Source organism: Magnolia sinica, chromosome 2, assembly GCF_029962835.1.
Source record: "Magnolia sinica isolate HGM2019 chromosome 2, MsV1, whole genome shotgun sequence".
In the NCBI taxonomy this organism is placed as follows: domain Eukaryota; kingdom Viridiplantae; phylum Streptophyta; class Magnoliopsida; order Magnoliales; family Magnoliaceae; genus Magnolia; species Magnolia sinica.
In genome coordinates this window covers 76,651-220,829 of record NC_080574.1, presented here as the reverse complement: position 1 = coordinate 220,829, position 144,179 = coordinate 76,651, and the positions used below count along the sequence as shown (strand labels likewise).

The 144,179-nt window shown below is 39.8% G+C and overlaps 6 protein-coding genes across 11 annotated transcripts in view; 2 read left to right on the top strand and 4 right to left on the bottom strand.

The window, feature by feature from the left end:
- Window positions 1-11,891, bottom strand: part of LOC131230860 (serine/threonine-protein kinase VIK) — a 31,579-nt gene extending 19,688 nt beyond the window's left edge. Inside the window, exons 1-3 of one of the 2 annotated variants that reach the window (XM_058226888.1) lie at window positions 11,240-11,891; window positions 7,051-7,125; window positions 5,759-5,875 (exon numbers count right to left, since the gene is read on the bottom strand). In XM_058226888.1, coding sequence (XP_058082871.1) covers window positions 5,759-5,875; window positions 7,051-7,125; window positions 11,240-11,569 — 522 coding nt within the window. In that variant the 5' untranslated portion in view covers window positions 11,570-11,891. Of the gene's footprint in view, window positions 1-5,758; window positions 5,876-7,050; window positions 7,126-9,459; window positions 11,185-11,239 lie in introns of those variants that run through there. The other variant, XM_058226894.1, reaches the window with a different exon arrangement.
- Window positions 11,892-32,887: 20,996 nt separating this feature from the next.
- Window positions 32,888-46,660, top strand: LOC131230807 (protein NEN1-like). The gene is made up of 6 exons (XM_058226800.1): window positions 32,888-33,428; window positions 33,519-33,676; window positions 35,233-35,279; window positions 38,775-38,838; window positions 44,419-45,134; window positions 46,127-46,660. Exons 1-6 carry the CDS (start codon window positions 33,164-33,166, stop codon window positions 46,359-46,361), a joined length of 1,485 nt encoding a protein of 494 aa, XP_058082783.1. The 5' UTR covers window positions 32,888-33,163; the 3' UTR covers window positions 46,362-46,660.
- Window positions 46,661-49,148: 2,488 nt separating this feature from the next.
- Window positions 49,149-60,277, top strand: LOC131230819 (uncharacterized). Of its 5 annotated transcripts, none has more exons than XM_058226823.1 (6): window positions 49,165-49,702; window positions 49,803-49,942; window positions 58,226-58,312; window positions 59,000-59,149; window positions 59,520-59,717; window positions 59,981-60,277. In XM_058226823.1, exons 1-6 carry the CDS (start codon window positions 49,618-49,620, stop codon window positions 60,086-60,088), a joined length of 768 nt encoding a protein of 255 aa, XP_058082806.1. In that variant the 5' UTR covers window positions 49,165-49,617; the 3' UTR covers window positions 60,089-60,277. The 5 variants fall into 5 exon arrangements, with proteins under 5 accessions (XP_058082833.1, XP_058082825.1, XP_058082806.1 ...); XM_058226836.1 differs by having other exon boundaries at window positions 49,167-49,690; XM_058226830.1 differs by having other exon boundaries at window positions 49,171-49,696.
- A 1,594-nt stretch (window positions 60,278-61,871) lies between these two features.
- Window positions 61,872-76,700, bottom strand: LOC131230813 (uncharacterized). Its single transcript, XM_058226813.1, has 5 exons — window positions 76,227-76,700; window positions 65,066-65,165; window positions 64,867-64,999; window positions 62,176-62,271; window positions 61,872-62,105 (listed from the first exon to the last, which is right to left on the bottom strand). Exons 1-5 carry the CDS (start codon window positions 76,615-76,617, stop codon window positions 61,968-61,970), a joined length of 858 nt encoding a protein of 285 aa, XP_058082796.1. The 5' UTR covers window positions 76,618-76,700; the 3' UTR covers window positions 61,872-61,967.
- A 2,690-nt stretch (window positions 76,701-79,390) lies between these two features.
- Window positions 79,391-82,291, bottom strand: LOC131230798 (pentatricopeptide repeat-containing protein At5g15340, mitochondrial). The gene has a single exon (XM_058226790.1). It carries the CDS (start codon window positions 82,212-82,214, stop codon window positions 80,241-80,243), a length of 1,974 nt encoding a protein of 657 aa, XP_058082773.1. The 5' UTR covers window positions 82,215-82,291; the 3' UTR covers window positions 79,391-80,240.
- A 15,714-nt stretch (window positions 82,292-98,005) lies between these two features.
- On the bottom strand, window positions 98,006-130,630 carry LOC131230847 (transmembrane emp24 domain-containing protein p24beta2-like). Its single transcript, XM_058226861.1, has 5 exons — window positions 130,432-130,630; window positions 129,868-130,077; window positions 111,593-111,779; window positions 111,406-111,513; window positions 98,006-98,165 (listed from the first exon to the last, which is right to left on the bottom strand). The coding sequence occupies exons 2-5, from the start codon at window positions 130,075-130,077 to the stop codon at window positions 98,032-98,034; spliced, it is 639 nt and encodes a 212-aa protein (XP_058082844.1). The 5' UTR covers window positions 130,432-130,630; the 3' UTR covers window positions 98,006-98,031.
- Between the last annotated feature and the right edge of the window lie 13,549 nt (window positions 130,631-144,179).

The window sequence follows — 144,179 nt, the reverse complement described above, 5'->3', positions numbered from 1 at the left end:
AAATGGATGGACGGAGTGGATAAAATACATGAATTATAGTGGGCACACAAAGTTTACAAAGTACACTGCTCACTATCGGATCCACTTACCACCACATTGGGGGTGGGGCGCTGATCGTACGCAAATTTCCTACCAAGTTCCTTCGCTCGAAACCTAGGTGGGGCCCACTGTGATGTTTGTAAGAAATCCACCTTGTCCATTCGTTTTTTGAGATCATTTTAGCACTTGAGAGCAAAAATGAGCAGGATCCAAGACTAAAGTGGGCCGCACTAAAGGAAAAGGTGGGTAGGAAAATTCCTACCATTGAAACCTCCCTGGGTCGACAGTGATGTCAACATGCCATCCATACCGTTCATAACGTTATTCCTACACTGATGAATTGAAAATACAAATATTAGTCTGATTCAAAACTTATGCGGCCTCATGAATATTTCAAGTGTGGATGTTCAATCCTCACATTTTTGGCACACTTGAGTATTAGATCCTACTCATTTTTTACTCCATGTCCTAAAATGATCTCACAAAACGGATGGACGGAGTGGATTCCTCACAAACATCATAGTAGGCCCCACTAAGGTTTCAAGCACAAGAACTTCCTGCGGAAGCCTTTGGCAGGAAATCCGTGTACGGCGCTGACGCTCCTCGAGCTCAAGTTGTACGAACATTTCAAAGTTACATGGCCCCACAATAATGTATTTATTATATCTACACCGTTCATGCATTTGGAGAGATCATTTTAGATCATGAACCCAAAAATGAGTCATATCCAAAGCTCAAGTGGACCACACCACAAATAGCAGTGGGGGACTGATTCTCACCATTAATACATTCGTAGGGCCCACCATAATGTTTATTTTCCATCCAATCTGTTAATTGGGTCCCACAGACCTGGATGAAGAGGAAAAATAAATATCATATTGATCCAAAACTTCCGTGACCCCCAAAAGGGTTTCAATGGTAGACGTTCAATCTACCACTGCTGTTTGCAGTGTGGTCCAGTTGATCTTTGGATCTGTCTCATTTTTCGGCTCAAGCCTTATGAAGAGCTCACCAAATGGACGAACGGTCTGGATATAACACATACCTCATGATAGGACCCACAGAACTTGGTGACGTCAACACACAGTTAGCTCGGTGGTGTGCGGTACTCGACTTCAATAAAAAAGGATCGAACGACCTTTATTTTTAAGCAGAGAGGGTTCCGGAAGCCGGAACCTTCTGGAACCCTAAAATTTCTCCCAAATCTCATCGTATCAGCGAGGATGTCTCCGTATTTCTCCCCAAAATTGGAGATTTTATTTGTGGTAACCTAGGAACGACGCTTCAATTCAAATGGCCCACCAAATGGAAGCTTCCGATCATGGCGATCTCTTCTACAGGTACCGAAATCCACCCTCTAATTTTTTTTCCCGATTTTTTCGGATGATAACGTCAATGTCCGACAATAATGGAGAGGAAATCGCATGATATCATCGAAATATCGTGCGATATTGACGATATATTGGCCGATATCTGGATTTTGGGTTTTTTGGTATCTTCCGGGGGTTATCGCGAGCGTATCGTCTCGCAGGGGTGCGATAACAATAATATCGGCCGATAGTATCGATATTTCGAACACTGATAATAGCAACCAAAATTTTGTTATGCACAATTTGGCACTAGTCGAGTTCAAATATGGTTATGGATTTGGTTTTGTTGTAGCATGGAGCGACCACACAAATCAAGATTTAGAATAATCGAGTGGCAACACTTTACTTCTCCATACTTATGGTTTTGAAAAATCATGCCCATTCATGACCTCCCCAAAAGCATATCATTGCATATCATTGGATTGTATTAGCATGGTTTTGGTTTAGTTTAGAAAATCGAAACTTATCATGAAATGATGATTTATGGAAAATCTTATTTTCACGTTCATGGAATCGAGAAAACAAAAATTAGAACACCGGAAAATAGGTGGGGCAATCAAGTCCCCTAGGTTGAAAATCCCTAAAGCATAAAGAGGTCGAGTAGCTTAGACCCCTAGGTTGAAAGTCCCTAAACCCCAAATTAGTACCATTTGAACCTCTATTGATCAAGGCCGGTTGGGTGAACACATTAGAGAGTGTAAAAGACCAGCTACACAGGCCGAGTCAAGAAGTAGTATGACCAACTAAAGTATAAATGTGTCCCCTCATTAATCGAGGCCGGTTGGGTGAGCACATCGATGAGTGCAACAGACCAGCTACGCAGGTTGGGTAAGGTGTAAGGAAAGTTGAGGCCAGTTCTAGTAAAGTGGCCCTGGTGTTCAAAGAAAATCAACCATACCGAATTACCGATAATTGTGACGAATCCTCTATACATTCCGACAGCATTAGTTTTACTAAATTATGGACCTTTCATTTTTTTTTTAATCCTTTATCATGGTTTATCTCTTGATTTTGAAAAGGGTAGTAGAGGTTTATTCGCTAAGTTGTTGGCTCATTGGCTCATTCTATTATTTTGTTATAGAATTACGGGTTTAGATTAGAGTTGCACTACACAGGCTATACTCAAATTTCTTTATTGGAATTATCTTATTTGAATTTTGTTGTAATAAAGTTTGATTGGAGATATTATTGAAATAAAGTAGTTATGGAATTGATTTATTTATGGAAATTTTATGTTGTTATTCTTGTGAAATAGATGTATGTGATTGAATGAACCTCTAGAATGTCAAACAAACAACTTAGATTTCTTAATCTCACCTACGGTGCAACGTGGGGGACAAGTACACCAGAGTGCCGAATACGGGGTATGATAGGCCCTTTATAATCTTCCAACCTACTTTCTTTCTCTTTATCGTTGTCCTAAGGCGGTTATCTCTAAGCTGGAAAAGCTACGAAGGAACTTCCCGTGGAAAGATAATATTGAAGGTCATAAATTCAACCTGTTTAAGTGGTCTCAGGTTTGTAAACCCATCTCAGAAGAGGGGGTCTTTTGCCTTGTAGCTTTGTGGACCAATGTTCTCATCTCTTTTTAAATAAAATTGTGTTGCATTGAAAAAAAATCATGAACTGATTGGCCTTAAGAGGGGCTGGTTATGAGCAGAATCGATATATTTCTGGTCTTAGTTATTTAGGAAGTTCAGTTTCTAAGTGTGCCTCAAAGAGGCTTGGTTCATCAGGTTAACGACCATTGTCTAAGTTATTATTCTAAACACCTAAAATGAATCCTAGGGTCCAACCCCTTACATGTTTGAGATGATGAGACTTGAGGAGGAGGATTTTATCCTTTTTTGTTGGTTCGTTGGGTGGGGATAAAGTTCTTATGGTAAATCATCGGGGTAAAAATATGATCACTAGTAATGTTTGCATCTCCAAGTCTTCATCCTTGTAGAACCAATGAAGCACTTGTTTGTTGTCATTTGTTGTTGGTGCTCTAGCCATGGTTCTTTAAAATCTTCAGTTTGGATTGGGTGTTGTTGGGGACCAATGAGGGTTTTTTTTAAGCAAGGGAGATGGAATGGAGGGCACACTGATGTGAGGAAGAGGGTTTTGTGGAGATTATCTAATAAGGACATCCAAGCACCATGAGGAGGAGGAGATCTTTGGCTCAAGTTCCAGCATCTCTATGATTGAATGATCATTATATGGGAACCGGATCGAGTAGTAGCCATGTTGGAAGACCCCACATGCATGTTTATGCATCTTTGAAGACCCCACACTAGGAAGATGCATGTGGGCTGCGTATAGGAGCTTATTGAACACATCTAGACCATTAGATTGAGTGAACACCTTCATCAGATTATTGTATTTCATGTGTTGGATCATCCGGACCATTGGGCCATATTGGCCGTGGACATCATGGGACATTAGTTTGTTGTTTTTTTAAAAGTTATTTTACTTATTTTATGGGTTGCTTTATGTTTTAGTTGATTCAAATGATATTTCGAACATGTTTTTAGCAATATGGAGTATTTTGGATATTTTAGAATAATAAGGATATTTTTTGGTAAAAGCACCCCAATTAGTCTATAAAGGGGTGGGCCTGTGAACCTTAGAGCATTATTATGCATTGAATGAAATTTCTTTCTTTTGCTTTTGAGCGACAAAAACCTCCTATGATTGGAGTTGGTGTGATACCATGGAGTGATTCCAATATATATCTCTCTTATTCTTCTCTTCAAGGTAGTTCCTTCACTTTTTTCTTTCTCATCTTTTCTTTTTATTCTTTTTCTTTTGTTTCAAATCAACTCAATCAAACCCTAACCCATCCAAACCTCAACCCAACCTAACCCAACCACCATCATCCCCAAGTCCATGTCCGTATGGCCGTACGGACACATGTGTAGGCTGTCCGTATGGACAACCCCTTTGTTCTGTGGCCCTCTTGCTTCATCTCCATCGTTTCTCTCTCCCTCTTGACCATTAACCCAAAACCCTAATTCCCAAAAACACTAGTTCCCAAAACCTTAATTCTCACAACCTTAGATCCCCAATTCCTAAACCTAAATCCCCAATTCCCAAAACCTAAAACCCCAAACCTAAACCTAGTTTAGCCAAAACCTAAACCAAGTGGATCCCTTATAATTAAGAATAATCCCTATGCTAGATGGAAGTTCTACCTTCCATATGTCCTAATTGACTCATGTTTTGTTAGATTTGCATTGCGGTATTGTTTACGGCTTTGAATTGGAACATGTTTTGTTACTTGGATTCCTTAACTTTGTGATAGAGTAGTTTTATTTTATGTTTTGATTGCTTTCATTAATCCGTATTTAGTTTCAGGCTTTCAGCACATCATTCTAGGTCAGACCATCCGTCCTGCATCATTATGTTTGCTAGCAGGGCTTTGCAAAAGAGCGTAATAATACAAAATTTAACAACTAAGATGAATTATTATGGATTTTTCTTCATACCCAAAGGAAAGTGGTTTATTGGGGGAGGCTTGGCCTGATGCAGCAAGGAGGAGAGTCTTGATGTCTTGGGTTGATGATTCCTTGTCATCTTCCCCTTTAAGTTGTTGACTTGTCTTCTCTTTTTTCTCAATAAAAAAAGATTCAGCTTTTACGTTGATTTCCTTTTATACTTAATCTTGAAGGTGAAGACATCACCATAAACATGTTTTATCATATGATTGATCCATGGGCTGAAGGACATGCTACAGTATTCTACATTTGTTTTGTACCAGATTGATCAGATTATAGAAATACTTAAAATAGCCAAAATTGCTAATCTACTCTCTCTCTCTCTCATGCCGAAGAGAAGAATGTTTTCAATTATATCAGGTTATACAGCCTTAAAATCTCACATTCTGGAGGAGTAAACATTATCCCCATGCAACTGAAATTTGGAAGAAAAATGTGCACAGGCAAAAGGATGCTTGCATTGTTCATTCTAAATCAAACAAAAGATTGGCAAAGCTATTAGAAGTATTGAATATAAGCATGATGTAACCACAAAATGGCTACAAAACCCCCAATCTTGAAGATACTTGAAGGTGCATATGATTCTAACCAAGTAACAAACGCAGCCCATTACTTGATTTCAACGGCATTAACACTGAGTATCCTAACCCCAGTTATTGGATTTTTTCACAAGACAGAATCCTACAATCAAAATTCCCCAACAGGTACCGGCCAGAAATTTAGAGCAATCAAAGTTTAATGTCCAGTTCAAAATTGCCAGATTCTGCTTAGCAAAACTTGCTTTTTATATCCATCTTGTTGATTTTCACTTAGTGAAACTGATAATTCATGCCAAAATCAGAAATATGTAGCACATGAATAAGGAAAAACCTTTCCAATAACAGTCGAGTTTGAAAAATCCAGCTCAGAGGGGTCAATTTCCCAGTCACACTTGTTTGGCAGAGGGGGTGCAACTGGCTTTGGTTCGAAATGGCTTCCATTTTGTCCCTGCAGCAGACACACTTAGATGAGAAGGTTTCTTTGCTTTAAGGCCCCTGTAAAAGAGAAATTAGATATTTTATGCTAAGAAATCACAAAAGGAAGAACATCTCAGTAAACATAATCAATAGAACCAAGTACAATGGGCACCAAGAACCAGTAAGAACTAATATGTTTGTTTGAAAAATATGGTAGAGAAAGTAATAATATAAAGCAAAATTGCCCCTGTAAATTATAAGGTCATTTATGTTGATCAAATGCTGAAAATCAATTTCGGAGGGGGTGGGTGCATGGGAGGGAGAGAGGGGGCATGAAGGATTAGCTTGTTAGGGAGCCACTATTTTTACACCCACCTTTATAGGTAGGTGCATCATTTCTATCCACTTGTAGCAATACCATGGCACAAAGTTGTATCAATGTATTACAAAAAATAGAAAGAAAGGAGTGCATCTATCAATCAAGGCAGGTCAAGATATCAATGCCATTCTTTTATGTCAATTAAAAAAGAACCATACTTCTAAAAAGTCATCTTGTAATGAGTATTTGTTCAAAGGTATTAGCCCTGCAAGCACAACACTGTTTTCATTTTTCTTTCTCAGATAAAGTGAATATCACTCAGTCAGGCAGATGTACATTTGAGACTGAGTCATGTTAACATAGCAGTACTGCCACTACCAAGAAATGTGTTAATACTTCAGAAGTTCCCATAAGTAGAAGTCAGAAAGGAGTGTAAGTTATCATTTATGACGAAGGAAACAGACTTGGAATAAAAGGAAAATTAAAAATCAAGTTTCAATATTCCAGATCTATCTTCTGCAGAACAGCAAGATGAAAAGAATATGATATTTCATTCTTCAATAACTGGAACAAAACACCAAAATATCACTTTAATAATCAGTGGTGAAGAAGATAGATTCCACACCAGTATAACATGTCCTTCAACATGTAAAATTTCTTTTCTGCAAGAGTCATAAACAATGTGGAATGTGGATTCGGGTGCAATGATGGGTTAAGACGAAACAAATTGTTCAAAGTACATGAGCCTAAGAAGAAAGGCATTTCGACAGAAGAAAATCTTCCCATCCTAGAAAAAAAAAAAAAAGAAACTAATAATCTATTGTCATGACCCAAAATTTCAAGGTCATCAGGGAAAATACAGAAGGGGGTGGGAAGCTAGAACTTACAAAAGACAGGCCACCATACGATTTTAACAATTCAATCATGTTATGCTTCTTAGCTCCTTCTGCATCAGCTAGTGGCTGTAATGAGGAAATTCCAGTTTAGCCTATAAACCATGTGACTGCAAAATTAAAGCTAACCAGTCTATATAAAGACAAAGAAATAAACATGTTATAATCTTCTGCAAGTAAAGCGATAATGTTTACAATATTGAACATAAAGTCTAAAACGTTTAAACTTGTTGGAGCTCTTTAATGGAAATACATTTTTTTTTTTTAAAGAAGGGATAATGATGCAAATGAGAGAAGAAGAGGATACACAGTGCAGGCCCCAGCTGTCACCTGAGAGGAAACAAGAAGTGCTAGTGTGCTCGAAATGATCACAAAGGGACCCTGCATGTGGCTTGTCAACAGCAGCAAAGGAAGAGCATGTATAGCCAGTTTGGTGGGCCAGACAAGGGCTGAAGTCATGCTGGCCAAACAAGGGGCCAGTTGGGTTGATCGGTGCAACCTAATTCCTGAAATCAGGCCATTTTATAACTCTTTTTGAAAAGTTGGTTGCAAATTCCAGGAGAATGAATTCCTCTATAGGGTTGCTCGGTGACACCTAATTCCTGAAATTACGCCATTTATGATCCTTTTTTAAAAGTTGCTTGCAAATTCCAAGAGAATTCTACCCAAAGGTCAGAGTTCATGAATTTGAAATGTTTATCTACTTACCATATGAAGGTCCCCCTCTTCTTCTTCTAGTTACATGCCCAGAATTATATTGTTCACCTTTTTTGTTGAAACAAGGACATTGGACATTTTCATTTTGAACCATCCAATAATGTCGACCAATCAGATAGTCAACTAATCAAATAAGCATAAATTTTGGTTCGTGATGCATTTGAACTTGGGGCCACAAATCGGACAATTTAATTTGAATTATTTCGACTCTACCTATGAAATTTCCAACTTCTTTTGTATCATCCGTCACAATGCCAGAGTCTCAAAGTGCTGTTGATACTATGAGAGTAAGGATCCAATGTGTGAGCGTGCCTTCCAACACTCTAAGCATGTATGGAAATGCATGTAATTGTTTGTGTGTGTGTTATTTTAAATATACCTGTGGAGTATCGTTCCTGTATCCTCCCTCCCAACATGCTAAGCAGGTAGGGAGATGCGTGTAATTGTTTCTGTGTGTGTGTGTGTTATTTTAAATACACCTGTGGAGTATCCACAAACCACCCCCGCCCCCCCCCCCAGTATTAAATCGATCGATCTGGCGCTGATTGTAGAAGATGTTGGTGGGGCCCAATCCAAAAGAGCATGATTTTAGAATAATTATGGTGATTTTTCCATAATTTTTGGTAAGTTTTCAAAGGCGTTTTTTTTTTTTTTTCAAAATTAGAAGAAAAAAAAAAATCAAATAAAACATTTTGGTTTGATTTTCTGCTTGTGCATTTTTTTTTTCCTGGGTGTTTTACTGGGGATTTGTTGCCTGGATTGGTCTGGTTGTCTAATTGCAAGTATATGTGAGTGGTTGGGCAGCAATTTAACTGATAAGCATTGCAAGGACTGAATAAAAACATGGAGGAAACAATACAGTCTTGTGATAGGTCTACTCAATGCAAGCGGGTTTGGATAGAATGGCAATCTGAAGTGTGTCACAACTGAACCAGACATTTGGGATGCATATATTTAAAAATTCCCAGTTTACACATAATAGAAAAACCGTTTTAGCTTGGGAGTGTTAAGTCTCACATTCTGGAATACTTTTATTCCCACAAGCACATGATGAAGCTAAGGATGATAAGAAAAAGTTGTTGCCAATTAATAAGAATTTGGGGGTTAAACTAAAGAATGAACATGCTACCGGCAATGCTGCACAAGCACCATCTGAGTACAAAACCATTAGAACTCTTAGGACCTGTTTGGAATGAAGGTAAACTAGGGGAATACAGGGGAAAGCAAAAACGTGACATAAGCGGGAGGTGAACTGATATCAATTCTAGGGGAAGCAAAACATTCGCACTTGTTTCTTTTGCTGAAGAAAAGTCCTTAAAATTGCTTTTCCTATGCATTTTCAACTGTTTGGATTGCAATCTTACAAAAGGAAACCTTTTAACATTCAAAATAGCCATTTAAAATGTCACATCATAGGCAAACTCTTTTCCCTCTATCTAACTCTTTGAAAAAATAAAAATAATTGTACTCTCCTGTTAAGGATGGAAAAGCAAATGCAAACCCTTTGCTGTAGCATTCACTGCTTTCCAAACATTTGCAAATGTCTTGTTGATGCAAACCGGTTGCATTCCCTAGTTTGCATTCTATCAAAACAGGCTCTTAAGGATTTGGAGATTAAAATCAAGAATGACCATGCTACATAACGACCACTAGCAGTGCCGTTACAATACGAGCTGTAACGACCACCTTTTTATAAAAAACTGTATTGCCCCTGTAACGCATGACGTTTCCCACCGTTTAATTCCTTGTGCTACCCGCAGTAGCTGCACAAGCCATTATTTATGTACAAAAAATTAGGAATTCTGTATTCAATGCCCCACTTGAACCATTTCCATTAGAGCCATTTGACCATAACTATTATGGGGAATAATTGGCTCTGAGTTTTCTGCTGCAGGAACACATCCTCAACAATCATCATGTTTGGTTCTCGAGTTTGATGTGGCTGATACTCCAGAGGAAGGGCCATCCTCATCTAACCTGCAGAAGAAGAAGAAGAAGGTGTGCACAGTCACCTCGAACAAAATGTTCCACATGAAATTAATAGTTCCATGAAGAATTGCACTAATACAGTGAAGGACATAGAAGATTCATCCCAAGCAAGAATTAGAGGGTCACGTGCTAAAGGAATTGGAGAACACCACGACCATCACAGATGCATTCATGTGGAACGCCTTCAAGCATCTTATAGCACAGGCAAAAAAAAAATTGATGCTCTTCCTTCAAATGTGGGCATAATTAAGGTATATCTGGCTGGATAATATTTTAAATTAATGAAGGTTGGACTTATGTTTATATGATTTATTTTATATTAAATGTTTATCCTTCGATTTATGTTGAACCTTAGTGTTAATTTAGCCACTATTTTTGTTAATTTATTTGTGGTGGCCATTTAATTTGATTTCAGTAGGCAGGTAACTTTATAACTCCCATGTACAACAGAAATACCATGTCTATTTTTCAGAAATTACCCATTTATATGTCCTGGGAATAGTGTTGTGAACAGATGAATGAATTTAGTGGCAATAATTACAAGCTATTCACCTCATTATTTGAAGCACAAGCACAACAGGCCCTTGTGAAGTTTCTTAAGGAACAAGAACCTCAGGTGGGTAGTTGTGAACAAAGTGCAACGGCACGGAGGAAATACTGCATGGAAGTTGTAGGCCGTTGCCACTGATATTCCATAGAGAGAATGTTTTGCACAGGTCAACGGAATTCGTGACAACTGTTACAATGCATTCCGGCCCTTAAGTGATGCGCATGATGGCTTGATGCATTTGACTAAATATTGGAGGAAATGCTTGTACCAGTTAGTACATTTAATAATTCATATGTACTTTTCTAACTATCATCTTCTATCTGCAGAAAATTGCCTAACGTCTTGACCAAGGTTATCTTACAAAGGGCTCAGCCCAATGATTGCCTTACATGCCACCTGTGTATGTAACTTTGGCATATTTGATATGGTTTATCTCTTCAAGTTTATTCTTCTGTGAATAAACACACTAGAATACCTGACAAGTAATTCCCAGCATCCAAACAGAGTCACTGGATTCCGCAGAATGACATTCCATGTTGCAAAACATGACAAATAAAATTCAATTGTCAGGGAATTGAATTTCTTTGGTCGTTTGGATGCCTGTAAGTTTTTAAGTTGTGACTTTCACCTTAAAGTGACTTCTCACCACTAGCCCCACGAAGTTTCCTGGCACCTCTGACTTACAGGTGAATTTCCTCCCCCAAACGTCACCAGTAAGTGACTTACCTGTAAGTCAGTTCCCACTTACAGAAATTACAGGCATCCAAACAACCCGCAAGTAATTCCCAAATTTCCAGTTGGCAAAAGACCCCTTGGAATTTATAACTGCAGGTCTGGGGGTGTGTGTTGGATTGGATGTTCAGGCAATTTTCTTCCTATTGTGTTTTGGACAGAAAGAAAAGGAATATGAAAAATGTGGTAGAGTACTGTGTTCTTCCAGCGATCCTGGGCGTTGACAACAGCACCGTATTCGAGGAGGCATTTGGCGACATCAATCCAGCCGTGGAGGGAGGCGACGTGGAGGGGAGTCCTGTTGTCGTAATCTCTGGCAGCTACGAGGGATGTATCTTCCTCCAGCAGTTTCCTCACTGCTGCTGCGTCGTTCTGATGGGTGTGCCACAATATCAGTGACGTTTTGCTTACCCTTGCCTTCTCCTTCTGCTTCTCCAAGGCAGTGGCAGCAGCAAGCGATGACGTTCCTGACGAAACTCCAGCCGATCCATCCGCCCCCGAAGAATTCGCTTCATCGGTGCTCATCAGATCCGATCCGATACGATGCGACTTTCAATTCAACAATCCGCTCGTAGTTTCCGTCACAGAACAGGACAGATCTCTGATCTATGAAGAGATGTATCAGACTTGTCGGCGGGTGGAGAGAGAGGAGTGATCTCTTCACAGGTGGTGGGAATCGGAATCGGAATCGGATTGATTGAAAAGAAAAAGGAGATAGTAAGAAACCATTGACGATCCCATTTGCGTCGCACGCGTTCGGTATCAGGACGCTCGTCACTCGTTATGTACGTGCCGAGGCCTAAATATCAGAAGCGTCCAGTGACGAGGTCCACGTGTATGACATTGTTCATCTTCTCCCGGGCGCGGATTAGATGGGAACGGATTGGCTACTCCCCCTGACACCAGCCATTGGCTGGTGGTCGGTGCTACCATAATATATGTGTGTCATCCATGCTGTCCATCTATTTTCATATATCATTTAATGATATGAGAAAAAAAATGAAGTATATCTCAATCTCAAGTGGACCACATTACTGGAAACAGTGTTGAATGAATTTTGACCATTAAAAACGTTTTGGAGGCCATAAAAGTTTTGGATTAAGCTGATATATATTGTTTCCCTTCATCTGGGTTTTTATGACCAAATCAACAGATTGGATGTCAAATAAACAGTACAGTGGACCTTAGGAGAATTTTAATGGTGAATATCCATTCATTATTTTTCTCCTATGGTGTGGCCTACCTAAGATTTATATCCTTATAATTTTTTGTATCAACCCATAAAATGATCTGTAAAAATGGATGAACGGAATGGATGAAAACGTACATCATGGTGGAGCCCACAGAGCACCGACCACCAGCCACGGGGCTGGTGTCAGGGGACTAGCCAATCCGACTCCGGATTAGATACTGACCAGGTCATTGCTACTGAAGTGACGTCACCAAGCTATGTGGACCTCATCATGATGCATGTGTTGTATCCATACCGTCCAATCAATTGTAGAGATCGTTTTATTGCATTAGAAAAAGAATGATATAGATCTAAAGTTCAAGTGGACCCATCACAGAAAACCATGGGATCAGTCACACCCACCGTTGAAACATTTATAAGGCCCACCATGATGTATTTTTTAGATTTATCTATTCATAAATTAACATAGAGATAGATGAAGTGAAAACAAAAATATAAGCTTGACCTGAAACTTATGTGACCCCTAGGAAGTTTTGAAAAGTGGATATCACAGTCCCCACTGTTTTCTATCGTGGGGTTCACTTGAACTTAAGATCTATCTCATTATTTTTATCATGCCATAAAACGATCTCTCCAAATGGATGAACGGTATGGATATAACACACGCATCATGGTAGGCCTACAGAGCTTGGTGACGTCAGCCTTGTCAGTATCTAATCCGCGCCCTCTTCTCCCAACTTTTTTTTAACGAGTGGAACGGTCCTGATTTACGGTACTGTGCGTGATGAACCTTGCCGAACAAGCGAACAGACAGATCCGAACAACGGTGACCGCTGAGATGTTTGTGCGAGTGCAGGCGCATCGCGCTGTTGACTTTCTCATCGTGCAAGTTGCCCTCCCGTTTTCCCAAAAAAAATAAAAAAAATAAATAATAAATAAATAAATAAATAAAAGTAGTCGATCCCCAGCGACCCGTGGGAGCCTCTTCACTTTAATCGGGAGATCTTTGCAGACACTGTGACAAATCTCGGCACTTTTCGGGAAGATTTTCAATTTTTTATTATTGTGTGGACATAGAATACGGGAAAACAAAAATACCAGCTTGATTGAAAACTTCTTCAAGTTTTTGATGGTAAGCGTTTCAATATCTACTGTTTAGAAGAAGTTTTTGATGGTAAGCGCTTCAATATCTACTGTTTTCCACGGTGGGTCTCTCTAAGCATTAGATTTATCTCATTCTTTGACTTATGATATAAAATGATCTTTCCAAATGAATGGATGATATGAATACAACGTATACGTCATGTTTGAGCCCACATAATTTGGTGGCATAGCTTGTCACTAAAGAAACTGGCTACTACACTCAGATCCATAGCTCAATTGGCAGGCTAAGTGCATGTTTGATTTCCAAGAGCTTGGATAAATACCCAAGAAATGTGTAATTATTACCATTTCATCTGTTTGAAAATTCAAGAATCAGTTCAAATAGCTATTTAAAATTTTTGAACCTCAAGGTAATGTATATGATGTATCAATTTCATTCATATGTTTTACTACAATATTTTAAGGAATAAGCCAAAAAATGAGGATGATTCAACACTTAGGTGGCCCACACCAAAAGAAACAATAGCCTCACAAAGTTTTTAACGGTAAGTATTTGATTTCTGTTTTCGTGTGGTGTGGTCCACTTGAGTTTTGGATATACCTCATTTTTTTGCTCATGCTATAATTTCAAAAGGCATAATGGATGAACAGTGTGGATAAGCGAAATGCTTCACAATAGAACCCATATATATTTTGTAATATTTTGATTTCCGTATTAAAAAAGTAAGTAGCCAAATCAAGTACCTTGTAAATACACAAAGAAATATTTATTACTCTTTTTACGTGGTATTTACCAGTGTACCGGAAAATCAAACAGGCCCTAAGTGTAGATACCTCGTTTCAACACTTGAGGTCTTGGCATCGATCCCTAACGGAGTGGCTTACATAGAGTGTGTAATGACATGTGTATGTACTAACCAGCTAACCCCAAAGGAAATAAAAAAAAAAGGGAACCGGTTACTGTCGAGTTCAGTATCTAATTTGCGTCCAGGTGTACCATACCACAGTAAACAGCGGGGACAATGACACGCAAATGTGTACCACACACCACCGATCTAGCTAGTGTGTTGATGAAACCAAATTTTGTAGGTCCCATCATGAGGTATGAGTTATATCTAAACCGTCCATCCACTTTATGAGCTCGTGGTAAGGCTTCTGTCAAAAAATAAGATATATCTAAAAATCAAGTGGACCACACTGTAAAATCAGTGAGGGATTGAATGTCTACCATTAAAAACCCTTTTGGGGGTCACAAAATTTTGGATCACTATGATATTTATTTTTCCTCTTCATCCAAGTCTTTGTGACATTATGAACAGATTGGATGGAAAATAAATGTTATGGTGGGCCCTATAAATGTTTTAACAGTGAGAATCATTGTCCCTGGTACTATTTATGGTGTGGTACACTTAAGCTTTGAATATGACTCATTTTTGGGATCAAAATCTAAAATATTACGGTGTGGATATAATAAATACATCATTGTGAGGCTCACGTAACTTTTGATTTCCTTGGAACCGTGTGTATAACTGGAGCTAGAAGAGCATCAGCACTCGCCTTCGGAAGACACGTACCCACGCCAGCTAGGTTGGTGGTGTGTGGTACACCAGCCAATTCGCTTCCATGATACCCACCATTGAAACCTCTTTAAGGTCCACTGTAATGTCTGTTGATAAGGTCGCCTGCTCCTCTGAGAGAAGAGAAAACACAAATATCAAACTGATACAGAACTTTTGTATACCTTATGATGTTTTTAATGGTAAGTGTTCAGTTACCATTGTTTACTGGGGTATAGTATGCTAGAGCTTTTGATCTACTCACTTTTGGATTCTGCCTTAAAATGAGGGGTGAAAACGGATGAACGGCATCGATATAAAACAAATGCATCACATTGGGCCTCATAGTACCCGATGCATCAGCACCCCACTGCTGGGGCTGGTGTTGGGACGTCAAGACCCCAGCGGTTATTTGTTCATATTTTGGACCTCTCGTTGGTATTTTCCATAGGACGAGTGAGTCACCCATTTCCTAAGTAGATTGTCGTGGAATTTGCCATTATAGAGCTCTATCAGAATTTGAAGCATTGAAACGGGCTTCTTTATTGAAAGAAACATTTAAAGTGGTTAATTAACTCCTACGGGTAGGAGATTTCATTGGTTCATTCATGAAGCTTTGATTGGAGATCTATACAAAATCTCCTATGTCATACATTTTATGGAGTTCTTGGCTTGTTTTACTCTCTCCACTTAAACATGCATATGGACATTTTCAAGTGGAGCTGTACAATAGTGAGAGTCCCATCCTCACACCGTGAAAATTAACTTGTTTTGATGGTCAATCCAATAAATAAGAGAGGGAAAAATACAGCATATATATGAATATCTCTGAGTGGAGCTATACGGCAGCATTAGCCTCGTCCTCACACCACGAAAATTGACTTTCTTTTGGTATCCAATGATGTTGATCCAACAAATAAGAAAGAAAAAAAATACATGATCAGGAAGTAGAGAGAACAAGATTGATTTCGTTGAAGATATGGCTGTCAACGTGATGAGTTGGGGCCTAGGGTTGGTCTTGGCCCAGATTTTGAATTGTTTCAAGTTGAGCCTCAAGCTAGCCCTATTTAAAATTTTGATTTTTGGTAGGCCCGAGCCTAACCCATTGACACCCCTAATTGAAGATGGTGAAAAATCAATACAAATAGTTGCTTTGGGAACTCACTCACCCAAGAGAGAGGGAGAGATTTAAATGGAGGGTGGGGCCCTGGGTCCCACTCTTGATTAGAGGTGGGCATCGAATCGAGTCGGACTGGATTGGGTCCAACTCGACTTGATCCAAAATTTTCAAATAACTGACCCGAACTCGATCCGATCCGGGACCAAGTCCGGGTCAGCTGACTCGATCCAATCCAATACATTGTTGGCCTGACCCAAACCGAATCCGACTTAGTCAGGGAAACCGAGTCGGATCGAGTTGGGTATGGTTCGGATCGGGTTGGGTCTATGGGTCAAATTATAAGGTGTGTGTTATATCGAAACTGTCCATCTATTTGGAGAGCTCATCTTAAGGCTTGAGCCGAAAAATAAGACAAATCTAAAGATTAGTTGGACCATATTGCAAAAAACAGTGGGGGATTGAACGTTTACCATTGAAACCCTTTTAGAGATCACGGAAGTTCGGATCAATATGAAATTTTTTTTTCCTCTTTATCCATGTATTTTTAACCTTATTAACAGATTAGATGGAAAATAAACGTTATGGTGGGCCCTACGAATTTTTTAACGGTGAAAATCATTATCCTCGTTGCTATTTTTGGTGTGGTCCAGTTGAGGTTTCCGTATGATTCATTTTTTTTCTAATGCTCTACAATGATCTCGAAAAATAGATAAATGGTGTGGATATAATAAATACATCATTGTGGGGGCCATGTAACTTTGATCTCATTTGAGTCGTTCGTACAACTCGAAGCTCGAGGCACGTCTGCTCTCATCTTCGTACGACACATATCTACACCAACTGTACAGCTGGTGTGTTGTACACGAAATGAAATGCGCGCCTCGGTGCCTGTGCACGCGCTATCTATACGGATCCAGACGAAGTGGATTAGATGTTACCCTTACTGTGGGGCCCACCTTGATGATGTATTGTATATCCATGCCGTCCATTTGTTTCTCTAACCCATTTTAAGGACAAGGAACCAAAAAAAAGAAAAAAGATCCAAATCTCAGGTGGACCACACCAGAGGAAACAGTTTTGTTTGAGTGCCTTACCATTAAAAAATCCAAATGCCTGATCGTAAGGTTTTCGTGATGTTTTTCATCCAATCTGTTGATGGTGTCAATATGACCTGGATGAAGGGAAAATCCAAAGATCAGATTGGTCCAAATCTTTGGTGGCCCACAAAAACTTTTTAGTAGTCATTCATTACTGTTTTTTGTATTGTGGTCCACCTAAGATTTGGATCTTCTTAAAATTTGGTAATACGTCCTAAAATGAGATGAAAAACAATTGGACAGTGTGGATATAGAAAAAATATATTATGGTAGGCCCCGCACGATTAGGGTAACACCACTAAAGTGTTATTCGGGAAACAACTAATCTGCTCCCATATGAATACACCTACCCAATGCAGGCCTCATTAATGCGCCACCCTCACCTTTCTTGGGAGATAGTTTAACCACGGCCTTTTTTTCTCAACGGTTAAAGATGCAAACAACAAAAGACTCTATTTTAACTTCATACGACCTGACCGGATCGGATCGGTCCGTATTGGATCTGATCGGATCGGATCCCGGATCGGATCGGTTCAGATTGGTCACTGATTTGAACTCGATCGGATGTACAGTCGGATCTGAGTGGTCCTACTCGATTCGACCCGATCCCAGCCTTCAGTTTGGATTGGATCAGGTCGGATCCATCGCATCGGGTTGGTTCTGCCCAGCTCTACTCCTAATGCTACATCACCAAGCCCCCTTGAATGTCTAAGCTAGAGAGAGTAGAAGAGAGAGAAAGGTGGGACGTCCCCATCTCCCATCTCATATCACGCATGTGCATGCCCTTCTCTTAGCGACAGGGTCCACTTCTCGAATAGCTCTGGTTAGCACTTGGCTCCTAGCAGAGGCATTGATACAGTGGTCCACCCTCTTACACTTGAGATAAATTGGGAAGAAACTCTGTATTAAGAGATCGGCGATGAAAAATAAGATGGTTTTTCTATGGACAAGTATGTGCCTTAATTATATGATATTTTATATTTTTTAAAATATTGTATAATTGTGAATGTTATCAATGAGGACTAATTAAATTTGAATTTTTAAAAGTTAAATTCCATTGCAATTTCATAAAAATCTAACACACACACACACACACACACACATATATATATATAACCATTTTTAATGATTCAAATGGTTTACATGATGGGCCTCACCTTCCGTAGGAATATATTTCAAACTAAATCTATTGAAATTCAATATTTCAACATTTTCATTATCTTTTTATGAACGGTATTCTTAACTTTTGAAACAATCAATCGGTTCTCATATTTAAAAATGAGACTTTTTATAATTACATTTAAAACAATCTAATCATCGGAAAAGGCCCAGATACATTGGCTAAATTCCCTATGTAACCTTTAGCATCCCTCTTGAATGTATTCCAACAAACCTTTCATAAAGAATGCGATTCTCTCTAGCATGAAGTTCTTCTACTTGTGTGAGACTTTTGTTGTAGAGTGAGGTTCACTGGAATGCATCCCAAAGTAATGTCCTACAATATGTTAGCTTCAATTATCTATTGGATCTGAGTTAGGCTGTCAATGGGCCGAGCAAGAGCTACCAAAATCAGAATTTTAAATAGGCCCGGCCTGATAGCCCAGCCTTAAAGAGTTAAAAATCTGGGGTCGGGACCAATCCTAGGCCTGGCCATTTAACAGCCCTAATATGGATCCTTTTCAATGATTCCAACTATCTATATGATATAAATGATATCTAAAATAAATTCTATACTACTACGATTTAACTCATTTGTCAGTGTTAACCTGGATGTCCATATTTATAAAGGAAAATAATTGAATGATTAAAGAGTTACAAAATCTCAATCTAAAAGTTTTTTACGTAGAGATGTAAAAAAATAAAAAATTACCTAATTAATATGGAATTTATATTCTGATATCCTTCTCAAAAAGTTACTGCATGTAATTATCATTCCACCAACTTCCACAAGGCTTGGTGAGAGCAATGGGTAGGTGGCTGATATGGGTTTCAGCATGGTGTTCATGTAAAATCCCCCAATCATTAGGTGTGTTGCCTCATGTTAGGCCAAGACCTCAAAAATCAACCCCATCTGTTATTCAGGTGGACCACGAGATTGAAAATAATGCATAGGGCAACGCTTGCCCCCTAAACTATTTCCATTAGTGTGCGTCGTGTGAATTACTGATGGGTATGATTATTTGGACACATCCCTAAATGTTTGTGTAAAATCTAATCATTAGAGTGGATTTTATATAATTATCATGGTGGACCTGTAAGAATTAAGGATAGACATCTGCCTCCCAACTATTTTGATGTAGAGCAGGTTGCGGACAATTACATGGCCAAGATGGATCAGAAAAGGCCCGGTCGACGACAGAAGTGATCCAGACCATCGAACCTTAAATCGGGCGTATCTTGCAATCCGGAATGAGTTATCTGACATAAAATATATGATTTTGGGGTAGAACGAGCTACTGAAGCCAACCAACCCGGCTATGCCGGGTTGCGCAGCCCGGAATTGCGAAAAATCCCTGGATTGAAGGTCGTTTCCCTGTTTTAATTTCGTTTTTACTATAAATAGTAAGTTTTAGTTTGATTATAACTCTTCATCCGTCGGGCTTTAGGAGTTGCGCCCAACGTGAAAAGAGCTTAGAATAATTAGGAGAACGGTTTGGTGAAGCCAAATAGGACACTTACTATTTTTGGCCGAAAACCTTGCGCACTAGTAGACATCACGACCGTATATAAATAGTAAGTTTACTATTTATAGTAAGTCGCGGATTCTAAGAGTTTGAGTTGTAGTTTGCTTCTAATTTCTTTCCCATTGCTTGGTAGCTCTATTTAAAGGGTTGTGAACTCGTTTTTATTCATCAATTAATCAATTTCGAATTTATTAGAATTTATTTCTATTTTCTGCTTTCTTTTCCTCGTGGATTCGAGAAGTCTCTGTGAGGAGTCCAAAGAAGCTCCGTGGATTCGGGGTAGTTATCCTCATCACGTTCATCCTTGCATCATATTTCCTTTGATGTGGCTCACCAGAATCACAAATTAACCATCTTCTTTTTTTACATATCTCACTTAAACATCATAGTGGACACCGTCAAAATCAAGAGGGGAGTTGCGTACAAGTTTCTTTTCTTATGGCAGGCTACTGTAATGTTTATATAATATCTACTCCAACCATTAGATGCATAATCCTAATTTAGGTGTAGATTCAAAAAATCAACATGCCTTGTGATTCAGGTGGCCCACACCAAAGAAAATAATTGGAAGAGGGATGTCCACTCTTAACTTTTATAAGGCCCATCGTGATGATTATATGAAATCCACTCCAACCATTAGATGACACACAAATATTTAAGCCTTTTGACTAAAAGTCAGGCCCATTCGTGAATCAGATGGGCAATACCAAAGAAAACTATTTGGAGGGTGATCATTACCATGTATACTATTTTTAAGTATGCGGTCTACCCGAATTACAGCTAGGGTGAATTTTAGGCCTTGGCCTAAAATGACGTGACACACCTATGTTCAGGATTGATTTTACATAAAATGACAGTGGAGCCCACTCAAGCAGCCAACCCATTTGCTTGCCTGCAGAATTGTCCGGCTCAGAATGGGCAGGGCCTCTGCGTGGCCACCATGATGTATGGGATTTATCTACACCGTTCATGCATTTTTTCGTTTCATTTTACAATATAGGCCCAAAATTATGGTAAATCCAACGCATGGGAGAACCACACAATGGGTATTAAACTCTCACCGTTGAACACTTCTAGGGGATCACAAAAGTTTTGGATCGAGCTGATATTTATGGTTTACATTCATCCAGGTCCATGTGACTTTATGAATATGTTGGATGTAAAATAAAAAAACTCAATGGCCCCAAAATAGGTCCACTTGAGCCTTGGACCTGCTGGTCCTATTTCATAAAATGACAGCTCATACATCAGGGTGGCCAGTTAGAGGTCCTGCATGTTCCAAACTGAAGAGGGGCCGGGTAGGACGCAACCATGTTGTTTGAAAACCTTTTTTGTATATTAATTAGATAGATCTTTCCAAAATTTTCTTTTATTTATTCCTAATTAGTCTGCATGAAGGCAAGGTCATCATGTAAACCGTCTGTACCGCTATGACCCATACTCAAAGTTAGCCCAAGGCATATATTGCAATACATCAGTATGCATTGCCTTGTAAAAGCAAGCAAGGCCGAATTGCATGATCAAGGGTATACATTTACAAGTGACTTCAAGTGTTCGAGTGCCACACGTGTAGTATCCCAATAGTTCATCAAATATGCCCTGAAAAGATAACCCATAAATAGCTTCTTATAATCTACCCCTTTTTCATGCAACTTGCTTGATTTTCAAGAAAGGGCATCTACTCGATTGGACCCCTGATGGATGAATTGAATCTCGTATACTGGTGCAATGGTGGCACGTAGGTACATGCATAGAGGCTTATGAACCACTACACTATGCCACGGATTGATTGCTTCCCACGCACTCATGAGGTTTGTTAGGCTAAACATTGACAAGAGTTATAAGAGAAGCTCTTTTTTAAAAATAAATAAATAAATGTTGACCAATGTGATTCAAAGTTGGAGAACATAGAATGAAATGTTGATCGACATAGCCTAAGTTGGAAAATGTATCAATTTTTCATTAAAATAATTTATGGACCAGCAGTTTCGATCATCCTGAATTTTATGAAGCCTTTGGATCTTAGAAGCGAGCATGCTGGTCAAGGCTCACTTGTGTATGTAATCCAATTCCACGTGATATGTGTTGGCACGCTCTACTTTATTGTGTGATAGAATCTTATCAAGTCTAGTTTTTGGACTAGGTGTACACAAGTTGAGCCGGGCCGAGCTAGGCTCAGTCAAGCTCAGCTCAGCTCGGCTCAGCCAGTAACTAATCTTATCTTGAACTCGGCTCAGCTCGGTCCTCAAGCCTGTTTGGCCAGCTCAGCTTGGTTTGGTCAGCAGCTCAAGCCTGTTCGAACCAAGTTTGAACTTGTGTGACATTTTCTCAAACACATATAATGCACCTTTAATTTCTCACTGAATGTAAAACAATAACGACACTTTACAGGTATTTCATCAAACGTTGTTGAGAATCATCAAAATCAAGATATGAGGGAAGTCTTATAATGTCAAGTTTTTTTGTAGTGATTTGTTTCATATCCATTCCTTCCTCGCCACCAGCTAATCCCGCGGAGAATGTACGCACCCGAAACAACACTTCGTTTAGTTATTTCATCAAACACTCGGCGAACAACATCAATATCAAAATAACCGAATTAGCGAGCTGATTCGATCCGAGTCGATTCGAGTTGAGGTTCAATTCGAGTCGAGTCGAGTCAAGCTCAAGCAAGTTTAAAATTTTTTCGAGCTCCAAAAACCAGCTCAACTCGGACCGAATCCAATTTCAAGCCAAGGTGGGTCGAGCTTTTCCGAGTCGACTTGAGTAAGCTGACCGAGTTAACTCAACTCATGTACAACTCTAGTCTTGATCCCAGGACTCTCATGCATTTTGCAGTTTTCTATCTTTATAATGCCCTCCGAGAATATAAGGACGGACCAATCTTGAGCATTCTTATTTGCATTTTATTGCTTTTAAACCCCATGATCGTCGTGCATAATAATCTTCAAAAATTGGAATCACCTATAACAAACATTAGTTGACTAGCTTGTTCAAGATTAGACTTTGCTTGCAACTAAACAATTTATTTAGAAAGAATATAAAATGTGGACTTATAGAAAATCTCTAAGAGTCTGTTTGAATTGCCCATTTAGAGTTGTGTTGTATAGTATTAAAATTACAACAAGGCAAAGCTGTCGTTGACTACGCATGTAAGTGGGCTCACTTTTCTCCTCAAATGTCAAATTCGTCGTATTGCGTCGGTTTTCCAGCACCGTCCAGGGATTTGGCAAATCTGTCTGATTTCATGCAAAAGCCTTTTCACCAAACTTGATTGATTTAGTTCAAAAGCCTCGTGATGGAAGTTACTGCATTGGGAACTTGGGTGGGGATAACCATGATGTTTGTGTTAAATCCACCCTGTCCGTCCATTTCGTGAGCTCATTTTAGGGCATTTGACAAAAAATAAGCTGGATCCAAGGCTAAAGCGGGCCACACGAGAGTAGAGACTGGGAAAAAAAATGCATAACGTTGAAACCTTCCTGGGCTCCAACTTATTACTCATATGCCTTCCAAACCGTTTGTAACCGTTTGTAAGGTCATCCCGACCGGGATTAACGGAAAACATTAAAAATATTTATAATGATACAAAACATTTGTGACCAAATGAACGTTTTAATAGTGGTTGTTCAATCCCCACAATCTCCTCTCGTATGGCCCACTTGAGTCTTGGATTTGGATCATTTTTTATTGCAGGTCTTAAAATGAGCTTCAAAATGGATGATGGGGTTTATTTCTTACCTACATCATGGAGGGCCCTACCTAGGCTCCCAACCCGAAAACTTACTACGAAAGGTTTTCCCACGAAATCTGAGACACATTTGGCGGGATTTGCATGGGCTCGATTTGGGTGGATCGGTGGATCCCTAACTGTGGGGCCCACTATAATGTGTATGTCTTACATCCATACGGTTCATCCATTTTGACAGATCATTTTAGAGCATGATCACAAAAATGAAGTAGATCCAAATCTTAAGTGGACCATACCACAGGAAATAGTCAAGATTTAATTCCCACCATTAGAAACTTTTGGTGGCTCACCGGAGTGTTTATTTGCCATCCAACCTGTTAATAAGGTCACAAAGACATGGATGAAAAGACCACATAAATATCAGTTTTATCCAAAACAATTGCAGCCCATGAGAAGTTTTTATTGGTTGATTACCACTTTTTTCTCTATTATGGTCCACTTGAGATTTGGATCTGCTTCATTTTTTGGATTATGCCCTAAAATAAGTTTTCAAAACGGATGGACAGCATGAATATAAGGCACATACATTACAATGGGCCCCATGGTTAGGGAACCCACCCACCTTGGTGAATCGAGAGACTCATCGAAGCCACACCCGATTTGCCCTGGTGGCACATGCCACCCTCCACAATGTTTGTGTCACCAAGTTATGTGGGCCCATCATGATATATGTGTTATATCCAAACCGTCCATCCATTTGGCCATATCGTTTTAAAGCTTGAGCCAAAAAATGAGATAGATCCAAAGCTCAAGTGGACCACGCCGTAGGAGATAATAGTGATTGAATGCTTGCCATTAAAAACTTCCCAAGGTCTACTGTAAGTAGTGAAATTGCGTGGATTATCTAACATGATACCCAGACACACTGAAGCTTATGGAACTTAGAATTATGGGTAAAACCTAAAAGGGGGTGCATAGAACTTTTTAAAATTATTTACCAATTAATGCAATTTAATTTACAATATAAATTGGGTCCAAGATTATAGACTATAAATATACAACTAATTGTACAACTAATCTATGAAGAGAGATAGGAAAATACCAATTATGCATGTTCTTAATCTGAGTACTTGACATATAATATATTTCATACATTTATTTAAACAAATCATTCATAAGCATACATAGAATTGTAACTACATAGACAATTACAAACACGAGAATGTATACTGGTTTAACTAAATACTTATTCCACTCCAGGCGGACACACTCAAATTCGAGTATATTGGATTTTACTGTCTCAATTAGTTTTCTATAGGTTCACCAAAAACCTTTATACTTGTTTTCAATAGGTTCATCACAAATCTACATGTATGCACCCGTGTTGGTGGCAGTCCTACACAATGACCTACGTATACTCATGTCGCAGGCGGTCTTACATAAGGACATACATGTATACACCCGTGTCAATGATATTCTACACAAGAACCTACACGTACGCACCCGTGTTGGTGGCTCCCTCGGAGACTTCAAGGGTTTTCTATAGGCTAATCAATAACCTTCGATTAGTCCTACATAAGAACTAATTTACGTACACTTCTACCGAAGATGGTTATATACAATGACCTATTTGAGTTTGAGTTTCAAACTTGATGGACTCTAATTAAAATCTTACATGTTTTGGATAAACCCCGTTAATAGCGTCTTTATGAAGATGCTCGATCAGTCTTAGTTTGGCTTTTCTTTTGCTCCTATGATCAGCTATTTTCTTATATATTCCAATTGAGAGTGCAAAGGAATAGGAGAGAGTGGGCTGGTTGAATCTCCTACAACTAATAGTATACTTGGTTCCAATTGAAGATTTACCTATATAGGTATACAAGATATCATGTTCAACTTAAAATGAAACTTGAAATGCTCATTAGAGTGATGAATCATAAGAAAGATGATATGAATCTCTTTAGGTGATAGCCTAAGAGTGAAAGGAAATAGTTTGATACATTAGGGCTTCTAAATCACAAAAACAAAAACAAAAAAAAAAAAAAACCCATAAAATTTGCAAAGTTTCGAGTGCCTCTTTTATAAAGAAAAATCTCCAACGGACACATTACAACTAATTCAATCAAATCGATAAACTTTCAATTTGATCGAGCGTTTACATAATTTGCCAGTTTACTCACTAGATGTTTTCGGGCATCTTTGATTGGACATTCGATTTGATCAATTGGACCTGTCTATCGAATTAATGAACTATCGATTCAATCAACAACTCTCAAAAATTTTATGATTATGATTTTTGGTTTTCAACAAATCTAAACTTCTATGAGCTTAGTTTATCATGGTCATTTTAATATTAACGCTTGGGACAATCAAATAAGGATTTTCCTATGGAAGAATGAATCATCTAGAGGTAGGTTGTTTTGGAACTAAATGGGTCTTGAGCTAGGATCACTAATGCACCTCAATTTACTTATTGTCTTCAATCTTTGATGCTTCAAGTCTTTCAGTATTCGGTCTTCAATGTCTTACAATGGGGACTCAACCGACTCAAGACACCCTAGTTCACGTTATTGACAAAGTAAGCCACTTACAAGCAGATTCGTAATGTTTATTTGCCACTCATACAGTTGATAAGGTCAACCAGAGCTGGATGATGGAAAAATACAAATATCAGCTTGATCAAAATATTTTATACAAATATTAGCTTGATTAAAAAATTATATGACTTACAAGAAGATTTTAATGGTTGTTCAACACTTTCTCTAGTGATGTGGTCCATCAGAGATTTGGATCTTCTTAATTTTTGTATAATGTCCTAAAGGTAGCTAAAAAATGGATGGACAGCGTGGATGTATAACACATTCATGAATACGAGCCCCACATGGTAAGGGTGAGGTGTTACCCATGCACTATATAATCTGTTCTCTCAAACACATTGTTTACTTGCTTTATATGCAAACTACAGTCATATGTGGTTAATCCAAACAGACTCTCTGCATTACTTCAGTATTAGGTAAACACTTTAAAACACATGATGTGACCGACGACACCACACATAACAATACAATGTCGATCAAATTGGGAATCCAAACATGCCCTAAAGGACTTGTTTGATTTTCTAAATCCTCCATAAATGCCTAGTAAATAAACAATTATTACACGTTCACCCTATTTGAAAATATACTGCTATTTATACTTTAAAAACCAATCCAAAAGGACTGATTTAAATTTGTGTGGCATTGTGATGTATATGACATATCCGCGCCACCCACCCAATTTACCATAACCTTTTGAGGCATGAGTTGAAAAATGAGGCTCATACAACGCTGAAGTGGCCCCACATATATTTCGTGCCTCTTCGATTTTAGTATTCAATAAGTTGTCAAATCAAGCATTTGAACCATGCAATAGTTACTTAAGGAAATAGTTATTACCCATTTATAATGTATTTATGGGAGATTTGGAAAATCAAACGAGCAAAATAGAAAAGTCTCAAATCCAATAATTATTACTTTGGATTGGACCAAATCAATTAGTGACCTCCTATATTATAATAAATCTGGACCTTCCACTTACCTAGCCACCAATCATTTATCAAAGTGATAATTTAAGAGGGATAAGCCTTCAAACAAGGGATCCTTTTAGGGAATTACCATCAACAGAGTACTGGTGAATAAACTTTTAGGGTAAATACTCAGGATAGAGCACCCGTGTGTGCATATCTTTTAAAAAATCACCAAGTGCAGAGCACCCGTATCAATCCTTTCGGGAGTGACCTTAGGCAGAGCATCCATACTATGTTGAACCTTTCGAGAATGACCCTGGGCAGAACACTCATAAAAATACAACGATCCTTTTAGGGCAAAACACCCATAAATAAATAACATAATGATCCTTTTGGGGCAGAACACCTGTAAATTCAAATACATTCTACATCATGTGATAATAAGGAAATAATTGTAATTTACATACATAACGATAACAAAATGAGCTCAATTAATAACTCAAATAAATTACCTCTACAATATGCAACTAAGAATCAAATAAAATAATTTACAACTAATGACAATAATCAAGTAAATTTAATACATAACAAATAATCAAATCAATCTATATGTTAACCTAAAATTTTCAATAGGAAAGATCATCTATTTGTTATAACTTGTAAATAATCTGATGTGGTATAATATGATACGCAGTTGAAATAGGCAAATGTCTCCCTCAGGGTCAATATGGATGAACAGACAGAGTTCCTGTGGTAAGTTTGACTGGGCATGGTAGCGGCGCCGGATGAATGATGGGTCAACTCGGTCGGCTACAAGTTGGCAAGCTCTCCTCTCCTCTCCTCTCTCTCTCTCTCGTTCTCTTTCTTCCTCTTCTTTTCCTCTACTTCCAGAGACATCCAGCAAGAGTCTTGACTACCTAGTTTAACTCAGCCCGGTTGAGTCTAGTGGGTCAAACTAAATAGCTTGGCGATGGAGTTCCGAGAACCCGATCTTAGATAGATTCTGATGATCTAATATGCATCAGGAGGGACACACGATGAATGGTTTGGATTGTTAAATTGATGATACACTACGATCAACAACAGTGCTTCACGGCGGAGAAGAATGGCCGACTTCAATGGCAAAATTCTATTAGGAGAGTATTTCTATAAACAAACACTCATGGATGATTTGGATTAGTTGTGGGAACTCATGGAAGCCTCGGATCAGAGATTGGAAGCATTTTGGTTGGTGGGTTCGAAGGTTGAATGGTTTTAGGCCTTTACCACATTCCGCCATGAAAATAGGATAAGGATAAGGAGGTATGAAATCGCAATCTCTAATCAACTGGTCATAAAGGAAACGTGCTGGAGAGACATGAGCCACTGGATCCGGAAGATATGATCAGTTGGAATTTGCGGAAGTTACACTACATGGATTGCCAGTCGTCGTGCTTAGCTTTGCTGTTGCGAGATGCGGAAGAATCCTTTAACCATTGCAAGGTTCTGAATTTTGTTGAGTTGATAGGTGGGGTTTGCCGAAACGTTTACGTTGAATCCCATCTGTTCATTGGATTGATTAGTTGGTGTTTGCAAATGAAAATGATTAAAGCTTAGATGGGCCGCATGATTTGAATGATAACTTGATATTATGGCTGATGATGTCTTCTCGGTTCTTGGACTGATGAACGGCTCAGATCATCGAGGTGGGTCCCAACTGATGGTCGGTGGTGATACACATGGGCGTGATTATGGTTGAGCAGAAACAAAGGAGAAAAAAGAGGAGAAGAGGGAGGAGGAATTTGGGCCATTTGGGGTTTGTAGTGACGTGCTAATGCATATATATCATTGCATTTTCCTTTTATTTTTACATGGTAGGCCTCATAGAGATAGCGAGACAAATCCACTCCATATATCGGTTTTGCCTACCAATGATAAGGCATGGGCCCAAAAATGAGGCTGATCCATAGATCAAGTGGGGCACGCTATAGGAAATGGTGTGGAGTGGTCTCCACTGTTGAAAAAAATGGGATATTACACTCATAATCCTTTTAAAACATGAGATCTTCCCAGAGACATTCGAAGAGTATCTAACATTTGAGAAGGTTCCAAATATCGGGATATTGGATTGATATCCAAGCAAATTCGGTTACAGATTGAACCCAAGTCTGGAGAGATACATACATGGGCCAGATTGGGTCCCAACTCATGGTTTAATCGAAATAAAGAGAATGGGAGAACTAGATCCAATCTGGTTCGATAATAGATCAATATCAGGTATCAGATCCTTTTAACACTCCAAACTATCTTGCGATGAATGATGAAAATGCAGGAGGTGGTTCGATCTGGACCGTCCAACACCTCAACTAGAGGTGGAGGAGGTGGGCCACCAAATGAATGGTCTTGATCTTGACCTGATTATCTTCATTAGAGGAATCTTGACGTTCACAGGTTCGATGACCGAGTTCGATTGGTGGGCCACGAATATCTCCCATCAGAAGGATCAGCTATGAGAAGAAGATTTGAGAAGCCAACAATCTCGGATCAATCCAGGAGATTCCCATATTCAGAAAGTATGAAAGATCCATGATCAATTAGGAAATCTAGCTAGAATTTTACCACCCCGCCGAGCTATAAAACGAGCATATGAAGAAGAGCTCGGGGCCCTATGCCAACACATCAATCTATTTTATATTTATAGCTTAGAGTAGATTAAATATCCGCAACCTTAAGTTGTAGATCCATAATCAACTAAGTTCTGATTTTGTTGATCAGACTCATTCGATCGCATTTGCTAATCATCGGCCTCAGTCGTCAATTCCGATAGATGACTAAGATATTTATCTTTCTTTTTTATTTATTTTATTTGGTTGATTTATACTCCATCGATTGTAAAGAGCCATATATTCAAACATTAATAAAATTAGTATTATTTAGCCTTATTTTATTTACCTGCACATTCTTATTCTTTTGAGAAATATTGAGCTGGAGGTATTGGTGAAATAAAAAGTCACATTTATTATTACCAGACAAAAAAGATTCTACTTGAATGGGCTAAGGGGTCGCTTGGCACCGTGGATTGGAGGGGATTTGAGGGGGTTTCAAATCCCCTGGTTGTTTGGCAGCATAAAGTAACCAGGGGTTTCAAATCCAGGGGTTTCCATTCTCCTCTTTGAGGGAGTTTGTAATCCATGATGAGAGCTTGGATTACACCTAAAATCATTTCAATAGTTGCAGGTGTAACATGTGTGTCATTATACACTATCATTCTATTGGGCACATGGCCCACTAATGATGTTCAGTACCATCCAAACATTTTTCATGCAAATCAACACCGTTCAAACATTGTCCATATAAATCAACGATTAAAAATCGTTGGTTAGTCACTCAAACATGATCTTGTACTTGTGGCCCATTCGAGACTTATAATTTCATCATTTTCGAGCAAAACATATATTTGAGCGGGCTTATCACAACCATTTTGTCAAAAATTACATATCTCACTAATTAGAGATATTAAAGTTGTTTTAGTAATTAAATTTAAACCCCTGTAAATATACCATGGATAGGTACTTTTGGGTTAAAGTTGATTTACACTCTAGGGTGCCAAACAAACTGAGAGGATTGCAAATCCTGGGGGTTTCTAATCCCTGGGGTTCAAATCCAGGGGTTTTAAATCCACCCTCCCAAACAGGCCCTAATCCTTAACCTTTTCACAATTTACCTCAATGCTAAGCCTAATTGATGGTTGAGAAGATAACTTAATCTCGTGTCCAATCTGTCATCTTTTCATCTCAATGTAGCAAAACCAACATTTCAGTTAAACTTTAAGTGGAGTAGACTGTGGTAGGCCTGATGCTTCGTACCCACACATGAAAACTAAATATATACCCTTGTTCACACGTGTGGTTTTGCAGCAACACCCACCCAGCAATATTACAAGGCTTGTTTATGTGGCTAAAAATTCCACCGCCCGCGATGCCCCTCCTCTTTTCCAGTTTTGGATTCTTGGATCTACCGTTTGTTATTCCGTTGGATAACCGAGTCGAGTTGGCCTTAGCTCGACTCTGCTCGGACGCTTACTTCAGCTCGAACTTGGCTTGGCTCGGTCAATAGCTCGGGCCGAGTTCGAGCCAAGATCGAACCAAGTTCGTCATTGAGGTGTTTACACAAATACCTTAACTGTAGCTTCACAATCCCACTGTTTGTAAAGAGGCAATGGTTGTTAGCTTGGGCCTCACAATAATAAATCACCGCCTTTCAAGAAGGAAAAAAAAAAAACACATTCATACATTGTTCTTGATTGTTCTGTTCTAAAAAACTGGCTACAAAACCAAGAAAAGATCCAGCGGTATAAAATATGTGGGTGATTCGATAGATAGACAAAAAGATACTATACACGATATGCAGCCTTTTAGCTGATGGGAACAAAACATACATACATTATACATACTTACATGATTTCATGGGTCATCGGCATGTTTAATGTTACACTAGTAGCTTAAGTTCGTCGCTACTCAGAACCATTGAGTTTGCTTCTGCTCTTTGCCAGCTAGCTGGTGCCTCAACAGCTTTATGTATTTTAGATGCCCCATAACTTCCTCGGTTGCCAGCTCCTGAGGTACAGCACAATCAGAATGGATTGGGTCCCAAAGAACAGAACAGGAGCAGTCCCAATCATCAGTTTGAACTTCAAAAAGAGGTGCCCAGCGCCAAATTTTCCTTGCCACCAGCAACATTTGGTTGAGTCATTTTATCAAACAGTGGGTGAGCAACATCAATGGCAAAGTAACGGAGTCACCAAACTGGTTAGATCCGAGTCAAGTCGAGCTGGGGGCTGCTCGAACTCAGCTTCGAACCAAGTCGAATCGAGCGAGCTAACCGAGCTAGCTCGGTTCGTGTACACCCCTGTCATATTACTTTTGTACCGCGTACCTGGCAAGCGACGCGGATTGCGTCCTACCCCTGTGGGGCCCACCGTGATGTAAGTGTTTTATCCACTCCGTTAACCGATTTTTTCGTATCATTTTAAGATATGATACTAAAAATGAGTCAGGTCCACAGCTCCAGTGGACCACACGAAAGGAAGCTGCACAGATAATGACACCCATAGTTGAAACATTTCTAAGGGCCAAAGTGATTTTTTTAACCATACAACTTATTCATAAGGTCATGTAGACGTGGATGAAGTGAAAAAACAAATATCAGCTAGATCCGAAACTTCTCCAGCTCCTAAGAAGTTTTTAATGGTGGACATTCAATCCCCACTTTATGGTCCACTTAAGCCTTTTACCTACTTCATTTTTTTGGTTCGTATCTTAAAATGATATGAGAATATCGTTGAACGGTGTGGATAAAACACTTACATCACGGTGGGCCCCACAGAGCCCTTCCCGGACGGATCACCGTCCGAGCGGGGGTAGGACGCAATCCGCGTCCCCTGACAGGTATGATAAACGGGTCAGATTGTTTTGGGCTAGGGTATTAGCGAGTTTATCGCTTCAACATTTGTTTCGTGTGAATAAACTCTTGACAAGGACAAATGCTCTCAATATCTTGATAATTTTCAACATATCATGTGCGCGTGACATCCACCTCCTCCAATCGGTTGGTCCCACCCGTATGTGAAAATCAAGCCCATCCACTTATCAGTTAGACTTTGCTATAGAAGACAATGCATATCTGCTTATAAATAATAAAAGACAAGTGTGTTTTACTTGACGAGTGGATGGAGCTGATTCTTAAACAAGGTGATACTCATGGTGGGGCTAACCTATTGTACGGTTTGGATGCTGCATCACAGGATATACTGAATATTATCTGCTGGGTAGACCGTAACTTGTGGTTCTAATTCTATTCTGTTAGAATGTGTGAACACGCACGAATCAAAGAGACTGGTATGATCCGGGACAAGTAAAGCAAACAGATCAGGAAAGAAAAGAAGCCGTCAGACTCATAGCTTTTCTTGTAGGGGATGGACGTTGGGTTGGTTGCTGGGTATGGGAAACGTATCTATACCATTAGCAGGTCGATACATTTGGATCTCTATAGAGCATTGCATCACACAAGTTATTCGAAGAGTGAGTCGGTAGGCATAGATAGCAAACTCGCAAACCAACCTGATATGTAATTATATATAGAAGTAGACTCCATCCATCAGCTAGCAGCAGACGGGAATAATAAGAAGAGGGATGGCAGATGTTATTGTATTCGTAGACGTTGAGACGACAGTTCCTTCACGATCCGGTCAGGGTTTCTCGCTGCTTGAATTCGGTGCCATTTTGGTCTGCCCTCGCAAGCTTGTCGAGCTCGACTCATTTTCCACGCTCATAAGGCCTGCCAACCTATCCTCCGTCTCCGCCACCTCTGTCCGCTGCAACGGCATCACCAGAGACGCCGTTGCTGCTGCTCCAACCTTCTGCGAGGTCGCCGATAAGGTCTACGATATCCTCCATGGTCAGTCTCTCTCTCTCTCTCTCTCTTCATCACCATCACCATCATTGCTACATTAGTAATACCAGTACCATCTATTGATGCTGCCTGCAGGACGAGTTTGGGCAGGGCATAACATCGTCAGGTTCGATTGCCTCCGAATCCGTGAGGCCTTTGCGGAGATAGGGCGCCCAGCACCCGAGCCAAAGGGGACTATCGACTCCTTGCCACTGTTGACACAGAGATTTGGCAGGCGAGCTGGAAACATGAAGGTCTGTGACGGCCTTCTCTCCCATGCCATGCCATCTCTTCTATTACTCTTTCCCCACCCCCCCTGTCTTTCTTTCCTTTTAATTTCTCAGAAAGCACTCGCTTAAGTTTTGTTGTGAACCCCCCCAATGTGATGCCCCGTCACTGTTGCACATGTGGGCCAGCACACGTGGGGGGACGCTGATGTGGGCGGATGCTGACGTGAGCGGGGCCTAAGGGCCTGGGCGAGCTACCAGTGGTTGGCAGGCTACTGTGCTGGCAAGCTATTGTGTACGCAGTGGGAGGTTGAACTTGTCCCACATCGGAAGTGCTGTCCGAAGTTGTGGTGGTTATATGTGGAGATTCACCCTATAATGTATGAGGCCTTTTGGGGGAGTCTCCCAAGGACAAAACCGTGTGGGCTGTGCCCAGAGCAGACAATATCATATAGTGTGGGCATGGGCTGTTACACAATCTCAGAAATCTATTGAACCATTGCAATATCAAGACATTAGAGTTCACAATGTAGGTTCATATTCCTCTGAAGGTTTTATTATTGTCTGAACACCACCAAGCTTCATGTGCACATTTTTATTAGTGCATGGCTGTCAGTGCCAAGGAAATTTCAACTACATGGATAGTTGTATGACAAGTTTGTTGGATTATTTGGTTGAATCAAATAGACTATTAAAAAAAAAAGGAAATTAAAAGAAATGACATACAAGACTTGTAGAGTTGAGTCGAGGCGTGATGTGAGTCACTTAGCTTGAAATCGAATTTGCTCCCTTTGGACAACGTTTCAAGTGCAATAGGTTTCCAGAGCAATCGACCTCTAGGATACAATGACTATGACCCGGTCCCAACGGTGCACTCATTGTTCGTGGGTTCAAACCACTTGCAATTTAACTCAAAAGTGCTTAGTTAACTAATCAACGAACTCAACAACCAGAAACTCGTAAAACAGAAACGGAACAGAGAGAGTTTTTCACAAGAGAGCGGAAGGATTTTTTCGTGTTTTTGAAAACGGAATGGAAATCCTTATAGACTCTGAAGTAGTGCATTAAGCACCCTTTCAAAAGGGTTTGGTCCATTGGATTTAAACCCAATTGGTGTGACCAACCGACCAATCACATCTCTCTGTTTCAAAACTAAAAAACGCAAGTGCGAGTACACTCGCACAAAATAAAGCCCTGTGAGTACTCACACACACACACACACACACCCGCGTGAGTACACTTGCACCCTCGTGAGTACACACGCACCCGCGGCCCGATGTCCCATAGTACAACAAAGTTTTCATGGTCAAGGGTTTATCATACTTGTTATTTTTGTTTGTATAGAGAGTCAGTGGAATTCTCTGCTCAACTCGTGTTGCTACTGCTCATGTCTGTTTACTTCACAACACATTTATAATGTTTTGCACATTGTACACACCTATAAGATCCTTATTTGATTGGCCAAATCCCAATGGGACCTTATTCTATATAAATGGAGCTGTGGCTTGATATAGGGAAGATATGCAAATCCTTTGAATCTCATTGAGCAAGATTTTGAGCTTTCAAACTTCCTCTCTTTGCAGATGGCTACACTGGCAACTTATTTTGGCCTTGGAGAACAGAAGCACCGGTAATTAGTTTGCCTTTTCATTTTCTTTTTTCTTTGTGCTCAATAAAGAACTTTTTCCATCCATATGCCACAACATTTTCATTCGAGGCTGGCCTGATTAATGTGTCCAAGGATGGGAAGGTGGGGTATGGGTTCAACACCACTGGGATGTTTAGGGGGTGTGCTACTGAGGATGGTTTTATGGAAGTTGACGCTTAGGAGTAGTGTTTGATTGGGTTGGTGTGTGGTCTATTGGATAGTGGCAGACATGCATGTGGGACTAACTTAGGTGTTGGGATCCATTTCAATCTCTTTACGGGAAAGTCTTTCTAGAGAAGGCTTTGTAGCTGTTGTTCTGTAGCTTGAATACCTCCAAATGTAGTGTAGCTTGTTCAAAAAAAAAAAAACAAAAACATTTTCATTCGATCTTTAATTTGTTTTATTTCTTCCTTTCAAAGTTCCAATTTTTTTCTCTAGCACCACTTGAATAAATGTTGCTTGATGTCAATTGGTGGGTTGCAAAACATGGATGGAAAGTGATAAAATATTAAGTTGCAACCACATCCATGCCCAGGAAACGACCAATAAGGACTGTTCGCTATATATATTCTGCATCATGGATGGTGAACATCCCATGCCCAAATTTCTCCAAGAATGAAAATTACATTTTTGCTTTGAATCAAAATAGTGGCAAGTTTAAAAATGTTCCAAAAGTTAAAAGTTGTAGACTGTGATATGATACTCCTGTCCATAATTTCTCATCTTTCCTTGTGCAATACTCCCAAATCACCTTCCGCAACTTCCAGACTGGAGTCTTTTAGCCTGACACAACTGTGCATTTCCAAAGACTGAATATGGTGGCCAACTGGAGCTGGAGAAATGGAGGCATACAGCTCCTTCAGGGGAGACCTAGTCCAGAACAGATGAATGCAACACTAATCCAAGAAATGGATGATGTCAATGCATCTTCTCTTTCCAAACTTGACAGCAGACTACAAAATTTTCGTGCTTAATTTTGAGTCTTCTCAATTTTAAGGGTCTGGGTTTCATCCAACCATAGATTCATGAGACTTGGCACCAAATTGGCAAGTTCATCAGCTAGGTGAGAAACCTCTTTAAAAACATGGTTAGTCTACTGAAAGAGTATTAAAGAGGCGATTCGGCACCATATAGCTTGGATCCTCTAACAACATTGAATATTGCAGTCCACAAAATTTGGGTGCCTTGTGGGTTCATCACTTGTAGTTTAGATTTTTTTAAGTGTCTGTGCCATCTTGCAAGTCTAGCTTATTACAAACACAGTTACCCTGTTAGTGGAAATAATTTGTTCTGGGATCGTTTTTATGTTGGGACTTGGGAGCACATATAGATATTGGGGAAGAGGTAATACAACAGAGGTCCCTCCTGACCAGCAATAGAAATCTGCAAAGGCCGGCATCATGTTGGCATCCTCTATTCTATCTTTCAAAAAAGTAAAAAAAAGTAAAAAAAAAAGAAAAAAAGAAAAAAAAGTTGCTGACATCTATGGCCTAAAGAACAGATACTTCTCTTGAGGAAGGATATGGAGGGAGCTCTTTTAGAATTTCAGGGATGGTTCTTGTCTTGTCAAAAGGTGATTTCAATTGTGCGCGACATACCCAACAGACATGTCATATCGTCCATTGGGCAGAGTTATGAAGCTATTGGTATGAAATGCAGTGTGCCTCTACCTTAGTAGTTGAGTTTGCACATTATTTCTTCATTCAATGATTTTTTGAAAGGTTGATGTTGATGCCTCTAAATGTCATGCTGAGGCATGAGGTCTTCCAACAAAGGAAGTCTATTGAGCTGGAGGGTTTCGATGACTTCCTCCGTGGGGGCAGAGATCCTCAGCCGATATGGATGGTAGTAATGGGGAGAAAAAACAAGTCAAAACAACAGAATCACATAAAGCATTTGGATTTGGAGGTATAGCTCATGCTCTTCTTCTAAGTTTTTCCTGAAGTTCTTCCCCTCGTTTGCGTCTCTATCTGGTTTCTTGTTATTTCAATTCACACCTGGTGGACTATTCTTAGTTGGACTTCTGCAAAGAGTGTCTTAAGTATTAAATGAGGGGTATTTATTCTGTGCCCCAGCTAAGTGATTTGTCATTTTTAGGAATCCTCTTGGAAAATGTAGTTCGTTATAACTAACAAGCAGATGAATATTGTTCATGGGCTTCTAGAACCTTTGTTGAGGAAATGGCTTAATTCACGTCTTAGGACAGATCCCCCTTTTTGGTTCAGATGTCTGATACTAACAAGTTATAATGGTTCATGATACTTACAAGTTATAACCTGTTTCGTTGGTACCTGTTGTGTTTTTATGTGATCACGGCTTACTGCATTTGAATGACCCCAGTCTTCGAGCTACTGGTAGTTTTGTTCACTTTTTTTGTCGATTGGTTTCTTATCTCTTTGGCTATTGGCACTACATTGACATTATTAGTGTCATAGTTGGTCATGTGTACTTGTTTTTTGATCTGGGTTACATCTTCGTTTCAGGCAAGACCGACACCTGTACATCATCAGGACTTGATACCAGTTCTCTGCTCTAGTTGGGTTGTGTACCAACCAGCTCATGTAATGAGCTGGATGCAGTCATTTGTTCTTGTAATGCCACCAAAATTGCTAAAATGTAAGATCAGAAGTATGAAGAAGCCACTCCAGTGTATCTTAGGAGAAGATTTGTAAATATTTAGTATCTAAGAAAGTGTGATAATGTCAGCTGGAAAACATAGTCTATCATTGAATTGTTCGAAACTCCTAAACTCACAGAGTCACAATGCTGGTCACTCAGGGAAAAAGAATCAAACTTTATTAAGTTCGTCCAAAATGATTCTGGGATGAGGCAGATTCTTACCCTTGTTCTGGACGGGGAGGGCCAGTTGGCAGTCTGCACTTACTTTTCACATGCGAACTAACCCTGATTGAAGATCCTCATATGACACAACTTTCTTTTTCCCTTGAATGGAGCACCTATGTTACATTTATTCCCTGTTGTTTGTTCTTATTCTAGGATGGAGCACCGATGTTACATATTTCACTGTTGTTTGTTCTCTCTAATTTTCCCAGATGCATATAAGACATTTTAGAGTATGTAGGTTGAAATAATATAATTACATGCAAGTTGAGAAGAAAGCAGTTATGGTCTTTCTTTTCTGATTATTATTAGCCTGGTAGGTTTCTTTAGCTTGTTTTTCCTGATTACCTGTATTACAGCATTTGTGCGGCATTTTCAATTGTGTAATTTCTGCATGAATATGATGCCATGATTGTTGTCATTGGAGCAAAATAAACAAGTAAATAAACATAAAATGCAGTTGTATATCTTATCTGCAGTAGGCCTTCCTGGTAATGGAGTAGCCTTTAGTTTGCTGTGGGACTGAGTGGACAAATAAAAATGACCTGTTTAAAATTTCAGCTAAATATTTAATCATATTTTTCTTTGGCATGAACCAAATTGTGCCTATTGATGTTTCTTGTTTTCATGTTCCAGGAGCTTGGATGATGTGAGAATGAATCTAGAAGTTCTGAAGTACTGTGCAACAGTGTTGTTTTTGGTAAGGGTTCTCCTTGTAGGAAGAGTCTGCACTATAGGACTTGAATGCATGTGGTCAACTGAAAATAAAAGACTGGTGGAGTGATGGTATGTAATGAATCAAAGTTCATGCCTGATAGACATGATTAGTGACAAACATGATGGAGCTGTGAATTTAGATCATTCCACTGCTCCCTTTTAATCATCATCGTCATGGTTCCTACAAGTTCCATTTTACAGTGTCCATTCCTGCTCCAGAATCTTGCTGCCTCATCCTGCTGCAACCGTGTTTTGTCAATGTCCTCTTTTAATGGAAACTTTCCTGATAGTGGGTGGCCTTTGGGTCCAAAGCTATTCTAGCTGAAGTGAGCAAAAGTCAACTAAAATTCTAAAATCTCTTTAGTTGCAACTTTGCGTTTCGCTGATTTCATTTGTGAAGATAATTATATACTTAGTTTTACCTTGGGTCCCAAAGAGCCACTTGGGCATAGTTGATTTAATTTTTAGATTCGCATTTATTGTTCAAGCTGCCATAGTTACACTGCATGACCGTTGTACTTACCCACTCATCACTAGATCTTAAATTCAAGCTGCTTTGTTTCCTAAAAATTTCTTTTACTTTTTTGTTCCTCTTGCTCCCACATCCAGTTGCTTCTAATAACCAAGTACCAAATGTGATGGGGACATCACGCGCACAAGCGCACTCACGCCGCCCCCTATGCACGTACGCCAGAAGGAGGGCCCCACCGTCGATCTGGATTGATGACGACGTCCAGGGAGGGCTTCCTACCTAGAAGACGAAGTTTTGATTCAAAAGAGTGAGCCCGTTAGTCAAGAAAAGCCCATCATGAGATCTCATGATCGTGGCCCACTAGTCAGATTGATTTCATATTTTAGGTTTTGCTTATTAATGTTATTTAGAATATCATGGACGCTTTAGATTTCTTTGATTAGTTTTTATTTTGGTTTACTTTATTGCCAAGTAATAGGTTGCGCACATGGCGCGAGTTTTGGAGTATAGAGTTTTCTTATAAATAGGCACCCTTTGTAGTTCTTTTGATTCCATTGAAGATTAATAAAAATTCTAAGTTTTCCTACTCTCTGAGTTGTGAAGCCTAATTGGGTGCGAAGCCCTCCTTTCATTGAAGAGTTAACTATCGTGGTGCGAAGCCACATCTATCCCGATTCACCTCCATCCATTGCCATATCTACTACCTATCTACTACCCATCTTCTACCATCCCTTCTTCTCATCTCACCCCATCATCTACATTTCGAATCAATCATCTATTGTAGCAATTCTCCTCCCCACATTAGAATTTCAGAATTTAGCCCTACAGGAGGGCTGAAACTTCGGCAGAGCACCACGCACAAATCATACATCGGATCGAGCTGAGATTTGGGGGTTTTGGAGTCCATCCCTGGCCAACTAGGGCCAAGGTGGCCTTTTTCTGAATAGTGGCCTCACACACGCGCGGCCGGGATCACATGCACGTGCGTCTGGGCCATTGTTGTTGTCCACGCGTGCGGTACTTTTCTGGTTCGTCTCTCTCCTCTCTTTCACTCCGCTTTCACCCAAAATCTCTAAACCTAACCCTAAATTACTCAAATCTCCAATTTTATACCCCTTTTTCTTACTTTAGGGGTTCCCCGAATTGGAATTTCTGAATCCCTTGGATTAGAGACTGATTACTCTGCATGTGTGGATGATTATTTCTTATCTTTGAGTATCGTTTGGTTCATAATCCAACCCTATCATATGTAGGCCTGGACCCACATAGATTCCCCTTAATTGAATGTTTGGACATTCATGTGGGATATGGAATTTGTGTAATTGTTTCTGAACTAACGTGATCTTAAGCCTGAAATCTCGCACATCATATTTAATTTTCATGTCCTGCATCAAATTTGGTATATGAGATTACGGTTCTTGTAGGGGAATTCATTACATGTTTAGGGTTTTGGTTGTTTATGTCCATTACGCATCAATTCTCATCATATATGGCTGTTTAGAGGTCCATAAACCCTAACATAAGCTACTGAAATTTTCTGTTATCCCCTTATTTGAATTATTTTAGAAATTAACTTAGTTTTCTATTTCTAGGTTTAGAAACTTTCCTTTTTTATTTTTTTGGAAACTTTCTTAATCTGTTTTTAGAAACTAATTTCCTTTCCTTTTTCTTTTTTAGAAACTAGTTTACTTTCCTTTTTCTTTTTTAGAAACTAACTTACTTTCTATTTTTAGAAACTTTCCTTTTTCTTTTTCTTTAGAAACTAGGTTGTTTTTTTTTTAAAAGAAACTTTTTAATTTGTTTTTTTTTTTTTTAGAAGCTTTCCTAATTTGTTTCTTTAGAAACTTTCCTAATTTGTTTTTAGAAACTTTCCTTTTTCGTTTTTAGAAACTAGGTTACTTTTCTTTAGAAACTTTCCTAATTTGTTTTTTATAGAAACTTTCCTAATTTGTTTTTCTTAGAAACTTTCCTTTTTCGTTTTTAGAAACTAGGTTGCTTTTTTTTAAGAAACTTTCCTAACTTGTTTTAAAAACTTTCCTTTTTCGTTTTTAGAAACTAGGTTGTTTCTTTTAAAAATTATATAAAAAAAAATCTTATATTTTGACAACTATATTGCTGAATTTTGGTTGGCACCATACACTAAACATGGAACAATTGCAAGAGTCACTAAACAAGCTGTCCTAAAAGTTGGAGTTTATGATTAAGCGCTTGGAAATGGACCAATGCTTAGAATAACTTGATGTGCGCATTACCCGACTAAAGACCATCGCCAGGACAAACCCCACCATTGGGGTAGATGTCCCATCTCAGGCAGGTGGCCTGGTGGATAGACCAATGAATGGAGTTGGTGAAGGAATCAATTATGGGTGTGCACCCGTGCACCCACCCCATGAGAGACATCAAAACTACTATTTTGAGGGGTATGACATGTGCAGCCTTGTGGCTGGAGAGAGTGCACCAGACGCTAGTGTAGAGTTACCCACTGAAGCCATTCCGATAATGGATGAGTTACGTGATGTCTTTTTTGATGATTTACCGGATGAGGCTCCCCCTAGGAGGGATATAGAGCACACCAGAACATGGGACACCGTAATACCTACAACCGAGTTTGCGTTTAATAGTTCTGTCTACAGGTCTCAGTCCTTATGAAGTCGTTACTGTTTATAAACCTGGGAAACCTATCGATCTTGTCCCTATGTCACTGTCCCATAGGGTGTCAGAGCCTGCGGAGTCTTTTGCGCATCACATTCATTCATGGCATCAAGAAATCAGGCAGGAGATCATTACCAGTAATAAACATTACAAATTTTCTGCAAACTAACATAATGGTTTCAAAGAATTCAATATTGAGGACTCTGTGATAGTCCGCATCTAGCCCTAATGGTACCCTCCGGGGGCCGTTCGTAAGTTACGCGCGCGTAGCGCTGGACCCTTCAAAATTATAAAACGAAACGGTCTCAATGCGTATGAGATAGATCTTCCACCTTCTATGAGAATTGGTTCCACATTTAACGTGGAAGATCTAGTTACTTTTCAGGGGACCACTAATACTTTGTCCGGCCCTTCGTCTACCCGTCCTCATTCCTTATATTTATCCCTTGAACCATGGCCCCTTCCCGACCCATTTTTTCAGCCTCTACCTCCCTTACCCACTTTTCCTGACCTTTCTTCCCAGCCTCTACCTCCCATACATACCCTTCCCGACCCATTTTTCCAGCCTCTACCTCCCATACCTACCCGTCCCGACCCATTTTTTCAGCCTCTACGTCTCATACCTACCCTTCCCAACCCATTTTTTCAGCCTCTACCTCCCATAAGTACCCGTCCCGACCCATCTTCCCAGCCTCTACCTCCCATACCTATCCTTTCCGACCCATTTTTCCGGACTTTACCTCCCATACCTAACCTTCACACACCCAAAAAGGAAATAGAGGATATCCTAGACCATCAGATAGTTTCAACGTCGGACGGTGGGTTTCAGAAGTACCTGGTTAAATGGAAGTCACGCCCAGCTTCAGACAGCACGTGGCTCACTAAGGAGGAGCTTCAGAGACTTGATCCTGACATCTTGGAGTGGTTCAGGAGTTTTATTTCGCGAGTGGCGAAATCTTCGCAGCTGGGGAGAATTGATGGGGACATCACGTGCATACGCGCACTCACGTCGCCCCCTACGTACGTACGCCAGAAGGAGGGCCCCACCATCGATCTGGATCGATGACGACGTCCAGGGAGGGCCTCCTACCTAGAAGATAAAGTTTTAATTTAAAAGAGTGGGCCCGTTAGTCAAGAAAAGACCATCATGAGATCTTATGATCTTGGTCCACTAGTCAGATTGATTTTAGGTTTTGCTTGTTAATTTAAAAGAGTGGGCCCGTTAGTCAAGAAAAGACCATCATGAGATCTTATGATCTTGGTCCACTAGTCAGATTGATTTTATATTTTAGGTTTTACTTGTTAATGTTATTTAGAACATCATGGATGCTTTAGACTTCTTTGATTAGTTTTTATTTTGGTTTATTTCATCGCCAAGTAATAGGTTGCGCACATGACGCGAGTTTTGGAGTATAGAGTTTTCTTATAAATAGGCACCCCTTATAGTTCTTTTGATTCTATTGAAGATTAATAAAAATTCTGCGTTTTCTTACTCTTTGAGTTGTGAAGCCTAATTGGGTGCGAAGCCCTCCCTTCATTGAAGGGTTAATTACCGTGGTGCGAAGCCACTTCTATCCCGATTCGCCTCCGTCCATCGCTATCTCTACTACCCATCTTCTACCATCCCTTCTTCTCATCTCACCCATCATCTACACTTCGAATCAATCATCTATTGCAGCAATTCTCCTCCCCACATCAGAATTTCAGAATCTTGCCTTACAGGAGGGCTGAAACTTCGGTGAAACACCACGCACAAACCGTACATCTGATCGAGTTGAGATTTGGAGGTTTTGGAGTTCATCCCTAGCCGACCAGGAGTAAGGTGGCCTTTTTCTGAATAGTGGGCCCCACATACGTGCGGCCGGGATCACACGCACGTGCGTCTGGGCCATTGTTGTTGTCCACGCGTGCGGTACTTCTCTGGTTCGTCTTTCTCCTCTCTTTCACTCCGCTTTCACCCAAAATCCCTAAACCTAACCCTAAATTACTCAAATCTCCAATTTTATGCCCTTTTTTCTTACCCTAGGGTTCCCCGAATTGGAATTTCTGAATCCATTGGATTAGGGACTGATTACTCTGCATGTGTGGATGATTATTTCTTATCTTTGAGTATCGTTTGGTTCATAATCCAGCCCTATCATGTGTAGGCCTGGACCCACATAGATTCCCCTTAATTGAATGTTTGGACTTTCATGTGGGATATGGAATTCGTGTAATTGTTTCTGAACTAACGTGATCTTAAGCCTGAAATCTCGCATATCATATTTAATTTTCATGTCCTGCATCAAAATGTGGTAGTACCGTTTGTTTCTTATGCAGGCTAAACAGTCTTCGCTTCTTGGCAAGTTTCGCCAGAATGTGGGATTCATAGAGCTGCATGATTTACATATTGCAGTGTGCTTCCAACAGTAGATACACTGAATTTTCTACTTCCTGCAGGAGTCGAGCCTCCCAGACATACTCACTATGAACGGTGGGTTCTCTCCAAATGCTGCTACGAGAAGTTGTGGTAATAGAAACACTTTGCCAGAAGGATCATGCTCAAATCAGAACAGTCCATCTGATTTGGGGTTGGGGAATTGTCTAAGGGTGTCATCTCCAATAAGCAACTCGTTGGGGGATGTTCTCTGTCTCAACAAATCTGATGCACCAGCTTCAAAAGCTGATCCTTTTGCCTTGATGCCTCTCATTGACTTGATGAAGATCGATCCTTCGCAACCGGATGTCCCTGTGGATGAAAGACCTGTGCCATGCCCACCAGATGCATTCTCCAGTGGGGCTGCTGTCTCTGAGTGTTGCAGTGGCTATGCTGGGTTCCTTGACCCTGATGACGTTTTGCTTCCTTCTATCAGTGCATCTCTCGTTCCAGCTTATGGAGGGAGTTCAAGGTTAGTTCTACAGCATAAAAATGTCCTCCTGCAGCTTTGCTGCATGAAACTGAAAGTCCGCTTTGGGATAAATGCAAAATTTCTAGACCATGCCGGCCGTCCACGATTGCGTATAGTAGTTGACACGTTCCCAAGCCTATGCCGGGTTCTCGATACATGCGACCATCTTGCTCAAAAGTTGTTGGTGGAATCCGGTAGCAGCTCTGAATGGAGGCCTGTTGTGTTCAGAAAAAACAGCTTGTCCAGCTCTTCAACCATTCGGCTGAAGTAAGTTCCCATCTTGGATTGTTTTGGTTATTTTTGGTGAATTGGCATTACTATCTAGCTATTTTGAATGGGAAAGCATCAGTTGGTTTAGTTGCAAGTTGTAGATGGTTACCTGTTTGAATAGGGACAATCTGAAATGTGGACATGGAGATCCCCTGTGGCATCTTCAGGAAATGGAAAACTGCAGAATCTCACAGTTATTCCATTGTTTGGTTTGGAGTGTTGTTTTCCTTGGAAATGTTAAAAGTTCAATGGTAAAACAGCGGAATCTGCCTCTCCTAATTGTGAAAATTGAAATTCAACAGGTTCTTTCTTTTTTTGTTTTTGGAAATGTTTTATTATTATTATTATTATTATTATTTGAGGAAAAGATGGGACAAGGAAAATGACATGCAACTCTTTTTTGGTTTCTCAAATGGACAAACTGTCTAGTCAAGAAATTTTTTCTTTTCCATGGTTTTGCACCTTCGCAAACAGGGATATAGTTGGGTCCTGACTCATGGCTTAGTGGTAGACTCACAAGAGTTTCAACACTAAGGTCATGGGTTTGAGTACCCATTGTGGTGTGTGCGTGTGGGTATGAGGGTGTGTGCATAAATTTTTTTAAAAAGGGACAGTTGTTCTTTTCTTTGTTATTTATTTTTGACACACACCAAAATGTGTGTTCAGAATATCATCAGATTGACAGCAACTCTTCAACCTGATGTGCTAATACTTATATATAATTTTTTCTTTTATGGTAATATGGAGTGCTAGGCATATTTGTGGCTAAGTTTTTGTAAGCATATGATATGACCGTATGAAAAATGTATCCAGTAAAACAGAAGCACAGTTGAGACTTGTTTTGTTTGTCCGAAAATCCATTCAACATTCTTACCTATGTTGAAATTTTGGGTTTCTTCCCTATTTTAGATGTTTCCATTGATTTTCTAAGTGTTAAATTCTCCTTTTTCAAGTTGCTGAGCTGCAATAATGTTGTTGTCTTGATACAGCATACCCACTGTTGCAAATGGGGATACAGCGACCTACACCACACAGATATACCAGAAGGAACCAAGTGGCAACACCCAGAAGCTTGTTTTCAATAGCATTGATGCTGCTGAGCTTGATTCGTTATTCATTCCGGGAGCTCTGGTCGATGCCTTTTTCAGCTTAGACACGTATGATTATCAGCAGCATGCAGGCATCCGATTGGTGGCAAAGAAGTTGATTGTTTATTCTGAATAGGAGGGTCGTCAATCTCCTGAATCCACATGAAATTATAATTGTGTCAAAAAAATAAATTAATAAATTAAGTGTATCTTCTGCTGCACAAGTGGGCTTCTCCTGCATATGCCTTACCTTGAAATGCCATTTCAATGTGAAAATAAATAAATAGGAATCCAAATCTGGTAAACTGTTCATAGTTTATGATCTACATTTGAGGACTTCCTATTGTTTGGCTCATTTCCTTGGTGCAGAATTCCATGTCTGTGAATCAAAGCTCCTTGGGGAGGGAGGTTTCTACTTTCCCTTGTTTATTGTGATGCTCCTTACAATTGCTACTGCTCAGATTTTATTCATTCACTTAGGGTGCATTTGGTTGTGCCAAATATTGCAAAATACAGTGAAACTTGGCACAACCGAAGGCATCCTTAAACATCAGATAGTATAATAAGAGTAAACCCATCTTCTTCTCAGACCATCCATGTCAGACAATAGCTGTGTATTACTTCTGGAATGGATTTCTTCACAATTATTATCTCTCAGGAGGACCTCATGTGTTATGCTGGGTTTGCAAGTGGGCCCATCTTGGGTTGGATTTTTAGCCAGGTTCATCCAAATTCGCGTGGCTCGTTTTTGCCCTGTTGTGGGCCCTATATTTCGAATCAAGGCTGAAAGCCACACTGGTCGGATGGTCTTAAGTGGACTGTGCAAACTGCCAACCCGTCTTTACCATTTCCATTCCAGGAGGAATGAGAGGCCTAGTAGCTCCACTGTCACGGACAGGGCCATCATGGCGTACACGTGCAAATGCTGTATACGTGTGCAACACCATCTAGCCCATTCTTGGGTAGAATGCATTGCGATCGGAGTCTTGGCCAAAACTTCAGTCTGGTCCACTCGTCAGGTGGGCCAGCATTGAATGAGAGAAGGGAAGGGGGGGCAGCAGGAGAGAAAGTTCTATGGCTGGACCTGTTCCTCGCCTACCCCAATTGCTGCTGGATGGTGAGCCCCACCATGATGTATGTATTTTGTCCCATCTATCCATTTTGCAATATCATTCTATGGCATGAATTCAAAAATGAGGCAAATCCAGATCTCTAGTGTTCTGCACCACAGGAAACAGTGGTAATTGAATGTCCACCATTAAAAACTTCTTAGCCCACCATTAAAAACTTCTTAGTGCACCCACCATTAAAAACTTCCTGGGGCCACAAAAGTTTTGTTTCAAGTTGATATTTGTGTTTTCCTTCATACAGGACCTAATCAACAGGTTGGATGACAAATTAATATTACAGTGAGCAAAATATTACAGTGGGCCCTTGGAAGTTTTTAATGGTGGCCACTAGTTTCCTATGGTATGTTTCACCGAGATTTGGACTTTTTTTTTTTTTTTTTGGGCTCATGTGTGGAAATGACCTTGAAAAATGCACGGATAGGGTCGATCCATTTTTTGAGATCATTTGAAAGCATGTGCACGTAAAAATGAAAAAGATTCAAATCTCAGGTAGGCCACACCATAAGGAAACAGTGGTGACTAGGTCACATTATAATGTTTATTTGCCATTAAAAACTTCTCAAGGCACATTATAATGTTTATTTATTTGCCATCAAACTTGTTGACTAGGTCAAACATACCAGGATGATGGCAAAACACAAATATCTAACTTAAATCCAAAACTTTTGTGCTTCGAGAAGTATTTAATGATGCAGTTCAATCAACCAACTGTTTCCTTTGGTGTGGTCTGGATTTGGATCTATTTCGTTTCTGGGCTCTTACCTTAAAATGAACTAAAAAAATAAATGAACAGCGTGGACTGAATATGTAGATCATAGTGGACCCCAAAGCACTGACCAGCTGCGAGTTACCATGGGAAGCGTTGGTAGGCAATCTGCTGGCGACTCTCAGAGCAGCACCATGATGCATGTATTTTATCCACATAGGCCATCCATTTTGTTGGCAAAATCTCATGTGATTGGACGCCCACAGGTGACAACTTCTTGGTGGCCACAGAAAGTTCTGGGTCAAATTTATATTTTTGTTTTCACTTTATAAACATTAGTGGCCATAAGAAGTTTTTAGTGGTGGACATTCAATCACCACTGTTTTCCTGTGGTGTGGTCCACCGGATCTGCCTCATTTTGTAGCCAATGCGAGAAGATAATGATCCAAAATGGATCTACGGCGTGGATGAACCACATACATCGTTGCGGAGTCACGGTGCACCACCGCCATGGGCAGTGTCAGTTTGCAATCCGCGTCCCATGCAAATGTGTAACTAACTATTATTTGCGGTCATTGGTTAGGTAGGACCTCTTGCACTCCGCTCTGAATTCCTAACCAGTTGATTAGTGGACCACAAATCAAGTGGACAGTTCTCTTCCTTCAGGGAGAGGACTTGATAGACTGTAAAAATGAAAATCTCAACTACGGCGACGAAAAAAGTTGACAATCAGCCATTAACCGTTGTAGAAAAAGTGACGGCTACCATTTTCTTATCCAGCCCACTAGGTAAACGGTTCTGATCCATCGTATCTCCTGCCACGTGTAAGTGGAGGGGTCTGGTTCGATGGCAACTGCGAAAACGGATGGACGGCGTGGACAAAACACACGTGTAGCCCACACAGGTCCAGTCAATAGCGAGTCGCTACTGGTAGGGTCAATTTGCAATCCGCGACAAGATAGAATGGGATCAGAACCAATGGCATTTCGGCATACAGATCTTCTTCTCTCTCACTTTTGTCTCTATCCTCTGTCCGTCTTATCTGATCTTGACGCGGATTGGGTGGTAAACCACAACACCATTGTCGGGTCTCTGTGATGTTTGTGTTTTATCCACGCCGACCATCCGTTTTTCCAGCACGATCTCAAGATTTAAATAAGTCAAAAGCTCAACTGGACCACACCACAGGAAACAGTGGTGATTGAACGCCCACCGTTGAAAACTTCTTAGGGGCCACAGAGTTTTTGAATTAAGCTGATCTTTTGGTTTTCCCTTCATCAAGGTCTATGTGACCTTATCAACAAGTTGGATGCCCCAGGAAGGTTTCAACGGTGGGTGTTATTTTCTCCACTGTTTCCTGTGGTTTGGTCCACTTGAGCTTAGGATCTGCTTCATTTTTGTGCTCATGCCCTAAAATGAGCTGGAAAAACGGATGGACGGCGTGGATATAAGACATATACATCACGGTGGGCCCCACAGCGCCCAAATCTGGTTGGTGTTGGGGTCACCACCCAACCCGCTTCCGTCTCACTTGTTGCGCAGAGAGAGAGAGAGAGATGGGAGAGGTTGGTGCTGTGCCATTCCTTCCTTTCCGACAAGGCTTCCTCTTTTCTTCTTCTTCTAGAAGAGGTACAGGTACAAGTAGGGATTGGAAGAATGCATTACATTACATGTTGTTATTTATATATAGCTCTCGACGGAGGGATGTTTGGAACTGAAGTTGGATAGGTCAAGTGAACAGGTGCAAAAGAGAGAGTGGGGAAGCGATGGCAAAGGGTAGTGGTGACTGCCAATTCTCATCATCTTCAGCGGCAGCAGAATCCCTCGACCTTCTCTTCCACCATCTCCACTGATATCCCCCTCTCCGAATCCCCTCCAGGAGTATGTCAGCTTCTGATCATTTTAAACTAGTTCCCCATTTTCCTCACACGCACACACACTTGGTACGAGTTTCCCTCTTTTCCTAATATACACACCCATACTCAGTTAAAAAATAAATAAAATGCCATGCACTCAGTATATATTCTTCCTTGAATCTCAATCTGTAAATAACTTATCGTGCAAAAATTGTTGGCAAAAGTTATCAGCAACATGGTATACAAAAACAGTTACCTAACGGCCATTACGTAATGTTAACGGCCATGTCGGCCATAACAGAAAAAAGGCCCCGTAACGGTCCTTAACGGCTCCGTAGCAGCCCTGTAATGGACTTGTAACGGTCCTGAAATTGTTTTTATTTTATTTTATTTTATTTTTTAATAAAAATAAAAAATGCTGTAAAGGGCTGTAATGACCATTATGGCCCATATCGTAACGGTAACGGTGGTGGCTGTTATGGCCACCGTTACTGTTACGGAACACCTAGTGCATACAATCCACTGGTCAAATGCTTCAAAAGGTTAGAATGATTTGAGTTGCTTGATTTAGTGGGCTATGGCCTACTCAAGATATGGCCTATTTCTTGAGAGAACATAAACGTATCAAGAGACCCGCTGCAAGCTGAGAAAAAAAATATAACACAAATACAAAATCAATGAGAACCAAAAAGATTTGCAGCCAAGGTTGTAATGACAAAAGCGGCCTATTTCAAAACAAGGCCCTCAATTTTCCTAATAACCTTGGCGACGGTTGCATTCTCATTATGAAAGAAACACCTATTTCAAGCTCCCAAGCAACTCAAAAAGGGGCCATGATAATCAACCGCCACTTAGCTTTCCCAGCCTTTCCTACTCCTCCCCCATGCCAAGCCCATATTAAATCTTATACCGACTTCGACATCACCCAATTGGTCTGAAGTAGTCCAGGAAATGTTCCCAGACTCCATGGACAAAAGGGCAATGGACGAAAAAGTGATCGATCGACTCCACATTTTCCATACACATCAAATAGATATTAGGGAGGACTAAGGATCTCTTTTGAAGATTGTAAATGATAAGGACTCTCTTCTAACCCACCAGCCAAACAAAAACCATCACATGAGGGGGGCTTCATAGAACCAATGGTAAAATGGATGAGGTAGGCTAGTAAAGCAATGTGGCCTACTAATCAAGATCAAAGAATTTTTTAGAGCGATGTCCCGTCCAAATCATGGAGTTTACTTCAATATTTGAAGGACTTATACTCTTCAGGTGATCCAACAACTTGTCAAACTCAACAATCTCCTCATCTGTCAAATTCCTAAGGCAAGGGGGATTCCACACCACAGAACCGCTGCACATAGAATGGCGGCCCGTCATATAGATAAAACAACTAGGGGTAAGGCAAGCCACTCTATGTAAGAGGTTTTAAAACGCACCGTCATCACACCAAATGTCCACCCAAAATCGAATGCGATGCCCATTCCCAAGTGATAAGAACCAGATGATTTGTCACTGCCGGTTTTTGAAATATCGGTATCGCGTTACGTATCACATCCTTGGGATACAGATACGTATTGGTTATTGCACATGATATATTGTTTGCATCAAGTAATTTATCGCACTTTTTGGGAAATATGGGGAAACATTGGGAAAATAGTTGAATTTTTCAATGAAACTTCAGGGATTGTTAAAAAGGACCTTAATATACACTTTAAAATCATAACATCTCAAAAAAGAAGTGCACATAATTGGTTTTCTTTGTATATGCCACCCATGGATGTGTATGAATCTGAGCATGTTAAATAACTCCTCTTCACTTAACATATTTCAAAGAGAGTAACATTGGCAAGCGATTGATTATTTTCTTATAAGTTGGTAGAATATGATATGATTATCATCATCATCAACAAAGCCTTATTTGGGGTTGGCTATACGAATGCTTTTCCACAATTCCACTCTATCAAGGGCCATAACTTCAATTAGACTATTGGTCAAGTCTTTTCTTACTACCTCCACCCACGTCCTTTTGGCCCTTCCCCTTGCCCTTCTAGAGCCTTTGACTTGTGCTAGCTCATTGCTCCTAACGACACATTCTTGGTCTTTGTTGCACATGAACAAACCTTCTGAGTCTACTTTTCCTCATCTTATTACCTATTGATGTTACTCATAAATTCCCTCAAATGTATTCATTTCTAATTCTATCTTTATCTTGCCACTCATCTATCTCAACATCCTCATTTTAGCTACAGTTATCCTATGAACATGTTGTTCCTTGACTGCCCAACATTCTATACCATAAAGCATGGGGGTCTTACAACCATCCTATAATATTTCCCTTTCAGTTTGAGTGGTACATGACAATCACATAAAACTCCAGAGGTACATCTCCATTTCTTCCACCTTGGTTGAATTTTTTGGGCAACATCTTTATCAATTTCTCCACTCTCATGAATTATTGACCAAGATATCAAAAGTGGTCATTTTGGGAAATTTCTTGGTTATTAACTAATTCCTCGTTCCCACTCCTATTGTTACTAAGATTGCACTCCATATACTTTATTTTATTAACTCGTCCATAACCAATGTGAAAAGTTATGGGCTCAATGCTGCCCCTTGGTACAAGCCTTGTAGTAATTAGGAACTCACTTATCTCTCCACTAGTAATTCTCACATTTTTTATTGCTCCCTAATACATCCTTAATCATGTCAGCATATCCTCTTGAAACTCCTTTCTTTCTCAACCTACTAGATTAACTCTTCCGGGACCTTATCGTAGGCTTTCTCTAAGTCAATAAAGATCATGTGGAGATCCTTCATCCTCTACCTATATTTATCTATTGATTGTCTAAGTAGGAAAATAGCTTTATTTGCAACCTCCTTGGCATGAAACTAAACTAATTTTTTGAGACATTCGTCTCATGCCTTAATCTTTGCTCAATCACCCTTTCTCAAAGTTTCATAATATAGCATATAAGCTTAATCCCAGGATAGTTAGTGTAGCTCTATATGTCTCCTTTATTTTTATAAACAAGTAGTACAATAATATTCTTCTATTCTTATGGCATTTTCTTTGATCTTACAATCTTGTTGAACGACTTTGTCAACCATAGTAACCTAGTATCCCCTATACACTTCCAAACATCTATTAGTACACCATATGGTCCAAGGCCCTCCTATTTTCATATTTCTCAAAGCTTCTTTCACTATGAACTATCCTAATTGGAAGTATCTATGAACTTTGACGTAATTTGAGTGTATGGTTCCTTTTATCACTATGCTCTCAGTTTGATTGTTATTTAAAAAGTTTTGAAGATAACTTCTCCACCATTGATTAGTTCCCTCACATAGATCTGAATATCGGTATCATTTTAGTTGATATGGTCATATCGTATCCGTATTGACACAAGACGATACACGATATGGGGACGTATTGGCTTGATATGAAAAAACTGATCCATATTGGCCGATATGGGGCGTATTGACACCTATATAGGGTTGATACAGGCCAAAACATGCCGATGTGCCCATAAAAGTCCAATTTTGATTTATTTTTTTCCAAAATTTTACTCACATCTCCCCTTCCTTTTTCATTTAAACCATGAAGGAAGCTTAAAAACTCATTTTAGGCTATATCTAGACCTATTTTGGGATTAAAACAAATGATTTGAATGAGATTGGACAAATTAAAGTGAAGTGGACCATTATGGGAAAAATTGGAAAGAAGGATATACCTTTACTTTCTTTTTGACATTTTCATCATCTTTTTGTTGCATTTGAATGTAACGGGCCCTAATTCACCAAATCATGCTTAATTTGTGTTCAATTAGGGTTAGGGCCTATTTAGTTGACCTTTAACAAGTTAAACCGACAAACAGCTGTCTCATCAAAGAATGGTCCGATACACCATCATTTGCATGTCCAAAATACAAAAAAAAGAAAAGAAAAGAAAAAGAGATAGATTCTTGAATATCTTATTATTCTCTCTCTACCCCTGATATGTGCGTGCGTGTGTGTGTGTGTGTGTGTGTGTGTGTGTGTGTGTGTGTGTGTGTGTGTTTTGGACAAGTACGGGCCGATATGGTCTAATATGGATAGATATCATTACGTGATGCTCGTATCATATCATTTTTCGGCTAGACAATATGCCTCAAGTATGATCTGAGTCCATACTCTTCCTCTCTCTTATTTTTGCAAGTTTGAAGACATCTCTCTTACCTTCTCTTTTCCCCAATCTATTCTAAAGATCATCATTAGCCTTAAGTTTAGCCTCACTAATTTTTAGCAATCTTTTCAACATTTTTATATTGTTTAAGATTTCCATCGTTTCTAGTCCTTTGCCAAGCTTTAAAACATGTATGTTTTTCATTAATAGCTTTTTGTATGTCATCATTCCACTACGAACTTTCCTCATATGAATTGTTTCCCTCTAGATACTCCTAAAACATTTTTTGCCACTTTATTAATAGACTTAGCCATCTCATTCCACATAACATTTACTTCTTCAACATTTCGATGTCCTTCCATCAATTTATTTCTAAATAACATTATCCTTTTAAATTCACTACCTAGTTTTTGAAACACCTATTAATTTCGTTGTTTTTCTTCCATCTGTTAATGTAAATATTCATAACCATTAACCTATGTTGTGTAGTCAAACTCTCTCTAGGTATCACCTTGCAATTTTTACATATTGATTGTTTTGTCCTTTTTAAGTATAAATAAATCTATTTGGCATGTATATGATCCACTTTTGAAAGTTATTAATTGTTCATCTTTCTTTTTAAAGTGTGTGTTTGGTAGAGCTAGATTATATGCCATTACATTAAGGATAGTTTCTTGCATCTCATTTCTTCTTCCAAAACCATATCTTCCATGTACCGTCTCCTATCCTTTATTTTCTTTTCCTAAATGACTATTTAAGTCTCCTTCAACAAATATCCTCTCTTTGTTTATAATTTCTTGCTTTAGTCCATCCATATCCTCCCAAATTTGTCTCTTGATTATATTCTCTAACCCTACCTACAACTCATATGTACTAATAATATTCATTGTTTTCTTTCCTAACACAAATTTTATTGATAAAATCCTATCACTTACTCTCTTAAGATATACAACTGTATCCTTTAAATCTTTATCTACCACCATCTCGACCCCATTTCTATTATTGTCCTTTCCCATATGCCAAAGCTTGTATCCATCAATTTCTCTAGTTTTTGCCCCTTTCCACTTGTTGAATGCAAGCTATATCGACTCTCCTCCATTTCATCGTATCCAGTAACTCCATATTCCTACCTATCAATGTTCCTATATTCGATGTGGCAAGACGAATCTTATTCTCTTGGACTAGCTTCTTTACCTACACGCGTCCAGAATGACGCAGGAACCTTTGTCTACTTCTCACAGCAACCGGGCATTGTTGCAGCGCGTCACTTTCCTTAGCCAACCCTTGCCCATTTCTCATTGCAGTCAGGTTCTGATGTAACGGGTCGCTTACAGGGAATGCCTTAGCATGAATTTGAAATGTCATATTGTTTGGATTCATGTTGGAAGTTATGGCATAAGTATGATGCTGACTACCAACCTGATGCAACTCTCTCCTTTATCTGGTTTGGGGATTGGCAATGAGAGCATAAAACTCCCACAAGCACAATGTAATAGATTATAACATAGGTTGATTACAATCAAATGCTATCTAACAGTCTACTACATAAGTTAATTACAATCAATGAGTTAGAATATGATACACACAAACATGCTCAAAATTGTTGTTTGTGGCTTTTATGTTTCTCTATTCAAACATCCATATTGTGGAACCCATAGTAAATGGAGTGAAGCGTCACAGGTGTGGAGGTTAATGCAAGGGCTTAGCCATTTTTGGGTCATTTTATACATAAAGGGTTTGTTCATGTGTGTAAAGACATCTGCAATCATCTAGAGTCTTGCAGAGAAGTTTAGAGAATTCTAGAGTAGTGTACACTATGGTAGAGTTGTTTAGAGATCTGCAGTAGGTTTTGGAGTTTTCTGGTAAACTTTAGTGGCTAGGAGAAGTGTGGAAGAGTTTTGAAGTTTTGTAAAGTGTTCTTGGCCATCGGATGAGTGACACATGACATAATCCAAGCCATTGATGTAAATAATCTGGAGATTTTCTAAGTCTATATAAAAGGGGAATTCCTTTCATTAGAATGCAATTCCTCAAGTTGTAATCTTCTCTCCTTTAGTGCAATACAAGCTTTCCCATTATGCTCTCTTGTGTTTTCTTGAGTTCTCTTTTATCCTAGTTAGTTCTTGGTGCATAGCAATTAGTGGTGCAAGTAAGGCCAATGTTTTAAATAGCGGTAGTGTGATGCGTAGCGCTCAGCCCTCTATAGCGTGCAGCGTAAGCTACACAATACTTCTATTTTTTAATTTAAAAATAGGACAAATATAATAAATAATGAAAAAAATATATAAAAATGCCTAAAAGATGATTCATTTTATCAGTTATAAGCATGTTCAAACAAGTTATTAGTTATCATTTATCAATACCGAATCCACATATATAAACAAAATCAAATAATTATCACGTCAACAACTTTCTAAGCAAACCACTTTAATTAATAACGTTTAATTGAAACCACAAGTCACAATTATGAAAAGAAATAAAAATCCCATAGCTTAAAAGTATCAAGTACAATACAAGTATCACATTCCTCAACATTAGATACAAAGAAAACATAAAATAAAATAAAATAGTAAAAGAATACATTGTAGCGTACGCTACGCGCTACGTAGCTGTAGTGTACGCTGCATGGGATTTATGTTATTTAGGACGCTACGTAGCGCTACAGCCACGCTACACTAAACACTAAGTAGGACCTAGGTTGACTCAAACCACGTTGGGTGGTCATATGAGTGCGGCATGAGTGAGATTGCTAAGGAGTTATCCGGTCTGTGACAAAAGTATGAAAATCAGATTGACTGGACAACCACTTACTCTGATCACAGGACATCCGAATTTTGAACATTAACAACTTTTCAGGTTGACTTTCCAATTTATGGCTGCCAATGGACACTCATGATCATCGGCTCAATTATTTCAGTTACACCCATCTAGTGTTGGTCCAGTGATATTGATGGTTTAGATTGATGTGCATATGACTATGTTTAAAGTTGGCTAAGTGCATGGATATGGATATATCAATTTTGTTCTTGGACAATAATTACTTGTCTAAAGAGGTAGGATAGGTGAATTCCAGGAGTACACTTTTTGGTACTATCCTCCCACATAATGCAACATGGCACATGTGTACAAGATCCAATTGCTTATCAGTCAAATTCTAATGGGTAGATGGCATTCCAAAAGATTAGCTTATTTGGTCATTAGATAGTTGTTGCAAGTATGTTAAATTTGAATTGTTGTTCAGCCTCTCTCAATCTTATACATTAGAAAATGCAAACTTTTCTCCTACCTGATGATTGGTCGGGATCTTGCACACTGTTCCATAGTGGCACTTGTTTCATAAAAAACCTCATTCATCGTACTCAAGCAAGGAAACTGTAGCATTCCTCTTTCTTGAGAAGTGTTAGTGTAGAGAATATTAAGCAGATTCCTTTTTTAACAAAAACTCTAGCTAAGGAACCCAACTTCTTAGGTTTTTCTGATTAAAGTAGCGCTACTTTAATCGAGTCTGATATTTTAACTGTCCATTTGTTGCCACCAGTTGGATGTCTCAGATCATCCAATAATTTTCATTTTTTATGCATGCTCCATCCATCATGCAGACTACAGTTTGAACCATATGGATACCGCTGGCCATGTAAATCGGATCTTGTGTATTGACTATTTTTAGTCTAGTCATTTTAACTGTCAATTTGTTTCCACTAATTGGGGTTAAGAATCAGTAAATTTCATTTTTGAGGTATGTTCCATCCATCACAAGAAGTGGATTTTATGAGCACCATAGGCCATGCAATTCAGATCTTTTGTATTAACTAAACTTTCTGGGGGTACTTTCATCATGCAACATGGTGAAAAATACATCATCATCTAAGCCTCATGCCAAGTAATTGGGATGGTGAAAAATACATGAATAAGAAGAGAGCAATCATTATACCTTTTTATATATAGTATAGATATAGATGTAGATACTTCTACAACTTTTAGATGAGTCAAAAGACATGACTCGCCCATTTAATTGAATCGGTTGAGTTCCGAATGTTTCTTTACCTTGATGATCCACCACTAGTACTTGTAGTACTAGCAGTGAGTACTAGTAACTCATTTCTATTTTCTCATGCTAGTTGTTTGTATGATCTACCTGTACAGGCATCATTCGATGAGTACCTCAGCAATCGAGCCCGTGTTTTCCAAGCAATGTTTCCAGACAAACACAGAAGCCAGAGGTTGAATAATGTGAGGAAGAGAGATAGAGACTTTTTCTCCACTTCTTCCTTTTTTTTGTCTTTCGTCTTTCACACGCAAACCATTCGAAGTTATGAATTAAAAAATCTAAGGCCAGCAGACCCTAGTTTAAAATTTGACCTCCTAATTTGCTGGCTTTGCCAAGTTTCCTGCTTGTTCCTACGTAAACCTCTTCACGGCTTTTGATTGAGCACATGCAACTGGATGGGCCCTCCTTGGCCATATGATCCAAACCTCACAAAGGGTGGCCACTTCCAAAGAATCATGCCAATTGGCCAACTTGTGGCATTTAAATGGATAGCTTAACTCTCTAAAAAAATAAAATAAAAAAATAAAGTAGTCAACAGTCCACATTCAGTTAGAAGCCAAATCGGCATGATTTGTGGATCATGGCCATCCACACCAGATGAATGGCTTGAGTTCCCTCACTATCCAGGCATGTGGGCCCCATCCAATGGCGCATGCAAACAGACTTCTGATTGTGCTTGTAAGATGGGTGCTTGTACGATTTAATCGTAGGGCATTTGAATCAACAGAACAATATTTATTTTGTTGGTCTCAACAACTGTGGGGTTGTGTCCGTGCGTGTCCACATGTGCATGGGTGGGTGTGGGTAGTCTGTGCCATGGCAGACAGCCCCTTCTATGGTCTGAAAAGAGAAATGATATTTTCATGCAGGAGGAATGGAGAATACAGATGCTTCCGCTGGATTTCCTCTTCCTGTCGGTGAGGCCTGTAATTGACATGCGGTTGAGATGCAAATCAGAAGGGAAGGATTACCCACCTGGAGTTCCCCCCCGTGTCACGAGGGTTCTTGAGCTTCAAGCTGTAAGTCTTCCCTTTCACACTTTTCCCCTTCTTCAAATGGCTGGCTGCACAAGCTAACCCCTAAATAAGTTATTTGTTTCTTTTGCAAGGGATGGATCTTTTATCCAAAGGTTATTTTCTAGCTTATGCAAATACATGTTGTTGCGTAACTAAGCTCACAGCACTTAAAAAGCTTTTCATACACTACATCATTATCAACTGAGCCTTATCCCAACTAATGGGGGTGTCCTGCTTTTCATACGCTAAACAACCATAAACAAATGCTACAATTATCAACTTGTTTTGCTTGCTTCAGTTTGTCAATCATGTAATAAACTGGAAGTCTGATTTTCTTTTGTTTTGTTTTCTTTCTTTTTCTCTTTCTTTATAGATCAAATGGGAGCTTCAAGGTCTGGAGAATGTTCTCAAGCCTTCTCATTTTGCACTGTGTGTGAAAGGTGCCCTGTACTCAGACAGGCGAGGTATCCATAGCCGTCTCCGAGGTCAATTGGAGATGAGCATCAGCTGCATTCTCCCTCCGGCTCTCTCTTTAATCCCAGAAGATGTTCTCAAAGGCGTTTCAGAATCGGTTAGATTGGAATTCTCCTTTCTACCCACTGAACACATGGAAATCAAACAGGACCATTATTAGTCTTCTTGAATCTCCATGTTTAACTCTTAAATCCTATGTTACCTCCCAAAAACTTTAAAATGAGTTTTATTGCCATGTCACCCTCACCTCAATTTAAGTGTAATGCAAATGTGTGGGGTGACATAGCTTGGAACAATCACTAAGAAGAGAAACATCTTAAATTTATGGAATAATATGTGTGCTTGTATGCATGGGTACAGGTGTTGAGGAGATTGGTAGAGCGCATGAAGCAAAAAGTGAATGAAAGCTTGCTTTCAGATTTCAGGGAGTTCAGGAGGGAGAGTCTCAAGATACAGGGGAGAAGATAGCAATCCAATCTCCCAAAATCTCCAAAGAAAAAAAATGAAGTGCACAATCTTAGTGACATCAACAAGCGGAGAGATGGGGAGGGAGATAATTGTACATCATGGGTAATTGGAATGTAATTATTGCATGCATACAAATCAACTGTTCTACTACCTAGCACGAGAATATTTACATTCCCTGTTTCTCCTTCATGAGCCATTTAGTTACAACTGCATCCACCCACACACACCAGAAAGGATCCAATGGTTGTCAGCTTTCTCACTTCTCAGATATCCATGTTTCAAGATCCGAACTGGTCATCCACTGGGCTCCAGGAGGATTTGTACCCCAACAGTCGTCCTGATCTAAGCACTAGCCACCAATTTGAGGACCTACCCCTATTGACTTTGGACCATTGTTTGGACACTTTTTTTTTTTTTAAATTTCTTTTCCAACAATGGGTTTATAATCCTCTTGAGGCCCTAGAATTCTCAATTGATGAAAATTCTGAGGTAGGGACAGTGGGTATAAAATTCTCAAGACAATGAACAGTGGAAAATACCGTATCTGCAGGGATGGAGAAGGGTGCTGGGTATAAAAGAAAGAACCATAGTCACACAGCACTGGGTACTTTGGCCTGTGTAGCATGTTTAGAAAACCATCTCATTCCCAGATTTCTAAGCATGAATCAAAATCTATCTGCTGTGGATAGGGCTATCAATGGCTTGGATCTGGGTACACATATCAGGACTTGACCAACAGAATTGAATTCAGATACCATCGGGTTGGGATATGGAAAACTTGGGGCCAGGATATGGGTATCACAAGTACTAGTGATTTGGTTACACAGTGGATTCTCTATTACCGAAGGTCATTTCAAAAGGCACAAATTTTAACTAACACATACCTTTAAGCTAAGAACTGGTATATATCTATCTGGTGCCTGATGTGACTCAATCAGTCCATCTATAACTGAATCCAAATCCATTCAAGTCAGATTGGCTGGCCCGGTGCATCTCGAAGTGCCATCTAGTTCTTCTATTTTTCTCCCTTAAGTTGCGATTCTAATACAAGAATATTTGAAACGAGCATCTGCTCAAGGTGTTGTGAAGGAAAGATGAGTAATTAGTGGCCACCTGTCCCTTGTCAGTCAGCTGCACTTTAGGACTTCTTTCAGTATGTTGGGCCACTGGTAGATCTGTTTTTTTCCGTCTTTGTTGGCTACCCTGTCAGCATTTCTCTGCAGGTGAGAATTTGATTTGAAAGTTGTTCACAGTTGCCATTCTATGGGGTATTTGGAGAAGGGAATGTTAGAATCTTTGACTGCAAAGTGTCCTCAATTGCCGCCACCTGCTGCAATGGGATCTTGATTTTGTTGGCTAAGAGAGATAGGGGATCAATGGGATCTTGATTTTGTTGGCTAAGAGAGATAGGGGATCTATCGTCTATGGTTGATTTTCTGTTTGGGTAGCTCACCTTGGATGCCTCCGCATGCGTTTCTTCTCTATTCTTTGCTTTTTTTTAACTCTTCACATCCCTGAACCAGGGTGAGAAAGGGTCACCTCCTGCCATCAATCTCTGCTCCTAAGCCTTCTGGTGGGATTTTAACGAATTGGTCTTGCGGTGAACACACACACACATGCGCGCACGCGCGCAATACCAACATGATTCGAGAAGCCCACCCTGAATAGTTGGGATAAGACTTAGATGATGATTGTGAATGGTACCAAGAAGCATTTTGGTGAGGACATAATTATAATTGGACCTTGGAGTATAAGTTGAAAGTGATTTGCTGCAATTGCCAAGAGCATGAACAACACCTTTATTAACTTTATTGGAGATGACAGCGCATATAGAAATATCAGACAATATACAATTATGCATTTTAGCGTAAGTATAGCTTCAAATCAAATCCTCTCGGTCTTCCAGTGACCGCTTTCTCGCTTTCAAATTCTGCTGGAGGCTTTCGGGCAAAGGCAGCGTTCTTCCTCGACGAAACAGAACAGCAAGAGCCCTCATTTTGCGGCAAATATCAAATACCTGCAGATGAATAGACCAATGCCATCAAGCATCAACCAGTTAGCTGTAATCAGAGATAACAATGTCTCACCGATGCTGCCTCAAGTTCTGCAATGCCTTCACAACCTTGGCCTCCTCCCTGTAGTAGATCACAGTATCTTGCCGCATCGTGCTCATCTTCAAAGACCTGAAAATAACAGCTTCTTAGACACACACACACACAAATAAAAACAATTGTCAATTAAACAGTATTCCATCGACAACTTTGCCATGGTGCATCACATAATACGGATGCATCTCAACATCCACCAGCCAAATTACACTATGCCCAAGGCTAAACTAATTTCAGTAAATAGCAGTGCAGCGGTAATTAGGAATAGATAAAATAATTAATGTTTTGAAAACCAAAAATTCAGAAATAACAAGTCTACAGTATGAATTGGATCAATCTAACGGTTATCTCTAGGAAGAATCATGACAATGGTAACTGGCAAGTGCGACAGGTGCTTGGAAGGAGGGGAGCTCAAATCCAGAGCAAGAAAACCATCTTGAATAGATGGCTCATGTAAATAAAGCTCAAGAAATCTTTTTTCTTTTTAATGATGATGAATTTATTAAAAGGCCGAAGCCAAAAGCATAATACAAATACAAAAAGAAAAATTACAACTTGACCCAATTATCTGGAAATTGCTCAATCATCTTAAGATGCATCCGGCCACTCCTTATCATAGATTTCGCTTTTTGAAAGATCACTGAAGCATTCCTTTTCTGATTATTAAAGCAGCGATCATTTCTTTCTAACCAAATACACCAGAGACCTGCTATAAGGGACATGCGCCAAATGTATGACCCAATCTTTCCCTTACCCCCACCATGCCACGCCATGAAGAAACTACCAATTGAGCTTGGAAGCACCCAATCAACTCTGAACAATTTAAAAAAGCGATCACACATTTTTTGCAAAGGAACAATGAAGAAAAAGATGACCCACCGATTCCGCTCTTGAAAGCACAATACACATTTGGAAGAAACATCTTTCTTTTTTGAAGATTATCCATTGTTAGAACCTTCTTACAACCCACTAACCATGCAAACGCCACCGCCTTTAAAGGGGCACCATATTGCCAAATATGAGCTGTTGGATTCTTCTCTTCTAAAGTGCTACCTCCACTCATGACTTTATAAAGAGATTTTATTGAAAATATTCCAGACTTGTCATACAACCAATCCATGGAGTCTTTTTCTGAAAGCGACAGCTGCACATTGGATAAGAGCTGAAGCAAACTAGAAAGCTCATTAATCTCTTCATCCCCTAAATCCCTTCTACATGGAGGGATCCAAGTGACTTGCTCCCCTTGCATAGAGAAAAATTTATCAACGCTCATTCCCCTCTCCAATGCGATTCCCGCTAATTGCAGAAAGATGTCACTTAGCTTTTGGTCCCTTACCCAAATATCTTCTCAAAACCTTATGCCTCTTCCATCTCCCAAATGGAACCCTATCCCTTCCTGGACCATCCTTTCTGACAATGCCACCCTATGCCAAAGATATGAAGACCTATATAGGGAAGATGATCTTGTCCACCCACTGCTTGCGTCTACCCCATATTTTCTTCCCGGTACCTCCCTCCATAATGAGCCCTCTTCTCCACCAAATCGCCAAACCCATTTCCCCAACAATGCCAAATTCATAATCTTCAAACTCCTTAATCCTGCTCCCCCCTTGATCCCGAGGCTTGCATGCTTCCTCCCACTTCATTACATGAAATTTATGTTTATCTTCCACCCCTCTCCATAAGAAGTCCCTCCTTAACTTTTCCAGCATTTTTAATACCGATTTCAGGCATTTAAATAATGACATATAATACACCGGAAGATTTGACATTGTCGCCTCTATCAGAGTTAACCTAGCACCCAAAGATAAGTCTCCTCCCTTCCATTGCGATAGTTTACTTTCAAATCTATCCACCACTTTATCCCATAATTATTTCACAGGCTTCTGATACAGAGAGGAAGGCTGAGATACGTAGTCGGAAGAGTTCCCTTCCTACACCCAAAGATACCGGTAAAATATTCGACCTTCTTGGCGATCCCCACTCCCAACCCTTAAAAAAACTAGAGAAAAATCATGAGAGACCAAAGTGATGGTTTATGAGTTAGTAACTTGTATGTACAGAAAAAATGATGGTCCAGTGCATGAATATGGTGAAGTCAACACACCCTATGTTATATTTCCAGTTTCTTGATGTTATATTTGATCTCTGAGAAGTTTATGTTACATTCCCATTAATAGATCATTTACTCCAATGGTTCCATTAAAGATAGTTCCCTTAAAGTATCTACTGGAGAAGCATAACCGTGAAATGTTTCTGTCAATGGATCCTGTTTCAATAATACAAGGCTCCCTCAAAATGTAATAAAAGTGAAGGTTCAAAGTCAATGTTCTTTTAATAAATTGTAAAGAGGGTAATACCATGTAGCATTTTTCACGGAAAGCAAACAAAGAATTAAGAACTGCAAGTTTCACCCTCATGCAGATGGTAAAGGCACTCATTAAATGAAGAAAAATAGCTGCTGAGAGCTAGTCTATCTGATGAATAAAGAAAAAATAAAATAAATAAAGCACCAGTACACATCATGCTAAGGGAACCCCGTAAAAGAAATTTGCATTTGCCCAATCACTTTGTAACATTACATTTCCAGATTATATGAATGCCGTGCAGAAGAAAGATTATCTCCAAACTAGACCAAGAGTACAGCAAAAGAAAGCCATCAATACTTACAAGGACTCCTTCCCTGATATCCTCAACAAGCATATGGAACTTTGTGCTGGTCCTGGGCTTAGCTGTATTTCCAATTTCTGATCTCCATTTTCCACCTTTAGAAAACAGTAGCCCAAGCTCTCTTTCGACCTCACTGTAGAAAACACAAGAAAATTAGCTTGTATATGACAAGGTTTGACAAGAGGGAGGTAGGGAGGACCTGCGACTTCTTCGTGTTTTCATTGTGCACAGTTGATTTTCCCTTTGGGTCAGCACATAAACAGGTTTTGATGCTTCTCTCCATGGATTGGCCTCCAAAACTAGAGAAGAGTGGAAGAGAAAATATTATGAAGGGGTCTACTTTGTCCAAGTAAACGAATATGAACAGAAATGTTGATAAATCACAACAGCCACTCAGGTCTCCACAACACAGAGTAACATAGACCAAATAATTAGTTAATAAATTCGTACTAAATACTAATATCCATGTAGAAGTACAAGCAGTGTTCAAAGTATCGGCATCGCTACAAGTTTCGCTGACCAGTGATATGGAAACAATATTGATATCACCAATAATATCGTTGATAACTAGAAATGCAGAGAAAAATGGGGAAAACGGTGGAATTTTCAGTGAAACTTCAAGAGATGCTAAAATACACATATTTGCATATTTAAGAATTTTAAAAAAAGAAATGTAAAAAGAATGCATGCACAATAAGTTTCTATTTAATGGGGGGCTAAAAGAATGTGCCGTCGTAAGAAACAATCTAACCATCCCATCCATCCCATCTAACCATCCAACCATCCCATCTAACCTTTCATCCAAACATCCATCGATTTTGCAAAATATCAACAACTCATGAAATTTTGCCAAGAAATCATCAACAACTGAAAAGCAAAATGAAAGATTGTGGTCTCGATATTGTGCATGTTGCGATAACAATAATATCGAGATATTATCTATATTATTAGTGAAAAATTGAACATTGGAAACAACCATGCCCATAAAAAAAATTTTGAAACAGATTTTTTTTAATGAACTTTTTTTTTTTTTTTTTTTGTGATGTCTTTGTTGGCAATATTGAAATATCGCTGATACACTAGTGCTACGAGCGTCACCTAGAATTTACACAATCGAAAATATTGGCAATATCGATACATTAGTGATATAAGCGACACGTGGAATTTACACAATTGAAAGTTTTGGCAATATCAACAAATTGGCGATACTTAACGATATATCAGAGATATTTCGATAATATCAGAGATAATTCGAACAATGAGTACAATATGATTTGTGTTAATGATGTACCCTATATAAGAACCCAATTTTGCAAGCTGAAAGAACATTATGCTGTTTAATGGTGGGCTAACTAGTTCTCTTTTATTTAATGGAAAATATGAGAATTTATACTCAAAACAAAAACAGAACACAACCAATAAAAGAGGGCAAATTCCACACATACAATGGCTGCAGGTGAACTACAGATTGGCATCTAAATTTCAAATCATCATCATCATCTAAGCCTTATTCCAACCAATTGGGGTTGGCTACTAACATCTAAATTTCAAATTCAATAAGGAAAATAGTAACTATTTAAAGATTTTAAGTCTTATAAGATCTTTCCAAAATAAATAAAATATCTCAATTATGGGCTTTTACATCCAGCCCCGCATACGGGGTCCATCTAATGGTGATGGATGGTGAAATATGCACCAATTCCCCTGGCTTGGAAAGAATTTGTCCTTGAGTTGATAGCGGCTAACAATCCATTGGATTGAGCGGACTTTACAACATGTCTCCCTTGGCTGTGGTGGCAGCTGATGGTGAAGGCCTATGAGTTGGATCAGGATTGCTTACATAGGATGGCTCCATAGATCACGGTACCCGTCTTTTGTCTTTCCACATTCTAGGCGTCAGCTCCCCCTTCTACAGTAATGGACTTGTGAGTCTATCAAATCCTTGTTGACAACTTGTTGTCCTTATCACTGTTAGTCTCTGATTTATGCTCTTTAATTGTTGTTGAGATGGTATCAACATGTCCATTTCAACTTTGACATATCCTTGTCTACTCCATTAACTAATCATTCATTCCTTCATTGATAGGTTTGTCCTCAATCCACCAAGGGACTCGTCATATGTATCTTCTTGGATCATGGCGCTGTCGCCAGCATGTCGTTCATCAAATCTTTAGACACTCTTCTAATGAATCTTGGATTATTCTTTGAAATTCTCAGATACTTTCTAAAACTCAACCTTCTCAAGTTCCACATCATAAATGTCATCACAATCCTCGAATTGGTTCTCTCTCTTTTCCTTTTTCAACATTAATGTCCATTTTATAAGATGAGGAAGATATTTCCTTGAAATGGGCATTAATTTAAAAGAAAAGAGATGACCAAAGAGCACCTTTAGAACTGCCAGCATCTTCTGGGATGCTACCACCTTCTCGCGCACAAGGAGGCCTCCTTGATGTTGTGAAATTATCCAAGAGCTTTCCTTCCATATAATCATATCTCCTTACTATTTCCTCAATGAAATTCTTCTGGTTCAAAGAAATACTACTTCCTCCAACATTCATATCTCCTAAACATTCTTGTTGCTCGCTCACTCGCAGAAAATATGGAGACCATCCTTGTGCCATCTAAACAAAGCAGTACTTGCTTTCAGATTTTATCCCTTTTGAATTTAGATTCATTAAATGCAACGCATTAAAGCACAAAAGTATAACTGAACTCGCGGAAAATATGGAGACCTTCCTTGTGCCATCTAAACAAAGTAGTACTTGTTTTCAGATTTATCCCTTTTGAATTTACATTCATAAAATGCAACACATTAAAGCACAAAAGCATAACTGAATAAAATATTCCAAAGAGGATGGAAGGATTAAATCAAAACAACCAATGAGAATTCTAATGATATTTACACTTCCATGGAAAGACGGCCACTCCACAGGTGAAAGTGAGTTGGCTATGGCTTATTAAGCCATGTTAATTAAGTGTAAGAGTTAGTTACTCATGACTTTTTGAACAAATTCTTCTTTGGCATGTTCATCACTTTTTAATGGGCCACTTTACAGGGTATCAAATGAGGCCCTAAATGACACAACATTGGTCTTGTTCAAGAACTTACTCAATGGGTTTTTGCAGAAAGCATGTATGGTTGTAACCAGTATTTTAGTTATCACTGATATTATTGCTAATATCAGCATAATATCGCAGTAGTGTAAGACGGCCTGATCCAACCCTAAATAAATGGGGTATTTAAAAGGGGCAGATTTATGCAAGCATTAACAATAAAAATTCAATATTATACATCATAAAACAAGAAGGAACTAAGGAAAACTCAGCAATGATCATGGCCACCCATGACAAACACATTGTATTGAACCTTAAAATCTAAATTTAGTCGGATCCAGCAAAAGATAGGACTTTCTCATTGCAATAGGTCCGTCTAACGATCCAAGCGGATTTCTTAATCTAGGAAATAGGAATTTTCTGGATTGAAAAATCTGAAAAATTCAGAAAAATTGATGGTTATTTGATTGTAGTTCAAATATAGGGTCTTGGGTAATGGGATTTGAAGAAGATCAAAATATGTATATGTGGGGATCTAGATCTTCCAAGATCTAATGATTTGGATTGAAAAGAAAAATGATCGGCTTCTAGATCTAGAGAATTTAGAAGAAAATGAAGAAAAGAGGTTTAAAGAAAAAATACCTTCAAAGAATAAAGAAAGAAAGAGAATGAGAAGATGAGAAATCACTTCTATAGGCCTTACGCCTTCTTCCGATCACTAGAAGTAGAATACAGAATTGTTCGGCCTTGAAGAAGTAAAAGCTCTCTTTTTTCATAAACATAACATAGCACCCCTCTGAGGTTTAGGACAAAACACCCTGATAAATTCGGAATTACAATTACCAAAATACCCCCATTAAAAAAAGTTTCTTTTTAAAAAAAGAAATTCGCACAAAAAATTGTGCATGCACTGTCTCATTACTCAAATAAATAAAATATTCATAAGATAAACTCAAATCCAAGATGCCCGATGGGCCCCAATGATAGTGCAATGAGGTGGGCCGTGATAATCCAACGGTTTGATCACACCATCCTCGCAATCCAACGGTCCAAATATCTCCTTCAAGCAACTTACGCACATCACGAACACGTGTAAGGTCTTCAACCACTAGAGACCCGACTTGTACCCGTCATCTAACCACATTGACACAGGTAATGCACGCCTCCTGTGTTGATATACTTTGAATGGTCTGATGTCTGTATCACGTAGCAATGCAGATGCCACTGGAAATGCTGATTTTCCTAAGTACCAGCGAAATATTGTTAATGTATCGATTACCCAAAAATCGCCTCTTTACAAAATCTACCCTGTAATGATTGTCTTGATGATAATGTTGCTGAAAACGTGTGCAAATACTGCGTGATAATATGATTTTTATTTTATTTTAGGGATCTAGTTGGGGACTGGATTTCGATCACTCCTCTTAACATTTTTATGAATCAAATCCCTCATTTTGGAGGAAAAATCAGGAAAGGAAAACAACGTGTATAAATACTGCTAAAATTTAAATAAATAACTAAAAAAAAAAAAAGAAACTAGGAATATTTATTTAAAAATTTTTGGAGATCCTGTTGGAAAATGGATTTCGACCACTCTTCAATTTTCTTGAATCAAATCCCTCATTTGGGGGGAAATCGAGAAGGGGGAAAACATGTGCAAATACTATGAAAATCGAAAAAAAAAAAGAAATAGATTTTTTTAAAAAGTTTTTCTTTTAGGATCCAGTTGAGGAGTAGATTTCAACCACTCCTCTTCAATTTTTGAAAAAAAAAATTATTTAAATTTTAATTAAATTTTCAAACAAGTAAAAACAAATTTGATTAAATAATAATAATAATAATAATAATAATAATAATAATATTGTTTCATGAAAACTTTTTAATTTTTTCTATTTATGGGATGGGATGTTGATGAGGGATGTGTTGCATTTTTTAATGAAAAAATCTATTTTGAAGTTTTAAAAATTATAAGTTTAAAAAAAAAAAAAGTTTACTTTTAAAAAATAATTATACCATTTCATAATTGTGTATGCTCATATTGAGGATGTCTGATACATGTATGTGTGGATGTGTGCATTGATGGATGGACGAATGGATGTGTTATGGATGGGATGGATGGATGTGCTATGGATGTAAGTATCATGCATGAATGGATTGATAAGTGTCGGTGAATGCATACATGCAAGTATGTATGTATGTGTAGATGGATGGATGGATGATGTACTTATGTGCATGGATAAGTTTTTGTTACTATTGCACAGGTTTTATTTTTATGACAACACATGGTTTGGGCCCTTATTAAAATGGAAACTTATCATTGGTGTTTAAAATATCGGTATCATGTTATGTATCGCAACCTTGGGATACAAATACGTCTCAGTTATCTCACAAGATATATCATTTGTATCGGGTAATTTATAGCTCTTTTTGTGAAACATATGGAAACATTGGGAAAATGGTTGAATTTTTCAAAGAAACTTCATGGATAGTTTAAAAAGACTTTAATACACACTTTTAAATCATAACATCTCAAAAAAGAAGTGCACATAATAGGTTTTTTTTTGTATGGGGTCCTAAGCTATGCTCTCTGATTGAACTAATACAACTACATTCAAATTGAATGCATAACATTTAGAGTGTATGTGATGATCATTTCATCAAACACTTCTAAATACTTCAAAACTCAATTGACAACTGGTTGAAGGGAAATTCCAATATATATATATATATATATATATATATATATATATAAAAACAATTTTTTAATTAAAATTTATTTTTATTTTTTGAAAATTGACCAGGACAATAAATTAGTAGACCAGCCCTCATACATGCTTGATTTCATGTTTGGAGTGGAACATTGCAAGCAAATTAGGAGAAACTGGAGAAATTTTGAATTTTCTCCAAATTTTCCCAAATCGGACCACCAATATTCAAAATTTGAAATTAGAGTGTATGTGATGATCATTTTATCAAATACTCCTAAATACTTCGAAATTAGTCTCAATTGATAGCTGGTTGAAAGAAAATTTTGAAAAACAAAACATAGAAAACATGAAAAACAATGGATATCGAAATCAAAGCTCCAACTCCATGATTTTTCATACAAAACAGGAAGAACCAATGGATTTATAACTTTTTGACACTGATTTTACATAATTTCAATTAAAAAAAGGATCAGAAATTGAAAATGCTCGTGGGATCAAACATGTGGGATATATCGGCATTACCTGTGCGTTTCGTATCGCATAGGTGGGATACAAGATATATCGTGGGATATATCAGCCAATATCGTCAATATTTAAAACATTGGTTACGGCCACCGTTACCATTATAAAATACCTTGAATTAAAGTTATATATGATTTATGGAAAACATGTATGGTCATGACGTGATCCCCTATCATTTTTAATTTTAATACTTCATTGAATTGATAGTTAGGATTAGAAGTAATAGATGGATATGATTATACTTGGTTACTTTTTCTTTAAGAAAAAAATGTATAATGTTCGAAGACTCTTTATGAGCAAAGGGTGATTATTTTAATGAATTAATGGTAATTTTCATGCGATAGGATTTAACACTATTGCAGTGATGCCGTTAGAGCCCTTGTGGTGCGATGCCATTGTGCTATGGGTCAAGAAATTCCATTTATCTTTTTTTTTTCTTTCTTTATTGCTATAGTTTATTTGCTTATTTAGGAGTGTAGGAAGATAAGAGCTTTAGAATGGGATTTATTTTTGGATTTGATTCAATTTAGTTCCTTTTTCTTCAGGTTATTGCATCATAGGTGTATTGGTAATTTGTGCCTTGCTTTCTTCTCTTCCCATGGTTTGCTCAAATCCTAAGGAAGTATCTTAAAGGCAGAAGTCAAGAGCATCGTGGCTCATAGAGTGGGGCAAAAACACAACTTTCTTCCTGGTAGGGGTGTACACGAACCGAGCTAGCTTGGTTAGCTCGCTCGACTCGACTCGAAAAAGCTCGATTCGACTCGGTTCAAGGCCGAGTTCGAGCAGAGTCAAGCTGATTTTTTGAGCTCAAAAATGAGTTTGAGCCCCAGCTCGACTCGACTCGGATCAAATCCAACTCGAATCGAACTCGGATTGAACCAGTTTGGTGACTCGGTTACTTTGCCATTGATGTTGCTCACCAACTGTTTGATAAAATGACTCAACAAGATGCGGCTGGTGGCAAGGAAGGTTTGGCCGATGGCAAGCAAGGTATGTACATTAAACAAATACCTTTTTTTTCTCTCTCTCTCTTTTTTTTTTTTTTTTTTAATTTGGTTACTTAGAAGGTGTTTGATAAAACACCCGTAAAACCGTTGTTTTTGTTTGTAAAACAGTGGGTTTTTGAAGTTGTAGTTCAGGTAGTTCAGGTGTTTGTGGATATGCCTCAATGGCGAACTCGGCTCGAACTCGGCCCGAGCTGCTAACCGAACCGAGCCGAGCTGGCCAGTCAGGCTCGAGGATCGAGCCGAGCCGAGTTTGAGCTAAGGTCAGCCAATGTTCGAGCTGAGGCCACGACTCGATGTACACCCCTACTTCCTGGTGTTTGGGGAATGTAAGACATCAGAACATCCCTTAAGATGAGCACCTTCCTCAAAGTGATCTTCAACTTGATGCTTCTTGGACCTACAACCTTAGTGAAGGAAGTTTTACCCATAAAGAATTCCATCCCAAGAACACCCCCCCAAGATGCTACTGTCACAAGTGGCATGTTCGGTGGCATCGGTCCATGCACCAATCTTTTTCGTTTTCTAATACATTGGCTTTAGTAACCATCGCTATAAGGTTTTCTTAAGGATTGCATTTTTAGGTTTTGCCTTTCTTATGATTGAATTCCTTCGCATGATGTCCAGACTCCAAGCTATCCACAAATGAAGCAATTACCCTATTTCGGTTCCTTCTTGAACTTTTATGTCTTAGACCTCCAAATTTATCCATCTTCTTGTTTTTCTTTTTAGGCTTTTCCTCAAGATTGAATTCGATCACCTGTACCTTAGGTTGCATTTTCATTTGTTCACTCTTCTTATTGCAAACTATTGATTCCTCCCCAATTGAAGGGTACTGCAATGTGTTCAAGGGGCATATCTTGTGATTGAGATTATTGCAATACTATTTCCATGATTGTGGTTGTTTCGCAATAATTTGTTATCACATGGAAGTTTTCAACTAACTTCATTCCCGTGGTGGTAATTTCGTTTGTTATAAGTTGAAATTCATGCACTAAGGCAAGATTTGGCTCATGGCTAAACAGTTTAATTCTAGGTAATTACTTACTAAGAATTGTTTTTGTACTTGCTTCCTTAATTAGGTACGTTTTCATCAATCAATCTCATATTTCTTTAGCAATTATGGATTCAATGTAAAGATTGAAGAGTTTATCGTGAAGAGCATTCGGGATGTGATGATGGCACATGCAATCATCATCCACCCACTTTTGAATCCTCATATGAGGGCTCAACTAAAACGTAGGCAACTTTGAGTTGCTTCAACAAGAACTTAGCTTTTTATAGTGGTGCAACTGAATAATGGGAAGGATCCGCCAAAACATAGGCAGCTTCAATTTAAGCACGTGAGCACAAACAAAGTAGAGGAGAACATTTCTTTAAATTTGCTTCATTTCAAAGGTGCATTCATATTACTCATGTTAGCCCTTATATAAGCTTAAGAAGTATGTATAAGGAAGACTCATAATGTCATTGACAACCAATGACTTATTACAAACATAGAAAAGAAATTAAAAAAAGGAATAAGAATGCAATTAAGAATATTTGACTAATGGATTATTGCACAGCTAGCTGATTAATTCCACTGGCTAGTTGCCTAAATAGGTTAGCTACCTAAATAGGAGGCTTGAGCCTCCTTATTAATGGACCGGCTATTGGAGTTGGGGTTGAGCTTAATGGGCTTGGGCCTGGCCCATATTGTCACGAGTGTTACTATGTTAAAAGATGAAGACCATTCTTAGTGGCACATTGAATTGTTGCATCTTGAAGATAATTGGCACCTCCCACCAGTGTAAGGAAGCCTTGATGCACCATTATCGAGATTCAACTAAGCATACACTTTGGTCTTACAACCAGAAATTGTTGGTCTTTGATTTGCACTATCAAAGATTGCTTGTTATGAACCTCATACAAAATGACCATAAATGCGATTATTCACAATCGCGAAAGCCATGGCTTGAATGATGATAAGATTTCATGAGTGATGGAAGGATAAGGGCCTCTTAAGTCTTAATCACTACATCAAACCATTTCCATAACTTGAGCAGCTTTTGGACATTTTTACCCCACAGTTTTGTAGGGCAGAAAACTTTGAATATTCAAAGAACATTGAAAGGCATTTTAAATGAAGTCAAAGGTATCTTGGGAACTAGAAAAAGTGGTTGTTGTCCGGTGTATGATTCAGATTTCGAAGGCAAAGGGCCTACAACGGCTTGGATTTTATCACATTTTTCTAATTCTTTGATAAGAGTACCTTTTATGGGGCCCACGACCCACCTTGATGATAGTGTGAAATCGGTACTATAAATCTCTTCAGCTAGCTCATGTTAGAAAGTAAGCCCAAAAACGAAGCAAATCTAAAGGCTCGAGTGGGCCATAGCATGGGATAATGTGAAGATGGGTTGCCCATCTTTGAAATCATGAGCACTCATCAGCCGCGCCTTTGCTATAATTTCTCCCTTTTTTCTCCCCCTTTTATAATTTTTCCATCATTTTCTCTCTTATCTACCCTCTCTATGTGCGAGTTGCGGATGGGGATGCAATGGGTTAGGCAGCTTGAAGAGCACAACCCATCTTTGGACCGGACTTGGACCTATCAGCTTGGCCAATGGGCCGGGCACAGCCGTAGCATTTGTGGCCTGGTCAATTTTGAGCCCAGGCTTGGGCTCGTGTCATTTTAGCATGACCTAGCTCAATGCTATGTGGCTTCAAGGGCACTTAGGTGATTTTAATATGTATGGCAAGTGGCAACCTAAGTTCCTAACCCAAGCTCCTCTCTCTTTTCTCCAAAAGCCTCCAACCCATCTCTTCTCTCATTCCCTTTTTTTGTCTCAATTAAAAAACTAAGTAATGAATGCACTCTCCTTTTCCCTCACGGAAGTTCTCTACACCTTCTCCATCAATGGAGAATCTATTGCTGTTGATGTTGCAGCTCTAGATTTTGTTGTTGTCAACAATTCTCTGTTGCTTTCCACCACCAACCTCGGCTCGCATAGATTAGCCCGACCTGGTCAAACTTGGGCACAACCAATTTCTTTGGGCTTAGGCTTGGGCCTACTATGCTAGACCTAGTCCAGTCTCGAGCTTTAAACCCATAGTGTCACCACCGCCATCTGCAAATGCACCCTTGAAGGGTGCATGGGTGGCAGATGTGTAGTTAATAGCAACTTTTGGTTGAAACAAGGGCATTTTTTTAAATGACGGTGAGTCTTGGGTTATAGCCATTTGAGCACTTGTGCAGCTAACCTGTGCTGGATAGCAGCATTAAGTGCTTGGAGCAGTATCGTCCGTCAAGTGTGCTGTGGGCACCACCCATAGCGCCACCAGTGCAGCGCCTCATGACAAGAAAGTGAACCTGTGAAGTGTGACAAACATAGCCAAGGATGACGTTGTGTCTGAGTGTGCGCGCGCGTATTGTGGTGCAATGCATCCCATCAAACGGTAAGACTGGAGGCATTTACATGTTGGTTCCCTTTCTTACACATATGGGATGTGGGGAAAAAAGAAAAGCATATTGATAATAACAATAACAATAATAATAATAATAATAATCATCGCTACATTAAAATTCGGAGGAATATGGAATTTGAAATAACGGGCTTCTGCCGAAACATGTAATAACAATAAATAGGCCTTCCAACAACTGAAGAGGGAAGTTAAGTCCCATACTCATCGCCAATAGTTCTGTTAATGACTCCCTAACCATAGACTAGGCTCAGGGTATGAGTCCTGAGTCCTCACTCCCTCTGGGCCTGTATTACTCAGGAAGTGCTGAAACTATTCTCAAACATTAAAAGAAGAGAAAAGAAAAGAATTACCCAGTTGCCATCAGCCCTTCCTAATCAGCTAACTGATCCCAATATTTGTTCATGTCTCAACATACCCATCATTTCCTAGATTTCCCAACAAAACAAGGATCTTTTTTCTTTTTCTTTTTTTGGAAAGATAAGAAAAACAGGATCTTCTCCAAGATAACCCAAAATACTCGGGTCTCCATCAGGCAAGATTTGTATCACAAGTTAATCAGTGCAAAGAAAAAGAAAGAAGAAGAAAGAGATGTTGAGGGCAATACCATCATAGCTGCTGCAATCTATGGTCTGTTCTAAGTGTCGGCGCATATCGTAGGCGCGGGAAGATACCTGCTTCACGAACTCATCGGAGGTCCCTGGAATACTTCCGTCCATGTGAAGTGCCTTTTCCAGATCGTTACCGTCATCTTCCCCAGCATCCCCTCCTCGGGTGCTGGATCCGCATGCGGTCGTTTCTCTTCTTCGTCCCCTTGGGGTCATTGAACAAGGTTCGGGGAAGTGAGAAATGGGTGTGCTTGTGCTCAAGAAAGAGGAAAACGATGCGGCAGGTATACGATCATGTCTTCTTCTAGGGCAGGTGAAGAACATCCTCCGTCTCGGCCACTGTTGATATACGATCGACATGGAGGGGGAAATAGACGGCAGGGATTCCATTTCTTTCTTCTGCCAATCCAATCAGGCACGCAACAAACACAGAGATACAAGGAGAGAGAGGAGAAGGCGGTTTTAAAGACGACTGCCGTGTGTTCCTCGCGCTCCTTAAGTAGATTTTTTTTTCTTTTCTTTTCCTAATACGGCGGATGCGTACCAAAGAGTCGGACCTGGATTGCGTGGTGAACCCAACACAGCCTAGCGACGTGGTGTGATGACTCGGGCCAACCTGATGTATGTGTTTTATTTTTTCCGGCTCATTTCAGGCATGATCTCAAAACTGAATAATATTCATCAAAGCTCGTGTGAAAGCTCATGTGGACCACATCCCAATGCCCACCGTTTAAAAACTTTTGGAGGCACAGAAGTTACGGGATTTCCACGTGGTGCAATGTGGAACCGGCGTGAAGGTACAATGTCCCTTAGCATGTCATTCATGGGGGTGAATCACAGCAGCAATGTCTCGCACCTGGATTCTTGTTTACAAATATCCCAATCAGACATCCGTGCTTATTCCTTCCGGTAAAACCAATTAGTCCTATTTTATCTACATAATGATAGGTTTCATTTGCATTTGATGTCACTAAGACTCACTTATTACCGAACAATATCAATTCAACTTTATTTTGATTTCAAAATATTATAAATTAATGTAAGGATGATGGGATCCACGCAAACGAATGAGTTCAATCTCTCTTGGGCAAAGATTAGATTTAGTGTCGTTTTACTAGAGTTGTATTCGACTCGAATTGATTAAACATTTGTGAACCCAGGCACCAAGCTAGCCAGACTAAGACTAAATCGGTAAATATTGGGTTGACTGTTCAGGCACAATTTGTTATAGCAATTAGGCTATTTTAAAAAGGAAGGGCTATTTATTTTTAATGTGATTTTTTAGCCTTGGAGCCAATGACTTTTCTTCCAAAGATGATAATAGGTCAAGTTTCTCAATAAAATAATAAAGATCAGACATAGTTAAAAATAATATTAGATTGTCAATTTTATTAATCAGAATGTTAAAGTAGTACAATCAACGAGTGAAAATAAACTAAGCAAAATAAAAAATACAATACTAATGTTAGATTGTGCTGGTAAAACAACCATGGAAACTATCAAACGGCTGTGAAACGATTGTAGTATGAAGTTGACAAGATATGATTAGAGATGTATCAAGGACTAGATAATCTAGGGTTCAACAACTTGGTCATGGATATTTAATCTACTTCTAAGTACATGTTGCAGTGATACACTAGATAGTAGTGAAACTAAGCCAAACTAATGGCTCCAAACTTGGAGCAACATGTTTGGACAGAAAGTAGAGTGACTAAGTTAAGAAGTGAAAATTAATAAACATACATAAGTACAAGGGATAAGGATAGCTTTATAAATTAATTGTTATTAGCGAAGTTTTAGAACTTTTATTTGCATGCTACTTTTATAGATTTGGAAAAGCAATGGCTTTATATAAGACACAACAATGTGAGAGATTTTAATAGTTAATTGTGTAAATTTTATTAATTATTCATATAAGTGTAGTCCATGATATTAGAGCACGTGTATAAAAAATTACACACATCTTTTACTATTTTAGCCATCCATAGAAAAGTTCACTAAAGTCTTCATGTCACTTAATTCTTATATAAGAAATATTGTCGGAATCCTCATGTCATTATTGGACTCTTCCACTTAGAGTGAGTTACTTTTTTGTGCCACTAATATTCAATGCTTACTTTGATGAGACTTACTTTGTATGATTGCTTTTAATGAAACTTTAGCATTTAATACTCCTACAAAAACAGCTCTAACCCCCCCCCCCTTTGAAGTTCATCTATAATAAGTATTCTGAATTGTTTGATTTAGCTGTCATAGGCTGAGTATAAACAGCCTGATTCACAACATCGTGAGCCATGTCACAGTGAACAATGGAGATGGGACGTCAACCATTGGTTTGTTTGTGGTGCCACCATAATGTCTATATTTCATCAAATCCATTCACCAAGCGTGACTCACCGATATGTAGGCCCTGTGCAAAAATCAGCATGGTTCAAAAAGTCAGGCGGGCCACAACGCGGGAGCTTAAATGTCTTAGTTGCAGTTTCAAACTGTTCTAGCAGGTGTCGCCCACCTTGATTTTTTATGGGGCTGATCTTCTGTTTGTAAAGAGCTATCGCAAGGAGTGGATTTCACATATACAGCGTTATGGTCCCAAACAGCTTAAGCGTGCCATGCCTGGTGCAAAAGGGGTGCTGGAGTCGGTTTGGTCGGTGAACAGAACTATAGACTAGGTTTTAAGAGGATGGGTATTTTGGTATTGTTTAGTTCACTAATAGGAAGCGCTAAAAAAATTTCAGGGAAGATAAGTTGATTATCTGACAAAGATTAGTTTTTTTTACTGTATTTTAACCTAAAATAAACTACTTAGGAAACTGCAGAATGTGCAGTGCACACGTGCAGGAAGTGTGCCTGCACCACTTCTATATAGGCAGCTTGTGAAATACCTAGGGTGAATCCACTCTTTTCATCATATGAGTCACATCATCTGGACAGTTAATAGCAAAATAAACTTCATATCAAGTTCAGGTTGGCCCCATACAGAAACCTATTGATGCCGTCCTTTCCTCCCATTGTTCGATGCGGATTGCCTGATGCCTGTTGAAAAGCTAAGTGGGACCCACTGTGATGTTTGTGAGAAATCCACTCTATCCATCCGCATTGCCCACTCATATTATGACATGAGCCCAAAAATGATGCATATCCAAAACTCAGGTGGGCCATATGACGGGAAAAGATGGGTAGAGAAATATCTACCATTGATGCTTTCCTGGTCCACCGTGATGTTTATATGCCATCCATACCGTTTCATAACGTCATTCATGAACTGAAAATACAAAAATATTAGCCTATCCAAAACTTATGTGGCCCCACAAATGTTTCAACGATGGGCATTTAATCCCCACTATTTTCTGGCGCACTTGAATATTGGATCTGCCTCAGTTTTGGGCTCATGTCCTAACAAGAGCTGGGAAAACGGCTGGACGGGGTGGATTTCTCGAAAACACTACGGTGGAGCCTCCGACTGCAGTAACTGGGGTCGCAGGCAATCAGCTTGGCCTTCATGTTCGACGCATTATTCCAGTGTATCAGTGTATCAGTGGAATGCCTATGCAACTGCACATGGAAACTATCATCATCGCAAACATGTGGCAAGAATGTAAGTCAGCTGCACGTATGATATGTGCATCGTAGTTTGGACCATCCAAATTTCAAATGGATGCATGTCAGCTGCACGTCCATTGCGTGAGTTGCATTCTGAAAATCACCAACATGAGAATTTGCTGGAATTAAATGGCAGTCGGCCTCTCTTTAGCCCAGAGTTGTATGCAGACTGAATGGCCATCGTATCACGAGCAATCGATTGGAGTGAACAATTTTGGAGTTGTTCTACCTCGGTCGTGACTGATGTAGGCTTGCTCGGCACACGTTTGTGGAACTGGCTGCCCACCTGACATGAACCCCACTGTACATGGGCTGGGACTTGCTGGTGCAATTGCTACCGCCATCAGCAAGCTATGAAGAAAAGCAGGCAGGCGGCTACATGTAAAATTATTTCCTCTTGGTGACTCCAATCACCAGTAATCAGAACAAGAACAGGAACCCTTTTTGAAGGAGTGGAAACGATTGCGGTCTCTAACAGTGATCTCCCGATTAAAAATATCAGAAATAAGTTTAATGGCAGTGTGGCAGTCTCGGCATATGCGGAGGTTCTTAAAGATGTGGAGTGGAACACCATCCTTTGTACTTACAAGGCCAAATGAGATGGCCAGCCTCTCACTGTGAGTGAAGAGCGATTGCTCCACTTCCTCTTGCTCATCCATGCTGCCATCCATCAGATTAAAATGAAAGATTTGTGAGCAATTGTTGGGCACATAGCCAGCCAGCCTCAACCGTCTGGTTATCTCGTCCAGCATAGAATAAACATCTTGAGTTTGAGGGTGCATCTTGTCCCCTGCAGTGAACCTGTGAACTTGTCCACCTACATGGATAAAGCTCATGCCCGGCACTTTTCGTATTCCTCTACTCTTAAGCATCTTTCTGAGAGCATAGGCCTTGTCCTGCCTTCCAGCAGATGCATACATGTTTGAGAGCAGCATGTGGTATTGGGTGTTGAGGGGGTCCATCTGCACCAGCTCACGTAGCAAGCGCTCGCCCAGCTCAAGTTTCCCATGAAGGCTGCAGGAGCCAAGGAGGGAACCTAAAACTACCTCGTTAGGACGGATAGGCATCTCCCTAATCAAAGCCTCGGCTTCCTCCAGCTGCCCTGCCCTTCCTAAGAGATCAACCATACAAGCATAATGCTCAACTTTAGGCACTATAGCGTAAACTGACCATAGGTCAGAAAAGTATTGCCGGCCTTGATCCACCAGGCCTGAGTGACTGCAGGCACTCAGAACAGCCACAAGGGTGATGTCATCTGGCTGGGCTTCCACAGCCATCTGAGAAAAGAGACTTAACGCAGCATGGCCTTGCCCGTGCATCGCCAGCCCACTCATCATTGCGTTCCAAGCGACGACATTTCTTTGGGGCATTTTGTTGAATACAATGACTGCACGGTCTAACCTTCCGCATTTGCAATACATATTGACCAGAGCTGTGCCCACCATGAGAAGGGGGTGCCTTTCCTCCTCCATCATCTTCACCGCATGGGCATGGATCCATCTGCCAATAGTTAGGTCTCCCGACTGGGAGCAAGCTGACAGAAGGGAGCAGAGGGTGACGTGGTTGAGGGTCAAAAAACTGCTGTTGTAGGAGAAGATCATCTGGGCCAGCAATGACATGGCTTCCCTTGGGAGGCCAGCCTCAACGTAGCCTGTTATCATCACTGTCCAAGCAACCTCGTTCTTCTCACGCATTCCATCGAACACTTGCCTAGCGCTGTTCACGCCCTCAATGGTCAGGGTGCCATAAAGGATTATGGTCCAAGAGACGATGGTCGGGTCGGTCATCTCTTCGAGCATCTGACGAGCATCGGAAATGCAGCTGCACTTGGCGTACATGTCCATGGCGGCATTGCGTGAGGTGAGCGTGAAGGGCAGCCCCGTCTTGATGATGAAGAGGTGAGCTTGGGCCCCAGCGATGGGGTCCCTCAGCTGGGCGCACGCGCTGAAGAGGCAGACCATGGTGACCTCGTCAGGGCGCACCGAAGACGAATATGGCCCTTCTTCTCCTTTGTTTCCTTGTTCTTGCTGTTGTTGTTGCATCATGGTAAGGAAGAGATCGAGGGCTTGCGCGGGGAGGGAGTTACGAGCGTAACAGGACATGAGGGTGGTCCAATCGACAATGTCCCTGTGGGTGTGGGGGATTTGTTGGAACGCCTGGCGAGCGGCTGAGACGGACGCACAGGCAGCGTACATATAAAGGAGGGCGTTGTGAATAAAGGCTGATGGAGATGAGGCTATACCATTCTTGACAAGGAGGGCGTGGATCTGTTGGCCCTCCTGTAGGCAGCCTGCACGACCGCATTTCCTCACCGTACATCTGTAATCAGAGAATACGGATTTGGTTGAAGAAGAAGAGATACGACTGTGATCGGGCCATCTCATCTCCCTCCCTCTCTCTCAGTTTCTCCACATGCTTTCATTCTGTTTCAACCTAATAGGCAGCGGAGCATGGAACTCTATGCGGCGTTATTTTTTTTGTATAAGACTGGTACGTTTTTTTTTTTTGTTTTTTTTCATTCGTCCTCGTGGGAATCACATTAAAAACATTGGCGCGGCCCAGTAACGTTTCAAGGTGGGCACACAGTAAGGACCGAGTGATATAGATTTGGATCTGCTTCACTTTTTTCTAGGTCATGCTCTAAAATGTTCTGGCAAATCATATTAACAGAATGGATATAGAATATATATTGTAAGGTGGGCCCCTGGTAAGGGCCACAACTACTCGGCTCTAATCTTCTACAATATTGAATATTAAGAACATGAACCGTTGAGATGAATATAAGGGCTTGTTTGGGAACGTGGATTTGGAATCCCTGGATTCGGAACCCCTAAATTTGGAATTCTCATGTTGTGTTTGGCACCTGGATTCAGAATCTCCATATGCCCAAAAGTAATTGTGCATAATATGTTTACAGTGGTTTTGAATTTAATTACCAAATCAACTTTAATATCTCTAGTTAGTGTACGATATGTAATGTTTGATATAATAGTTGTAATAAGCCAATTGAAATATATATTTTGTTCGAAACAATGAAATTATAAGTCTCAGATGGGCTTCAAGCACAGGATCACAGCCGAGTAACTAGCCAATGATTTTAAACCATTGATTTACATGGACAATGTTTGGACAGCCCAAATTATCTTATTAAAGTAATTATATAGTTGATAATCTAATTATTCTTAGATATCATCAATGGGCCATGTGCCCAATAGATTAGTAGCTTAGGGACGCACATGTTACACATGCAATTGTTTAACGAATTTTATATGTAATCCAAGCTTCCACCCCTGATTTCAAACCTAATTTCTGATGGGATTTGAAATCCCCTGAATTTGAAAATGCCAATTACTTTATGGTGCTAAACATATTGAGAGATTTGAAATCTCCTCAAATGCACGGTGCCAAACGACCTTGAGGGTGTAAATCTGCCAGCATAAAGTACCCTGCAAAAACCCTCCCCCGGACCTTTTGTGTTACATGGTGAAATCCGAGCCTTTAGTAGAAAAGCATCCCCATACAAAGTTTTTAAGTGAGAATTTGATTACAGCAATTGTTATAAAACAGATGTCTTAAATCTTGTTTACCGCGCTGCTCGACCAGTCGAGGGACTGGCTCGACTAGTCGAAGGTTCCTTCGACTGGTCGGAAGCCTGTTTGACTCGAAGTCCAGCAACAATGTTTCTGAAAATCCCGAGGTCTTCGACCAGTCGAGGGACAGGCTCAGCCAATCGAAGCCCAGGCTCAACCAATCAAAGGCTACATAGATAGTGCGCGGATTCTGCGCAGACTGCGTAATTTTGAGGTGGTTTCAAAAAGGTGCGTAAGTGGAGTTTCCTAAACTATAAATAGGGGTCCCTAGGGCTTTTCTAAGTAATGCTAAAGCTTTCTAAAGGGGTTTCAAGGGTTTCTAAAAGGGTTCTAGGGTTATCAAAGGGTGTAGCAAGGGTGAGATTCAAGGTTGTTCGAATTGGATCCATATCTGTGTGATTCCGCAACACAAATTCCAACAAGTGGTATTAGAGTCAGGTTAGGGCACAGATCTGAATAATAATAATGGTAAGCACTAGGTATGATATTAAGAAGTACTCACTGAAAAATAACTTTGAGTTATGAAAGATCAAGATGATCAATTCCTTCATCAAACAAGACGAAAATAGTGCTCTTAAGGAGCGAAAGTGTACTATGACTGATGATGATTGGAATACTCTTAATAAGAAGGCCTTATCATTGATCCATTTATGTCTTACAGATAAGGTTCTCTAAAATGTTATGAGGGAGAAAACTGCGACTAAATTATAGGCGAAGTTGGAGGATATCTATGCGAAAAAATCCTCTGTAAATCGCATACACTTGAAGTGACAATGGTATAACTTTAAGATGGTACAGGATAGAGATTTAGAGGCTCACATCAGTAACTTTAATAAATTTGTTTGCAAATTGCTGGATATAGAGGAAGTGATGAAAGATGAAGAACATGCATGTATGTTGTTGAATTCTCTTCCGACGTCGTATGAGTCATTCAAGTATACAATGTGCACCACGAATAAAACCCTGAGTGTCAACACCATTATCTCGACCCTTCAAGGAAAGGCCATGAGAAAGCTAAACGGCGACATGGGGATATCTTCTGATGCACTGCTTACAAAGGGTTAGAATTCTAAACAAGGTACAAGTTCTTCAAGTTCTAGATCCAAATTCAAGGGCAACGGTAAAGGAAAGGTAAAGTACTAGAACTATGAGATGGAAGGACATGTGAAAAATGATTGTACAAATCCAAAATCTATGAGAGAGAAATATGAGGCTTCATATACGGAGGCCAATGTTGCTATGTCAGATGGATCGAGTGGATATGATGGTGATATTTTGTGTGTCTACGATCAAACGCTCATACGATGATCGTAAGGGCGAGTGGATTCTAGACACAGGGGCATCCTTTCACATGACTCCTCATCGGAGTTGGTTCACCAGATATAGGGAGTGCGATGGTGAACAAGTATTTATGGGCAATGACAGTGCCTGTAATGTTGTGATTGTTGGTACGGTACTTGTCAAGATGTTTGATGGGACAGATCGTACCCTAATTGGGGTGAGGCATGTTCCTGACATGAAGAAGAGCCCGATTTCTCTCGGTGCACTTGAGGCTATAGGGTGCAGGTTCACAAGTATTGATGGTGTCCTTAAAGTATTTAAGGGGGCACAGGGTAATCATGAAAAGCGCAACGACTCGATAATATTTACAGGTTGATCGGGAGCACTTTAAAAGGAGGAGCTACAGTGGCTGTAGCAGGTTCCACCTCTGCACGTGTGTGACATGATGGGCATGGCCACATGAGCAGGCGGGGCAGGAAAGTTGAGACGCGCAGACAGGGATACAGAGCAGGTGGAGCAACTACCTGTGAGAAGAATCATACAGCATAATCGCAGGATATCGGTGAGGTACATGGACAACTCCAATATCGCAGGGGATCCGTCTTCTATTCAGATGGCTCTAGGTGAGCCTGGTGCTGAGAAGTGGAAGATGACTATGGGCGATGTGATAGACTCGCTGTACCAGATCGACACATGGGAGCTGGTGGAGCTTCCAGTGGGCCGGAATAGCAGTTGGATGCAAGTGAATCTTCAGAAGGATACGACATAGATACAGAGTGAGGTTGGTAGCGAAGGTTTATGCTTAAAGAGAAGGGATCGGCTTCTTAGAGATATTTGCGCCGATGGTATAACAGGTATCTATTAGATCCGTGATTGGCGCTGGTTGTCTAATGTGATCTCGAGCTGGAAGGATGGATGTGGAGTCTGCACTTCTGCAAGGAAAATTGAAAGATCAGATCTACATGAAGCAACCAGAGCGATTCGAAGTTAAAGGGGCTGAGAAAAAAATTTGCAGGAGGTCGTGGTACGACTTGTTGCCTACGTAGTGGTTTGATTCCTTCATGGTGAGTCAGGTATTGTATGTTAATGACATATAGATTGTCAATCATGACGTGTCTGAAATCAATGTACTAAAGACTCGGTTAAGTGGGACATTCAAGATGAAGGATCAGGGGGCTGCAAAGATGGTTTTCGACATTAACACTGAAAGAGGAGTAAAATTTGGTTATCTCAGGAAGAATACCTTAGGTATGTATTATTCAAGTATGCGATGGACCATGCAAAGCCGTGAGCGTTCTCTACATGTCTCTCTTCAAGTTTTCCTCAGGATATGTCCCAAAATAGATGAGGAAAAGCAGCATATATCTCATGAGCCTTATTCGAATGCGGTTGGCAGTGCATGCCATGGTCTGTATTAGACTGTTTATTTCACAGGCTATCAGTGTTGTGAGCAAATACCCCGGCAAGCAATATTGGATAGCGGTGAGATGGTAAGAAGACTACGTCTTTACTTTTGAAAAAACGGGAGCAAAGGTGGTTGGGCATGTGAATTTAAATTCAGTAGATATGTTCACTTAGATCGTTCATGTAGAGAAGTTCAAGTTCTGTGCAACTTCTTTGGGCTTGACAATGACGTAAAAGGAGGACGGAGTGTGCACGAGAAGTTATGATGTAATGCAGAGATAAGAGAAGAGATCAAGAAACTATACGATTAAAGATTGAAGACATGGTGGAGATTGTTGTAAAACAGATATCTTAAATCTTGTTCACCGTGCTGCTCGACCAGTCGAGGGACTGACTCGACTAGTCGAAGGTCTCTTTGACTGGTCGAAGCCTGTTCGACTCGAAGTCCAGCAACAATGTTTCTGAAAATCTCGAGGTCTTCGATCAGTCAAGGGACAAGTTCGACCAGTCGAAGGTTACGCATATGGTGCGCGGATTCTGCGCAGACTGCGTAAATTTGAGGCGGTTTCAGAGATGTGCGTAAGTGCAGTTTCCTAAACTATAAATAAGGGTCCTTAGGACTTTTCTAAATAATGCTTAGGCTTTCTAAAGAAGTTCCAAGGGTTTCTAAAAGGGTTCTAGTGTTATCAAAGGGTGTAGCAAGGGTGAGATTCGAGGTTGTTCGAATCGAATCCATATCTGCGTGATTCCGCAGCATAAATCCAGCAGTAATCAGATTACAGGGTGCGTTTGGAAGGGTATACTGCAATCCGACTAGAGAAAATGTCATGTTTCAGATTGCTGGAATGAGATTTCAGGTAACGGCTCTGATTTTAAAAAAATCTCAATGCAGGGAGAGTTGTGGATCATCTTCAACTGCTGTGTAGGGGCCCAAAACGGAAATAAAAAATGAATAAGAAGATGAAGAAGCAGAAGAAGATATACCTCTGTGTTTATGTGTTATTGTTGCTAGGGTTGAAGCCTCTCATACGTTTGGATGCTGTAAAACTCCAAAACAACAGTGCAGTGGCATCTAGTGTGGAGAATAGCCCTCATGAGGTAGGCATTGTGGCAGTCCCAAGGTCTATAAAACCCGCTGCAAACGAAGTCCTGTGGGGCCTGACACATTATGTGTTGTTGTCCTTTTGACAAATCTATCTTCTTCTTTTTTTCTTTTTTTTTTTTAACCGTTGTATGTTCTGTAATCACTGAGTGTAAGTTTTAGAAATTTTGATCCATTTGTATGTGCTTTGATGAACCTCAGTAGCATTCTCCCCAACATGAAGATCAACTTGCATGAAATCAGGCTGATTCACTCATCACGGAGGCCACACGGTGCAAGAATGATGGATAGGTGACGGTCGACTGTAAAAATGGCCTGCCCGATGAGTCAATTGGCCTGCATTTTGGACTGCTTTTTTGTGCCAGGTTATCTTCGGATAAACTTTTTAAGTTACATTTGAATAATGATCACCTCCAAACTTTTTTGTACCAGGTTATCTTCGGCTAAACTTTGTGGCCTCTGATCTTTGCGGGATCACCTGATCCGGTCCAAGCTGAGAGCATTGGCTTTAGCGCATGGTCAAGCTGATGAAGCCCCTTGCATGCTCCGATGCACAGATGGTGGCTCTTGCCCTTCACACTGGAGGGAGATGTCAATAATTGGTAGGACTCCGTCAAGAGGGTAAGGCTTGCTGGTTACCACTGGACCTGGGCAGAGTTTTTGGTGCAGTTTTACCATAGTTACTTTCCTGAATAGTACCGAGACCAAAAGGTGTCTTGGTTTTTCAAGCTAGAGCAGGGAAGCATGTCTGTCTCGCAGTATGAGACACGTTTTACCAAGTCATCATTGCATGTCCTGTCGGCAGTTGAAAACGAGAGGTGCAAGATTAGGAAGTTTAAGTACGGGCTACGACCAGGAGTCAAGATAAAGTTGTGCTAGGTAGACTTTCTGCAATATACGGGAAGTCATAGGCACGGCTCTAAGAGTAGAGAATGACCATGAAGAACTAGCTAGGGCATGCGTTTCATATGCTACTGGCAAGGCTAGACTGGCACCTTCGATTCCTCATACACAAATAGTAGTTGTGCACTTGTACGAAGTATTCCAAGATAAACCCAGATTATCTCCCAACCAATATGGTGATTTTTGTATTGATCTGGTGCTGGGAGCCGCACAGATATCCTTGCCCTAGTACCGGATGGCTCTATGCGAGATGGAGGAGCTTAAAAAGTATATCCATGAGCTGCTGAATAAGGGTTTTATTCACCCCCAGTGTTTTCCCATGGGTTGCACCAATTCTTTTTGTTAAGAATAAGGACATGCAGAGACGCTTGTATATTGATTACCAGAAGTCAAACCAGGTAATCACGAAGAAGAAGTATCATTTACCTCACATCAGTAATCTATTCAATCAACTTAAGTGTGCAAGTTACCTTTTCAGGATTGACTTACAGACTTAGGCCATGTTTGTTAACGCTAAAATTTTGCGCTTAACGCGGAATGGAGAAAATTTTTCATGTTTAGTGGTGTTTGTTAATGCATTGTTAACACGGAAAACGGAAAGCGGTAAGTGGTTTTTCACTGAATTCTTTCAGTAATAGGAGTCTGGCTTAATGGTGAACGCGGAATGCGCTCCGTGATTCTTCATTAAACAAAAATTTTTTGCTTCCAAAAATACCCCTTTTCAAGTTACTAAGGAAATTTTTTCTTTTAAATTATTTGCGCAATAAAAAATCAACCTTTAACTGGGAAAACTTCTTTATGCTCCACCATGATTTATGTGTTTGATCCACACCATCCATCAACTTTTTCAGATAATTTAAGGTGTGATCCAATAAAAGAAGCAGGTCCAATGATAAATTGGACCATAAGGCGGGGATTGAACGTCCACCGTTAAAAATTTCTTAAGAGCTGGTGAAGTTTCAAATCAAGCTGATATTTGTGCTTCACTTCATCCACGTTTACATGACCTAATGAATAGGTTGGATGGTAAAAAAAACATCACAGTGGACCTGTGAATTTTTTAATAGTGAAAATCATTATCCCGCTGCTATTTTTGGTGTGGTCTATTTGAGCGTTGGATGTGCCTCATTTTTGTGTACATGCCTTAAAATAATCTGAGAAAAAGGATTGACGGTTTGGATGTACAGATACATCACAGTGGACCCACCCATAGAACTGCCCGTTCGGAGCTAGGGACGGGTGGGGGTAGTACGCAATCCGCGTCCTCGTGCTCGTGCTGGACACAAGACGGGAATGGATTGGCTACTCCCACAGCCACCGGCCAATGGCTGGTGGTCAGTGCTCTGTGGGCCTTACCATGATGTATGTGTTTCATCCATACCATCCATATTTTTTTTCAGATCATTTCATGGTATGTGACAAAAAATTAGGTATATCAAAATCTCAAGTGGGCCACATTACAGGAAATAGTGTTGAATGAGTTTCAACCATTAAAAACCTTTAGGGGGCTATAAAAGTTTTGGATCAAGCTGATCTTTGTTTTCTCCCTTCATCTGGGCCTGTATGACCTAGTAAAAAGATTGGATGTCAAATAAACAGTACAGTGGGCCTTAGGAGGATTTTAAAGATGTATATCCAATCATTATTGTTTTCCTATGGTGTGGTCCACCTGAGATTTATATCCTCTAATTTTTGGGATAAAGCATTAGAATGATCTGTAAACATGAATGAACGGAATGGATGAAACACATACATCATGAAGGGGCTAACAGAGCACCACCCAAGGAGTGAGTCAGGGGACGCGGATTTCCTGCCAGAGGCTTTCGCGGGAAGTGACTGCGCTGGAAACTTAGGTGGGGCCTATCGTGATGTTTGTGAGAAATCCACCCTGTTCATCCATTTTTTGAGATCATTTTAGGACTTTGGAGAAAATTTGAGAAGGATCCAAGACTCAATTGGGCCGCAATAAAGGAAAATGTGTACAGGGAAATTTCTGTCATTGAAATGTTCCCGGGTAGACAGTGATGTTTATATGCCATCTATACCGTTTATAATGTCATTCATACTGTGATGAAATGAAACAAAAATATTATCCTGATTCAAAGCTTCTGTGGCCACACAAATATTTCAACTGTTGACGTTCAATACTCACATTTTTGTCCCACCTGAGTATCTAATACGGTTCATTTTTCCCCTTATGTCCTAAAATGAACTCACAAAACAAATGAATGGAGTGGATTTCTCACAAACATCACGGTAGGCCTCACCTAAGTTCCCAGCGCAGGAACTTTATGCGAAAGCCTTCGGCGAGGAATCCCCGTCCAAGTCACGGACGGGATTAGAAGCGGATTGGCTGGTGTATTAAGCAAGTTCTATAGATCCCATCATGATGTATTTGTTATATCCAAACTGTCCATCCATTTTGCGAGCTGGTTGTAAGACTTGAGCTGAAAAATAAGACATATATAAAGATAAACTGAACCACAATGCAAAAGGCAGTAGGGAATTGAACGTGTACCATTGAAACCCTTTTGGGGTCATAGAAGTTTTGGAATAATATGAAATTTGTTTTTCCTCTTCATCCCGATGTTTTTGACCTTATGAATACATTAGATGGAAAATAAACGTTATAGTGGGCCCTACAAATTTTTTAATGGTGAAAATCATTATCCCACTGCTATTTTTGGTGTGGTCCATTTGAGTTTTGGATATGATTCATTTTTTAAACAATGCTCTAAAATAATCTTGAAAAATTTATGAACGGTGCGGATATAATAAATGCATTATTGTAGGGCCCATGTAACTTTGATTTCCTTTGAAACCTTCATACAAGGCGGACTTCAAGGAGTGTCTTCGCACGACACATACCCACGTATCAACGGATTGGCTACTCTCCCAGCCAGCAGCCTGGTGGGTGATGGTCAGTGCTGTGAGGCCCCATGATGTATGTGTTTCATCCATCTAAGTTCATTTATTTTTTACATATCATTTTATATCTCCTATCCCAAAAAAATCCACCACACTTATACGTACAAATCATTAATTTGTAATATGTATTCATGATTAATGATATTTTAATTTTCTATTAAGTATTTTATAGTTTATTTAAATTAAATAGAATAATTTTATTTTCATTTAATAAAAATAATTTCTTTATAATGTAAAATATTTCCAAATAGGGGATAGGGGCAAATGTGTCAAATCAACCTATTTCAGACAATTCATATGTTTGTTAACAAACAGATTGTTTCAAATTCAGTACTTAATTTTCAGACTTCAGCCATAATTACCAAACAAGTTTTTTGACTTCATATTTCAGATTCAGGCTTCAGATTTCAGATTCAGCTTCAGATTTCAGATTCAGGCTTTAGACTTCAGATTTAACAAGCGGGGCCTTACAGTCCGAGTACCACTAGGTGAGAGTGAGAGAAGACGGCATCCGGGATAAGACACAGGAACTACGGGTTCCTTGTCATGTCATTCAGTCTCACCAATGCTTTGGTCGTATTCATGAACTTGATGAAGTATTCATACCATATTTAGATCAGTCCATCATTGTCTTTATTGACCACATTCACTCATCAGGTGGACCATATTTGTACCTCTAATTTATCAGAGGCTAGACATTGTTTTCTATGATGTGGTCAACCTGACGAGTTAGATGAGGCTGAGTTTTGACTAATGTGATCTGGGGCTAACCTATTGGAAGGTTTGGATGTCTCACAAACATGATGAGTTGGAAATGGATAGACAGCTTACCTTTAGCACATAACCACTCACTTTTTGCTATTATTGTAAGTAAGCCCCCCGATTTTTGGTATTATAAATAAATGCAGCTCTTTCACCGTACATTTGCATGCCACCATGGTTGGTTTAAGCGACAGAATCAAGTAATGCCGTTAACAGAAATGAGGAAGGATGATTTTGCCTTCGTCCACAAAACAAGACCTCACACCATCTAAATAGGGCTTTACTTGATACTCTGGGTATCCGTCAGTGCAAGTGTTGGACAAAACCACACTGATCAGATCAAGCAATTTGTAAAGTGTGAACCGACAGTGGGTGAACTAACAAGCTAACCAAAAAAAAAAAAGGATCAAGCAATTTGTAGGACGCGGTAGGGAAACCACACTGACCATCCACTCTGTCAAATCTATTATCTTCAAAAGGGTGGTAGAAGATGAAATGAATGGTCCATAACTAAGGAAGAAGTACATTGATTGGAGTACCAGGATCTTGCAATCATCGTGTTCCTTGTATGACGGTCCAGCCAGCTACTATGAGGCCCACCCTATGGACGTCCATGAACCACTAGTGGTAATTCAAAAATAGCTCAAAATATTACATTTGAAATACACATCACATCACTTCTCAAAGTATTGAGATACCGTATCAGGCCCTGGGGCTGGACCCATGCCTAAAGTTCAAGCCCATTTATTAGTTGGGCTGAGCTCGGGCTATGCATAAACACCCATCAGCTGGACCCAGCCTATATACGGTTATTGAGGGTAATATATTCATATATGCCAATCAATATCATGTGCAATATAAATTATTCACAAATTTAATTATAAAAATAAAATAAAACAAAATATTATATATATATATATATATATATATATATATATATATATATATATATATATATATATATATATGTCTTTATTGAGACTTCCGTGAGCCGATATAAGTCCCATTTTTAAGGACTTTTCAAGTGCATTTGAACGCCACCCATTACTCTTCACTAAATCTGCTGAGTCCTTTTTTTTTTTTTTTAACACACGCACACACTCATGCTAGTGGAATTTCACCACCTATGGATGCTCGAACCCTTGACCAGGTGTTGAAACTCTGCGGAGTCTGGAACAAGTCATTAAAGCTGTTATTCCCTGCTTATTTGTTAAGTTTCCTGCTTCACAAAATGAGGTTAGCAAAGCAAGTTATGTTCATGTCACCCATGCTGAAAATCCAAAACTGTTCATCAAACTGTTATACTGAAATTTCAGGCCTATTGGACATTTGAGGAGCCACAAACTTAAGCTCAAAGCCAACCGTTGGCACTTCCACCAAGCTCAGTTTGGCTCGTACATTTGTTTATGGCCCACCTGATTAGTGAACTGACCTGATTCTTGGGCCAGGAAATGCAAAAATAATGGGTTCATGCTGACACATGATGGCATGTACACCAGCCACCTTTGTACACCCAGTGTGGGCATAGCAAAGGTCATGCCGATCTAAACGTTCATCAAGAAAAGTTGAATTGCCTAACACCCTCACGCCCGCTGAAGGCCACATTAATCAGGTGGATTGTGCATGACACAATTGGACAGCTGAGCTGTACACACATGGGGTAGCAGGCCACAAGGCACATATCTTGCAGCAAGCTAGTGCCTGAGAGAGCTCCTGCTTCATCCGCATAGAAGCAGCTTTGCAGCAAGAGGAGAGTAATTTCTGATTTGCAAAATAACCAAAATGCCCTCATCCATGTTTCTCCCTAAAAACAGGTTGTGCATTGTGGGGCCTGCGTGGTCTATGACATCCAACCTACCCAACAGGTGTACCCCATCATGATAGAGTCAAACCAAAAGTTAGGCTGATCTAATTATCAGGTGGACCACAAGGGGATTTGGATACCTTTGGGTGGTTTACATTGTTTTCTATGGTGGGGCGCACCTGATGATTGGATGGACACAATTCTTGGTCCGTATGATCATACTGGTGGGGTGCACTTCGTACAAGTATCATGTGAGTGCTGTGAAACTTCACTTCTTGGGAAAAATAGATGCAGGCATTTTGAGGAATTTTGCAGTAAAAATCACTGTGCACATCTAGGGCCTGTTAGGTTGTTGGGAAATTATTTCCTGATTTATTAGGTTGATACCCGGGGAAAATCTAGAATTCTGTTTTTTGTTCTCCAGGATTACTATTCCCTAACAAAAAGGCTAAGGCAAATTCTTTAAAGAAAAGCTGGGGAATGTAAAAACCTACTAAAAGGTGCAAAACAAACTTGTTTACTATTAGGGATTTTTACCAAACTTGACCCGAGGATTACTTTACACACCAAAACAGACACCCTTTCCAAATGTTTATTTTTTATTTTTACCTCTCATATCTTTTCAACTTCTTTTGGACAAAAATGCCATTGCATCTATCCGAATGCCTATAAAGGATGTTGCGTGCTAGGAGCATTCATGAGGCCCACATCCCTTGAGTCCAATGCTGGAGTTATTCGGCCCATTCATAAGGTCACACGGGTCTAGGTGAGGGGAAGACACAAATTCCAGCTTGATCTAAACACCTTGTTGTCACATAAGTTCTAAATGGCGGATGTTCAATCCCCATAGTTTCCTTAGGTCTGATCCATCTGGGATTTGGAACTGCTTCATTTTTTGGATCATGCCCTAAAATGATTTTCAATACAGATGGACGGTGTGGATGTAGTCACATACATCACGGTGAGCCCCACAGTCAGGGGTCCCACCCACCTCGGTGGTGGATCCGGGGTCTCACCTAATCCGCTCCCCACTACTACTAGAAACAGTCAAAGTCAATGCTGTCAACACCCTTCCCACACTACCAGCCAGGCATGCTGATCCATCATACACATTAATCCCTATTTGTGCTTGAATCCGCACACTTTTCCATTCCAAGAACTGGACATCACATGGCTGCATGCATCAGCACTGACCCTTTTGTCTCTAACGGAATCAACCTAACCCATCTCGCCTGTCATGTGTCACATTATCACCAAACAAGCCCTGCCATGGCTACAGCATTCGAAACATCGGGATCGCGACTTTGGGATATAGATATGTATCGGTTATCGCACGGGATATATCGTTTATATCAGGTAATTTATCGCACTTTTTGGAAAACATGGGGAAACATTGAGAAAATGGTTGAATTTTTCAATGAAACTTCAAAGATTGTTTTTTAAATTTTATTTTATTTTATTTATTTATTTTTTTTAAAAAAAAGACCTTAATACACACTTTTAAATCATAACATCTCAAAAACAAAGTGCGCATAATAGGTTTCCTTTGTTAAGAGTCATAAGATATACGCTGTTTGACTACTAATGCGACTATATTCAAATTGAATGCTAAGATTTAAAGTGTATGTGATGATCATTTCATTAAACACTCCTATATAATTTGAAATTAGTCTCAATTAACAGCTGATTGAAGGAAAATAAATAATAATAATAACAATATTTCAATAATTTTTTTATTAATTTTTTTAAATGTTTTTATTTTTCGAAAATTGACGAGGACTTAACAAATCAATAGATTGGCCCTCATACATGCTTAATTTCAAGTTTAGAGTCCAATATTGCAAGCAATTTGGGAGAGATTCCCAAATTGGAAAAATCTCAAAATTTCTCCAATTTTCCCCAAATTGGACCACCTACGCTCAAATTTCAAAATTAGAGCATATGTGATGGTCATTTCATCAAATATTCCTAAATACTTTGAAATTAGTCTCAATTGACAACTAGTTGAAGGAAAATTTTGAAAAAAAAAATGTAGAACATGAAGAACCAATGGATATCAAAATCGAAGATCCAACTCCATGATTTTTCATGCAAAACATGAAGAACAAATGGATGTATAACCATTTGACACTGATTTAAAATAATGTCAACAAAAAAAAAGGATCGGAAATTAAAAATGCTCACCGGATTGTACATGTGGGATATACATGTGGGATATATCGGTACTACCTGTGCGCAATGTTTTAAATGTCGACAATATCGGCCAATATATCTCACGATATATCTTGTATCCCACCTGTGCGATACAAAATGTACATGTAGTGCCGATATATCCCACATGGTTGATCCGGTGAGCATTTTTTATTTCTAATCCATTTTTTTATTGAAATTATGTTAAATCAGGGTCAAATGATTATAAATCCATTGGTTCTTTATGTTTTGCATGAAAAATCACGGAATTAGAGCTTTGATTTCGATATCCATTGGTTCTTCATGTTCTCCATTTTTTTTTCAAAATTTTCCTTTAACCAGCTGTCAATTGAGACTAATTTCGAAGTATTTAAGAGTATTTTATGAAATGATCATCATGTACATTTTAATTTCGAAGTAGTTAAGGGTATTTGATGGAATGATCATCACGTACATTCTAATTTCGAAATTTAAGTATAGGTGGTCCGATTTGGGAAATTTTGGAGAAATTTCGAAATTTCCTCAATTTCTCCCAAATTGCTCGCAATGTTGCACTCCAAACATAAAATCAAGCATGTATGAGGGCTGATTTGCTAAATTGTTAAGCACTTGTTAATTTTTGAAAAATAAAAATTATTTTTAATTAAAATTTTATTAAAATATTTATATAAAAATATTCCCTTCAACCAGCTGTCAATTGAAACTAATTTTGAAGTATTTAGGAGTGTTTGATGAAATGATCATCACATACACTCTAAATGTTATGCATTCAATTTGAATTTAGTTGCATTAGTTTAGTCAGATAGTGCATAGCTTATGACCCTATACAAAGAAAACCTACTATGTGCACTTCTTTTTTTAGATGTTATAATTTAAAAGTGTGTGTTAAGGTCTTTTCTAACAATCCCTGAAGTTTCATGGAAACATCACCTATTTTCCCAATGTTTACCCATGTTTCCCAAAAAGTGCAATAAATTACTCGATACAAACGATATATCCCATGCGATAATCAATACGTGTGATAAATTACTCGATACAAATGATACATCTCGTGCGATAATCGATATGTATCTGTATCCCAAACATGCAATACCGATACCGATATTTTGAACACTACCTGTGCATTTCGCATCGCATAGGTGGGATACAAGATATATCGTGGGCTATATCGGCTGATATTGTCGATATTTAAAACATTGCATGGCTCCTCACGATCAGCAAGTTTAGGGCTGCAAATCCCCCACACGACCATATGTGGTATCTGTGTGAGAAAATAGGGCCTCCTGGGATATCTTCTAATGGGCAAGATAGCTTACCTCGAGTGACACATGTGAGAAAGTTGGGCCATTCATCAGGTGTGACACATTTGTAACAGCTTGATTGTTTTCCCAAGCATAAATAGGGCGGATCTTGACTCACAACCCCTTGGGCAAGTTTGTTCCACCCATGTGTAACTATGCCACTTAGAACAGGAGAGTAGACAAAGGTGACAAGAAGGCAAGAGAACTTGTATTGCACTAATGAACTCAGAGCTTACAACCTCTGAGGTTGGTTAAAAAGGAGGTGCCCTCCTTATATAGACCTAAGAACCTTCTATTCTCCTTACATCAATAGCTAGGATGAAGCCATAGCATTTATTCAATGGTAACGAACACTCTAGAAACCTCTTGGATAATTCTACACAATCTTCTCTACAAGATCACACTAGAGAACTCTAGAAACTTCTACCCTGCATACTTTCGACCATTCTCTAAAATTTTCTATAATTCTCCACAAGGCCAAAGTTGGCTTTCCCTGGAATAGCCACTAGGGATTGTCTAAACTATGACACATTGTAAGTGATGCCGGAAAATCAAGCTAGTCCTCTCATCAGGTAGTATGCAACTATATTGAACGTGGACCATTGGCAAATTTCTCATAACCATCGAAGGTTTTGTGGCAGACTGGAGAACAAACTGACCTGATTCCCACAATCATTTATATTGATATGATAGCATAACTCAACGGAAAATGAAAGCAAAGAGAGGAAAAGAAGAATGGATAGATCCGACCCCATTATCCAACCACCAAAAGGGTAAAACCACCACGTCTCCCAAACCACTTGTACTTCATGCTTTACATGTTATTACTGTTGAAAAATTCAAAAGGGGAAATGCTACAAAAAAATGTTCAACTTTAAGTAGGGGATGGTGAGTACCTGACAAGAATATGTAAATACTCCACCAGAAAAGCCAGACCTAAACTCGGGAGGTTCCAAGTTTCTGCTCGAAAAGGCGCCGTAGGAGGTAAACTTGGAGCACACTGACCCCAATGAGGGCCGCTGACTCAAAGATAGCCTTGTGGATCGCCCTCCTGCTCATCCCTTCATTAACTGCATCCAAAATTTACAATACCTGAATCAATTATTAAGGCTACAACGATGCACAAGAGAACTGCATCATGGACATTCATTTTAATCAAGAAGATATCAAAACAATTCTTGATATCTCCTAATGGCATTTATAATGAGGAAATAGCCCTAGAAATAATTTGTAATAGATAATAATTTATTTTTATTAAAAACATTAAAATACAAATAGCTAACCAAATTCCCAGTACACAACAATAAGCACAAAGCTCGCTAGAGAGATAACGAAACGACAGGATCAACTACTTGCAGGGAATGAGCAAAAAACAAGATGTTAGACCTCAACATGGATTCCTAGAGCTCATCTGATACAAAAGAGATTGGTCATGGCACTAAAGTGGTTCCCTCTAAAAAGTCTAACTAAGAGTGAGAGCATCGTAGCAGAAGGGTTCCCACCAAAGTCACTACCTACCTCAATTTGATTAAGGCAGTGAGCTTACGTCAACTAAAATTCCATTTGTTTTGTCTTTATTTATTTTCCCCGGAAGTGTTATCAAGAGGCTTTGAGGGTTTCAAAGGGATAAAAAAAAAATGTCACTTAGTCCAAGCGAATGAAGTTTGTAAACCACGCCCAGCTAGGATCCAAGTTGGTAGCAGTGTTCAATGTATCAACATATCGGCTGATATTATCAATATCGCATGGTAGTGATATGGAATGCTTCTATAATATATATATATATATATATATATATATATATATATATATATATATATAGAGAGAGAGAGAGAGAGAGAGAGAGAGTCATGCTCCCCTACGCACCTACGCACGTGCGCACCTTTGCACACGTGTCATGGGTGTCTAATCTGAACAGTCCATGTGATGCGGAATCCCATGAAACCTTACGTGAAAAATTTTCACCCTGATCTAAAATTCTAGTGGGCCATAGAAAAGAGAAATGCAAATCAAGGGAGGAAACTGTTTTCATTTTTTATGGGCATCAAAGTTTTAGATCAAAGTAAAAGTTGGGTCCGGGGGGTTTCACGAGGTGCCGCTTCACCTGAACAGTTCAGATTTTGGAACCACACCACGTAGGATGGGTTCTCAAAAAAGTTCGTACATAGTACGTACGAACTGGTTCGCAGGTGAGCGTTTCCGATATATATATATATATATATATATATATAAGGTATCAGAACCAAAAATGGGGGTAATAGAAAAAATCCCATGATATATCACGATATATGCGATATTTCCTGCAATATCTATGATATTTCCCAAAACCATGCCACCCGAGACCAAGAGTTCATAAGTGGCTATATTCTTCTCTATTTGCTAATAAGCGGGAGCAATGCATCCATAATTGGCATGAGTACATTTTCCCCTCAATATTAGTCCAATCTCAGGACCATGAAAAAGGCGAGTTCAGTGCGTCTCTTGCTGTATGACAGGGGTGAAAAGTGTGATTGATAAAAGTGAGCTGGTGATTACACTTACCACCCTCCTGACATGGTAAAACAGGATCCTTTATTTCATCAAACAGAAAAGACAAGCTCTACAATTGGGTAACTTGATGTGAATCTAGACTAAGGTAAATTTTTGGTTCTTTTTATATTTTGGGGATATTGGTTTATTTCTAGTATTGTATAACATTTCAATGATACGAACTCATTTTTTACAAGTTAATTACTTAAGGCCGACAACGCATAGTTTTATCCCCTAAACAACTGAAAATTATTATGCATAGTTTTTTCTTTCATTTTTGCAATGTTTTGATTTCTAAGTGTGTAATCACGTGTTTATTAACGTCTCCTGAAGGTTCAATGAAAAATTCCACCATTTTCTTGAAGTTTTCCCAATGTTTCCTACATATTGGGATACATGCAATGTTTCCCATAATCTCTCCATATCCCAAGGGTGTGAGTGAAACACGGCGCCATACTGATACATAAACAATGATTTGTAATGTAACACTCTCTTGATGCAGCTTAGCCCAAGATCAAGTCTTGCCAGGAGACTTTTCTTTAAGGCAACCTGACACCCTACCAAAAGAAGGAAAAAAGAAAAAGAAGAAGTTTATGAACCAAAAAATTGAAAAAGAAAAAAAATTTAAAAATAATGAGAAGGTTTAAAGAGATGAATGCGGCACTTCTTGGTAAATGGTGAGTAAAGCATCAGGCAGGTGAGGCCATGAGTATTTTTGAAGAAGGGTATTCTAATCAAACTACCATTGTTGAAAAAGGTTATTGCCATCAAACTATGGTCATGGGAAGGCAGGTTGGGTGATTTAAGATAACTCTTGGTCAAGGATCTAGGATTTTAATGGTAGTAAGTCATGTGGAAGAAAGCTCCCCCAAGGGATCGAACACAAGGAGTCACACTATCTTTGGAAGATAGATGGAGATGGGGATGCTTTAAAATCTCATTGATCAATTAAACAAATCTTTGGAGAGCACAGCTTTAGTATGAGGCAAAAACAATCTAGTGTTCACAGAATCAGTATCGATGTATGTCACATTGTTGGGATATGGAAACATATCAGTATTGCAAGGGAAATATCACATGTATTGGGGAATGTATCATTGTTTGAGGGAAACATTATGAAAATGATGTAATTTTTTAATGAAAATACATTAGATGTTAGAAGACACGTGATTACACACTTTGACCTCAAAACATTACAAAAAACAAGCATGCATAATAAGTTTCCATTGTATACGGTCCTAAACTATCCGCTGTCTGAAAGAAGGGACACGGTTATTTCAAAAATGAGTTCATATCGTTCAAATAAATATCATCATCATCTAAGCCTGATCCCAATTAACTGGGGTCAGTTAAATGAATCTTGTTCCGCATTCCACCCTATCAAGGGCCATAACTTCGGTTAGACCAAAGGTCATCAAGTCTTTTTTACTACCTCCACCCGCATCCTTTTGGGACTTCCCATTGCCCTTTTAGAGCCTTAAACTTGTACCAAATCACTCCTATCCGGCATAGATCTTGGTCTCCATTGCACATGACCAAATCATCTAAGTCTAGTTTCTCTCATCTTATTACCTATTGGTGCTACTCCTAAGTTCCCTCGAATGCATTCATTTCTAATTATATACCTCCTAATCTTACCACTCATCCATCTCGATATCCCTCATTTTAGCTATACTCATCCTATGAACATCTTGTTCCTTAACTGCCCAACATTCTACCCCGTAAGGCATGGCTGTTCTTATAGCTATCCCATAAATATCCTACAACTAATTCAGATTAAACTATCCAAATTATGGGTCCCGGTTTAGATGTATGATGAACCAGAAATTACACTTATTTCATTATAAGGCTATCAGATTGGTGGACATTTATTGGATGGTTAAAAATTAAAAATATCCAACACTCAACAAATAAGTAATCAAAGGTTAACACATCCAAATGAAAAATCAAACAACTCCTATCCTCGCACATGGAATTGATGTCCAACTATCTAGACCATCCAAATTGTTAAGCCCATTGTGGACGGAGCATATCGCTAAAATCACACTGCTCAAGTAATCAGAACCAACCAAATTAATAGAAATTATATGGATGGTTATAAGTAGAATAGTGAGTGGCCTGAATTTGAGTGGACAAATCTGATTATTAATATTATCTATACAGTCAACGTAATGGGTTATGCTCCATCAACAGATGGATCAGTGATTTGGACAGTCTAGATTGACATACAACTGTGCCATCAGTACTATAATACAGCCACCCCCATTTTTTTATATGGGGCTAAACTAACTTCAAAATTTAGCTTCTAAATGAAAAAAACTTTGATAATCTGATAAAGTATAATGGATGATATGCAGGAACTTAGAATCACAAATGCCATACAACTACTTCAAATTAAACTGTCCAAAGTTTAGATGCACCATAAAACCCGAAAATTATGCTCATTTCATCATTTGACTATCAGATTGGTGGATATTTATTGGATGGTGAAGGATGAAAAAAATCCTATTTCGAACAATATGATTTTGGGACTATAACATGGCAAGAATGGGTTCATGGTTTAGTTTGAGTTAATGTATGCCATGTGTTCAAATTAGGAGTGCCGAAGTATCAAGATCCATCCGCTGCCTAAGCACCATATCTCCCCTTTCTAAAACATGAAGGATCATATGAAGACACTTGGCACAGCCTTTTCAGGATCCTTTAGTTTGATATAACAATAGAGAGGGAGAGAAAAGAAGAAGAAGAGGAGAGTGGGTGGGTGGGTTGGGCGGTGGCGAAGAAGAAGAGGTGGAGCTCTTGATAGGTATGTGAGTTTTTTTATTTACTCTTCTTCTTCAGAAAAATGAGGATTTTGTGTGTGTGTGTGTGTGGTAGTGGGGGGGGGGGGGGGGGGGGGGGGGTTTAATTTTAAAAGTTACTACCTCTATCGTGGTATACCGATTACCTCATGGAAATTGGGAATATTTGTAGTCAGATTAACATCTCATTTCACCATTCTGTAAAGAACTATATGTACTTATGTATTCTTGTATCTGTGTGTGCACTGTTTGCTGTTTTCTGTTAGTGTACTTTATATTTGCTCATTTTTAAGGGATAGTGTTAGTCCATTGAGGTAATACACAAAATTCTACCACTTTCTACTTAGTATCAGATCAGTTATGGGGTTGATCGAAAGGGTTTTAGGTGAGGTCCACTGCTAACGTCATTAGTCTGTATGGTTGACGTCAACAATGTCAGGTTCAATGGCCACGGGAAGGAAAAAAGTATGGGATCTGGAAGAGTTTGATTTCAGAAGATTTTTGGTGATTTTTCTAGAATGTTTGGTAAGGTTCTTTTTCTTTTTTTCTTTTTTGAAAGGTGAAGATTTTATTGAAGCAGAAAGAAAAAAGGAACAAAACAAAACTAAAGCAAAGAAGAAAGAAAAGAAAATTAGAAAAGAAAAAAGCAATCAAAGGACTAAAATACAACACTGCCAGGCCCACGCCAAGTAAGGTTTTCATTGTATTTCATACAAATTAGAAGTAAGGAAACTAGAGAAAAAGAGGGAGCAAGGTGTCCCGTTGCGGTAACAGTGGGCGTAATGGTGCCCACCATTATCGATACGCTGAATCAGCGTAACGGCCGATACACCCCTTTATCGGTCGATTTTATTTTTTTTTGCTCAAAAAAATCCAAAAATAAAATAGCCAGAAAATGCGAAAAATTGTAAGTATTCCAAATATGCATTCATTTATAATTTTGAACATGTTTAAGATAGTGTAACGGTCCAATATTTAGTGAGAATATTATATCGGGCTATCTGATGAATTTATGAACCTGACAACTCAGAATTAACTGATTTTTCTTATATTTAATTATTTAACTATACAATATCAATTTATCAGAATGAATGTAATACCAAAACATCTCATATTTGTAGGTTTTATTATTATTTATAGAATTGGTGTATAACATACCTTGTGACTCTCATACATTTCATTTCAACATACAAAAGGTTAGGGACTTTTGATATCATTTTTTTCCTATAGATCTTAAGAAAAAATTGAAATTAAATTTAGATGAATAGTGTTTCGATTTGGAGTGGATTTGGAGGACCATTTGATGTCCCAAATCAGCCTCAAATTCATGCAATCTATTGGTACTTATCCCACTAATGGATTGGTGGACATTTATTGGACAGTGAAGAATGAAAAAATATCAAATGGTCCTATTTCAAAATAACAAGTGTCTACAAATTAACGATAAAAATCATTCAAATAATTTACTTTTTGGATTGTGACTTAGTAACAACGATCCATAATTTAATTAATTAATGTTGAGTTAATATATGCCTCATGTACAATTTTTTAAGACCACGTACATGGTCCTCCTCGATGTATGTATTACATATCCATGTCGGTCATCCATTTTGCCAACTCATTTTATGACATGGTCCAAAAATGAGGTAGATCCATATCTCAAGTGGACCACTAGTGGGTAAGGCCCTGAATGTGGGGCCATCCCGATGTATTTTAATCTGTTTTGCCCACTCATTTTAAGGTAGGGTCCCAAAAATCAGACAAATCTAAATCTTAGGTGAACCATAGTGAGTGATGCCTTGAATGTGGGGCCCACCTCGACACATTTGTTGTATATCCATGCCTTCCATTCTTTTTGCCAACTCATTTTAGGGCATGGTCCTAAAAATGAGGTAGTTCCAAATCTCAGGTGGACCACACAGTAGGGATTAAATTCCCACCATTAAAACCTTCATGGGCCAAAAGATTTTTTGAATCAAGCTGCCGTTTGTGTTCTCCCTTCATCTAGGTCCATGTGACCTTATCGATAGGTTCGATGGCAAATAAACATTACGATGGACCGTAGGAAGTTTTTAACGGTGGGGCGTGGACATTCAATCCTTATTGTGCGGCCCACCTGAGATTTGGATCTGTTTCATTTTAGGGACCATGGCCTAAAATGAACTGAAAAAACCGATGGATGGCATGGATTACAACTAGAGGTGGGCACGGGACGACTTGATCCGGCTAACTCGACTCAATCTGGCTCGTTCTGATCCGACTCGACCTGAACCGAATGGGTGAGTCGGTTCGAACCGAGTAAGCTTCGCCGAATCCGAACTCAAACCAAGTCGAGTTCTGACTCGACCCGAAACTTGATCCGATTAGACTCGACTCGATCCGAAACCCGAATCGACCCGACTCTCTAACCCTACCCTGACCCGATCCCAACCTCTCTCTCTCCCTCCCTCATCCTCCTCCTCTTCCTCTTCCAAGCCTGACAACCACCCACCACCATCACCCTCCTCCTCCTCCTCCTCTCTCTCCTCTCCATTCCCTCATCTCTCAATCTGACTCAGTGCTAACTCAACCTGATTTGGTACTTCTGATCGGATCGGACTCAGTCCGGATCAGTCTAGCCCAGACCAAACTCGGATCTAGTCAAGCATGTTGTACTCGGTATCGAGTCGGATGGAGTTTAGGTCAAGCCTATTTCAAAACCAGATCGAGTCGAGTCAGCCCTAACTCGGTCTGACTCGACTCGATGCCCAGCTCTAATTACAACACATAAATCAAGGTGGGCCACATGCACTAAAATAGTCCCATGTGCATATGCACTAAGCGGTGTACACTGCAAGGTATTACAAAAAAGGTTAAGTGCATGGTTGTGAAACAGCAATGCCCTCCATTCATTTTTTGAGAGAACGAGGGGGAAAAAGAGAAACAAAGAGAGGAAGATAATGAGAGAGAGAGAGAGGAGGAGGAGGAGGGGTCCGCACCATGGAAAGAAAGAAAGAAAGAAGACGAAGAAAAAGAAGTAGCAGCTGCAGCAGTGCCAACGTCGCGGTAGTAGATGAAGAAGAAGAAGAAGATTTGGACCACCTAGTATGTTTTTTTTTTTTTTTCTTCCAGGTTATCGTGGGTAACAACTATTAAGGGGAACTATTATGGCCCCGTAACGGCCTGTTACGGACCAAAGAATGGAGGGGCACCGATTCAGGGGTGATCGCGTAACGGTATTGACCATTATCGTTACGTATCAGCCGTTTTTTAATACCTTGAGAGAGAGAGAGCGATGTTTATGTGATGTGCGGTTGTCATATGGTCCTATTTTTGTGATCATTTCACTGATTTCTGTGGATTTCAATATGCAAGGGTGTGATGGATTGCGTGTTTGCTCACTTATGGAGGAGTGTGAATGGTCGGGTTTGAATTGGTGCATTCTTGGGTTTGTGATGTGTGTTGTCTACTATGGACCAGATTCATAGTATTGAAGTTTATAATTCATAGGTGTTGCGGTGCCCTACTTCAATGGAAATGTAATGTAGATTTCATGGACATGGTGATGACAGTAGTCGCATAGGTGATAGTATCGATCATGGAAGTGGTAGTTCCCCTATTGGCATTAATGACAGGCCTTTGTGCTCTTATTGCAATCAACCTTGGCATATGAGAAAGATGTGTTGGGATCTTGTTGGCCATCCTTAAAAGCAAACTTATCCTGCTAGTGCCGACATCAAGAGACATGTTCACATAAACTTACATGTTATGCATTCAACAGGCGTTTGTCACAAATCTCTCATGGATGAAATTCTTGAGCTCAATCATCATCTTAGTATTCTTGCATGTGCTTAATCTCTCACAGAGCCAAGTATGTCCATCTTTGCTAATCTAGTGTCTAATAACCATAATAGTTCATCATGGATCATTGATTCTGGAGCATCTAATCATATGATGTGTATATATTCTCATTTTCGTCATATTCATTCACGTTTAACTCTAATTGTGTAAAAATTGTTGATGGATCATGTACTCATGCTAAGGATACTGATAACATCAATTTATCTCCTTCATTAATTGTCTCCTAATGTATTGTCTGTTAGGAACTCACCCAGTCACTTAGCAGGCGTTTGGATTGTAAGTTACTTTACATAAGTTGCTTATGCCTCAAGTAACTTATCTTGGTTTCTACTTATTTAGTAGACAAGTATATTCAGTAAACAACTTATTTATCAACCAAAAAGTAGAAAAGTATGTTTGGTTTCCAACATCACACAAGTAACTATCCCTCAAGTTTGTTCACTCCACCCTTAATATCCAACGTCCATCATGTGGGCCCAAACCTTTGATGTGAATTGTTCATCATGTTGGGCCCACCTTGGCCCTGTCTTCAATGTGAACCATCCATCATGTGGGGCCTACCTTTAATGTGGATTGTCCAGGTTATGAGGCCCACTTCAACATGGGCTATCCATAATGCAAGGCCCACCTTAGGTGTGGGCCATCCATCATGCGGGCCCACCTTTAATGTGGATCATCCATCATGCAGGGCGAAGTGGGCCATCCATCAAGCAAGGCCCACCTTAGATGTGGGTCATTCATCACTAGGAGCCAACCTTCGATGTGAACTGTCCTCATGTGGAGCCCACCATCAATGTTATTGTCCATCATGTGGAGCCCACCTTTAATATCCATTGCCCATCATGTAGAGCCCACCTTTGATGTGGACCATCCATCGGTGGACCCCACTTTCAATGTGGGCCGTCTATCATGCGAGGCCACCTTGGATGTGGGTCATTCATCATTGGCACCTTTGATGTGGACTGTCCATTATGCGAGGCCCACCTTGGTGTGGGTCATCCATCATGTAGGGCCCACATTCAATGTCCACTACCCATCATGTAGAGCCCACCTGTGTTGTGGATTGTCCATCATGTGGGCCCTACCTTCGATGTGGGTCGTCCATCATGCGGGGCTCGCCTTGGATATGGGCCATTCATCATTAGGGGCTGACCTTTGATGTGGACCGTCCATTATGTGAGGGCCACCTTCAATGTTATTGTCCATCACGTAAGGCCAATTCATGGCTATAAACACCATCCCAAACATGAAAGACCAGACTCCAGTGCCATGCACTTATACTAACTTGAAAAGGAAATCCCCCTAACATGAAAGGAGCACTTCAAACACCCTTCATTGAGCAATGAAACTACATGTGATCGCATTCATTGTCTTGCCATTTACTTGTACATTGGAAGGTGGTCTCTTGCATCTAAGCCATTGTCTTGCCATTCTCATGCACCTCTTATTATGTTCTGGTCTTTCTATTTTTTGCATACTTTGAATGGTTGTTTGACTGAAGGGAAGGACTATCTATCAGTGGGTGGTGGGGAAGCTGGAATAAAGGGCAAGGACTCAATATCCACTGCCCCTCATGCGGAGCCTACCTTTGGTATGGACCACCCATCGTGTGGACCACACCTTCAATGTGGGCCATCCATCATGCGAGTCCCACTTTGGATGTGGGTCATTCATCATTAGGGCCCTGTGTTGACAAGGACAAACCATTATGTGGGCTCACCGTGATGTGGGTCATCCATAATGTTTGTTTTTTTTTTGGAGAGAACAGCAATTTCATTGAAAAGCCGCAAAAGCGGACAAAGAATACAACCCCAGCCAACAAAATCAAGAAAGAGAGCCACCAACGGTGGCCTTTACAGCTAGACACTAAATTCCGAACTTTACTCATGACATCCCCTATACACACATTCTCATTCCCAAAGCATTGCCCATTCCGCGCTCCCCAAAGTGCGAACAAACACCCATTAAAAGCACATGCCACTCCTTTAGAAAATGTTCTTAGATTCAGGTATGTTGTCTCTGTGTAAGCGTGCACGATAACAACTCATAGGCACTTCATCAACTTGATGTTAACGATGCATTTCTCCAAGGTGATAAAAAAGAAGAAAGGCATTTGAACCTTCCTCTTAGGTTTTGTTCCTCTATTGGTTCAAGCACGGTGTGTAGGCTCAAAAAACCTATCTATGGCCTGAAACAATGTCCTTGTGCTTAGTTTGAATGCCCAAGTGCAGCTAAAGTTTGTGTACATTCGTTGTTGTGCAGATCACACCTTGTTTCTTCAATGGAGCATTGGGATCACAACTGCCATTGTTTATATTGATGACATTGTTACTGGTGATGATTTGGAGGGAATTCAGCAGTTGAATCAGTTTCTTAGTCAGCAGTTTGATATGAAAGATTTTAGCATACTTATCTCTCAGCATGAATATAACTTGGACTTATTGCGTGATGTTGGTCAATTGGGAACTCAGCCAAGTGACACTCCAATCAAACAGAATCATTGTCTTCAGTTAGATAGTGGTAACCATTGCCCAATGTGGGGAACTCGGCCAAGTGACACTAACCATTGCCCAATGTGGGCTTATATCAGCGACTAGTTGGTAAACTTACATATTTAATAATCATGAGAGCTGACATCTTGTATGCAGTTCCATTGTTAGTTAGTTCATTGATGCTCTCCCTTCTAGTCACCTTGATGTTGGTCCTGAGATATTTAAAAGGGTCTCCTGGTAGAGGTAATCTTTATTCCAAGCACCCCCAACTAGTTGTTGAGGAATATACGGGCATTAATTGGGTTGGTTGTCAAAAGAATAGGTCTACCATAGGCTACTGTACACTGGTTGGGAGCAACCTTGTTACATGGAAAAATAAAAACTAACTTGTTGCACGTTCCAATGCTGAAGCAGAGTATCGTGCTATGGCTCACAGTGTTTGTGACTTTCATTGAAGTCCCTACTGACAGAGTTGCACGTTTTATCCTTTTTAAAAAAGATTGTTGCATGTTCATGTTCCTCTTCCGATGACAGTTCATTTGATAACTTGCTCACAACTCATCACTAATATAGGGGCATTTTCACACCGGGCTCAAGTGGGGTGACCTGTGGGATACGGGGGCACACTCAGGGTGAGTGGCCCGTGTGAGGCGGGTGGCTCATGTGAGGCAAGACCCATGTGATGTGGGCCCATGTGAAGTGGGGCCTGGGCTATGAGATAAAGGGATTGATTTGCCATGCTCTATCAGTTCGAGCTTTTAGAGCAAATGGTTAGTTGTCCTGTGTCAAAAGTGGTATCAGAGCGAGAGGTCTCATGTTCGAGACTCCTCAGCAGGGGTGATTAATGCAAGGGCATTTTCATACAGGACTCGAGTAGGGTGGCCTGTGAGATGTGAGGGCACACTCGGGGTGGGCAGCCTGTGTGAGGCAAGACCCATGTGATGTGGGCCCATGTGAAGTGGGGCCCCCGAGGGGGGTTCAGCCGAGGACTCAAGTGTGGGTTCTTGAGTGGACTTCGGGAATGATGGATTTGGATCCTTGCATCATCATTTGCCCTTTTGGACCTGTAGTTTTTTCTTTCTTTCTTTTTTTTCCTTTTCCCTTTTCTTTTGCTGTATTCTTTCCGTGTTGGCAGCTTCTTAATAAATTTGGTAATCTCTCTCAAAAAAAAAAAAAAAAAACAATGTCCACAAGGGAGGTTCACATGTCTTATAAAAAATACCAAGATCAACTAACTGATTTCTTAACCTTGGGAATTGGTCGCCATCATCTTCAATGAACTTACTCCTAGTTGTTTCATGTTTCTCTTACGATGACCCTTCATTTGATTACTTGCTTGCAACTCATCGCTCTTCCAACCCGGTATATTATGAGCGTACAAAACATATTGAAGCTAATTGTCATTTTATTTGAGAGACGATGTCCACATTGCGCGTTCATGTTCCTCTCAATGTTCATTAGGTCATGCCAGCCACCATTCCATCTTTGTCGGTCTCGTGGGACGGAGGAGGAGTTGGCACGGAAGGGAAGGCGGTGTGACTTTTGGTGGCTATGGCCACCTTTTGGGGAATTTGGGGAGAGAGGAATAGCCGAATAGAAGATGCTTTGAAAACAAGTCCAAGTCGATGGAGCGAATTTTCCATTTGGCTCAAGTGTGGGTTCTTGAGTGGACTTCAAGAATGATGGATTTGGATCCTTGCATCATCATATTACCCTTTTGGGCCTGTAGTTTTTTTTATCTTTTCCATTTTCTTTTGATGTATTCTTTCCACATTGGCGGCTTCTTAATAAATTTGGTTAACTCTAAAAATAAATAAAAAATAAAAAAGTGTCCACAAGGGAGGTTCACGTCTTATAAAAAATACCAAGAGTCAACTAACTGATTTCTTAACCTTAGGAATTGGTTGCCATCATCTTCAGTGAACTCATTCCAAGCTGGGCATGATTGACATTCATGCTCCAGCTTGAGGAGGAGTGTAGAAAAATATATGTATTTATGTATTCTTTTGTGTCTACAGGCATTATTTCCTATGGTCTGTAGTGTAATGTATATTTGCATAATATTAAGGAGATAATGTTAGTTCATTGAGGCCAAAACACAACATTAAGCCCTAACACACACACACACTCTCTCTCTCTCTCTCATTTCTCCTTTCCTCCTCCTCCACCTTTCGTTCTTCCTTATCTTCACCCTCTATTACTCCACTTTCTACTCATTCAGCTGTTTTAGGCTTAGCTATTTAGCTAAGGGAGCTACATGACAAAGTTGAATGGGAATTAGTCTTTCCTCCTGCAATTTGCCTTTTCCTCCAGTTGTCATCCATGAAACTAAAATCTACAGACATTTTCATAGAACGTTGCTCTCGATCACTTTCTAGCATCATAAAAAGCTATGAACTTTAATCAATATGACATTTGGACCATGGTTCATCCAAGCGGCACCCACAATTGTTTGGCCTGGCTTTGTCACCTAGTGCATCAATCAACGATTTATAGGGTTTGGGTGGAACAGCCCCTAAGCTATTTTGGAAACATGGGCATTTCCTGATTCAGTGTAAAAGCAACTAGAAACAAGCATTTGCTTAGTAGTCAACCACTTCAGTTCCCACTGTTGTTCATAAGAAAGGAATTAAGGATTTAAGACATACCCAATGCTTGACGGTCAGTTTGAGCCTCCAGCCAATGCTGCTCAAATTGCACATTGTATAGAGCCTCTTCCAGCTTTGCAATCTGTTCCAATAAAGGGTTGAAATGCTCTGGGGAAATTTCAGAAAAGTTAGGTTCTGGTTCTGCATTTAAGGGGATTGAAATAAATCATAAAGACAGAGTGCTTACCATCTTTGGCATGCTGATCAAAGTACGCAAAATGACCAACATGGATATCAAAATCTATAGTTTCGTGGTATGGCGACTTGTTAGTGAAACAGAATCGGTGAAGACCTTTCTTGTGAACTACAAATTCCAACTTGTCACTCATCTTGTCACGAGAATCATGAATCTGCTCACCAGTAGGACCCTTCACCTAATAATTTTGCACAATTGTGGGATCAAAACAGTGGTGGTACAAATCAAACAAATGTAGATGAGAAAAAATAAATCACCACAATGCATCTCTAAGGACATGAATAAACTAACACCAGATATTTTCATGGACTTGGTTACTCAGGCATACTATAAAGAAAAGTTGGACACATAACGATAAAGATAAGGTCCATGAAAGAGAGGGAAAAGACTGTGCACAGAGTGTTTGCTAAGAATCAATTGATACATCTTCAACTATCCAAAAATAGTGGGAATCGCAATATGTGTTTTGAGAGCAAGACTTTAGTCTCATTTGCAAGTGTTGAGTTCCTGCCTACTGTCTTTGGCCGATTGGAGAAGTATGTGTGCTGGCTCTCAATGCACACTGTGCACAGATGTTCGCCCCTAAAAGAAAACTGGATTCTGCATGCCTCAAAAACACCTGTGAAACAGCATGAATGCAATTGTTCCATTATTTTATCACACATTGATGCTCTGGCACTATCCTTTTCAACTATAGTGATTACATTTTAGGATCAATAAATCGTAGTTTTGCATCAAAAAGTTAAAAAGTATTTTTTTTATTCAAAAATTTTTATTGACTTGACATGTATATAGTTGATTTGGGCTGAGCAGAATGAGAGATGCTTCCACAATCATCATCGGGCCCCTAATGAGGTGTTCAAGAGAGTAGAAGTCAGATGTCATTGCTTGGGCCTTTGCTTAAGCCTTTTTGATGGGGACATCTTGCGCACACGCGCCGGGCCCCCTACGCACGTACTCCAAAAGGAGGGCCCCACTGTCGATCTGGATCGATGACGACGTCCAGGGAGGGCCTCCTACTTAGAAGATGAAGTTTTGGTTCAAGAGAGTAGACCTGATAGCCAAGAAAAGCCTATCATGGGATCTCATGATCGTGGCTCACTAGTCGAATTAATTTCATATTTTAAGTTTTGCTTATTAATATTATTTAGAACATCATGGACGCTTTAGATTTCTTTGATTAGTTTTTATTTTGGTTTACTTCATCGCCAAGTAATAGATTGCGCACATGGCGCGAGTTCTGGAATATGGGGTTTTCTTATAAATAGGCACCCCTTGTAGCTTTTTTCATTCATTGAAGATTAATAAAAATTCTGCGTTTTCCTACTCTATGAGTTGTGAAGCCTAATTGGGTGCGAAGCCCTCCCTTCATCGAAGGGTTAAATATCGTGGTGCGAAGCCACATCTATCCCGATTCGCCACCATCCATCGTCATCTCTACTACCCATCTTCTACCATCCCTTCTTCTCATCTCACCCAATCATCTACACTTTGAATCAATCACCTATTGCAGCAATTCTCCTCCCCACAGCAGAATTTCAAAATCTGGCCCTACAGGAGGGCTGAAACTTCGGCGAAACACCACGCACAAACCGTACATCGGATCGAGCTGAGATTTGGGAGTTTCGGAGTCCATCCCAGACCGACCAAGGCCAAGGTGGCCTTTTTTGAATAGTGGGCCCCACACACTTGCGGCCGGGATCACACACACGTGCGTCTGGGCCATTGTTGTTGTTCACGCGTGCGGTACTTCTCTAGTTCGTCTCTCCTCTCTTTCACTCCGCTTCCACCCAAAATCCCTAAACTTAACCCTAAATTACTCAAATCTCCAATTTTATGCCCCTTTTCTTACCCTAGGGTTCCTCGAATTGGAATTTCTGAATCCCTTGGATTAGGGACTGATTACTATGCATGTGTGGATGATTATTTCTTATCTTTGAGTATCGTTCGGTTCATAATTTTTATTGATCCAGCCCTATCATGTGTAGGCCTAGACCTGCATAGATTCCCCTTAATTGAATGTTTTGGACTTTCATGTGGGATATGGAATTTGTGTAATTGGTTCTGAAGTAACGTGATCTTAAGCCTGAAATCTCGCACATCATATTTAAATTTCATGTCTTACATCACTTTTGCTTCCTTTTCTATTGTAAATTTGATTCTTTTTGGTCTTGCAATAACTTTAGGGCAGTCCCATGTTCGCCCTGTTTCTCTCTCTTTTTCTGGTTAATGATATTGGTGTTATATTTCCAAAAAAAAAAAATCTATTGACATGGCTCTCTTGATGCTACAGGAACCATAAAGATAACTTAACAATTAAGATAATGAAAGATTTGAAGGACATATGCTCCCAACTCCAGTTTCTTCTGGTTGGATTATGCTACAGAAATCAAGTTTGGCTACCTGTCTTATGTACTACATGTCTACAAATAAGGTCCAAGAGTTCAATCACCTAGTAGCTGGAAATGATAAACAGTACTTTCTTTAAAGTGAGATTTTTTTAATGGATAATCAACATTTCATTGGGAGAGAGGAAAACAAGGAGAACACATGAACTAGCAGCACAATAACAACCCAAGGGCAACACCGACAGGGAGATAAGAAGAAAAACAAAACAAACTAACAGGGCAAGAGCAAAACAGAAGAAAGGACAGACTTATCCCCTTCGCTCGATCTGGAGACTGGACCGTAACCATCCTGGATTTCGCAAACTGATCTGCATCCACGTTCACCTCTATAGGGATGAGAGAAAAATCGATCCACGCCCACTTCACAGACCCTGAGATTCTTCAATGAGGTATGTGTCATGCCACAGACACGTGCCAGGCTTCGCTCACAAAATTATATTGCTAACAGTCGCTCTCGACCACTGTTGGGAGGAAATGATTCTCAATCGTAGTTTTAATAGCTTGCACTAGGACTGCTGCTTCTTGATAGTTGGAATTATCGATGCCAAGGAGACCAAAGAAGCAACCCAATATGTGCCCCATTCATCACAGACAATCCCACTGACACCAGCCAAACCTGGATTGCCCATAGAGCTGCCATCAAACTTTATCTTGAAATAGACAGCTGGGGGAGCTTCCAAACAGGCTACACTTGGAATTCACCCGGCTGCAAAGCAAGATATCCTCCCAGCTGGAGGCCATCATTGAGAAGTAGAATCCTTTGAAGGCTGGGTTGGCCTTAGACCATGTCCTTTAAATATTAAGGATTTTCAGCATCACCACACGAGCAAGAGATAGTTTTCCACAAAAATCCTTTTATTTCTTTCTATGTATATCAACCATAATGTAGCTTCGGCAACCATCTTCCAAAGGTAGAATGATGCAGGACATGGAAAATTAAATATGATATGCAAGATTTCAGGCTTAGATCCTACTAATTCAGAAACAATCACACAAATTCCACGTCCCACATGAAAATCCAAACATTCAATTAAAAAAGGGGAATCTATGCGGGTCCAAGCCGACACGGGCTAGGACTGGACCAATAAAAATTATAAACCAAACGATGTCAAAGGAAAATAAAATCAACTACTCATGCATAAAAATCAGTCTCTAATCCAAGGGATTCCCTAATTTCAATTCAAGGAACCCTAAGGTGATAAAAAGGGGCAAATCAATTAGGGATCATGTAATCTAGGGTTAGGATTCATGAAAAACGGCTATGAGAGGATAAAAGAGAATAAAAACCTGAGCCAAAAGATAATCCCGCGTGTGGACAGCAACAATGGCCCAGACGGACGTGCGTGTGATCCCGGCCGCACGTGTGTGGGGCTCACTATTCAGAAAAAGGTCACCTTAGCCCTGGTCGGCCAGGGATGGACTCCAAAACCCCCAAATCTCAGCTCGATCCGATATACGGTTTGTGCATGGTGCTCCGCCGAAGTTTCAGCTCGCCTGCGGGCCGAAATCTGGAAACCTGCTGTAATGAAGAAATCTGATGCAACAAAAGGACAAATTCGAAGTACAGATGGTGGGGGAAGATGGAAAAAAAGATGATGGAAGATGGGGGTGAATTGGGATCGATGTGGCTTCGCACCACGGTAGTTAGCCCTTCGAAAAGGGAAGGCTTCGCACCCACTTTTGAATTCTTCCACAACTCACAAAGAAAGCAAAAAAATAAAGCAGGAATTTTTTTATTAACTTCAATGAATGAAAAGAACTACAAAGAGTGCCTATTTATAGGGAGAACCCTATACCCAAAAACTCGCACCATGTGCGACACCTATTACTTGGCGATGAAGTAAACTAAAATAAAAACCAAACAAGGAAATTTAAAGCGTTCACGATGTTCTAAATAATAACAATAAGCAAAACCTAAAATATAAAACCAATCCGACGAGTGGGCCACGATCATGAGATCCCATGGTGGGCTTTTCTTGACTATCGGGTCACTTTTCTGAACCAAAACCTGACTTCTAGCTAGGAGGCCCTCCCTGGACGTCGTCATCGAGCCAGATCGATGGTGGGGTCCTCCTTCTACGTACGTACGTGCGTAGGGAGGGCGGCGTGAGTGCGCGTGTGCGCGTGATGTACCCATCACAGAACCAGACACCCAACTCTCCAAAAGTTCCAGGACTGAATCTGGAAAACCCACAGCAAACTGTATTTGGAAATAATCCCTGCCCAAACCTCCTGTGCAAATGAACAATGAATTAAGGGATGGTTGGCAGATTCCTCGCATGCATTACACTGAATATTTCTTAGGCATTACCATCGCTCTCCTTTTTAACATGTCGACAGTTAGGATCTCGCCTAAGCAATCTGTCCAAGTGAAAGCACTCACCTTCAATGGTGGCAGCTGACCCCTAACAAAGGCTGTAGACATACTTGAGGCCCCACCAGACAGATCAAGGGCAATTGACCTCTCAGAGAAATCCCCATACACTTCACGATCCCATATCCTCCCACTGGTGCCAAAGCCCAGAAAATTATTTGTCAATTGCAGCCCCTTTGTGATCCACGACCGAGTACAGGCTTCTGAATCTCTTGCAAATTGGGACGGCCCAACATCCTCCCAAAACCTCACCCTCACTCCATTACCCAACCTGAGATGGAAGGCATTGCAACAGAATCTATGGGCCCAAACGGCTTTCCAAATATGAGAACCCATAGAGTGAGAAGCAGGTTTGACATCCCACCCATTATCACCTTCACCATACTTAGCAACGAGCAATGTCTGCAGTGTCGATAACATCGGCCAATATTATCAACATCACACTCCGGGGATACAAAACATCCCTGGAGTGTCACTGGAGTACAAAAAATCCCGAGTATTGCTCGATAGATTGCAATGTATCGCAGTGTATCGCAAAATATCGGCAATATTTTCCAATATTGCAAAATACCGTCCAATTTCTCTTCAGCATTATACTTGGTATCAACGATACCTGTTGATGTTGACAGATATCATCGATACCACGCAGGAACCATCCATGTTTTCTCAAAAAAAAAAAAAACAGTTTTTCACTTTTTCATCAAATTTCTCTTCCAAGCAGTATGTGGGTGGATTTCGGTCCATCTTTTGCAAGGATTTGGGAGAAAAACCGACATTGCAAACCGGATTCAACATTTTATTGGATTTGGGGCTGATTCTCGATCAGTGAGGTATTTTGCATTTTGATTCATTTCTTTTAGCTTAAATCACACAAACAAAGTAAAAATGTTAGAAATCCATGATTCTTCATGTTTTGCATTGAAAATCAAGGATTTCAACCTTTGATTTCAAGATTTGAGGGTAGGTGGCCCGATTTAGGAAAAATTCAAAATCTCCCCAATTCTCCTAATCTGCTTGCAATCTTACACTCTAAATACAAAATCAAACATGTATAAGGCCTGGTCTACTAATTTATAAAGTTTTTGTGAAAAATTGGAAAATAATTTTTTATAAAATAATAAAAAAGAAATTGTTAAAATATAATTTTTTTTCGAAATTTCACTTTTAGCAGCAGTCAATTGAGTCCAATTTCATAGTATTTAGGAGTGTTTGATGAAATGATCATCACATACACTCTAATTTTGAGATTTGAGAGTAGGTCTGATTTGGGAGAAATTGGGAATAATTCGAAATTTCCCAAATTCGTTGCAATCTTACACTTCAAATCGAAGGAGGGGAGGGTTATGGGGTATGGACCATAGCAGCAGCAGCAGCAGTAACATGCAGGTACTACATCTACCTTCAGAAGTGAGGATGTACAGTGAGGCAGTGTGACACAAAAGTAACTAAATGAAATTTTAGTGGATGGGATGTGAAGAGGAAGGTGGGGAAGTTTATAAAAGTTTTTTTAATCTATGATCAAATCCCTGCAAATGTCGTAGCAAGCCCGCACTATAAGAGTATGATAAGCAAAGTCTAGCATGAGGATAAGGGTGTGGTACCGCCCACACCCCATGAGATAATGGGGAAGTATTTAAATGATGAGTACACGGAGATGAAGAGTTATGTGAATGGATATGGGCCAAGGTATTCTGTAACAGTAACGGTCATTACAGTGTCTTTTTTTTTTTTTTTGAAAAGAATCCAAACAACCTATATCAACCCCACAATGGAACGTTACGAGGTTATTACAGCCTTTACAGGAGGCGTAACGGGTTGTTATGGGGGTTGTAACAGCCTTTATGAGTCATTTTTTCCGTGACGGCTATTACGGCCTTCAAACCCTATAACGTGTAATGGTTGCCATTGTTTCCTTTATGTAATGGCCTTTACGGCACACAATGATATAGGCAGCCATGATAAATGTACAATTGCACCATCATCTAACAGTTGGACTAGACCGACAAGGATGTCGGTCATAAAATTTATGGTCTGCTGCAAGGGACAAACAAAGTTCCTAAAGTCCGTAGATACCGGCAATAAAATTAAAAATGCATATTACATTTACAAACTAATGCACGATATCATGGAAGATGTTGGAAAGAAGAACATCATGCAGTTTGTTACAGGCAACGGGAGTGCATTTGTAAAGGTGTGAAAGGGTATAATGAACAAGTATCATATGTATTGGACTCCCTGGTAGCCCATTGCATCGATCTCATGCTGGAGGCGATCGGGGATAGGCCATCAATGAAGGCCATTATTACTAACGCACAACTTATTATAACATTTATATACAACTACACATGGTTATTATCCAAGATGGGCGAGGGTGTGGTGAGGATAGTACGCCCTGGGGCGACGCGGTTTGCCACAAGTTATGTCACCTTAAATAGCCTCCTCAAACACAAGTAGGGGATTACGAGAGCTTTTAAGCTCTCAAGAATACACAAATTAGGATCAGAGTGGGAAGATAGTAGCCTAGTAAATTGAGAAGCTTATGTTGAGAAACGCATTTTGGGAGTGCGTGCGCGATGTGGTGGCTATTCTGGAGCCCATTTATGTTATTTTTAGGATGGTTGATAACAAGACATCCATCGATGAGATCGTTGCATGCATCTATACAACTAATGAAAGACGTCATCCAAGCTAAAACTCCCAAGACATATAAGTGGGTGCATGTAATAATTGATCAGACTGGTTAGTTAAATTATTTATTTATTTTCGTATATGCTTCAATATTTTGTTCATTCTTCACATAGCACGTATGGCTATTTTATTGTTGATGTGTAAATATTTGCATCATATTAGGTTTCAATGTACTTACTAAATTTCAAATACCATTCCAGTTGGAGACTCTATTTAGACAATTCATTGAAGAGGATTGTACATGAGGTGTATAATAAGTTATTCCCCCACTGGCCGGGAAAAGGCATATTTGATAATGAAGTAAATGTTCCGCAATTACCTTCTCCATATCTTCATCTTAACTAGTCCATACTTACCTTTATTGTTATATGCCATCAACAGATTGTTAGATTCCGCGACATTGTTAGAATGTTTGGGTGCGAGGCCGCAGTGAGGTCGAGGAGTCATATACTGGCATGTGAGTTACTACATTAGTTACCTCATAGAACTTAAAGTTAGTTTTCATATTATTTTAGTAAATGTGAAACTAATGAAAATATTTCTATTTCGCAGGCGAATGGTGGGCCATGTACGGGAATGATTGCGAGGTTTTGCAGTGACTGGCTATCTCTGTACTCGTGTGTCCTCCTCACCCTGTGAAAGGAATTTGAGCACATTCCCCCTCATTCATACGAATAAGCGCAACAGACTAGAGTACAAGAGGCTTTAAAAGTTAGTATACTGTCACTATAACATGAAGCTACAACTGACGATCGAATAGCATGCATATGCTCAAAAGGATGACTCACTTTATCAGTGGATTAGGTCAGATGACTTGGATACTTCCGATGGGTCACTAGAGCCGCATGTAGCGGCGAAGGTAGTGTCACTGAGGATTGATGTTGACGCTCATGTGAAGCAGTAGAGATCTCCTAATGAAACTTTTGATCCATTGACGAGGAGTCCAAAGGCCAGCCCGCAGTAGTCATTATCACGCAGGACACATGGCGGCAAGATGTTATCTGACACCAAGACAGAGATTGATGCGGGTGGTGGGTCCAGTGATGGTAATGACGCCAATGATGGTGAGGGTGAGGGTGAGGGTGACTCCAATGACGGTAGCGATGATAGTAATGGTGGCGACGAGAATGGTTGCAGCGACAGCAAGTCTCATCCTAGTAGTCAATCTTAAAGGCCTCTTAGCCCATCCACTAAGGAGGGAGATTTTGATCATGCCACTCAGAAAATTAACCACATTTCTCATCCAGATGAACCACAGCCCCAACTTGTCATTAATAAAGCATACACACATAAGCTACTGAAGAAGAAGGAGACCCAGAAGTTAACAAAATTAGAGGAGCAATTATTAGACACACATTCGTGGGAGGCTGGTTAGCTTTAGCTCTAGATCTAAATCACAAATGAGGTAGAGAAGCTCGAGTTCCATGCACAGTATGCATATGGATCACGGACATAGAAGAGTAACTAGAGTTCTATGTCACAATATGGATATGGATACAGACTTGGTAGATATGCGACAAGCGACTCTTGCACTTACGGCACATCGTTTTTCGACTACGGTCAAGAGTTCACTTCTACATAGATATGGGTAGCAGTATGAATACCCAGGAGCTACATCTATGCCCACCCCAGATCCATATTAGCCACAAACTGTGATGATTATGTAGTATCCATGGATGGGTGTACTGATTCAGTTTGGAGATGAGTACTAGCGTTATGTCAGAGAGTATCTTAACCGATACCATTCTCTATGACCTACCAATGTCAATTTGTGAAGTAGCAGTACTATTCCCAACCCCATCGAGATGAAGATGATGATTACGAGAGCCGCCGCGCAACTCTATGTGGGTCTGAGCCACGGTCAGACACATCAGTCATAGGCATATTTCTCAATTTCAACTTTTTCTTTTAGCTTTTACTGTATTGGTTGCGTTTTCATAAATCTCTTCTTACATCTATAATTGTTATGTATTCACTTTGAATATAGTTGCATTAATTCAATGAGACAACACATAACTTAGGAAACCTATTATGTGCACTTTTTTGTGATGTTATGATTTGAAAGCGTATATTAAGGTCTTTTTAGACAATACCAGGAGTTTCATTGAAAAATTCAACCAATTTCCCAATGTTTCCCAAAAAGTTCAATACATTACCCGATCTAATACAAACGATATATCCCATGCGATATCCGATACGCATCCGTATCCTAATGGTGCAATACGCAACGCGATACCGATACGGTAAACACTAGCAATGAGCAGTGTTCGAAATATCGATACTATCGGCCAATATATCGACCGATATTATCGGTATCGCACCACTGTGAGACGATACACCCCCGATAACCACCGGAAGATACCAAAAAATCCAAAATCCCAATATCGGCCGATATATCGTCGATATCGCAAGATATATCGACGATATGGCAAGATTTCCTCTCCATTAGGAAAAAAGAAGAAAAAATCGGAGCGTACCTGGCTGCAGCGGTGATCGGAGGTGGGCCACTTGACAGGTAAGTAGGATTTTCTTGCCATTTTCTTCAACTTCCCTCTTTCTCGGAGATTCCAGCGAAGAATCAGGCCGGATCGACGAACCGTTCCTTTTGGAACGAGATTTGAGGGGACGAGAGCTTGCGTGCGTGAAAGACCCGGATCGGACTGCGTGGATGGTTGTGAAAATGGAGAGGGAAAGTGAAAGGGGCGCGGCGCGGATGGGGAAAAAGGATTGCATACTGAGTTACTCCGTGTGCTCTTATCGTACTGAGTAAACTCTATAGGGCCCATTGTGCGGTTTTTTAGTTCATCCACGCCGTCCATCCGTTTTTCCATATCATTTTAGGGGTTGAGCCCAAAAATAAAGTATATCAAAATCTCAAGTAGACCGTACCAAAGGAAACAGTGGAAGTATGGATTTCCACCGTTGAAATATTTATAAGGCCCCCAATGATGTTATTTGTCATCCAAACTGTTCATAATATCACAAAGACATGGATGAATGGAAAAAACAAATATCATCTTGATCTAAAACTTCTGTGGGCCCCAAGAACTTTTCAACGGTAGACTTCAATTCAAACTGTTTCAGGTGATGTGGTCCACTTGAGCTTTGGATATGATTAATTTTTCGTTTAAAGCCCTGAAATTATATGATAAAACGGATGGACGGATTTGATAAAATGCGTGAATGACAGTGGGCCCCACAGTTTACTCAATACACAGTGCCCATTCCGCGTCCGCGGATGGCTTGTCGTGGTGCGTTTAGTCAGTATGCTCTTATCGTACTCAGTAAATTCACTTGGGCCCACCTTTAATGTATGTGGTCCATCCACGCCATCCATCCGTTTTCCCATATAATTTAAGGGTTGATCCCAAATTTTATAAAAATCTAAGATCATACCACAGGAAACAGTGGTGATACTTATTTCCACCGTTGAAACCTTTCTCCACAGTTTTCTATGGTGGGGTCCACTCGAGCTCTGGATCTGACCCATTTTTTGGCTCATGCTATAAAATGAACTCTTCAAATGTATGGACGGTGTAGATAGAAAAAATACATCATGGTGGGACCCATGTAACTTGGTGATGTCGTGCCCCCGTCTGTGACGGCTTCATACGTGATTGCGTACTCAGTACGCTCTTATCTTTCAGAGTAAACTCTACTGATTTCCACCATGATTACATGTGGTTTATCCATGCCTTCCATCCGTTTTTACTGATCATTTTAAATGTTGAGCCCAAAATTGAACCATATCCACAACTCAAGTGGACCAGATTACAGGAAACAGTGTTGAATGAACGTTGACCATTAAAAACGTTGTGGGAGCCATAAAAGCTTTGGATCAACCTGATATTTATTTTTTCCCTTCATCTGGGTCTTTAGGACCCAATCAACAGATTGGATGTCAAATAAATAGTACAGTGGGCCTTAGGAGGATTTTAATGGTGGATATCCAATCATTATTGTTTTCCTTTGGTGTGGTCCACCCACGACTTATATCCCTATGATTTTTTGCATCAATCCCTAAAATGATCCGTAGAAATGGATGAACGGAATGAATGAAACAAATACATTATGGTGGGGCCCAAAAAATGCCACACTAATGTGAGTGCATCCATAGAAAGGACAACAGACATTTAATAAAATTTGACTATAGTGGAATTAAATGTCACTCAATCCCTGTATACGCAAGATTTCAGCTCTGACAAGTGAGGTCCATAAATCTAGACGATTGGCATGTTACTCCCACCATAGATAGACCGTGACCAAAAAAATTTCCTTGATAGGATAATCTTCATCTTATAATTTGTGGCCTACATAGAAGCAGTTAAAAATATAAATATTAACAATGGCCCACATTCAACTGAAAAATGTCCCAATGTTGGTTGCTGGGCCTTTCAGTTTAGTAGATTTTTAGGCAACATCCATTCATGGTGGGATGCAACTGTCATCACATCTTCCGGATTAGGAAAACTATGGGCCTAAGATGTCAAAATTAACAGCTTATCATCTGTAATGAGGCATTCACACACCATATAATTCCTCTTTAAAGCATCAACGTTGATGGCACAGTCTAAAGCATTGGAAGAGAATGGGGTCACACGCTAATAGTCTGCATTATTGGGTTCATGTTTGTGATGCCAATTAACCCAAAAACATTACTGCGGTCCTTTCAGTTAAACATCGCATAGCTTAGGACCCTATACAAAGGAAATTTATTATGTGCATCTTTTTTTTGAGATGTTATGATTTAAAAGTGTATATTAAGGGCCTTTTTAACAATCCCCAAAGTTTCATTAAAAAATTCAACCATTTTCCCAATGTTTCCCCATGTTTCCCAAAAAGTGCGATAAACTATGCAATACAAACGATATATCCCATGCGATAACCGATATGTATCTGTATCCCAAGGGTGCGATACATTGTGCGATACCGATATTTCAAACACTGGCAATGAGAACATTTTGCAAAGTCAAGGCCTAATAACAGGATCGCTCTGGAAGTGGGAATTTCAACGGCAAAAACAGTTCATTTAGCACATTCATAAAAGCTTTTTAGCAAATATTGAGGAGCATCCACCTACGGAAGCTAGCCAACTACAACTAGCTAAGGCTTAGATGAAGATGAAGATGATGATGATCCACCTAAGGAAGATAAGTCTCGGAACATTTAATTAGTGCAGTGGCTATGCTTCAAATAAGTTGTGTACCAAGAACGATGGGCCAAAATAGGAAACGTGGACATGAAAGAAGAAAGCATCCACTTTGTGGTCAGGAAACATCTAGACTCGACTTTTGGAAAGGTGGAAAATTGTATTTAATTCACTCATTAGTTGTATGAGATGGTTAGCAATGGTCAAAATATCTTATATGGCTTCATAAATGGAGTGGTTGATGCTCCTCTGGAAACAAGTTCTCGCTAGTCTTTACGAAAGCATGGACAACCCTAGGCCAGTAGCTATTTGGATATCTCAGGTGTTAGTTGTTCCAAGGAGTTCAAACACCAATCATTCATGATAAAATTGACAACATTGGAGAGATTCATCTCACTTTAAAGGGAGTCTATGCTTATTGGCCATCGTTGCTTGTGAACTCTTTCTTGACAATATTTTCAATTTTTTGGGTTTCTTGGTCCATATTCAAGATCTAATGGAAACTAAAAAATAATTAAAGGAAAAAAAAAAAAATAAAGTAAAAAATAAAGAAAAACCAAAAAATGGTCAAAAAATATAGAGATGAAGATTATGAGAGGTAACAAGGGGATTGGGATTTAGCAAGATGATGCTCAGGAAATCGGCTTTTCTAATTGCTAAAGGGAAATTTAGGGAAATACTGAGATATTATTGCAATATTACCATTGTACCAAAAAATTTTGAACATGGCAAAATGTTCCCTGATTATAAAATTTAAAAATAAAATGTCGTAAAAGAATATCAGTGTAATTTCAAATACAAGAGATATTTCTCACTATGGACATTTAGGCCAAAGAATCCAATAGTTTTCTTTTCTAATAAAATCACTTCGCTACTTGACTTGCAATTCCTGATTAAGTAACCCTCTATTCCCTTCATTTAGGGCCCCTCTTTTAGAGAATGATAATTTTTATTCAAGAAAAAACAAACATCAATGCAAAATATGATCTAAGAATACCTCCCTTTCCCTAACCAACATTTCAACCAGCTTCTAAGGCTCTCTTAACATGGACAAGTAAATATTTAGCTTAGAATATAGTTAGTGAAAAGTCGTATGGCCAAAAAAAAAAGCACGGGAAAATGTCTGCTTTTATTTCTGTAAATGTTCGCAAGGGTTCAAATGGGTGAGATCTACTCAATGGAGACCTAACCCAATGATAAGTGGGTTTGGGTCCAAAATTTCAGGTTGAGTTACTAAATGAGTCAGGTCTGGGTCCTATCAAAGATAACCCGACCCTGACCTAGTTGTTAAATGAGCTCGATTTGGCCCATACTTAAATGGACCTAACCTAGAGTCATGAAAATTAGTTAATTAACATATAGGGAAGTGAGTGTGAGTGCCTCCTTTCCTCACTTTTTAGTTTTCCATGGAAAAAAAAAAAGATCTTCAAAATAAATAACAATAAAAAGCGTGTTGCTTTTCCTCGTTTCCTCAATTTCAACGTTTTCTAGGTCTAGAGTTTGGTGGAAAAAAAGGGGTGGAATTCCAAGAATCATCACCGAAATACATTCTATGATTGGCGAAAAGTGAAAATACAACCTATGGAACCTGTGAATTGTCTAAAGTAAAAAAGCATTTTTGAATCGGTGAATTCACAAAAGTCTCTTCTTTTAACCAAGTTGAGATCAACCCAAGACCTCAAAAGCGTCAGCTACAGGCTCAACCCCGAGTAACAAGAGTCAACCAAGTCATTCAAATGATTCAACCTACTCCTTGCTATGGGGAGTAAACCCATCAACTTGACTTGTGAAGTTTTGGGGAGTTGGACAGTTAATTCAAGGAGCCTATTGTTGAGGCCTAAATATTGCATATTTATCCCCTATTTCACAATGCTTTCCCATGCAAATTAGTTAAAGTGTCTTATTGAATGTGTTTTTTAATCTTGTAGATAGATTTCAAAGTCTAAGTCAAATACAAGCTTAAAGTAATGAATTAAAGCCCAAAGGACTAAGGAGTGGAGTGATTGAAGATTTGTGAGAGCTTAAGGGATGATAATCAAGCATATTCGAGGTTGTGGACCAAAGGAGATTAAGTGGAAGTCGAACGATACTTGAAAACAAGTGACGAAACCAAGGAAAAAGGAATCCTGAAATTTCAAGGCCAGAAAATTCAAAGTCCATAAATGCAGGGCCAGAAAAGTCAGAATCCAGAAAATGCAAGAAATGACCCCACAATCTTGCTGGACAATTTTTGTGACCTTCGATCGATCGACAACCATAGCTCGATCAATCAACAACCAAGGCTCGATCAAGCGAGAATCACCTGAATTTTATAGATTACTCACTGGCTGGACTTTTTGTGCATGTTCGATCGATCAACAGACTTAGCTCGATCGATCGAGGATTCCTCGATGCCTCTCGATCAATCGAGTGTTTTGATTGACGATTTTGCGGGAAATTGCAAAAGTGCCGAACTTATTTCTAATTTTGAAGGCTATTTTGAAGTGCAAAGTCAGTTTTAAAGGCTATTTAAAGGGTTTTAGACTCATTTTTAGGAGATTCAAGCAGGAGAGAGAGAGAGAGAGAGAGCGCAAGGGAATTCTTTTAGTTCTTCTTTTCTTCTTTTTCTTTGTAGTTTTTCTGTTTTAGAGATAGCTATGAGTACTTAGCTAAGTCTAAGGAGCAAAGTTTTCTAGTTAATTATGATGTTTTAGTTTATTGATTCATACTTTGGATTGAATGATGATTTTTTAATTGCAATATATTTGAATTCACTTTAAAACTTTTGTGTTGTTTCATCTTTGATCCATTGTCGACTCCAGGTACATTGGATGCTTGGAAGTGCAATTACAATGCTTGATTAGAGAAAGAATCAATCTATAAAACTCATTGATCTATTGTAGACTTTGGGCACAATAGATGATTGAATTCCCCGCGATTAATGTTTGAGTGCTTCATGAGAGAATCGTTCAATTAAGATCATATATTGTTGGATGTTTGTGATTGATTTAACTATTTGATCTTCTTATTAGAACGAATTGTAATTTGGTTCCAGTTGAGTTATAGAAGATGAATCAATGAATTAGACATTGTGATAGATAGAAGTAGATTCTTGGATCCTTAGTTACGTTTTAATTAGTGTTTTTACCCTACCTCAATTCGTTGGATTTCTCATATCTTAACCTTACTTTACACTAGCTTTAGTTGTGTTCTCACATTACCTATAGATCGACCTCGGACTCCCGAGTAATTATACTACTGATAAAGTCTAAATATTACATATTTATCCTCTCAATTACGCTAGCTTTCCTAATATTTAAGTGTTTAATCGATCTAATTATATATGTTTTCTGCATGCGAGGTAATTTTAGACCTAAAGATGAATATGTGCTTAAAATGAGGATTTAAATATCAAACAATGATCAATGAATAATAGGAAATTTTGAAGACATTATTGAATATTTCAAGTGCCAAAGATCCAAGAAAACCAAGTACCAAAGGTAGGAAAAAGACTGAAAATTCACAAAAGTACAATAACATAATTAACAGACTATTCGGTCCCACCTGAGGTAAGTTCGGTCCAACCAAATGTGCCAAGAACAATCCAGCGAGAAATTGTGATTTCCAGATGTAATTCGATTCGACACTTAGGTGTGACCAAAGTCATGTTCGGTGCCACCGAATGAGAGTTTGGTGCGACCTAATGGAGGAGAGGCTTCAAACAGATTTTTGATGAAATTCAACTGCAGCCAAGGGAAACTTCAACTGGACCCGGTGCAACTTTGGTGCAACCGAAGGTTGTCGTCGATACAACCGAAGCATAATAAAAGTGCGGAAATCTAAAGTCGGTTCCAAGTCGGTACAAATTTTTCATATTTAAATGGGTATTTTAGGCTATTCAAAAGAGGGATTAGGGCTTAGGACAGACCAGGCGGCAGCAGAGCTTCTACAAGGCCATTCTTCTTCTTAGACTTCTCAATTCTCGTATGTCTTTCTTTTGTTTTTGTTCTTGGATATTAGTCATGTTAGGCTAATCTCTTAACTAAGGCTAAGGGATGAAGCTTATAGTTAATTATAGTATTTAGTTTAAACAATGGTTTGCATTATGATAGTAGATTAAATGGATTTGGATTTTACTTTAAAGTCATTGAGTTGTTTATTTATGTATTTGTTGTGCATTACGAGTACAATAAATGCTTTGATTTAACAATTGTTTAGCCTTGATTTAAAGAAGGATTCAATTTGTATAATTGATTGATCTATTGTCGCATAAGGGTGTTTTAGATGCCTTTAATTCCCTGCGATTGAGATCTGAGTGCTTCGTGAGAGAATCATTTGATTGAATTCATGTTCTATCGGTGTTTATGATTAGTTTAACTTTTTTATCTTCCGATTTGATAGGATAGGACTTCAATTCCAATTGAGTTATAAGAGTTGAATCAGTAAAGAAGATATTGTGATTGCTATAAGTGGATTCCTCGATCCTTGGTCTTTTTATTATTTTTTTAAAACTCTTTTTTACTTCGTTGGATTAAAAACCCAAACCAACCATTAGCTTTAGATTAGTTCTCTCTATGTTCTCACCATTCTCCTTGAAGATTCGATCTCGATCTCACCAAGTAAAAGTACATCGTAGCCCTGCACTTGGGGTTGTCAACCCTTGGGTTCGATCAACTACAGCGCAGTCCTACACTTGGGATTCCCTAACACCTGCAAGGTATATTTGTGACGATGAGTATGTATTCCATATTGCATTCAATAGTGTGGTTCGTAAATGCACCAAACTATTCAAATGTGCAACACTTATTGGGAAGATCTGCTTCTGAAATAATTTCTTTAGTTAATGCTTCATCCTCCCTATGGCTCCCGTAACATTTTCTAGTGCGACTTGAGAGTAACAAATTATCAGCTAACAAGCTATTCTTTAAGACCTTTGTATGGATGGGTATCAGATGCCCTCATCATTTATTGCAAGACCACCTTTATATTCATCGGTTAAAATTATATGCATGTTTCGTTTTGTCTATTTGTTTGATCCACTACAAAAAACATGTATAAGCATTGTCCCTTGTCATTTCCCTTGTGCATCAATAATCTACTCTCTCGACCTCTAAAGCCAACAAAAACAGCATGTTGGGCAGCGTCAAGTGAAATTTTAAATTATTAACATAAAACTCACTCCTCTCAAATTTTTACAACAAAAAATTCAGAAGCGAGTCTTCTTCCAATCTAAAACACGGTTACTGAAAAGATTATTCAAATACAATAGACAAAAGTTGCTTTAGAAAAATTGACAGAGAAAAGTTGTTGCTTTATGTAAGTGCAGGTTGGACTCATATTTTGAAGCACAAACACTTTCACCATTTACATAAGACTCTCATAAGGAAAAACTAGGTGTTTTTCTTTTAATCTTATCTGAGAAAAAAAATCTTGCATAATTCAAATTGAAACAATGCTAGTCCGAATATCATCATCATCATCAAAGCCTTATCCGAACTACCTGGGGTTAGCCAGAACATGAACTTAAAAAGAAAAAGAAAAGGAAAAAAAAAAAAAGACAGGCAAGGAACTTAAAAAACAATTGAGCCAAATGTATTTTTATATACATAAACTAGAACTCACAATAAGCTCCTGGAAATCATATTTCCTTCCAGTGTATGAAACTTACCACAAGGTCCACCCCATCATCCCCATAATGCCATAGCGTATCAGATTTGATCACAACAAATGACACGTGAACAGTATCCCCTTGATATGGAACTGAGTGAGAAAAGCATTCTTCCCTATCAATCACAAATCTAATCCCAATAGCTGGCCCCAGACTGTATACAAGGCCTAGTAAAACAATAAGAATGGATTTCGAAATGCAAAAGTCCATCTGTACAATTGCAATAAACAGAAATTAGATGCAGATTATACAAATATCCACATTAAAAAGAAAAAGCAAAAAGCAAGGGTTGGTGAGAAGACAAAAATTGACCACCAATAAGAAAATATGTTTGATGGTGATCATCACCGGATCCTGGTAAAAGTTGTTTAGGTCAAGGACGAAACGGCACTGGGCGATAAAATGGGTTGTCGGCGATAAATTCGCTATACCTCCGGGTATTTCGGCGACAGCGTAAATAAGTACGAAATCGCATAAAAAAATAAATAAATAAATAAAAATAAATAAATAAATCTTTCATTTCGAATTTTCTTTTATATTGAGAGAGAGACAGATTTCCGGTACCTGTAGGAGAGGATGGTTGATCGGAGACAGTATTTGGTGGGCCAATCACGAATCAATCGAAAGCTGTGGGCCGGAATTCCGTAGGTTTGAAAAAATCTTCGATTTTCCTTTTTTCTTCTTCGATTAGATAATATATTTCAGAGTCGCGATCCTCTCTTTCCTGGAGCAAGGAACTCGCCGACTCTAGCGTTTTCATTGGTACACTTCATACTACATTAAAATAATAAGAGAAATTTACGACTGTGGACCCAACCTTTTATCAGCGGTTTTTTAAGTAGAAACTTAACATACGCACTTAGACCTCCTCGTACGGACAACGAATTACAGGACGAAAATACCCCTCCCTTCCACGAAAACGGCTTTTCCTCCCCCATTCCCACTGTTTGCCTTTCCTCTCCCTTTCTGCTTTCACTGCTATTGCTTTCACCCCCTTTCCTCACTGCGTTTCCCTTTTTGTAGGCCAGAAAGACCAGAAAAACCCTTTTTGTAGGCCTCCCTTATCAACATTTTATTTTCTTCTGAAAATGGTCGATCCAGTGAAGAAAGCACGCAGCACAGGTATTTATTTCTTTTTAATTACACACGCACACACACCCCACACACTCACGCTGGTGGAATTTCACCACCTATGGGTACTCGAACCCTTGACCGGGAGTTGAAACTCCTGAGAGTCTACCACCTGAGCAAGAGTAAGGAGCCCAGCACAGGTATATTTTAAACTCAGTTGGGCCCACATTGAATGTATGTAGTATATCCATGCCATCCATCCGTTTTTCCATCTATTTTAAGGGGTTGAGCCTCAAATTGAAGCATATCAAAAGATCAAGTGGATCATAGCACGGGAAACAGTGGGTGTAATGATTTTCTAGTTTGCCCCGCTGATTTTCTAGTTTGCCCCTGAAACGTCCCAGAAAAATCCGTACAAAGACCCGAGTATCACCTCAGGCAGAAATCACTAAGGACCAAATCCTTTAGAAATTAGACAAGAATTAACTAAATACTAAACTAGATTACCTGTGAAATTAGCACTAATCACTTTAAATACGATCTGTAAGACCCAAAACGAGTAGAACCGTTGACGCTATATTACCCTGAAACTTAGGATCCATCTCAAAACCCAGTTGCTCTCGAGAGCATCATGAAACTCCGTATCGGACCTGGACCGCGCGTCGAAAGTCCAATTACTACGAAACCATACGGTTAGGACCGCATTCCTGGACTTGACGACCACCTCAGAAATCAAGTCCAAATAGTATCCAGAAACGCACAACTTGAGCCCAGAGCGAAGGGTGTGAGAAACGTAAATATCTCTAGAAACTGAACCGAGACTTAAGTGAATTGAGTTGTTTCACTGGCAGGCCAAATTTAAAGATTCAGACCGTCAGAATCTGACCCAATTACACTCTCGGATCAGAGAAAATTTCCAACACATGTCAGTATACTTGTGGCCCTGATCGAGTATCGGTGACCGTTGAACTGAAACTGGTCCACCACGGTCGATCTGTAAATCCGATCCGACCGAAAACTTAACTTGACTTAGATCCAATGTCTGGGAGCTTAAATCCGACTGCACGCAAAGAAGGGGCCTTCAGAAGTGCTCCGTTGGATCGGAACAGTCCCTATTTGGCTACCTTGGCCCTGGGGCCATTTCCATCAATCATGGGCCTATATAAGGGTCTTAAACCCTCTCTCTCTCTCTCTCATTCCATACGAATTTGTAAAACTCTAAGAGAGAAAAGAGAAGGAAAGAGAGAGAAAGTGAGAGAGAGAGTCGCGTTTCTTCCTGGGATTCAATCCCATTACTCCACGTGCTAATCCACCATTTTTGTATTACTTTTTCGGCGATTCCGATCCTGTTTTTAGGTAAGAAAACATAACCCTAATCTGTTTTAGGGTTTCAAATAGAGTGAATGATGAATTAGCTAACATATTTCATACTTTAGGTTGTCGTTGTGCCGTAGATGACAAATTAAAGAACGACCTAAGTTCGTTACGAGTCTACCGGCGAAAGGTGCGGACTATAAATGTTTAGGTTATGGTTTTCAAGGCTTTCAATGTCAGTAATGATTTATGACTGGCTTGATTGCTATTACACGTGGTTAGATACGAGGGTTTCTGTATATTACACATATATGTGAACTATGTTGATTTTAAATGCATTCCATGTATTTGTTGAAATGTCTGAATAAGTATGGAATTATAATTTGTGCTTGCCATGATTTCTGATTGGGAATACTTGATTGTTGTACGTATGGCAACTCCTATATGGAAGGATTTGCTATAATATGTGTTATAACTAATATATTACATGTATGTAATATGTGTAGTCTAAGTGTTTGATAAAATGCCTAAATGAGAAATTGCTTGATGTAATGTATCTAATGAGGGTGTTGGGATAGGATTTTCGATCCCCTCATACGTAGTTACAGTTTCCTGTGTAAAGCCTATCTTACTACTATTTGATTATAGATGAAATGCTTATGTGTGATAACATGTATATAATGTGGTTGTTTAAATGCTTAAGTAAGATTTATATTTACATTGGTTGTCACATGCTGTTTTGAATTACTATATGTGAGTGCGATTGTTTAAAATGTGAGTAGAGCTACGATGCAGTCCAGGCAATTGGTAATGGTTTACGATGGGTGGCCGAAATGATTTAGCCACGATGGATATGTTCGACGAATTCGAGTCGTACGTCGTTTGACGGCAGTGGTTAGGCCAGGCGGGATGCTTATGCATTCCATGTCGATTAACTCGTCGTATGCTCGTACCAGTCGAGCTTGTCAAGTAACCCGATTGACCCGATGTATGTTCACCATGTATGGACGTTATTGCTTGAACCTAAGGTACCAAACTCACAAGTGGAAATTCCGTTAACCTTGGTACCTCGATCTGCTAAGACTCATGAGCCGGATATGGTGGTATGAAAACCGTAGTCATGCTGTCGGCCTACGCTGGGGTGACGAGTCTCCCCGTAGTGACCAGTGAGCAACCCAAACTCGTGAGCCGAATATGGTGGCATGGGACACTGTATTTGAGCTGTCGGCCTACACCGATCAGGTGACGAGCCCTTTGTAGTTACCTCGGGCACACTTTGAGACTGCGTTGAGGCGATGAGCCTTTCCGTAGCAACTAGAGTATAAACTAAGCCTACACTGATTAGGTGACGAGCCCTTTATATTGACCTAGAATCCCAACATCGTATGAGATTTACTAGGACTGACGACTCTAGAATAGATTATTGTTTGAGAATTGATATAAGGGAGGTACCTTAGCTTCCTAATCATGCTGTACGAATAAACTTAAGTAAGAACTTGGCTAATCACGTGCATGCACCGCATTACGTGTGCCTCTGGCGTAACAGGTCAAGCACTGAGGAAGGGTTGCATGCCACAATCGTGAGTTGAAGTCGCTGAAGGAGCGCAGGCGAGGGCGTGCATCATTATTTCATATCATTCTTGTATTAATAAGAATACTTAGGACCTGATTGTTGTATTGCGTCATCATTACTGCTTGACTAAATTGATAACATGTAATCCTTTGCTTCATTATTCCACTGAGTTGATCACTCATCGCAAGCACGAGCGTTGATCGAGAGATACGGACAAAGCGGGATCTCGATCCCTAGGCTCCCCTTGAGAGGGCCCTACTGGCGGACCTGTCCTATGGACGATTCTAGGGCCGTAGGGTTCTTTTTGAAGCGCACGTGGACGAGAAGCTCTTTGGAGAATATCTGGTAATGGACCGCCTGGTCGAGGCCGGGTGGGGTCCCATGTTTGAGGGTAAGACAAAGGCTAATGTAAACACTATCCGAGCCTTCTATGCGCACATTCGGGAGCCAACATTGCAGCCTTTGCAGTTCAAATTTTCCGTGGGAAGGCGAGATCTCACAGTCAATGCTGGCTTGATAGCCTAACTTATGGGAGTGCCGCTTGACGAGGTCCATGCTAGCAAGAAGAATCTTCGGAGTGCACGTGAAAGAGATCGCCGCACGCGACTCCTATGTGGCCAACTAGCCCACTGGAATTCAAATAATAGTCTCCTGGCATCCAATATAACCGACAACTTCCGCCTGCTCCACCACATTTTTACATACAACGTGTATTCCAGGTGGAGCAATTGCAGCGAGTGCATATGCCTGATGGTAGACTTTCTGTAACAAGTTGGGCATGGAGAGAAGCTATGCGTGCCTACGTATGTGCTGCTACAAATAGTGCAGACTGCGCACTCTTCCAGGACGTCCATTTCGCTCCCCTTCAACAGACTTATATGCAAGCTTACACGTGAATTCGCCTACAGACTTGACGCGAAACTTCCTGTGCCTATCCATTTCATCAAAAACACCACTCTCAACAACATGGAGATTGGGCCACAACAGCGTCAAGCCCGACTCGACGAGAGTGAGGATGAGACGGAGAGCGAAGAGGAAGAGAGCGACAAGAAAGGCAGAGAGGAGATAAAAGAAAAGCAGGCTGAGGAAGAAGAGGAGGCCCAGGACACTAACGAGGGCTCTCCTCCTGTTACATAGGAGTGCTCTAGTGATTGGGCCGCTATAGAAGCCCGTTTGGCTCAACTTGAGGAGGGTCAGGCTGCCCTGTAACAAGAGGTTGGTGAGACCCGGGCTTTGGTAAAGCAGAAGTTTAGCAAGGTGTCTCGTGCTTTGAGGGCTATCTTGTGCTGTGTGCAGGATAAGAATGCGCCTCCACCATCGCCTGATTCTGACGACTAGTCGTACATGTAGTCGTCTTTTATTTTGCTTTGTTTGCTTGTTTCTATGTGTAGCCTCGATAGGCTTAGTAGTTGGGTAGTATGTTTTAGTGTTTGAAGCCTTGATTGTACTAACTCACATGCATTTTGTCATGATTCATGTAATGTTGTATCTCATTTATTGTGACAATTTTGGTAAATGGAATGCTTAAAGCTTCTTTGAATTTGAATGCGAGTGATGCGTGGATGCGTGTATGATCTTGTGCTGAATCCGACACGGGTTGCGCCCTATGTTGTATATAGGGAATGCCACCTAAGGGCTCACGAAGTACGGCACGTCTCACCCTTGGCGACTCGATTGACGGGGCTCCTCCCTAAGCGATAGCCACCTGGATCCCAATTCGGGCTCAACTCACGAGATTATGCCGGATTCTCGGCCGACCACTAGCCTCACTAATGGGCCGACACCTGTTACACACCGATCCCTGAGCAGAACCATGCGTCAACTTCGACGCCGCACGTATCTCAATCTGCTCCTCCTACTAATAGGTTGGAGCAGATGATGTTGCTGATGGAACAGCAGTAGCAGCAATTTTTTACCACCATGGCAGGGATATTTGCCTAGAGCATAGGTGTGGCCCCGCTTGCACCTCTTGTGCAACCTGTGGGCAGTACGAGTGCTAGCGGCCTCTTTGAGCGATTCCAACGCTTCCGACCTCCTACATTTGCCGGTACTGACAGACCCGAGGAGGCCGAGTTTTAGCTTGACTGTATCTTTAAGATGCTGAAACCGCTGTACTGCACTGAAGCAGAGCGGGTGGAACTGGCCACCTGCATGTTCGAGAAGGAGGCCAGCCTCTAGTGGGACAACGTTCTTCGGACCGTTACTGTCGAATACGTCGGGATGTGGGAGGCCTTCGAGACCCGCTTCCACGAGAAGTATTATCCTCTCACGTATCGACATGAAAAAGAGGACGAGTTTCTCCGCCTTCGACAGGGAAATGACCGCGGGCTACAGTAAAATATTATAAGTTTCTGATTTCCTTGTAAATTCCAAATTCATACCGCGTCGAGGAGATATCCATCTTCTTTCCTTTCCCGCGGCCTTATGTTGCTAACATTCCAAATTTCTAGAATATTTTAGAACTCTCGACTCTTCCTTCTCTCCCGAAGTTAATGAAATCGAAGTGCAATCTGCCCATAATCCCCTAGCCGTATGATCGATGTGGTGACGTACAAATATAATTTTAGGAGATTGAAAACCCTTATAGTATAGCCTTTTAACTATGAGCACTATAGAAGAACTTATTATCCACCACGTTAAACATAGGTTAAACAAGAACTCTCGTTGAACAAGACTCGAAGGACAACCTTATAAACATGAGGCTTGAACCTCCTAATGAATTATAATACTCCTTAAATACTTAGGATGATCAGATTTCGAAATTTCATAACCATATCCCTACAAGGCATTCGGGGCTTAATTCAATTCTCAATCCTGGGTGATTACCAGAGGACTCACTGCTTTGACCGAGTAGAAGACCATGATCCATCAGGATTAAGAAGGGATACAACGAGTTGTCTGCCCTGGTCAGGCGGGCAATCAACGTATCGGATTTGAGCCTACCACAACTATCTTTCCATATTAGCCCAATCATAAAGAGTAAATTATATCACCCATAGGTAAATTTTATCATCAAACACTTAGCACAATAGTACTGATTTGGACATTTATTTTCAAACCTTAAAGGTAAAAACCTTTAAGGGGGGTAGATCAATATGAGCTAGGCTAATGTAGTTATTATATACCCTACCACGTATATAAACCTGAAACCAACAAGACTAAGCAAAATGAAATAATAAAACTTCCACTTAATACCCTTAGGCAATTTTGGGGGTGAAATTGTTCTTTAAGAGGATAGATTGTAATGTCCCGGAAAAATCCGTACAAAGACTCGAGTACTACCTCAGGCAAAAATCACTGAGGACCAAATCCTTTAGAAATTAGACGAGAATTAACTAAGTGTTAAACTAGATTACCTGTGAAATTAGCACTAATCACTTTAAATACGATCTGTAAGACTCAAAATGAGTAGAACCATTGACGCTACATTACCCTGAAACTTAGGATCCATCTCAAAACCTAGTTGCTCTCGGGAGTATCATGAAACTCCGTATCGGACTTAGACCACTCGTTGAAAGTCCGATTACTGCGAAACCATACTGTTAGGACCGCATTCCTGGACTTGACGACAACCTCAGAAATCAAGTCATACTAGTATCCAGAAACGCACAACTTGAGCCCGAAACGAAGGGTGTGAAAAACGTGAATATCTTTAGAAAATGAATTGGGACTTAAGTGAATTGAGTCATTTTACTGGCAGGCCAAATCTAAGGATTCAGACCGTCAGAATCTGACCCAATTACACCCTCGGATCAGAGAAAATTTCTAACATATGTCAGTATACTTGTAGCCCTGATCGAGTATCGGTGACCATTGAACTGAAACTGGTCCGCCACGGTCGATCTGTAAATCCGATCGGACCAAAAACTTAACTTGACCTAGATCCAATGTTTGGGAGCTTAAGTCCGACTGCACGCACAGAAGGGGCCTCCGGAAGTGCTCCGTTGGATCGGAACAGTCCCTATTTGGCTATAACCAAAGTATACCGTGGCCCTGGGGCCATTTCCATCAATCCTAGGCCTATATAAGGGTCTTAAACCCTCTCTCTCTCTCATTCCATAAAAATTTAGAAAACCCTAAGAAAGAGAAGAGAGAAAAGAGAAGGAAAGAGAGAGAAACTGAGAGAGAGAGTCCACGTTTCTTCCCGGGATTCAATCTCATTACTCCACGTGCTAATCCACCATTTCTGTATCGCTTTTCCGGCGATTCCGATCCCGTTTTTAGGTAAGAAAACCTAACCCTAAACTGTTTTAGAGTTTTAATTAGAGTGAACGATGAATTAGCTAATCTATTTTATACTTTAGGTTGCCGTTGTGCCGTAGATGACAAATTAAAGAACGAACTGAGTTCATTACGAGTCTACTGATGAAAAGTGCGGACTATAAATGTTTAGGTTATGGTTTTCAAGGCTTTCAATGTCAGTAATGATTTATGACTGGCTTGATTGCTATCACATATGCTTAGATACGAGGGTTTCCGTATATTACACATATATGTGAACTATGTTGATTTTAAATGCATTCCATATGTTTATTGAAATGTCTGAATGAGTATGGAATTATGATTTGTGCTTGTCATGATTTCTGATTGGGAATACTTGATTGTTGTACGTATGACAACTCCTATATGGAAGGATTTACTATAATATGTATTATAACTAATATATTACATGTATGTAATATGTGTAGTCTAAGTGTTTGATAAAATGCCTGAATGAGAAAATGCTTGACATAATGTATCTAATGAGGGTGTTAAGATAGGATTGTCGATCCCCTCATACGTAGCTACAGTTCCCTGTGTGAAGCATATCTTACTACTATGTGATTATAGATGAAATGCTTATGTGTGATAACATATGTATAATGTGGTTGTTCAATGCTTAAGATTTATATTTACATTGGTTGTCACATGCTGTTTTGGATTACTATATATGAGTGCGATTGTTTGGAATGTGAGTGGGGCTACGATGTAGTCAAGGCAATCGGTAATGGTTTATGATGGGTGGCCAAATTGATTTAGCCACGATGGATACGTTTGACGAATCTGAGTCGTACGTCGTTTGACGGCAGTGGTTAAGCCACGCGGGATGCTTATGCATTCCATGTCGATTAACTCAACGTATGCTCGTACCAGTCGAGCTTGTCAAGTAACCCGATTGACCCGATGTATATTCACCATGTATGGACATTATTGCTTGAACGTAAGGTATCAAACTCACCCGTGGAAACCCCGTTAGCCTTGGTACCTCGATCCGCTAAGACTCATGAGCCGGACATGGTGGTATGGGACACCGTGGTCGTGCTGTCAGCCTACGCTGGGGTGACAGCCTCCCCATAATGACCAGTGAGCAACCCAAACTCGTGAGCCGAATACGGAGGATGGGACACTGTATTCGAGCTATCGGCCTACACTGATCAGGTGACGAGCCCTTTGTAGTGACCTCGAGCACACTCTGAGACTGCGTTGAGGTGACGGGCCTTTTCGTAGCAACTAGAGTATAAACTAGGCATATATTGATCAGGTGACGAGCCCTTTGTAGTGACCTAGAACCGTAACATCGTATGAGATTTACTAGGACTAACGAACTTAGAATGGATCATTGTTTGAGAATTGATATAAGGGAGGTCCTTAGCTTCCCCATCCTGCTGTATGAATAAACCTAAGTAAGAACCTGGCTAATCACGTGCATGCACTGCATTACGTATGCCTTTTGCGTAGTAGGTCAAGCACTGAGGAAGGGTTGCATGCCGCGATCGTGAGATGAAGTCATTGAGGGAGCACAGGCGAGGGCATGCATCATTATTTCATATCATTCTTATATTAATAAGAGTACTTAAGACCTGATTGTTGTATTGCGTCATCATTACTGCTTGACTGAATTGATAACATGTAATCCTTTGCTTTATTATTCTACTGAGTTGATCACTCACTCCCACGTTACGGGACAGTGTTTTAAACACCAACCAGATCCTGTTTTAGTTTCAGATGATGGTGATGTTTGCGAAGCGGAGCTGGACTTTTATGATGATGAGGAGGGTTTCTCCTATATACAGCTATCAGGCGGGTCTATGTAGACCATGTTCTGATCGACGGGGTTACAGGAATGCTAATTAGATGCAATTACACTTGTTATTTTGTACCTCTGGAACACCCATATATCTTCATTTTGTTCATTTTTTGAAGTATATATGTATATATTTTAACCTTGAATCATGTTCACACTCTGGAGACTTACAACAGTTTATATATTTTATATATTTATCACAATCTTTCGCTTGCGAAAGTTAACTGTCTCTGGAGTATGATATGCTGTTTTGGTATAATATCACTCATGTTTAATGTACTAATATGAACAACATTCAATCATCATTATCTATGTTGCATAAGTGATGCTTTGGAACTCAGGAACTGAGCTTCTGCTCGACCCCCAATTTTCTGGGCATTATAGCCCTGCCGATTTCATGTTTCCCCTGCTCAATTTCATGTTTGCGCCGCTGATTTTCTAGTTTGCCCCGTTGAATTCTTAATTTGCCTGCTGAATTTCATGTTCCCCCCGCTGAATTTCATGTTTGCCCCGCTCAATATTCAGTTTGTCCCGCTCAATTTCATGCTTGCCCCGTTGAATTTCATGATTTGCCTTGCTGAATTTCATGTTTTCCTTACTGAAAATCAAGTTTGCCCCGATCAATTTCTTGTTTTCCCCACTGAATTTCATGTTTTCCCCACTAAATTTAATGTTTCCCCACTAAATTTCATGTTTACCCCGTTCAATTTCATATTTGTTCCGCTCAATGTCTAAGTTCCCTCCCTCAATGTCTAGGTTCCCTTTCACATATAGGGTTTTGGTGTATACATATTCCGATGAAAACAGAAGGGTATTACATAATTCGATGAACATGATGTATTACAAATAAAACATCATTGTGGGGGCGTAGCAAGCGTAATCAGATTGCGTACTGAGTTAGTCAATACGCTCTCATTGTATTAAGTAAACTCAGTTGGGCCCACATTGAATGTATGTAGTATATCCACGCTATCCATCCGTTTTTCCATCTAATTTTAGCGGTTTAGCCCCCAAATTGAAGCATATCAAAAGATCAAGTGGATCATACCACAGGAAACAGTGGGCATAATGATTTCCACCGTTGAAACCATAGCGGGCTCAACAGTGATGTTTGTTTGTTATCAAACCTATTCATAAGATCATACAGACATGGATTAATAGAAAACATAATTATAAGCTTAATCCAAAACTTTTGTGGCCCCTAAGAAATGATCAACATTAGAAGTTCAATTCAAAATTTCATGTGGTGTCATCCATTTAAACATTAGATACGTTTAAATTTTTTAGCTCAAGCCATGAAATTATCTGTTAAGTTTGCCCAGCTAATTGTCTAGTTTACCCCTCTGAATTTCATGTTTGCCCCACTCATTTTCATGTTTGCCCCGTTGATTTCCTAGTTTGCCCCGCTGATTTTTTTAGTTTCCCCTGCTCAATTTCATGTGTTGCCTCGCTGATTTTCCAGTTTGCCCCACTGATTTTCTAGTTTGCCCCGCTCAATTTCATGCTTGCCCTGCTGATTTTCTAGTTTGCCCCGCTGACTTTCTAGTTTGCCCCGCTGATATTCTAGTTTGCCCCGCTGAATTTGTAGTTTGCCCCGCTGAATTTCTAGTTTGGCCCGCTCATTTTCATGTTTCCCCCACTGAATTCCTAGTTTGCCCCACTCACTTTCATATTTCCCCCGTTGATTTTCTAGTTTGCCCCGCTTATTTTCATGTTTCCCTCGCTAATTTTCTAGTTTACCCCGCTCAATTTCATGGTTGCCCAGCTCAATTTCATGTTTCCCCTGCTGAATTTCTAGCTTGCCCCGCTCATTTTCATGTTTGCCCCGCTCAGTTTCACGCCAAAGCAATAGGTCTCACCTGGCTTGGATTCTTTGATAAGGAGCCCAGATGATGGATCCCCTTCCCCAATACCTTAAAACCTTTCCTATTTAGATATCTACACCTACTACACCTTTTTAATTGGGCTAGAAGCCCGAATTGAATTGTCAGAAATAGTTCAGCATTATAATACTTGTGAGTGTTATAATATATAAATAGAGCAAGATGTTAGCACAATGTTTACTACTCCAAACATTATGAGTGAGTGTTATAATATACAACTAGAAAAAGATATCCTGAGTCTTGCTATACACTTGGACTGGAAGCATGTATCATCAAGTGAATTTATGGTCAAAATGAATTTGTTTCAAATGTATCAAGGCAATTCATTTTGGTAAGGCATATCTGTCTAGAATCTACTCTAATTAATGGAAGTCCATAGAGTTTGAAATGAGATTTTTGATAAATTATGCCATTCATTGGAAATGGAGAAATTAGCCTCTGGAAGGCAACTCTCTTCTATTGAAACACAGAAACAGCTGGATGTTCCTCAAAATGTTTTGTTAAAAGATGCCAAAGAAGAAATTAGCCTCCAGTGGGATAAGCTTTCCTATCGAAATGCAGAATCAGCTTGATGATCCTCAAAATGTTGAGAGAAAAGATGCCAATGGAGAAATTAACCTCTGGTGGCCATGCTTTCATATTGAAATGGAGATTTAAAAGATGCCAAAGGGGGGATTAGCCTCTGGTGGGCAACACTTTCCTATTAAAATGTAAAATCTGCTTGATGTTCCTCGGGATGTTAGGAAGATCCTGTTAGGCCCAATGGCTCTTGGGACTTCTCTATTATTTGGGATAGTCTAGCTAAAGATATTAACCATGATAGTCCATTGGCTCAACATCTTTGGGTCCGTAAGAGTGCATATTCATTTGGAGGCTGATGACAAAATGGTCAGTTTACAGTGAAGTCTGGGTATTATTACAAACCTAACGCATCTTCTAAACACATACCCAAAGACACATATTACCCAAGATCATGTACATTCAGTGTGTGGCCCACTAAAACTAAATTTCATGAGTATGGGGCACACAAAAATCATGTACATTGATTGTGGGGCCCACCAAATCTGTATTTCAGAGTGTGGGGCCCATTGAAATTTAAAAAAAATCCCCCCCTCATTTTTATATTTTGGTGGGGCCCATCATGGGTCCCACATAAAGAGTTTATTTAATCTCACCCACACGCCCAAACCCTCATATTCCACACCCTTTCTTCATCTCCCTTCCCCTTTCTTCATCTTCCTTCACAAAAACCCTCTCTTTTTCTAATTTCTCAACTTCCAAACCCTTTATCTGCATCTTCCACAACCCTCATTTTCATCTTTCAAACCCTCATTTTCCTAACCCTTTCTTCATCTCCCTTCCCCTTTCTTCATCTTCCTTCATAAAACCATCTTTTCATCTTCATCTTCCACAGCCATTTTTTCATCTTTCTAACACATTTCTCTTCATATTCAAAACTTACTCACATAACCATCTTCCCATCTTCTAAACCCATTATCCTCATGGGTGTTATTGCGTTCTTTTCCTTGATATTTTCCATTCCCATGATTATCTCGGTAATGGGGAAGAAGAGGGTGGTTCAAGCGGGTCCATCATCTCCACGGACCTTAAGAAGCACGAGGTGGGCCGCTGCGGATGACGCGAGTTCATCATCACCACCCGAGAGTAGAAATGCGAGGACGGTCAATGTTGGTGCAACGAGTTTTTCACCACCACCTCGTGAGAGGAGGTTGAAGAGGGGCCACGATTAAAATGCATGGACATTGGATGCGGGTCGATATCGCGATCGGGAAGTGGTTTTCAAAGTCACGGTGGGGGACCGACTATTTACCAAAAATGACGTGCTAGATCGACTCTTGCATCAAGGTTGAAGACCTATTTTTTAAGGTAATTTTTCAGCCAATGAGCATAATGTATGATTTTTCTACTCTCAAATTATTAATGCAAGACTCACTCGGATTTGACATTTCATATGGAGATGCGGTGCGTCCCATCAGCGTAGAAGATATTGCGAACATACTTGGCGTGACACTGGAAACAGTCCATATTCCTCTAGACACAAAGAACTTGAACACATCACAACACAGAAGTGAGTTGAGCAGGAGTTTGTGTGGCCACCTCGTGGAGTGGAGGAGAGATAGTAGTTTCAGAAACAAAGAAATGATTCCAATTTAAAAACTGTTGCACTACATCTTCACACATAATTTATATCCGAGAGGGGAAACAACACGAAGGTTTGTCTACCATGTAGAGATAATGTACCAGATAGGGCGTGGGGAGAATGTGTGTCTGCCCTCTATTATCCTTTACCATATAGTGAAGGTCGTGAGGACAAGAAGAGGTAATTTATCCCTCCCATTTGGTCGCCTAATTTGCAAGCTAGCCCAAGATAATGGGTTCAGGGCAT

Coding starts and splice junctions, on each gene's coding strand:
- LOC131230813 (XM_058226813.1), bottom strand. CDS start 76,617: ATGGAATCCCTGCCGTCTATTTCCCCCTCCATGTCGATCGTATATCAA. Junction 65,166..76,226: donor AGATTGCAGCAGCTATGATG/GTATTGCCCTCA, acceptor ACTCTTCTCTAG/TTTTGGAGGCCAATCCATGG. Junction 62,106..62,175: donor CAGAACTTGAGGCAGCATCG/GTGAGACATTGT, acceptor ATTCATCTGCAG/GTATTTGATATTTGCCGCAA.
- LOC131230807 (XM_058226800.1), top strand. CDS start 33,164: ATGGCAGATGTTATTGTATTCGTAGACGTTGAGACGACAGTTCCTTCA. Junction 33,677..35,232: donor GGCGAGCTGGAAACATGAAG/GTCTGTGACGGC, acceptor CTCTCTTTGCAG/ATGGCTACACTGGCAACTTA. Junction 35,280..38,774: donor CTTGGAGAACAGAAGCACCG/GTAATTAGTTTG, acceptor TTCATGTTCCAG/GAGCTTGGATGATGTGAGAA.
- LOC131230819 (XM_058226823.1), top strand. CDS start 49,618: ATGGGAGAGGTTGGTGCTGTGCCATTCCTTCCTTTCCGACAAGGCTTC. Junction 49,703..49,802: donor TAGAAGAGGTACAGGTACAA/GTAGGGATTGGA, acceptor TCAAGTGAACAG/GTGCAAAAGAGAGAGTGGGG. Junction 59,150..59,519: donor GGGTTCTTGAGCTTCAAGCT/GTAAGTCTTCCC, acceptor CTTTCTTTATAG/ATCAAATGGGAGCTTCAAGG.
- LOC131230798 (XM_058226790.1), bottom strand. CDS start 82,214: ATGAGATGGCCCGATCACAGTCGTATCTCTTCTTCTTCAACCAAATCC.
- LOC131230847 (XM_058226861.1), bottom strand. CDS start 130,077: ATGGACTTTTGCATTTCGAAATCCATTCTTATTGTTTTACTAGGCCTT. Junction 111,780..129,867: donor ATGATGGGGTGGACCTTGTG/GTAAGTTTCATA, acceptor CAAAATTATTAG/GTGAAGGGTCCTACTGGTGA. Junction 111,514..111,592: donor TGATCAGCATGCCAAAGATG/GTAAGCACTCTG, acceptor AAATTTCCCCAG/AGCATTTCAACCCTTTATTG.